The 139,702-nt window shown below is 35.5% G+C and overlaps 5 protein-coding genes across 19 annotated transcripts in view; 1 reads left to right on the top strand and 4 right to left on the bottom strand.

Annotated features, from left to right (window-relative positions):
- The window catches only part of LOC144968878 (uncharacterized), a 139,823-nt gene extending 135,173 nt beyond the window's left edge, over positions 1-4,650 (bottom strand). For both annotated transcript variants that reach the window (XR_013644679.1, XM_078907693.1), the window contains exon 1: positions 4,166-4,650. Coding sequence is in view for 1 of the 2 variants with exons in the window: in XM_078907693.1 (XP_078763819.1) it covers positions 4,166-4,207 (42 nt within the window). In the remaining variant the exon portion in view is untranslated. The remainder of the gene's footprint in view (positions 1-4,165) is intronic.
- A 13,572-nt stretch (positions 4,651-18,222) lies between these two features.
- On the bottom strand, positions 18,223-40,933 carry LOC144968877 (NFATC2-interacting protein-like). 2 transcript variants are annotated; one of them, XM_078907690.1, is made up of 8 exons: positions 40,797-40,933; positions 38,536-38,784; positions 34,537-34,612; positions 30,779-30,925; positions 29,988-30,192; positions 29,313-29,457; positions 24,462-24,571; positions 18,223-23,748 (listed from the first exon to the last, which is right to left on the bottom strand). In XM_078907690.1, exons 2-8 carry the CDS (start codon positions 38,771-38,773, stop codon positions 23,530-23,532), a joined length of 1,140 nt encoding a protein of 379 aa, XP_078763816.1. In that variant the 5' UTR covers positions 38,774-38,784; positions 40,797-40,933; the 3' UTR covers positions 18,223-23,529. The 2 variants fall into 2 exon arrangements, with proteins under 2 accessions (XP_078763816.1, XP_078763817.1); XM_078907691.1 differs by having other exon boundaries at positions 23,399-23,748; positions 40,745-40,852.
- Positions 40,934-60,843: 19,910 nt separating this feature from the next.
- LOC144968876 (phosphatidylinositol transfer protein beta isoform-like) lies at positions 60,844-90,470 on the bottom strand. The gene is made up of 10 exons (XM_078907689.1): positions 90,330-90,470; positions 83,039-83,069; positions 82,078-82,268; positions 79,832-79,931; positions 72,242-72,319; positions 70,789-70,869; positions 69,208-69,297; positions 64,263-64,358; positions 63,774-63,896; positions 60,844-63,125 (listed from the first exon to the last, which is right to left on the bottom strand). The coding sequence occupies exons 1-10, from the start codon at positions 90,365-90,367 to the stop codon at positions 63,081-63,083; spliced, it is 873 nt and encodes a 290-aa protein (XP_078763815.1). The 5' UTR covers positions 90,368-90,470; the 3' UTR covers positions 60,844-63,080.
- Positions 90,471-103,518: 13,048 nt separating this feature from the next.
- Positions 103,519-123,040, bottom strand: LOC144968875 (uncharacterized). Of its 2 annotated transcripts, none has more exons than XM_078907687.1 (7): positions 122,783-123,040; positions 119,940-120,035; positions 117,279-117,334; positions 114,149-114,205; positions 113,319-113,439; positions 110,263-110,435; positions 103,519-106,189 (listed from the first exon to the last, which is right to left on the bottom strand). In XM_078907687.1, the coding sequence occupies exons 1-7, from the start codon at positions 122,820-122,822 to the stop codon at positions 106,127-106,129; spliced, it is 606 nt and encodes a 201-aa protein (XP_078763813.1). In that variant the 5' UTR covers positions 122,823-123,040; the 3' UTR covers positions 103,519-106,126. The 2 variants fall into 2 exon arrangements, with proteins under 2 accessions (XP_078763813.1, XP_078763814.1); XM_078907688.1 differs by lacking the exon at positions 122,783-123,040 and adding an exon at positions 122,540-122,627.
- Positions 123,041-127,645: 4,605 nt separating this feature from the next.
- Positions 127,646-139,702, top strand: part of LOC144968873 (uncharacterized) — a 36,409-nt gene continuing 24,352 nt past the window's right edge. For 4 of the 12 annotated variants that reach the window (XM_078907676.1, XM_078907674.1, XM_078907677.1 and 1 more), the window contains exons 1-9: positions 127,779-127,904; positions 130,215-130,408; positions 130,936-131,058; positions 132,631-132,745; positions 134,668-134,790; positions 136,543-136,672; positions 137,074-137,247; positions 139,177-139,260; positions 139,362-139,490. In XM_078907676.1, coding sequence (XP_078763802.1) covers positions 127,880-127,904; positions 130,215-130,408; positions 130,936-131,058; positions 132,631-132,745; positions 134,668-134,790; positions 136,543-136,672; positions 137,074-137,247; positions 139,177-139,260; positions 139,362-139,490 — 1,097 coding nt within the window. In that variant the 5' untranslated portion in view covers positions 127,779-127,879. Of the gene's footprint in view, positions 127,905-130,210; positions 130,409-130,935; positions 131,059-132,630; positions 132,746-134,667; positions 134,791-136,542; positions 136,673-137,073; positions 137,248-139,176; positions 139,261-139,361; positions 139,491-139,702 lie in introns of all 12 variants that reach the window. The other 8 variants (XM_078907680.1, XM_078907685.1, XM_078907682.1 and 5 more) reach the window with 7 other exon arrangements.

The raw sequence follows: 139,702 nt of genomic DNA, 5'->3' as shown, positions 1-139,702 counted from the left end.
TAAGTGAAAGCATATAAACAGTGTGTCGGCTTCCTTTCTCTTGTGAGAGCACGTAGAAATGGTGTCTACGTTCGCTCGGGCAATATGATCGGTAATTTGATTTGACTTTGGGAATCGCTGTCTGGCCGCTCTACCCTATTGCCAAATTCTTTTGCGCGCACCTAACTACAGACTTTCTTTCTTGACCTATTTTGATCGTTGATGGCGAAAAAGATTCGTCTCGATCTAGGTGAATTAATTTTCGTTGTACGATAAGTAAACGAAGTAAAATAGACTGTTCGTAATTTCTCCGCAAACATTGCGGGCTTTCCACTAGTATATAAAATACGTATAGTCAATATTATGGAATCAATGGATAATCTTATATAAATGAATTTGATTACCGCATTATCTACCGAATTTCAAAGTTGGAATTTTAATGCATCTCAATATGCTTTAATGACATGTCTTGTACACAGTCACGTAAACTAATTTGTTTGCCACTCCCGTACCAATGTATTAGTCAAGTCAAGAATTTGTATAGAGTAACGAACATAGAATTACTTGTATGAAGAAAAAAAAGTACAATGTAATGTGGAGAATATAAGATCCCATTTACATAAATTTCAATTTCTAAAGGTTGACCATTTGAAAACTGAATATATGTAGATCATTCAGTAAAATGGGATAGTTTTGTGAAATAGAATATATCTTCCGGGACTCGCATACTAGCGAGTTTTGGCGAATTCAATCCGGATTTGGTCCGTATCTTTAAAATTAGACTGCAGGGCAAGTTATTGCACACTAGCCGAGGAGGTGATAGACTGCAATGGCTTACCCGATGAATTATATCGTTGTTCATAAACATTTTTAATATTATTATTGCATGAAAATAGTGTATTGTAAAAACAATTCTGATTGTATATTAATGAGTTCTATTCTATTGATTTCAGGTGGGAATTTTGTTTAATAATTGTGACCACACAACCAATAATAATGAATGTCGTTATGACACCAGAGTGAATCGTCATAAAGCGTAGGATCTAAATGCTTTGTTATTGATAGAAGAATTTTATCTCTCTACGCTTGAGCTCGTCAATATCACAGACGTCGTCGTCTGTCCATGTATTATACCTGGAATATACTTAATTTGGAAACATTCCCTTACAGGGTGAACGTAAACGTGGTTTTGCGCATGCGTCTTTGTCCTCGCTTCCGGTGAAACCGCGCGGTTAGTTAAATCGTTTCTCAGCGATCTCTAAGTTTTATCGAACCGTGTGTTTAATTCTAAACATTTTTCCTCTCACCCCAATAACATAGGTTGATATTAATTTTCATTCTTTAATTCTTTTTCATAATTAGTGGAATCTCCTTAACCAAAGGAAAGATATCCTCAGTTGAAAAGTTATAAGTTTTTTTAATTTTGTGGTCTATACGGTGCGACAGTTTGGTCAGAGCACCTTCGTTTTTACAACTTCTTCTGTAGTACCCTTCAACATCGCCCTTTCCCGACTCCTTATTGGCATTTTTGACGTAATATGGAAGATAAAAGTCATAAGAATTGTAATATTGGAAGAAGTAGTCGTTATAGAATAAGTACTACTACTACTACTCCTACTACTACTACTACTACTACTACTACTACTACTGCTACTACTACTACTACTAGTAGTAGTAGTAGTAGTAGTAGCAGTAGTAGTAGTAGTAGTAGTAGTAGTAGTAGTAGTAGTAGTAGTAATAATAATAATAATTGTAGTATATAGTAGTATATAGTATAAGTAGTAGTATGTTTGTAGTAGTTAGTAGTAGTATTAGTAGTAGTAGTAGTTGTTGTTGTTGTTGTTGTTGTAGTAGTACCGTTCTGTATTTTTTGTATTTCCTTCTCATGTGAAAAGTACCGGGGATAATACAGTTGTCTTTATTTGTGGATCTGGTGTCACCAAACTGGATGTATTGTGACATGTCAGTTAGATATTCAATAATCCAAGCATTAATACGATTACACAAGGTACCCATTCTTTTGTACACGTAACTCAGGATTAATCGTATTAAAGGCAGAAAAGTAATCTACAAGAGCTCTTGGGGTGATCAAATGCTCGTAGATGTTGTTGAGAAAAAATAGCATCTTCTACGCTTCTTTCGAGCCGGTACGCAAATTGGTTCAGTATGTGACACAAATTGATTTCTTAATCTTGAGAGGATGAATCGCTCGAGTGTTTTCATAACAATTGAAGTCAGTGCAACTGGTCTCTAGTCATTCATTGAGTTTATTTTATAGTTTTTGGGGACAGGTTTAATTTCGAAAATTTTCCAAATGTGAGGGATAGAGGTACAATGGATAGACATGTTGAAAACATAAGTGTAAACCGAACACAATTGTTGTGCACATTCTTTGAGAATTTGTCCTTTCATGCCGTAGAGCCGTCTGCTTTTCTTTCGTTCAATTTTGAGAATGCGACTTGAGTTTCATGCTCACTGACTTCAACAATTTCGGCATTATCTAAAACGCACTCAAGTCTGCGTTTATCCAATTCAATCATGGAAGCGTTATCTACATTATCAAATATACAGTATACAGTAAAATTCATTTAATTTATAATGTTCGAAAGTATCAGGCACAGCTGTTGGTTTTGGTGCATAATTAACAGATGTTTTCAGTCCATGCTAAGTGTCTTTAATGTTGCCAGATGAAAATGTTTTTTTGATTTTAATTTTGTATTTATTTTTGCATTTGATTGTTTCTTTCCTTATTTTTAATTGCTTTATTTTAGGCTTTATTTGCCACCATGAATATATAAAAAGTTATGAGTTCAGCTTTCGACACGATACATAGAACCAAGTTGTTATCAATCCTTGACTCATTCATGGACAACGATCACGTGAAGCTCATAAGATACATGTACCGATTATCAAATACTACATTATAATTTGAATCCGGCAGAGAATTAACAATATCAAACTCATATCAACCGCATTAACTGGATCCCTCTCAAGGAGACAGCTTGAGTCCAATTCTATTCACAATAAATCGGACATGAAAGAACTAAGAACAAAATTACCACTAACAAAGAAGATCACACGTAAATTGATTTATGCTGATGTTTCAGAACTAATCTTTGAATCAAAGCATCAAGCGAAGATATACACTCCAATAATATCGGCTTCTCGTGGAATCTAAAAGTGAATCAAACCAAAACAGAATATTATGCAAAATCAACAGAAATTTAAATGCATGGAAAAGTGTACGTAAACTAGGCAATTTGGTCAACGAAAATGGTGACATCTGAAAACGAAAGCAGCTGGCTACCAATGCATTTAACCAACTCCAAAATGCATGGAATAGAAATAACATAATCAGTGAGAATAATTGAATACAGATTTACGAGACACTGATTATACCGATATAGACATACAACTGTGGAACCTGTGGCCTCACATAAAAAGAACTTAGAAAGTCTTGATTCATAGCTTCGCAAACAATTGCGTCGTGTAATCGGAATCTATTGGCCAGAGACAATTACAATTACTGATCTCTATGAAAAAATCCAGGGAATATATAAGAAAAGCGATGGGGGGCTATTTGGTCACATCTTAAGATAACATCCCAGCCCAAACTGCACGACAGAATATTTCAGGGCAACAAATATGTAGGGAGACCACCAACATCAATAGTAACTACCCTGAACCAGGATCTCTCTACATATCAGAAATTTTTTGATTCAGATGAGGCCGAATTAATCCCTGAAGGACTAAGAAAACCGGCAGTGCCCTCCGTACTAAAGTCACATCAAAATCTTGACAGCCTCAAAACTCTGGCCCAGGACCGTGACCAATGGAAACAATTAACAACATGGATGGAGAGAGCAACTAGACTCATAGAAGTTTTTAAAACTCTGTTGCTGAATCACACAATTCTCAGCAAGCGTCATTCAGACTGCGAGGCTTACTACTACTACTACTACTACTACTACTACTACTACTACTACTACTATTACTACTACTACTACTACTACTACTACTACTACTACTACTACTACTACTACTACTACTACTACTACTACTACTACTACTACTACTACTACTACTACTACTACTACTATTACTACTACTACTACTACTACGACTTTTATTGATAAGTAGAAAATTTACTGTTCGAAGTTCACGTAAATCATAATAATATACTTACGTTTGACAATATCAGCAATAGTAAAACCAGCTGTGGTCTCATTCTGGAGAGTTAATCAAATTATCATAATCCAATCAAGAACTCGATAAAAACTATGTTGTGATGCTTGGTATTTTAGGTTACCTTATTACTTGTCCATATCTGATCAGAAATGGATGCAAGTAATGTAACTATGAAAGGACGTTTAAACCGCAGGTATAATGATATATTTTCAAAAGGTTTTCTTTTAATGTGACGATGGCATTTTAAGCAAATGGTCGAATGATTAACAAAGCTTTTCTCTTGCATAAATAAAGTTTACGTAAATACAGAACAATCCATGTTATTGATGTTGTTAAAATCAAAATTCGGATAACTAAAAATCTTTCCAGTTAGATAAGTTTTCATGATACTTTTCGCATCACAGGGCCATGTCAGCATTATATAACATTTCTACCTAAAAGACAAAGTTTAAAGACTTGCCGAAATATATTAGGAGGAAGGGTGAAAAGGGGGTGGGGGTTGCTCTTATTGAAATATGTTCTACTTACCAAATGTATTCCACAAAGTATCATAAGGCCATGTTATGCCAGCGTTAATCTTGAGCTTGAGATTTTCGTGAAAAATTATTTAAGATTTTACCTTTCCCATCATCATCATCATCACCATTATCAGCTGTTATTTTTTTCTTGCATTTTAATTTTAGTCTTCTACTATCGCCATACAATGTATTTTCTCTCTCTGTGTGTGTGTGTGTGTGTGTGTGTGTGTGTGTGTGTGTGTACTGTGTATGTTTGTATCTGTGTATTTACATGCGTAAGTGTTGTGTGTATGTGTGTGTGTGTGTGTTAGTGGGATTTATTTGTGGTTCTTTTTATTTTGTTTAGTTGGAGTTTTGTTTTATTTTTAAAGGGGTTTTTGATTCGTATTTTGTTTTTAGTTTGTTTTGTTTTTGTGTTTTTATTATTTATTTTTTTTATTTATATTTTTTTAGAGGGGATGTGTTTAACTAGACTATGCTCAATTCATTTCACAATTCCCCAAGAAAGTTATTTGAAACCATTTTGATTTTCTATTGTAATTCCATTCATTTTCACTGCACCAACCCGCGAATAAAATCTCTTATATTTAGGATCGTGCAGTAGAAGGTTGCAGTAGAATTAACACGACTAATTAAGTGTGTGCAATAATGAAGAAATACAATTCATTTTAATATATTCTTGTTCTGTTTCGTTCCATTTCAATCACAACTTTTGCTAAAATGATAATAATATTATTTCTTTAGTTTTAGAATATTTAAAAACGCTTTGGGGAATTAGATCTTATCATATCGACGTGTACTTATTTGCAGGTCTGATAACCCCATTCCTATGGGCTAATTGTTGTAATAGAAATCTTTTTTTTTTAATGACGCAAAATATTGCCCATTACAACGATGTTAAATTTAGCCCATAAGTGGGTTCGTATCATACCATATCATATCATCTCATATTAACTATTAATGATATCGTGTCACATTAAATCCTAATATTGTATAAAGACCTAGATTAATAAGGCATTTTTCATAATTGATTAACTTCTAACACTATTTCGCCGGAGGACGTGAGCGGTTTGCACAGACATACATCAAAACCATCAAGATGTGGCCTTAGATGTCAGTAGAAAGTTCGTCAAAATATGAACAACTGAAAACAAGTTCTACGATCTAGCAATGCTATTCGGATATAATTTGGGTCATAATTGCCAATTGTTTAAATTCATTTTTTCTTATTTAATGATGGGGATCTTATCTCGAAATACTTTTCATTACTTATTAATTTCAATCCATGTCTTTTTTATGATTTGAACATGAGAGAAATTGTTACTTAAATGAATAAAATTGCGTAAGGCGTTATATATATATATATATATATATATATATATATATATATATATATATATATATATATATATATACACACACACACACACACCATATATATATATATATATATATATATATATATATATATATATATATAACGCCTTATGCAATTTTATTCATTTAAGTAACAATTTCTCTCATGTTCAAATCATTAAAAAAAAAAAATATATATATATATATATATAGTTATTTGAACCAGTTATCTGCCGTACCCTGGAAAAACACGTAATTAAACATTTGGAAGACAACTCGTCCTTCAAATATCGGTCAATGTAAATGACTCTCATCTTGACAAAACTCTCAAACCTGGGACTTCGCGAATCCCAGGTTTGAGGGTTGTTGCCAAGATGAAAGTCATTTAAATCGATCAATATTTAAGGACGAGTTTTCTGGCCAAATTTTTAATTGCATGTTTTTTTCCAGAGTACGGCAGTTAACTGGTTAAACAGAATGAAATACGCTTCAACAGTCATGACGTCACTTCCCTCGTAATGACGCACAGTAACTTAGTAACTGGCTCTAAACTATCGGAACAATGGCGGACGCCCTTATGAAATATTTCTCCGACGAACATAAAAGCGTATCCAGAGGGAAAAAAAAAAACCATTATAAATCTGATCATGTTTTGACTTTTACACATTCTGATCACAAGACATATGAAACGTTCCAGCCAGCATGAAGAATAAAAAGTACAGATTTTCTTTGTTTAGAACCAAGATGGCCGCTGTTGCTGGACATCAGATTATTGAATCCAATTACCAATGACATGTATCTATTTAGGCAACAAAAATTGTGAGACGACGTCGATGATGAAGATGACGACGATGATGATGGTGATATTGATGGTGTTATATATGACTTATTTGCTCAACGACATTTGCATAAAAGGGAATACAAACAAAGCCATACGATAAAATATCCCATTTAAGAAGACTCGACATGGCCCGTTGAGTATTATACAATGATTTACATTTACATTTATTATGTCTTTTATACGGAACAGGATCTAAATAACAATGAAGTTATGGTATTATGGAATACAAAACGAACTGGTATCGTTTCACATGATTCCACATGATATAATGTTTTAAACTTCCTGGTTATAGAAAAAAAACGTAGCTTCTCTTTCTTGTCATTTCATTATCACCATCATGATCATTTATCATCAGCATCATCGTCGTCGTCGTCATCGTCGTTGTCATTATCATCTTCATGATCTTATTCATTATCAGTATCATAATTAATTATAATCAGTATGATTATCATCATCACTGTCGTCGTAGTCACCATTCACAAACATTTCATAAGTAAAGAAAATATTATTAATGTTGACAAAGACAATCTTTAAAAACTATCGTCCTGTCTCTAACTTCCCTTTTTATCAAAAATTCTTGAAAAGCTGGTTCTAAAATGTCACTGGTTTTATGACATTAAAATATAAAGATATTTCCAACCACAATCGGACTAATGACAACAAAAGGTCCCACCAAAAGTATAGATTTAAATTATTAAACAAGTCTGCTGATTAAAATAAATTATAGCTTTATTTAGAAAATAAAGAAAATGTCAGAATTAAAATGAAGAGGTTTTGACAATCAAAACGTTCCTATTCATTAACATGTAAAGACAATACAATACACACAAACAAATCTTGTCTTGTAGGCATCTCGAGTGTAGTGTGGATACTTCTTCACTCTGCAATCACGGCCAAACAAAATTATATTGAGAACAACCGTCCTTCTCAACTTTGTTTTACGTACAAGACTTAGTACTATCCCTTTGGATCTGGATAGAGATTTGACCGATTCAATTTTTAACGGGCACCTTTTTTTTATTATCACACTCTTTTTTAATATGTGATATTACGACATACGTCGCCTTTTAATTCGTCACCGAACCGACCAGCCTTTGATATTTTTATAACACAGTTTTTGGTCTCCTCTATTATATTTAGTTTGTTACTGAACCGGCCAGTATAACACAGTTTCGGCCTTCTCTGTGTTATACTTTATTGGGACATATACACAGTAACAGACTTTACGGACTTACACAGTACAGTAACCTGCATTATGCATTGCTATTTTCCGGCCGCGAACGTTTTTCACACAATCAACCCTGCATTGTGCGAAGAATAGCAAGTGACGATTTGCGGCCTGCCATGGGTTTATATAACCATGGTGAGTAATATTCATAGGACGACTGAGAGGCGTTGTCAACACAAGATACCATAGCAACAGGTTTGAAAAATAACAAGTCATGGTCGCCTTAAGCTAGTATCCCATTGAGACTTAAGCTCGTTCTCACTAAATTATATCAATCAGACTTAACGTTCAATGTTACTCGTAATTTTGTGTAACGGCACGTTATTTCCGACTGGCGGATGTTGTGAGCATTTTACCTAAACTCATAGCATCAATACCCGTCCAAGATATTCGCATCACATGTAGCAATAGCTATAATAATGTAACATGTCGAGAGAGAGAGAGAGAGAGAGAGAGAGAGAGAGAGAGAGAGAGAGAAATTACTTGCGCTATATATACCGCTATATTCAATAAAGGTGCTCAAATCACTTTATAAGGGTCCTTGGCCAGCAGCAAAACAGGTTAGACGAGACACGAGTGTTAAGCGATACATATTACAATTATTGTTTCCCGACAGAGACGACGCTGTAACCATGGAGGTACTCATTTCAAGCGTGAACAAGGTGAGAGAATGCGAGTAAAGAGCCTTTTCCAATGACTCATTTATGCGCCACTCAGTGCGGGACTCGAACCCAGTACCGTCCGATCCAAAGGCGAGTGTCATATCACATGACCACATGCATAGCCCCACAAAAAAGTGATGAGAGAATAGATACATATGTATTGAAGGAGGAGAGAGCGGATGGAGTGAGTAAAGTTCTCGGATATTTATAGAAGGAACCAAATTGACGTCACTCATCTCATTGTTATTGTTTTTAGACACCCATTTTTATGATTAGTTCCCATTAAAATATATTAGTATTAGACTATAAACGTTCAAGATTCCATGTAGATATTTGGGCTGCAGCGTTATTTATGGCTTTGTAAGTATTTTAATTGAACACAGAGCATCAATAGTGTCATGGCCTCAAGTGAGTAAAGAGCTACTCGACTATGCATAAAGATATATGTAGAATGAGGCCCCAGAATTTACTAGTTACTATAAATGAAAAACAATTAACGATTTGTTTACAACGAAATAAAAATAATGATGAAATTTAATTAAAAGAGATAAACAGTGATCGTGGCAGTTACATATAGAGATATGAATATTTTACGTAACTTATGATAATATGTCAGGTTCGTAAGTTTACGTTTCCAGGCAGTTGATGGGCTTGGATGATCTATTCCTCTGATAACAGGATTGGACTCGTAAAATTCCACTTCCAGGCAATTGGTAAGAAGTTATTGTGTAGTCCTTTGACAGCGGGCTTGGGTTTGATCCTTGAAGATTATGCAATCAAAGTTAAAAGCTCCGGCGTCTTAATGGTGTAGATATAATATCTACAAAGTCCCAAAAGATAAAAATCTTCCAGTATATATATAGGAATAGAGCGACTGGCCGTCCGGCATAGATTGTGGAGAGAAAGTGAGTGTCAAATGTTAGACCTATCAGCTTTTATAATAAGTGGCTACGTGACAGAATGTAGAACGAAAAGTATTCACTAATTAGAAATTAATTCGAGGGAAGGCTATAAAAGGAAAGACGATCTAATATTAGAAGGTAAAGTTTATCTAAGCCTACCGAAATATAACTGGAGTGAGATGAATTCAGTTCTTAATAAAATAAAATTTAATAAGATAATTGTGAACAACCTTTACTGTGACACCCCCCACCCACGTTTAAAATATACTCTTTAACCATTATGGGAAAGATAGATTTTACAAACGGAAGTAAATTTACTATCATGATACTCTAGCATTAATCCATTGTTATGATTTGTGCTACAATTAAATTATTTATTAATTAGACATGGAAATGTTTATATTAACGTAGGTATATGAATGGGTGACAATAACAATGAAAGATTGTGATTACAAATCATTGTGATGAACAACATGATGGCAATGTGATTACAAATCATTGTGATAAACAATAGTGATGGCAATGAAGCATGATTTAAGTCGATGATATGAAGGTAATTTACTGAATGAAATGAATGAAAATGTAAATGGAATATTAACATTTCAATTATTAATCATAAATGAGTGAAAATTCATAACAATAATAGTAAAGAGAAGATTTCCCAAATCATGAATGGGTATGGTATATATATCCAAACAATACTCAATGTTACATTAAGTTGGGTCATCATGTTTACAAATAAAATTATCGAAATTGTGCGTTCTGATTTGGCATAATTTTCGAGGTAACTAACAGTATGCATGAGAGGTTAAGTTATACCCTTCTCACGTCATTACACTAATCGAGAAAGTAGGTCGGCGTGAATATTTTCACAGCCTGGTATGTGAGAGATACTGAAAGTGTAATTTTGCAAAAATAGACTCCACCTTAGTACTCTACTATTATTCATTTTGTTATTTCTTATGTACGTGAGTGGTTTATGGTCCGTTTCGACCACAAACTCTTTTAGCAGTAGATATCTGCTGAATGTCTTTAAAGCAAAGACGATGGCCAGTCCTTCACGCTCTATTACAGAGTATCGTGATTCTCTGTCCAATAATTTTCTGCTTGCATATAAGCAAGGCATTAGAGTTCCCTCATGCTCCTGTAATAGTACACCTGCGATGCCCTTATCAGACGCGTCAGTTCTTACAACAAATTCTTTTGACATGTCGGGTAATTTAAGAATTGGTTCTGAACAGAGTAATGCCTTTAATTGGTTAAAGCTATTCTGACACGCTTCTGTCCAAACAATTTTGTTCGGTGACCCATTCTTTGTCAGATTTGTTAGCCGTGTCGCGATGTGCGCGAAGTTGTAAATGTATTTCCTGTAAAAATTTAGGAGCCCAAGTACTTTGCGTACTTCTTTTTTTGTCTTAGGTGGTTGCAATTGTGCGATTTTTGTTTGTTTTTCTGTCTCGGGTGTCTGTGTCCCATGACCAACGGTATGACCGAGAAAATCAATTTTGTAAAATGCAATGCTTGTTTTTGACGGTTTTGTTGTTAAAGAATTACGTTTTAATGCTTCAAGCACTAATTCTAAGGTTGTCATGTGATCAGTCCATGAGTTTGAGAAAATACATGCGTCGTCAAAGTATGAGAGTGTAGACGGGATGTCTTTTAATAACATACGCATCATTCTTTGGAATGTCGATGCGGCTGTCGATAATCCAAATGGCATATAGTTAAATTCTAACAATCCTAATGGTGATTGAAATGCTGTGTATTTCTTACATGATTCTTTCAGTGGAATCTGCCAGTAACCTCTAGAAAGATCACATTTTGTCATGTATTTTGCTTGAGATAAGGCAGCAAATAAATTCTCTTGATTTGGTATTGGTTCTGCATCAAACACTGTTGCTTCATTTAATTTGCGAAAGTCGATACATAGCCTTATCGATCCGTCTTTCTTTTTCACTACTACTATTGGTGATGAGTATGGGCTTGAAGAATATCTAACTATTCCTGTATCTAGCATATCCTTAACTTCCTTTTCAACTTGTTCTCGTGCGTGAAATGGAATAGGATAGTTTTTCACGTTGATAGGGGTAGATGTGGTTAACTTTATGTCGTGTTCCACTAATGTTGTATGTCCGGGTGCGTCTGTAAAGACTGACTGGTACTTTTCTAATAATGACCTGATTTCTCGTTTCTGACATTCGTTTAGTTGAGGATTGATTGTGACGTCATTAATTGTACTATTTTTAGAGTTACCGTGTTGTGGGGTGTGTTGTAGTTCGACATCATCGCTGTGAGTTTCGATGATTAATCCTACATTTGCAGCTTCCACATGGTTAAATATTGGTTGTGATAATCCGTCTCTATCGAAATATTTTTTTAGCATGTTTGCATGGAATGTCTTTGTTGTGTTGTTAATTTGAATCTCGTAATTAACACCAGATCGTACTGCTAATACCTTGAATGGTCCTTTCCATGTAGCTAAAAGTTTACTCGAGTCATCGGGTAAGAGTATTAGTACTTTGTCACCAATCTCAAATTTTCTTGACTTGCTTTTTCGATCGGAGTATTCCTTGTATTTCTCTGCTTTTTTTAGTGACGGATTCCTGTGCTAGCTTACACGTGTCCTCTATTCTGTCTTTCAGGTTTCTTACATATTCGTAAGCAAACATAATTTCGTTATTGTCCTCCTCATTCCCTTTACAAATGTCGGCTACTATATTGATCGGGCCGCGAGGTGATCGTCCATACATCAACTCAAATGGGGAGTAGCCTGTAGATTCTTGGGGTATTTCTCTATATGCAAATAGGATTGCTGGTAAGTATCTGTCCCAATCATCTGGTTTTTCTGCTGACACTTTTCTTAACATATTCTTTAGAGTGCCATTAAATCTTTTACAAAGACCATTTGCTTGGGGGTGGTAGGGAGTTGTGAATGAGTGTTGGATTCCCATGAGTTTCATGGTTTCATGCATCATATGTGATGTAAATTGGGGTCCATTGTCCGACAGTATCTCATTTGGTATGCCTATTCTAGTAAAAATTGTCATCAATGCTTCAGCTATGTGATCCGATGTAGTTGATTTCAATGCTATCGCTTCTGGCCACCTGGTTGCGTAATCGACTAGTGTTAGTATGTGTGTATGGTTTCTATCTGACTTTGTTAAAGGGCCTATAATGTCAATTGCAACTTTTTGAAAAACTTTTTCAATAACTGGGGTTGTCTCTAATGGCAATCTCGGTATTCTGCCTTTTGCGACTCTTCTTTGGCATGTGTCACACGATTTCACATATTCTCGGACGTCTTTAGTAATTCCAGGCCATGTGAAATTCTCGGATATTCTCTTCAATGTGGAAGAGCTCCCAAGATGTCCAGAAGTTATTGAATCGTGCGCTATTCCAAGGATTTTGTTTCTGTAAATACTCGGCGTGACCAGTTGTTTAGCTATTTTGTTTCTTTTCCTATGTAACCTGAACAGAATATCTTTTTCAATGATGTATTCAACTTTTGATTTCGTCCCTTTGTTTGCGATATTGAAATATGAAGTTAAAGTCGGGTCCTTTTTCTGTTCTTCAATGAACCTGTTCCTGTCAAATTGTTGTGGTTCTAGAGAAATAGTCATTGGCTTCTCTGTTGTCTTAGTCATCTTTCTTGTTTCTGCTAGACAAGCTGTTTCTTGGGTTAATGACCATTCTTTTACATCTGTTGGGTTGTCTTTAAGACCTTTTATATTGCCAACAATAACATCAGCGACGGGGTTGGGAAGTATACAGCATTCCACTATTCCTGTATAGTATGGGGTTTCTATGTACACATTAGCTGTTTCAAAGGTTTCGACTGTGCCACTGAATGTGATGCATTGTACCGTTTTTCCAGTTTTGTCTTCGTCATTGATCAAAGATGCTTTTATTCCTACTGTACTGCATCCTGTGTCTCTCAATATTTTGCAATCAGTTCCATTAGCTTTGCCTTCACAAAAAAATAGCGATCCTGACTTGTGAGTTTGTGTTAAAAGTGACATACCTTTCACGCAATACACATTTATATTTTCTCCTGACATTACTCGTGTCTGATTGTTTACACTTGTTTGGAGTGATGCATTTGCAGTTTCTTTTGGATATCCCACGATTTTGTAACATTTGTCTGCTGTGTGGCCTTTCATTCCACAATATTGACATTTAATTATAGGTTTGTTGGTTTTCTTATACTCAGTATTATTGTCAGTGCTATTTCTTGTTTTGTTTTGATAGGGTCGGCTATGGTCTCTATTGAACTGTTTGTTCCATGGTTTGTTACTATGGTCATCTTGTTTCACTTGCGTGTTCCGAGTGATTGATCTGCTCGTTCTATTTGAGTATTGAACTTTAGGTGTACCTGGACTCTGAGCAGCGGCAGCGTAGTATGGTTTCTTCAATGTTCTGCTAAGGGGTGTCAATGGATGTGCGCTGTTAAAGTTTTCTGCGTAGATTTTTAATTAGTCCAAGTTTTCTGGCTTTCTCTCTTTAAAGAATGCGACTAAATCTGGGTTGCAAGCTTGATAGATTCGATTCTTCAGCGTGAGATAGTAAAGGCCTGCAAAGTCGTCTTGTTTTACGTTTGCCAACTCAAGCCACCGATTTAGAAATTGAGTAATTCGGTTCACGAATGTATTAAAGTCTTCTCCACTTTCCAGTTTTGCAGTGTGAAACCTTTCCTGGTAACCATCTTCCGTTAATCTAAATCTTTTTAGTAGAGCGTCTTTAATTTTACCATAGTCATCTGCATCTTCAGTTGTTAAGGTATAGAAAACTTTTAGCGGTTCTCCAGATAAGCAGTTAATCAAGGCTGTGGCCCATTTGCTTTCTGGCCAACGATAACCTTTAGCCTGAACTTCGAATCAGTGTAAGAAGGATTCTAGGCAGTCTGAGCGTTCATCGTATGTTGGCATGCGTGGAAGTTTCACGAAAAATTCATCACTATTATTATGTTTTCTTTCATGACCGGTTTTTGTTTTTTTCAATTTCCAGCATCATTTGGGTCCTTTTGGTTTCTTCTTCTGCTAAAGCTATTTGTCTTTTTAGTTCCCTTTCTTGGACTCTTTCTTCTCGTTCTTCTCTACGTATTCTTTCTTCATGTTCTTTTTCTTCTCTTCGAATTCTTTCTTCATGTTCTTTTCTTCTCTACGAATTCTTTCTTCATTTTCTTCTCTACGAATTCTTTCTTCATGTTCTTTTTCTTCTTTTACTTTCTCTTCGCACCATGAAAATATTCTTTCCTGGGGTATTTCTAAGTCCTTTGCGAGACTTAAGTATCTTTTATATGCTTCCATGTTGCAATAAATTAGTTACGATATTTTATATATATTATATGACAGGATACTGTTACTGACTGTTTTATTTATTTACACTTACTGGAATGAACTGTTCTATTTTTAGAAATCTCTCTCTCTCTTATTTCAACTTATTATGTATGTTGAATTTGATGCCTTTTATTGTTATATCTTATAAAGCAATGTGTCAATACAATGCGTAGTTATTATGACTTGAGTCAATAACAATGTGTCAATCGCGTGTACTCTAAACTATGTTACTACGAAAAATGTATCACCAATGTGTGTGACTCGTCGTTAGTTTCTGTACAATTATTCGCAATGACGCTAATATACTAGAGTGTGATAACAATAATAGGATGCCAAAATAATCCCAAGTTATCTATCACTAAATATAACACGACGGCAAGTAGACTCCTTTTATTATTATTTATTTTTTAAAGACTCACTTTTCAGAACATAATATAGAAGTGTTTTCGGTAACAGTAATAAGTCAAAAATGCATTTAAAACAAATCACTATGCAAAACAAATCACGATGTCTATAGTTACTATGTGATGCCCAACTCATGTAAAAGAGAATAATGAAGGATATATCTACCAACTCAGTTCGTGGCTGGGACCTCTCTCTTGTTCAATGGTTGTTCAACAATTGTAATTAGGCATTGAAGAGTGTTTAACAGTGATGTCTGAAATACAAAACAATAAAATATCGTAAGATTTACAATAGTTACAAAATGTGTTCACAACACTGAGTGATTGGATGACAGGTGAATGAATCGTTATGGAATGTAAACATATTGAAAACAATTCATGAATGAGGCAAACAACAAAATGAAATGAGTGATATAATAACAAAGTGGACAAGGAATGAATGAATGAATTAAAAAACTGAGTGAATAGATGAATGAATGAATGGATAATGTATGAATGAAAGAATGAAGGGAGGAATAAATGTATGAATGATTGGATAAATGAGTGAATAAACGAATGAATGGATGAATGAATGAATGAATAAATAAATGAATGAACAATGAATGAATGAATAATTTATAAATGAATAAATGAATGAAGGAATGAATCAATAAAATGCTATTCAATTTGAATGAAAGAATGAATGGATAAATTGCTATTCCATTTAAATGAAGAAATGAAAAAGAAAAAAAAATTAATCCTGTAAATAGGGAGTTCAATTAAAATATGATCAAGTGGGGCAATTAAGAGTTTTACAATTTAAACTTTAAAGTTAGATGAAATAGATATAAGTAACTAAATAAATTCAATTCTTTATATGTGTCCCCTCCAAAATGTCATGGTCTCAAGTGAGTAAAGAGCTACTCGACTATGCATAAAGATATATGTAGAATGAGGCCCCAGAATTTACTAGTTACTATAAATGAAAAACAATTAACGATTTGTTTACAACGAAATAAAAATAATGATGAAATTTAATTAAAAGAGATAAACAGTGATCGTGGCAGTTACATATAGAGATATGAATATTTTACGTAACTTATGATAATATGTCAGGTTCGTAAGTTTACGTTTCCAGGCAGTTGATGGGCTTGGATGATCTATTCCTCTGATAACAGGATTGGACTCGTAAAATTCCACTTCCAGGCAATTGGTAAGAAGTTATTGTGTAGTCCTTTGACAGCGGGCTTGGGTTTGATCCTTGAAGATTATGCAATCAAAGTTAAAAGCTCCGGCGTCTTAATGGTGTAGATATAATATCTACAAAGTCCCAAAAGATAAAAATCTTCCAGTATATATATAGGAATAGAGCGACTGGCCGTCCGGCATAGATTGTGGAGAGAAAGTGAGTGTCAAATGTTAGACCTATCAGCTTTTATAATAAGTGGCTACGTGACAGAATGTAGAACGAAAAGTATTCACTAATTAGAAATTAATTCGAGGGAAGGCTATAAAAGGAAAGACGATCTAATATTAGAAGGTAAAGTTTATCTAAGCCTACCGAAATATAACTGGAGTGAGATGAATTCAGTTCTTAATAAAATAAAATTTAATAAGATAATTGTGAACAACCTTTACTGTGACAAATAGAAGGAATGAATTTGACGTTAGTCAACTCGTTGTTATTGCTTTTAGACAGCCATTTTTATAATTAACGTATCACTAAATTATATCAGACTATAGACGTTCGAGTTTGCAGTTTTGTGTGTTAGTTATACCCCGATGGAAATGTATTTTTCCAATACGCATAACATCAATACATTTGCAATCAGATTTAATTTTAAAAGCAACGTAGACCACGGAAATGTTTCCATTTTGTGGACAATAAAGATTTGTTATTTATCGTCATAATCATTATTATTATCATTATTATTATTATTTTTATTCATAAAGCAAATCGACACTGCTCCCGTGGCAGGTTAAGCGGGCACTCCTCGGAACTACTCGCACCACCCCCCTAGTTCTACCAAGTACGATATCTCATTCCAAGACAAAGACAGAAAGCAACTCGGACAACAGATTTATAGTATAGGGGGATAGAAGACACAGCAAGTGACCTCCATGAAAGGTCAGGATCCCACCAAGACTGTGCATTAGATGTATTAAGTAAATAGATAGGCACATTTATACGGATTGCCGATGATTATACATGTCAGACGATGATGCTTTATTCTTATAAATTGAAAACACTTGTTTAAGCCTTGGGATGGGAAAATGAAAATTTATTTACATTACATGTAGGTATTTGTTTATTTATACATGATTTACAAGAAAATTATATATATATCGTTCTTTCTACATAATTAGCATTGATGCTACCCAGTCGTATTTGGGTGGTTGCATTTATTTGATCTGACGATAAGTGCTATGCAACATACTAGTGCAAAGCAGCACATTCCAAAGGATGGCAAGCGATTGTTAGTGTACCCTGGATTAATTTTTGTTTTTCATTAACAGGAGACCTCAGTGGTATAAGGCTCTAAAAATACACAGATTCTTGTTCTGAACTGACAAAGTCTATTTCACATAAGCCAATCAATTTTCCTATTTCTATTGAAACGTCATGTTTCATAGCTCTGTAAAACAGCTGGTTCATACTGTGGAATTACACAACATAACTATTATGATTATTATCACTTGTATAGTAGCACGCTTTCCTCTAAGAAGATGAATTATATATGGTATATAAAGTAAAGGGGTAGGGGCATTACATTCGGCAACCTAATAAAGATGGAAGCAGCTTTTGTCATAACTCTGCCAACCAAGTTATTTTTATTTTAGAATTTTATATAAAATACCAATTCAGAAAACATGTAAAAATTGTAACTCAGAAAAGATAAGAAATTGTGAATGATAAGAGGGTTAATATCATCATTTGATCTTTATAATCGGCAGCATAAATTGGAAACAGAAATAAATGTAGTTCGCTCCTCAAACTTGAGGTTCCTACATAACAAAGAAGAAAAATATCTGCAGCAACTTTCAAATTTATCATCTGTCCATCAAACGCACCCTCTCTCCCCAATTCTCTCATATGAGGGATGGGCCTTATTCGATACCTTAATTGATACTACTCATTAAGGTTGTAATTAGTGAGTACTCAATACTTTTTGGCGCTTAATCGGTACTCCATGTGTGGCTTGTTTTGGTTTTGTTATGAATAAAAGCCAGTCCTTTATTCTTCAAAAAGATAAAATAAAGTGTTCTTTGTATGAAAGAATATTTAATGAACAAACGTCATTTTATTATTTTCTTACTCTTACATCCTTGCATTATCATTTTCTTTGGACTTTTACTGAGCAACCTTTTCGACTACAAACTTACAAATTTTCCTTCATCATAAATGAAGATGCCTTAACTTTGAGGGAAAAAAGGAGTGCTGTCTGAACACATTTTGAGGAAAGGGGTGATGGCAACAATGCTGAATGCTTGTTATGCTGCAACACCATCACATTTTCTAGGAATACTAGCAACTTGCGGAAATACCTAACCTCCGTGCATCCCAAAGGACGAACGAGAGGTTGAGGAAAAACACCCGGAGTTGAATTTGTCATTAAGCAAATATCCTACTGCAGAAGACAGAAACAGATAACAACAAAGTTGATGAAGATGATTGCAGTTGATATGCAACCATTATCATTTGTTGAAGACAATGGATTCCAGGAAATCATGCGGACAATAGATGTAAGGTGAAAATAACAATATTAGTAGTAGAAGTAGTAGTAGCAGTAGTAATAGTAGTAGTAGTAGTAGTAGTAGTAGTAGTAGTAGTAGTAGTAGTAGTAGTAGTAGTAGTAGTAGTAGTGTATTAGTAGTAGTAGTAGTAGTAGTAGTAGTAGTAGTAGTAGTAGTAGTAGTAGTAGTAGTAGTAGAGTAGTAATAGTAGTAGTAGCAGTAGTAGTAGTAGTAGTAGTAGTAGTAGTAGTAGTAGTAGTAGTAGTAGTAGTAGTAGTAGTAGTTGTAGTAGTAGTTGTAGTAGTAGTAGTAGTAGTAGTAGTAGTAGTGGTAGTAGTAGTAGTAGTAGTAGGAGTAGTAGTAGTAGTAGTAGGAGTAGTAGTAGTAGTAGCCGTAAAAGTAATGATGATGAATTATGAGGCTATCAATATTTTCATTTCTTTTCATAGATACACCATACCATCCAGGCAAAATATGGCCAGGAACATTCTTCCAAAGTCACGCAGAGTTAAGTACAGCCTCAGACGTTATGATCACCACTGATTATGGTCATCAAGAGCAGGCCAGGGAGACATTGGCGTTACATGCCATATACTGGACGACTGGAATATGAATAATATTGTGCTTGCAACAAAGCACTTCAAGGAGGACCTTCAGTTAACTATTAGAAAGGAATATATCATGATACAATTAAAAGAAAAAATGTAGTTATTCTTACTTTGGTGCCGGTAATGCAGCCTTCTATCTGAATCATTTGTTCAATGTTTTTCATAGAAGTTACTACATATCATTATCCTGTAGTAACTTTCGATTTGTTTGGGAAACTAAAAAGTTCAAGATTTACAATTAAAGCACCCAAGAAAAGTTAAGACAAAAGGGAATTGGTTCAAATAGGAAACAGATGTAGATTCCAAGAGCACACTATCAAAGTACTTAGTTTGAGATGACCGAAAAGTCTCCCCCAGACACCAGCACAAGATCCCACTCAAATGTTACAAATCATATGTTAAAAATAAAAAAATAACAATACATAACTGAGAGATGATTTACAAGGAAAAAAATACCATCTCCCAAAACTATAAATACCCATTTAACTGTTTCCCTCTCAGCCAAGGTCAGGACAAAACTAAGTAATCTCATTCCAAGACAAAGACAGAAAGCAATTTGGAAAACCGATATAGGGGGATAGAAGACACAGTAGGTGCCCCTCTGCCCACTATGGGAGGTCAGGAACCCCACCAAGACAAAACAAAAATGCAAAGCCCAAAAGTAAATACTACATAAGATGAACACAGTAATGCTGCATTGAAACTTCAGAAATATTGAAACTTCAGAAATATACAGTGCACACAGCCGTTTAAATAGGGCCCAAACTTTCACTTTAGTTACTTCTTCCCTCACTGGCTACCGTCGAGTAATGTAAACAACCCACCGTCAGCCACAGTGATAACAGCTGTCAAGACAGCGTGCATTGGCAATAAATTATGTCTGCAGGTAAATCTCATCAAATTATGTCTGCAGGTAAATCTCATCGTTTTGAATTTCTCTCAGGCAGAGAGTAGTAGAAATTTCATCAAAATACTCAATTTTCTCAGCCCGTTGTGGACGCAGCATCTTTTTCATAATTTTCAAACATATATGGATACAAAGGCCAATTTTTCCTCTACAATACGCAATTATTTTTATTTACATCATTAAATGATAAGTTTGTGTTTTGCTCTTTTGAATAATCAGAGTTTTTTATGAAATAAATATTTAAATTATAAGTTTAAGAAATATTTAAAAATTCAAAATATCAAGCCAACACTTTTTACCATCAAGTGTGAGGGATCAGAGAAAAGTAGATAAAATTATCTTTCATATGATATAAACTTTATTATGTAGATTCAGGGATTTAAGAATAGAGGGTGTGGAAAGGAATCTCAATAATTATTTTTGTTACCAACAAAGAGGAGAATATTTCATGATATTTTAGAAACCCAATAATAAAACTAGATAGTGATGATAAGAGACATTTATTTAATTTGATTTCATTGAATTTAAGCGGAAATTTTAGATATTTCTTAAATTTACTTATTTCAGTTCTGTTCAGGTTATGGAGAGACACACTGAAGACGGTCATCACACCAGTACAAATGAAATATGTCGAATTTGTTGTGAAAGAGTACAGAGCCGTGCTGAGAGGATTAAAAGACTCTAGACGTTATCAACAGTTGACTATAAATATAAATGTGAAATTCTGACATATTTAAATATTTCAATTTGCAAGAAATGTGTTTCACTGATACATAATTTAAAGAAATGCGATGCAGGTATTGATACCTTTGGTTCAATGAGAAAACTCTGAACAAGAAACAATACTTTATGAGGTGAATATGATCCTAATCTTTCACCAGTGATGTGCTATATGCAGTCTATATGGCACACAAATTAAAAGAGGTGCAAATCAAGTACATGAAAAAAAGTAATGGGCATGGATATCTCAAAAATAAGGTTATGAAACTTATAAGAACTCTTTAAGATTTTCTTAGTGGTTTTGATTGTCTTTAAATGAATGTCCTTATATAACAATTTTTACTGGAATTCTTATAATTCGTTGATTCTGGGATAGATATAAGTGAATCACATTTGACTATGTTTCTGGTTTATTAAAAAATTTCTATTAAGACAATGCTGTGATTGGATTTCAATTTTACCTTACTCAAAATTCTTACCTTTACGTACAGGTGAACTGATATCTCAAAAACGCCTCAATCTACTGGTATAAAATTTATATGTCTACATTCTACAGATATTCAACATCATTTCCATTACTTTTGTTTTAAAATCTTAAGTGTTGAACATGTTAAAATATTCTCTTAAAAATTTTAATTCACTTAAATTTATGTATCAATTTCATGGGTTATCCCTCTTGCTTTTTAACACCATCATAATAATGATTAAATAATCAATGAAAACTCTGTTAATAAACTGTTTGGTAGTATATTTTTTTTGTGCTACACTTAATAACGGCAATACTACATTAGTTTGAAATTCAGAAAAAATCGATCAAAATGGAGAAAAAAATTGTCTCCCTCTCTTAGTGTAAAGCTATGACTCATCATCACTAGACTGGCTAGATTTACCTGGCGAACTAAACTGAAAGCAATAAACGCCTGTGTGCACAACAGATATATCAACAAAGATTATATCAGAATGACATCAAAGCACTCTTTTTTGCTATAAAACATTAGTAAATAAAGATCTAAAATATTGAAATTTTTTTTTTTTTGTTTGTTGCTTTAGGTCTCTTCCAACACAATTGAGGTTATATGAGAGACCGCTGAAACAAAAAAACAAGCAATCTAACAAAAATAGTACAAATGTCAATCAAAATCATAACCTAAAGATATCATAAGCTAAATTATAAATAACCAAGAACAAACAGGCAGAGGATTTACAGGAAAAAAAATATCCCCTGTCAAAAATACAATCACAAACCAAAGAAGCAGGATAGGCTAGTAAAGAGAAGAAGAAACGACATCACTATCGGATCGTACACCCATGCGAACATCATAGGTATATGATTCAAGGGTGATGCTCCCATCCAACCATATATTGAAATTCAGAAGACATTTATATAGAGATAACTATCTACCAATTTCAGCGATAATCGGTTTTAAAAAGAATACAATATATAATTGGCTAAAAATTTCTTGATATGAGGTAAAATACAACAGCCAATGAAAATGAAAGATTATTATCCAATATCTCATGAATGGAACCAATACAGTCAATATAATTGTCCGATTATCGGCCAATAAATAAATCCTCACCAATGTAAGGAGAATGCCTGATGCAAAGTCAGATGAGGATACTGTACCATCAGAACCAGTTTCCATGTCCCTATAGTAGCTGTCAAGACTATCTGCTGCTAAGCAAAACACCATCCTAGAGGTGCTTCCTTAATTCATCATTGCAGGCACTGAGGACAGGACCTACAATATTATTCCAAGCCTTCAATAACTGATCACAATTATTTTTTCAAGCTAAATTAAGTGAAATATCCTAAATTTTAAAACCAGCCCTTTAAAGACTCATCTAGATTGTCTTCCCTGTTGTAGCTCACATTTTCCTATTTTTTCCCTTTCATTAACCGAAAGGACGGTTATGTTGACATGACACTTATATTGACATTTTACCACTGTTCCGACGATATCCATCCTCAAATGTAACAATGGTCTCATTCCAAGACAATCAAAGAAGGTAAAGTGGAAATAAAAAACAAAGAATGGTGGATGACAAAACACAGCAAGAGACCTCATCAGTCCATGAAGGAAGATAAGGGCCCACATCCACAAGCTTGGAAAAAGAGACTTTGAAGAAAACTTTTGTAGAAACAATGAATCAGTTTATACAGCCCTATATAATTGTAATGATAGAATTTTGCCATGCCCTTCTATTTCTGGCTCCAGCTTTTGAAGCGGGCACCAAATCCAAAATATCGCCATCTTCCATTTCAAGGGAAAGGGGAGTATCGTTTTGTCCAACATCCTCTCCATCAAAACAGAGGCTGTAAGATGAAGCATTTATTCCAACTTGCTCTGCATATTTTCCCAAAATATCTTTAAACGGTTGCCTCTGAAAATGATAAAAATGAAAATAAATAAATCTATGATAGAGAAGGTTACTAGCTAAGATTGTAAAGATATGTGCTCATAATCAAAAGACTAATATTGGATCAGAAATGTCACATTGATGACCGTTGGCCGTTGATACACAAAATGGATCCGTTTCAATATAAAGAATTATTCAAATTATTTTTTTTCATTCTTGATAAAAAACTGAATTCATAAACTCTTTCACACGAGTATGGGGGGCTTATCAGTTGAGAATGAAAAATAACTTAAATAATCCTAAAAAGCTAATAGTAGATTTTAGAATAAAATGCACCAAATGTTTATATTAAGAGTTAAAGTTCAAATTTATATGACAACACCAAGGCCTAGTGGATTTTTAGCCAAAATCGGGCCACTCTAGCAGACTAGATATGTAGATCATACCTGAACCATTATAGAAACCATGAATCAAAATAAAAATACAATAAAAATAATATTTATACAACATATACTATCAGGAAGTTACAGGAACGATTTTGTACAATATTTATTGAAGGGCTTATGAATAAGTAAAGGATTGTAAGTGGACAGAGACATGAGTCTATACACTTAAAATCCTTTTCATTTAACAAAACAAGAAAATCTTTCTCAACTACATTAATGAAATAAAATACAGACACATATCCAATAGCGGTTGTGCATTTTTTCTTTCCAGTTTTTGCTTCAAGTACATACCATTGTAACATTCATTTCAGTCTTTCTTTTGCTGTTTGAACACTGAATAAGCAGAGAGATGGACTCTTTCCCAAACTCATTTACTTTCGCATCTTTCATACAGAAGCATTCTGAAATGAAACAGGAGACAAGCATTTCATAGGGAGAATATTTGCAAAACATAAAAATCTACGATTCTACAGGTAATAAATAAAATGTAGGTAAGCATAATAACATAAAAATTCACTCCATTAATAACTTCCAATCAAATTATATAAAATAAATAAATACAAAAAGAGATAGGATTATTTCCAAACTTTATTCCCATGAAAGAGAATTGACGATTTTCTTTTTTAAGTGATTCAAAAACATATTTCCCAACAAGCTACAAAGTTAGGTCTTTGAAATACTAATCTAAATCGAGAGAAAAAAATTTTTATGTAGAAAAAATTAAAAGGCTCCCAACCATGATGTAACTATAGTAAAGGCCATGGCACCTGCCTCTTGAGCGGTCATGGTTAGGGCCATTGTAGTAGATACACAGAGCGGGGAAATTGATACGTAATTGGGTCATGTGTAGTCAACAATCAAATTTGTCATTCTTTGTTTCAACCAGCTTTGGTCACAGCCTCTTTTTTTCTCTCGCTTTATTCAATTTGGTGGAATTTTAAATGTTATAATTGAGTGAGAGTGTGCTTATTTTTTGTTGACATTCTGAAATTTAGTTTACCTGTGTTTTTTGGATTATTTCTTTGTCAGATTTTCTTTTTTTCTTTTTTAAATCACTGCTTATACTTGGAATTCCATCATCGTGGGAAAGAAATACAGTATGCAGTATGCAAATCGGTCTATGCTAGAATAACGTGAAAATCAACATCCGCATCTGGGATACCTGATGCAGATCAAAAATTAAAAGACTTTCATACGAAGGACATAATAAAATCCTCTACATTTCCTGATGATTTCCAGAAAAAATTTGAAAATCACTCAGGTACTTTAATTTGGGGAAAAGACAGTAACGTTTCTTTCATCAGTGAATCAAGAGATTGGCCTATTTATGGTTTTCCCATTTATTTTACTTCCTTGGGTTTATATAAACACGGAAACATAACGGGAATTATTTATGAAGCATATGTAGGAGTCAAGAAAGTAAAGCATCCTGCTATTTGTAAAGAAATTAAATGCAGGTCAAAATTCCAGGAGCTAGTTGATTTTTTCTGCTCATCTATAGATGACAAATTCAAATTTATTGAGAGACAAATTTATCTGATGAACCTTCAAAAAAACAAATGGATATATGCCATGGATGATTTATGGCCAAGCATTTTCATGGTATGCGGTTTCAAGACAACGGTATTCTCAATTGAGAGAGGTACTTCAACTGCCATCAATAACAACACTTCTTCAAAGAGTAACGCGATCAGCAAAGAATAGTGATGATGTCAAACTTTTCTCATTTTATTCAATTATAAAGAAGAAAGGAGCAGGGCTTGCATAATCAATGCAGATGAAGTTAATGTCAAGGCGTCATTAACGTACATTGTTTATGAGCAATGCCAGCTCCATAAGTGATGCTCATTTTGGGGATTGGGGGAGGGTTAAAAATGATCAATTAAAAAGTATTTAGGGAATAGTACAAGAGCTTTTTTGTTTTGTTTGTTTGTTGCTTTAGGTCTCTTCCAACACAATTGAGGTTATATGAGAGACCGCTGAAACAAAAAAACAAGCAATCTAACAAAAATAGTACAAATGTAAATCAAAATCATAACCTAAAGATATCATAAGCTAAATTATAAATAACCAAGAACAAACAGGCAGAAGATTTACAGAAAAAAAATATCCCCTGTCAAAAATACAATCACAAACCAAAGAAGCAGGATAGGCTAGTAAAGAGAAGAAGAAACAACATCACTATCGGATCGTACACCCATGCGAACATCATAGGTATATGATTCAAGGGTGATGCTCCCATCCAACCACCCGCGTACAAGAGCTTTCTTTTCCAAATTGAAATGATAAACAAATATAAATGTAGATAAATAAATAAAACATACCCATAAAGTGGACTATTTATAATACATTTTCATGGATTTACCATGGCCACTGTGTGCATCACAGGGTTTCATTTACCTATAAAAATAAAATCATAGAGTTTTGAAATCAGGATGGCATAATGTACTATGGCTGTTTAAGACAAAAAGGAAGCATCAAATAAAAATAAAAAGAGATTTGAATATGAAAGTGACAAATATTTCAGCATCATTGCAATCAGAGTAGCCAAGCTATAATCAACTATCATCAATCTAACCAACCAAAGCACTGCCACGATACTTGTTAGTAGGTATACTTTAGCACAGCAGTTAATGTAAGATTTTCATTAACATGCAATCTTCATTATTATCATCGTCATCACATATCATTATTAACACCATTCATTATCATCATATTCATCTCCATCATTTGTCCCTTCCCCAATCTTTTATTATCTCCCAATCATAATATCCTCTTCTATGACCTACCTACCACCCCCCCCCCCCCCCCCCCGTACAATCAACGCTTCTATCATTCTCTCTCTCTCTCTCTCTCTCTCTCTCTCTCTCTCTTTTAGAGTGGTTGCAGTAGTAGTGGTAGGGATGATGATGTGATGGTTGTTGTAGTAGTAGTGGTGGGAGGGATGATGATGATGTAGTGGTTGTAGTAGTAGTAGTAGTAGTGGTGGCTTGAGTAGTTTATGTAGGGATGATGATGTAGTGGTGGTGGTAGGGATGATGATGTGGTTGTAGTAGAAGTGGTGGTAGGGATGATGATGTGGTAGTGGTTGTAGTAGTAGTGGTGTGGTTGTAGTAGTTGTGGTAGGGATGATGGTGTGGTGGTTGTAGTAGTTGTGATAGGGATGACGCTGTGATAATGGTTGTAGTAGTAGTGGTAGGGATGATGATGTGATGGTTGTTGTAGTAGTAGTGGTGGTAGGGATGATGATGATGTAGTGGTTGTAGTAGCAGTAGTAGTAGTGGTGGTTTTAGTAGTTTATGTAGGGATTATGATGTAGTGGTGGTGGTAGGGATGACGATGTGGTTGTAGTAGAAGTGGTGGTAGGGATGATGATGTGGTAGAGGTTGTCGTAGTAGTGGTAGTGGTTGTAGTAGTTGAGGTAGAGATGGTGTGGTGGTTGTTGTAGTTGTGATAGGGATGACGATGTGATAGTGGTTGTAGTAGTGAAGGTAGGGATGATGATGTGGTGGTGGTGGTTGTAGTTGTAGTGGTAGGGATGATGATAATGATGTGGTGGTAGTGGTAGTTATGGTGGTAGAGGTGATGATGTGATGGCAGTGGTAGTAGTAGAAGAAGTAGTAGTAGTAGTAGTAGTAGTAGTAGTAGTAGTAGTAGTAGTAGCAGCAGCAGTAGTAGCAGTAGTAGTAGTAGTAGTAGTAGTAGTAGTAGTAGTAGTAGTAGTAGTAGTAGTAGTAGTAGTAGTAGTAGTAGTAGTAGAAATGTAGTTGTAGAAGTAAATAGTAGAAGTATTAATAATTAGCAGTAGTAGCAAATATTATATTCTTTGGGAGTAGTAGTAGTAGTTGTAATAGTAGTAGTAGTTGTAATATTAGTAGTAGTAAGTAGTAGAACTAGTAGTAGTAGTAGTAGTAGTAGTAGTAGTAGTAGTAGTAGTAGTAGTAGTAGTAGTAGTAGTAGTAGTAGTAGTAGTCAGTAGTAGTAGGTAGTAGTAGTATAGTAGTAGTAGTAGTAGTAGTAGTAGTAGTAGTAGTAGTAGTAGTAGTAGTAGTAGTAGTAGTAGTAGTCGTAGTAGTAGTAGTATTAGTAGGGATGATGATATGGTGGTGGTTGTAGTTGTAGTGTTGATAAGGACGATGGTGTGGTGGTAGTTGAGTAGTGGTGGTGGTGGTGGTAGAGACGATGCTGTAGTAGTGGTGGTAGACATGATGATGTAGTGGTAGTTGTATTTGTAGTAGGGATGATGATGTGCTGGTGGTTGTCGTTTGAGTGATGATGATGTGGTGGTGGTTGTAGTAGCAGTGTTAGGGATGATGAGGTGGTGGTGGTGGTTGTTGTAGTAGTAGCATTGGTTGGGATGATAATGCAGTGTTGGTTGTATTAGTAAGTAGTAGTAATAGTATTAGTGGTGGTAGAGATGATGATGAGGTGGTTGTTGTGGTGAGGATGATGATGATGAGGTGATAATTGTAGCAGTATCGGTTGGGTTGATGATGTGGTGTTGGTTGTAGTAGTAGAGGCTATGCGGATGTTGATGTAGTTGTAGGGATGTTGATGTGATGGTGGTTGTATTAGTTGTGGTGGTAGGGATGATGATGTTGTGGTTTTTGTCGTGGTGGTGGTAGGGATGATGATGTGGTGGTGGTTGTAGAAGTAGTGGTGGTGGTGGTAGAGTTGGTGATGTACTCTTGGAAGTTGTAGCAGTAATGGTGAGAGGAATGATGGTGGTTGTTGTAGTGGAGGTGGTAGGGAGAATGATGTGGTGATGGTTGTAGTTGTGGTGGTAGTAGAATTAATGATGTGGTGGTGGTTATAATAGTGGTGGTGGTTATAATAATACTGGTGGTAGGGATGTTGATTAGAGGTTGTGGTGAGTGTTTTTCATTCATTAAAAAAAAAAAAAAAATGAAAAAGGAGTAATTGTGATGGGGATGGGCGGACATAAACCACCATTTAGGCGGAAATCCGCTTTTGACAGAAGATTCTCAGCCTTGTTCACTATGGGTTACCAATCACCCAGACATGGAGAATCAGGGGTGAGGGTTAACCATCCCCACTCAAAATGTGTATGTCATGGCCTTTACGTCATGCTCCCAACCTAACTGCATTTATCAATAACATCCTTAAATAAATCAAACAAACCTATAATGTCAGCAACAGTGAGACCAACTTCCCTGGGGGTTTTGGAGAGAGGCAAGACCTGGTCATTTAGGTAAAGACTAAGATATTGTTCCTCTTGTCCTGTCTCTCTGCTCAGGTGGGCTAACAAGTTATGAAATGGGTCAGTCTGTAACAAAGAATTAATTTTGATTTAAACGTAAAGAATAATGTGATGAACGGTAATGATACTTAAAGCAATATCTTAAGGTTTCAATTTAGAACTTTAAGATAGGTAAATTATAGAAAAGAAATATGTTTCTTTGTCAAAATCAATGCTGTTAAAGATTTGGTTCTAATAACCTCAAACACTTACATAAAGTTCTTCCCTAATTGCAGTACATATTCATTCCAAGTACTTTCAACAGATGCAAGATGCCTCTGTGCCCCTTAGTTATTTTCTTTCCACTTAATCATACTGCTAAAGTTAAATATCGTTTTGCTTCTATTGTTGTATAGCTGAAAAAGACTTTGAGCTTGACAGATTCTTTATGTGATGAATTGGTTCTACTTAATACAAATCTTTAAAATTTTGTAAACAACAAATAACAGTACTGATGGGAGAAGAAATTGCATCCATTATTTTTTTAAAAAATCATTCAAAGCAATTAAAAAATATTCATGCAACTGTATTCCAAAAATGACTTTTCAGAAACCTACGATTCGTAATTGCAAACGATGCATATTTGACAAGTATCGAACTTTCACAAGCATTTCAGTCTTTTTTAAAGGTGAAGGGTCTTCGAGTAGAATAGCAGAAGTATCTATATCTGTGTAGCACGTCCTCCTCCCTCTTTTTCTTTTGGCCTTTGTGAAAGGAGTAGATGGGGTTGATTCTAAATTGCCTTTTGCCATGTTAAGTGTTCTGAAATAAGAAGTAATAAGAAAATGTTATTAAAAAAGGGAAAGATGAGCTTTTTAAAATATGATTTTGCATAATACAGGGGTCACAAAAAAAGGATTACATTTTCTTCTAACCCCAGTGATATAGAAGAATATACCAATCTCAGCGCAAAAATCACGATCCATTATGTCATAATAGCCTGTAAAATGCATTTCATTATAATGTATTGATAATAAATCAATTGTTTTTCATCACTTCCCTTAGATAAGGTGAGCGACTCAATTTGTTTGGGTTTGTTTTGTTTTTTTTCTAGAAAAAACTCTGAAAATGAATACTAGACACATTTTTCTAATGAACACATTCAAATTATAAAGTATGCTAATCTATACAAATCAAAACATGATATCAGATTAGGAACAGGGTTTCAAGAAATGAAGTGAGCTGGAAAGTGCCAGAAGACAACAGAGAATAAAAACTTTGCGGCAGCTCGAATCCGCGACCTTGCTGGTATGACAACTCCGCCTGGTCGGTGAGATCATTTTCAACTATAATGTACATACTTCTAAAAACTAAATCTGAATATGGCTTGGTCTTCTATCACACTTACCTTAGAGCCGATGACAATTTCTTATTCATTCGCCGTCTTTTTGGTTGTATGATTGTTGATGTTGATGGTGGTGGAGTTGGTGATCTCAATGAATCGGGACCCGAGCTTGATGGTAAATTGTTGTACTCTTCCTCTTCCATGTATTCACTGCAATTCATCAGAGGGGAAAAAACGTTGACGGTGCAAACACTCAGTAATTATTATGATCTCTCTCAATATACTATTCTTTTTTTTATCTATTTAACTGGACAGGCTTCAGTCTGACATTCTTATAAATTGAGAGACAAGATGGGAAAAGCCTGCAATCATCCGGTAAAAATTTTGAGCTAAGTAGTCTCAAAAGTAAAACAATGATCTCTGTTTTTAAGCACTCCAGCTTTGAGCTAAATCAGGGAGTGAAAATAAAGTGGGTGCACATTCACTGAAACTGACATTGTTTATAAGTATCAACACACACAATTTTCCATCAAGTTTTAAAAACTGATGATAGAGAAATTAAACCAGTAAACATAGTACACAGAAAGAATCAAAATGCTCCATTTCTATCAATTCTCTTGTGTACAAAATACACATTCTATTCACATCTCTATGAGGAAACAAGACAAAGCTGATTTGTCATGAATATACATTGCAATAATTTCAGACACAATACCAGAGAATTACAGAGTCTAAAAAGGAATATGAAGGGTAGATCTATTCGTCCATAAGGACGAATATCATCAGCCGTCATTGCCGTACATAAGAACAAATAAAGCGATGTTCACTATTCGTACTTCACACTAAAGCTGGGCAATATTTGGTATTGTTTTCACTGTTCAAGACTCAATTCTACATCAATGCATGTATTTGTATCGTCTTTCATAATTTTCCCCATCCCACCCTCTGTGAGTCAAATAATTGGGAGTCTGTGAATGTTTGTGTGATGTTTTGATTTCATTTATTTCTTTTTTATATGTGTGAGGTTTATCCCTTCCTCCAATGAATCATCTCTCTTGGTGATTGTTTCAAATTAAAAACTATCTATCTCCCATTATATAAGCATCTGATATGCAAGAGGTGGCTTGCTGATGGTCACATAAGACAGTGGATATTCAAACTTTCAAATACGAAGCAAAGGCCCCATCGCTGAGCCACACTAACCCCCCCCCCCCCCCCCCCCCCCCCCCCCCCCCCAATCAAACATCATGGCAATGCACAGTTTCCTCGAACGTTTTGAACGTCCTGAGGAGTTCGAGGAAACCGTGCTGGAGTGTAAATTGTCAAATGAATTAAAGATTAATAATGGACACAAATATCAAAACCTCAATATTGTAATTGTTTAGCAATGAAGATCGCATGGAAACCCTTGGGCCTCGTTTCAGTTGCCATATATATATATGAATGTTGGTGGATACTTGTAGGTACAATATTGTTTGATAATGTTGGTTAGAGCATATAGAAATAAATAAAGTCACTCCTGTACTTTTTGCCGCAATTGTCTAAGCAAAAAATATGCGAGTGACTTTATTCATATATATATATATATATATATATATATATTGAATCGTGTTGGATACAAATATGGTACGAATAGTGCTCGACATGTAGCACAATGGAGCGAATTATTATATTAATATTTACCACAATGTTGGAGTCTACATCGATGTTTCAGGCCTTTTCAGCCATCGTCAGGACTGTGTGTTACGTGAGTTTGGTTTGTTGTGTGTTGTGTGTTGCCTGTTGAAGTGGTTCCGTAGGTTTGAAGTTGATTAATAAGTACTTCCAGCGATGTGGAAAGTATTGTACATCTCATTTTTCGTGTTGAGTGTGGCTTCATGAGGGTGTTTGATTATAGTATATTTCTCTTCCAGGCATAAGCTACATTGTTTTGATGTTGGTGTGTATCCTGTTGCTTTAGATAAAATTTTCTATGAAATGTCTAGTTTGTTGTCTTTTAATTTCCAAATAGGTTCGCTGAGTTTTGTGGATGTTTTTTTGTTAGTGTTTCTAAATGTTGAGGTGTGGAGGTTTTATCTTGTTTTGAAATTATTTTCCGTTAGTCCTACATATTTTTCTTGCTCGTTTTAGTTTCGGTGACTGTGGCTTGGTAAATTAAACTTGATTCTAAACAATGTTTGTTTAGCGAGCAATGTTCCTTATTGCTGCAGTTGCATTTCCTGGTGGGTGGGTTTTGCTCTTATCAGTGGTGTATTAATATTTTTTTGTTGTGGCTTGAAATTATTTGTTCTATGGTGCGCATATATATAAACAGACATGCCAAATTGAAAACTTCAAATTTAGTAATTTTTATGTCAATTTTTAGTAGTTTGACAAGGAAATTTGTAATTTTTGAAATTGTGTATGAACAACCACAATATCTTTATTATTATCATTATTATAGTAGTAGTAATAACAGTAGTAGTAGTAGTAGTAGTAGTAGTAGTAGTAGTAGTAATAGTAGTAGTAGTAGTAGTAGTAGTAGTAGTAGTAGTAGTAGTAGTAGTAGTAGTAGTACTTGTTATTTTCTTATCATTATTATTATTATTATTATTATTATTATTATTATTATTATTATTATTATTATTATTATTATTATTATTATTATTAGTATTATTATTATTATTATAACAGTAGTAGTAGTAGTAGTAGTAGTAGTAGTAGTAGTAGTAGTAGTAGTAGTAGTAGTAGTAGTAGTAATAGTAGTAGTAGTAGTAGTATAGTAATAGTAGTAGTAGTAGTTGTTCTTCTTCTTCTTATCATTATTATTATTATTATTATTATTATTATTATTATTATTATTATTAAGTATTACTAAGAATTTAACATTCGTAATTTTCCATAAAATTTAGTATTTGGCCATGAAATGTGTCTAAAATTCGTAAAATTACGAAAAATTCGGCATATATATGCTGATGCCCCATTAAGGGAACCAGCCAAAAATGCACCATTGGAGGAAACAAACTATATTTCTTGTATGAACCAATATAGAACAATCAACATTATTTTTTACCATGACGTGATCTTTATACATCACAAGAGCAATTTAGTTACAAAACAAAAGCTATTGTAAGACAAGATATAGAAAATTTGCCGGTTGCCTTATTGTTTACCTAACATTCTATATAGACAATTAAAAGGACTTGAGGAAAAAGTAAGACAGAGGGGAATGGTTCAAAAAGAGAACAAATGTAGATTCCAAGAACACACTATCAGCCTACCTAGTTTGAGATCAGCTAAAAGTCTCACCGGACACCAGCACAAGATCCCACTAAGAATAATACGCTCAAATGTTTACAAATCATATGTTAAAGATAAAAAAAATAACAGTACATAACAGAGAAATGATATACAAGGAAAAAATATTATCTCCCAAAACTTTAGCTATACATCAAATTGTTTCCCTCCCAGCCAAGGACTCCGGCCAGGGTCAGGATAAAACTAAGTAATCTCATTCCAAGACAAAGACATAAAGCAATTGAAAAACAGATAAAGGGGTATAGAAGACACAGCAAGTACCTCCCTGCCCACTATGAGAGATCGGGAACCCCATCCCATTGTAATCCTCCACTACTAGCAAAGTCCATGATATGTTTAACAGATTTAATACCAAGATCTTAGTCTTAAATTTTCATTCCTTTGAACCAATGGAAAAAAAAAACAACAAAAAAACAAAAACAATATGTAATCCAAAGGTAAACGTGATTTGAAGCTTTTTGAAATTGACTACCAAGACTCAAAATCGTTTCATATTGAAACCCAGAGTTAAGAGAGCTACGAACCATATTTCTTTATTTTGATGTTTATCCCCAGTGGATTCAGCTGCCTCATCTGAGTGATCAGGGGCATAAGTTGTGTCTGTAAAGAAATGAAATAAAGGTAAATAATGGAGCAGAAAATTTAAAAAATAAAAACATAAAAAGTATTTTCTTGAACTATACTCACTTCAAGAGAAGTTAAGTACTCCTTCAAATGATATGTTGAGAAAAAAAAAACAACTTGATTCCCATTGCTGCAACTGTACTTTGAAATAATATTTTTGGCACTTTATCATTCTGATTTATTTCAGATTTGTTTTGATTTTTTTGTTTTGTTTTGTTTTTGCAAGCATGAGTTCCTCTTTGATTTGATACAAATCTCAATTGTCTGCCTTTTCAACGAAAAAAAAATTGACTTAAGATGCACTTAAAGTTTACAGACTCAAATTTTTACCTTGGTTTACGTGCTATGATTTAAATATATAGTATAAGGCGGCCACCATGGGATCTCACAAGTGTCCATCTTAGCTAAGAGTTACATTTTATGTCCATTTTAAATGAAGCTGATCCTGGTCCCAACTAAAATTATTTGCATGGTTTTGATCCCACCACTCTCTCTCTCCCTCTGTGTGTGTGTGTGCCCCCCTCCCTCTTTCTCTCTTTCTTCCTCTGTTCCTCACTACTTTTCTCTCCCTCCCATATCTTTCTCATTCTCTATAGAGTTTCAACTCTTTGAATCACACCTATGTAGATAGTCCTTTAGAGCTACAAGGCCCATGGAGACAGAGTATATTCCAGTTTCTATTGTGTTAAACAAACAATAGCAACTGATTGCTACCCTTTGGACATGACATTAGTCTATCACAAACGTACTTTCCTCCAGATCTAACAGGCCCAGATAACCAAATACTCTTGGTGGACAAGGGGGTCAGGGAAAACAATCCAGGATCGATCCCATTTCCTTTAGGTGTGAAACCAGTTCTCTACCAACTTTCTAGCAGGATTCCCAATCACACCAATGGCATGTCTAATTCCAATTGAGTATTAGTATGATCATCTGAACTCAGTCAATGTTGTTTGACTCTAATAAACGCCTGTATTTGATATAACATTTTGTACAGGTGTATTATTTACCAACTCAATGTACAGGCTTGTCATTTAGCCTACAGATATGATTGTCTGGATAAGCATACAGTAAACTTTCAATTGGAAATAAAGATACGATACTCGAATCGGATTCTCATTGTGGAGATAAGAGGACTTAAAAAAGAGGGACATTCTATTGAGCTGGCCATAAAATGTTTGCTTTCTAGTTTATTCAGTAGATAGCCATCTTGTTCAATTGGTCTTTTATTATATGACACAAAAGATACTCCTTGGTTACCATTTGACAAGACCTTGAAGACAATAGGTTCAATTCTTTTCACGCAAAACTAAGCCAAAGTTTGCTGTTGAGGATTTTTTGTTGTTGCTTTAGTCTCTTCCAACACAATTGAGGTAATGAGAGACGCTGAAACAAAAACAGCATCTAACAAAATAGAAAATGAAATCAATCATACCTAAGATATATAAGCTAATTAAATACCAAACAACAGGCAGAGATTTCAAAAAAAATATCCTGTCAAAATAATCAAAAACCAAGAAGCAGGATAGGCAGAAAGGAGAAAACATCATATCGATGTACCATGCGAATCATGTATAGACAAGGGTGATGTCCATATATCACCTGTGAAGGTATGTATTGTCCTACCACAATATTTTCATTTTAAAATAGATTGATAGCATCAGTGTTGGATTATTTATATTCCTTCTTGGGATGCCTCGGCGATGGGATCTTATCGTGCCATTGCGAATATAAAAACTATTTTAGTGATGTTCCATGGTTCACTATGCTTAAAGAGCTTTACACTGCTTCATTAATTTCACACAGTTCAATGTAATCTTTTTGTGTGTGTGTGTGTGTGTGTGTGTACTGTCATTGTTACAATGTCCATCACTGCCTTAAATCACATATACAATTAGTCGAGTGCATAGTGTCTTGCCCAAGGGCACAATACTGGGAACAGACTATTTGTCATCATGGTAAACCATTCAGTCACTGAGCATCTTTAACATTCATTGATTTTTATGCCTATGCCAGAGTAATAACTCAAGTATACAACTGAATTGACCAAGTCAGCACCATAACTAGCATTGTAAATAAGCTATGTATTCAAGTTAATAATATGTGACAATGGTTGTTGATTGTTGACTTTGACCTTGGCAGTGATACTTTGGGCAGGGAACTTTATAAACAATCCAGGGCTGTCAACGATCCAGACAAAAAAAAAAGAGAAAGATTGAGAAGGAAAAAAAAAGAGAGAGTACAATGACAAACCAATCCTAGCTCACAATAACGTACATCCAAAAAAGACAATGAAAAAAAAGGAGAAAAGGCAATAAACTAATTGAGGCCATATGATACATTCGCTTAGGAAAATATCCATCTAAAAAAATAATTGATAGATCAATTACCATGACAATTGGAGTTTTTTAAAAAGGTATCGATCCAAAATCACAACTACAACATAACATAACATAAACATCACATAATAAGTGGAGAACAACTTTCCCATACTGCAACCAACACACAAGCCAGATCTCTATATTTTTACTTAGGTTAATCTTACCCTACTTCAGCCATTGCAGAAACATGTACGATCTCATTGAAGCATATTTTTCCTTGTGGTTTAGAAGTTGCTGGGTTTTTTGTTTTAATTTTGTTTCTTTCATTTTGGCCTCATCATTTAATTAATTATTAACATTGTTTTAAGAGTGGCCATTTAAGCGAAATTTGCATTGAAAATCTGGTACTTAATGTAATACTTTGAAGAAAAAAGTTTCTATAGTATTGAATCAAGGCAGAGGGCTATCCTCATTGTATAATGAGGATGCCTAATAGTTTTAGATGCCATACCTGAATTGCAATTTCTCAAAGAGTGGGAAAAAATGGCTGGGAAGTAATGTACATCAATTCCAACAAGAAACAGGGCGTTTCTGTCACTTGAAGTAAAATTCAACTAATAATGTTAAAACATCGTCCTAATTTTCCTAATAATCATAAATAAAATTAAATTAACATCATCAAGCACATTTCCATTTTTTCACTATGCTCAATACAAATATTTCCTAGTGCTTAACTTATTCCTCCAGCTGGACATAAGGAAACAAAATTCCATTTCATGATAAAGGGCAACTTGTTTGCAGAGTATTCTTTTAAAACTTGTAATTTTACAAAATCTGCCTAACCCTAGAGCGAGGAATCTTTTCAAGCTAACTAGTTTTATGTGTAAAGAGCTAAGGTTTATGCAATCATTGTCACCAACCATGCTCAACATCCTTTGACTTTGTTACAAAACAAAGAAACTATGAATCAATTAGCCAGCAACTCTTTGCATTCACAGAAAAACAGGGGAAAAAAAAGGAAAACAAAATAAAGAATCATTATTTACCGAGTGTGTTGAAAGACAAACGGAATGTTAGAGTAACACAATAACTTTAATTTAAAAATTCCTTAATCAATGGGCATTTTATTTATTATTCCAGGAAGAGATGTTATATATCAATGCTGATGGTGCCAAAAACTGAAAAGGGAGGAAAATTTTGAATATTGCCTTTACTTTAAGCCCCATTATTTTTACAGCATTCACCCCCCCCCCCCTCCCCCCACGCACACACACACATTTTTAGAGCAATTGAGATGATAAACTATCATTGATACTCTAGCTAACTTCTAGAGAGTGGGAAACTGCAACTATTTGTTCCACCACACATCAAATCTCTCACTGCCAGTACATTTGATTGAGGGAAATATTACTTTTGAAAAAAGAGGAAATTCCTCCTCTGACTCAAAAATCGCGGATTTCCGCAGATCAGAGGAAAACCATCAGCATTGATATATATAATATAATTATCAACATGGCATTAAAAAATATAAATACACATAAGAGAAAGTGTAAAATTTAGAGATAATAACAGACTTACCAGTGGTTCCAATGATACCACTCATTGAATCACCACTCATATTGTTATGATCTTGAATAGAGCTCATGTCTCCCAGCAAGCTGTGGTATCCACGGGAGACACAAGAAGTATAGACTGATGTATCATGTACAGTTGCTGTTGTTGTAATAGTCAAAGAAATATCTTGAGTTGGAGATGCCTTTTTTCTTGCAAGACCTCTTCTACCTTTACGAACAGTGGTATCCGATGTAACTTCCATGACTGATGTTTCTGAGGAAGAAAAAGAAAGAAATGAAGGAGCGAGAGAAATTAGCGGCCCTTTATAATATAGTCATTAAAAGATGTCACATTGCTAGGGCAAGGAAACTTCGTAGTAGATTTTTAATTAATTGTTCAAAGTTAGGATGAAAGGTTTCAGCAATTGGCTGCTGGTATAAAAACAGGCAGTGTAGCAATCAGATGTTACTGCAACATGAGATTGAGACAAGAAAAGGAAATGGAGAAAGAAAATGAAAGGAAAACTTCTTACTAACATGAGTGGATACTATACTGAGCGTCATTAATTACTGGCCAAACTTTAATCAGCTGTAACTTGCAAAAGTATTTATCACAAACAGCAATTCCAATAAAGATACTGATACCCTTTTTTGGATGTAGGATAAAGGTTCCAAAGTTATGATGATTTAACTACAGTGGTTTTCTGAAATTAAGTAGCTGCACAATCCTCTGTTATCAAGCAGAGCCTGCTTATAGCCGGATTGTGCTTATAAGCAGATTCAGATATTTTTGCTAAGTCTGTGTTAAATGTTACAGTAAAATCAACTTTTTCCTCTGAGTTTGACGGGGAGTCCCGATAGCTCAGTTGGTAGAGCAATCGCTTCTCATGCAAAGGTACCGAGACTGATCCCAGGTGCAGTCGAGATTTTTTCTGACCCCCCTGTACCCCCAGCAGTGATAGGTAGTTGGGTTTCTAAGTTCTGGTAGAAAGTGCTTTGTGATAGACTAGCATCCTATCCAGAGGTTAGCAAGCAATTGCTGTTGTCCGTTTCATGTTACAGAAACTGGAATAAACTCTGTCTGCATGGGCCTAAGTTTTCAGATGTATACATAATGGTATGCATTCAGTTACAGGCTTGAAATTACCATTGGGAGTGACAAGAAATTTCATGCAACTGAGCACAAGTTTTCAAATATGACATAACTATCATTTAGCAGCCTGAGCTTCAATCACAAAAAATCTTGGTCACGGCAAAATCAGAAGAAAAGTCCTACAAAAATCCCAAAATTCTGCAGAGGATTATTATCACTGAAGGACTCATTGTTGCAATGGTAATACTCTCAAACTTATGCAAAATAATTTCCACTACACTTAGGTTACTGGGTCCCAATAGAGCACTCGCTTCACACACAAAATGACCAAAATGGTGGTTGTAGCAGTGGTGGTAAGGTAGGTGATATGGTGCTGGTTGTTGTAGTAGCAGTGGTGGTAAAGATGGTGATGTGATGGTTGTAGTAGCAGGGGTGGTAGGGATGGTGATGTGGTGGTTGTTGTATTAGTTGTAGTAGGTATAGTGATGCTGAGGTGGTGGTTGTTCTAGAAGTGGTGGTAGGGATGGTGATGTGGTGGTTGTAGTAGTGGTGGTATGGATGGTGATGTGGTGGTGGTTGTTGTAATAGTAGTGGTGCTAGGGATAGTGATGTTGTGGAGGTTGTTGTAGTAGTGGTAGTAGGGATAGTGATGTGGTTGTGGTTGTAGTAGTGGTGGTCGGGTAGGGATGGTGATGTGGTGGTTGTAGTCTGTAGTAGTAGTGATGATAGGGGATGGTGATGTGGTGGTTATAGTTATAGTAGTAGTGGTGGTGGTAGGGATGGTAATGTTGTTGTGACGGTTGTCGTAGTGTTGGTAGGGATGGTGATGTGGTGGTGGCTGATGTAGTGGTAGTAGGGATGGTGATGTGGTGGTTGTTAACGAATTTCCATTATCCCGCAGACAGGTGTCTGGGGATAATCACAGCGTTAAGATATTTTGATTTTTTGAGTCTGAAAATGTTATCAAAGTGCCTATTACTAACTAAAAAAAAAATCGAGAACAGAACTGAAACCGTATTCAGTTCAGTTCTGACCTCAAATTCAAATAATAGAATTTTTTTTTCAATAGTCAATAGAACGTCGTAGTCGTAGAGTAGCCTGAGTCTCTGACTCTAGATAACAACTCTTATCTAGAATTTACCTTTCAATCCAAATTCTTAAAAGAAAGAAATATATTCCTACACCACACTTACTGTAAATTGGAAAGAATTTATACTATTTTTTGTCGCCCCTTTTAAATCACAAACTCATTTTATAACCAATTGAGGGTAATGATCAATGAGTCGTGTTTTGAAATTTCACTTTTCTTTCACTTTCGCTTCGTATTTCGTGTCAGGGTTGCCAGATTATTTTTCAACAAAATGCCAGGGGAAGACTCAAAAAATGCCAAAACATTAAAAAAAATGCCAAAGTCTGTTGACTCCCACCCCCACTAAGAAAACTACTCACTTTTGATAGACAATTTACTATCATATCCTGGTGGCTTGCGTGTTTTATCTTCTTTTTTTTTTTCTTTTTTTTTTTTTTTTGAATTATACTAAATTTCCTGTTGGGGTAATTTTTTACTTACTGACTACTAAGTGGAGTGCTAAACCACTACACCACGGTTGGATTTTAAGAATGAAAAGAAATACATTAACATGAAAGGTAAATACGTAAAGGAGTGAAATCATTGGATGCTGTAAAATCAGACCACCCTAACGAACAGAGTTTAAAGTTAACAGGCGACCATGACGCAAATATACACGAGTTTTGCAGGAGATTCCCAGAAAACTTACGAGGATACTTGTCGAGGGCTGAATTTGAGTGAATATCTGAGGGAGGCAGGGCTAGTTCAGGGTGTGAGTTTTAATAGCAAAGTTTTCCGATGTGAAGAGATTTGTTTTTACGCGTTTAGAAAGGTGTCATTTGAAGTATAATATACAAGAAAAGAAAATGCCAAATGAAAATGCCAAATGCCAAATGATTTTTCTAATGCCAAACGGTTTTCAAAAATGCCAGATTTGTGGAATCTGGCATTTAAAATGCCAAACTGGCAACCCTGTTTCGTGTTTTGGGAAAGATATAGAACAGTAAAGTTTGCTGCCCCAAACGTAAACAATAACAAGTTGCTAGTGATTTCCGTTAGGGACCGGAATAATTTACGCACAATATAGGTCTCCCAATTTTGTAGTTTGAGTTGTAGGCAATACACTTTCAGTATTGAAAATATGTTTACATAAAATCTAACAGTTGCAGAAATAATAATATAAGGCTAAATTATTATGAAAATCAGGCTCCGAATAATTCTCGTTTTGTTCACACCAGCGCAATAATTTGCTCTGGTCTAAAAATAGATAGACTGTAACTTTTGATAAATTTTAGAAAATTTTACCTTTTGTTCCATAAAATATCCATATCTAGACATTATTTGATGCATGATCGAGTATTTATGAATATGTGTTTCTTTTGCCACCTAACAGCCAAATTTTAAAGGTTATTTTTTTCTATTATTTACATTGGAACGTGAGCTGTCAAGACAGGAACATGTGGTTTGCCACGTGCTTCTCGACCTTTGTTTACGTTTGGGGCACCTAACTTTACTGCTCTATTATATTATATCGATACCACTGACATCGATTTCAAAATGGAACTGTGTTTTCCGTCCACCAGTAGAATAGAGCAGTAAAGTTAGGTGCCCCAAACGTAAACAATAACAAGTTGCTAGTGATTTCCGTTAGGGACCGGAATAATTTACGCACAATATAGGTCTCCCAATTTTGTAGTTTGAGTTGTAGGCAATACACTTTCAGTATTGAAAATATGTTTACATAAAATCTAACAGTTGCAGAAATAATAATATAAGGCTAAATTATTATGAAAATCAGGCTCCGAATAATTCTCGTTTTGTTCACACCAGCGCAATAATTTGCTCTGGTCTAAAAATAGATAGACTGTAACTTTTGATAAATTTTAGAAAATTTTACCTTTTGTTCCATAAAATATCCATATCTAGACATTATTTGATGCATGATCGAGTATTTATGAATATGTGTTTCTTTTGCCACCTAACAGCCAAATTTTAAAGGTTATTTTTTTCTATTATTTACATTGGAACGTGAGCTGTCAAGACAGGAACATGTGGTTTGCCACGTGCTTCTCGACCTTTGTTTACGTTTGGGGCACCTAACTTTACTGCTCTATACACAGCTGTGTATTCAGTACACCGGAGGATTGGTTGTTTGTTTTTAAGGCTTTTACGGCGCTTGCAACACATTAAGTTCATATCAGCGCCAGTAAAAAGGAAGAAAATGGGATAGTAAAAAGTTCTAGAATTACAAAAAAGCACCCAAGAAAAGAGAAGACAAAGGGGAATTGGTTCAAATAAGAAACAGGTGTGGATTCCAAAAGCACACTATCAAAGTACTTAGTTTGAGATCACTAAAAGTCTCATCCAGACACAAGCACAGGTCCCTGCTTATAGGAAAACACACAAATGTTTTACAAACCATACAAAATATAAAGAAACATAATGCAGTGCATAACAGAGAGATGATTTACAAGGGAAAAAAATAATCTCCCAAAACTCTAACTAAACATTTGACTGTTTCCCTCCTAGCCAGAGTTTCCGGCCAGGGCCTGGACAAAACCAAGTAATCTCATTCCAAGACACAGATAGAAAGCATGTTGGAAAACAGATATAGGTGGGTAGAAGACACAGTTAGTACCATAGTAGTCTGTGGTAAGTACCTCCCTGCCCACTATGGGAGGTAAGGAGCACCACCCAGACACCGGAAGAGATTATACGGGCTAAACTGTTTGATCGAGAGCGAGAAGGCGAGGTGGCCGGCTGTTTTAGCACAGCATAACTGTAATCGGGGTGGGGTGAGTAAGGGGTTCGAGCTCCTTTCTAGGCACAATATTTTATTTGTTTATTTGTTTCTATTCTTTTCCTCTTAGGGAGTCTTACTTGACATCTAATAACACCGCCCCAAAAAAACTATCAATTCATCTCACATTTAATTTACCCCACTCTCACTCTCTCCAGCGGTCTCATCTAATGTCCCTCAAATGTAGCGTCCAATCAGCTTTCTGACAACTATTCTATTCAAATTGGCTGCTAATAACGGACAAGTCTAGCAATCGATCATCAACTGAGTATGTCAAGTAGGCTCCTTACAAACCATATATATGTTGGGCTACATAGCTAGTCCAGGTTTTGATGTTACACAACCACCAGCCGTTCTTTGATTTCAGAAGAATCTCGCATTGCTGTACGAATCGTAAAGACGAAGTTCTCACGGAATGGCGTATCGGTGGTAAAGTTATAGGTTCAAAGTTCAATTCCTATAGAGAAAACACGAGAGCTGGCAGGCATGTTAAAATGTTTTGTAAATGAGTTGAATGCACGCACACACACACAACACACACACACACATACACACACACACACAAAACACAAGCGCGCACGCACATGTTTATGTAAAGTATTGTAGGCCTTCAGAGCTATAGAGCCTATGGAGTTTTCCCGGTTTCTAAATTCTATGCAAACAATTGCAATAACTTGCTGCCTTTTGTAGAAGACGCTAATATATCGCAAAGTACTTTTCAGATCTAACGGACCCTGTAACCCAATCACTGCATGGTGGACAGGGGGTTCAGAGGAAGAAAAAAAATCAAAAACATCACGCGGGATCGATTCTACCCCGTTTGCTTGTGAAGCGAATGTTCTACCAACTAAGCGTTCGGGATATTATTATTATCATCATCATCATCATCATCATCATCATCATCATCATCATCATCATCATCATCATCATTATTATTATTATTATTATTATTATTATTATTATTATTATTATTATTATTATTATTATTATTATTATTATTACTATTTTTATCATTGTTGTTGTTGTTATTACTATTACTACTACTACTACCACTACTACTACTACTACTACTACTACTACTGCTGCTGCTGCTGCTGCTACTGCTACTCCTACTACTACTACTACTACTACTACTACTACTACTACTACTACTACTACTACTACTACTACTACTACTACAGTCCACTCCGGATAATCGCAACTCGGTTAATCGCAACATTTCCCAAGATACGGAATTAATTATAATATATAAAAGTCACTGGTTAATCGCAACAAACTTCGGTTAATCGCAACAAACTTTGCCCTCAAAAAGTGATTAATTCAAGAGATCAATGTAACAAAATATCATGATTAAATTTCATCATGAAAGAATAGTGACAGGTTGAAAAATCGAGAGTGAGCGGGATTTAATGCTACAGTAGTGTGTCACTACTTTATTAGAGACAAAAGAGGGCGGGGCTTTGCAGTATGGGTTTGTGATATCATTATCATCTATGGTCATCAAATAGGAGGTGAGGGAGTTGGGCATATCCATTAAAACAGGTAGACAATGACAGTTGTAATGAGAGACTGAGCGATATCCTTTGTTTTGGGATTGACAACTGTGCATTGGTGAGAGCTTATTGTCTCTCATCACGGCTAATCTCTTTGACTTTTACAAATGTTGAGAACAAAAGAGTGAAAGTGAATCAAATCTGAATAAGATGTCGACCTGCATCAAAGCTGCTTTTGTTTGCTTGTTGTTTTTAAGGGCTTTACGACGCTTGCAACCCATTAAGGTCATATGTAAAAAGGAAGAAGGAGATGGGGTAATACAAACAAATTCTAGATTTACACTCAAAAGTACGTCAGAAAAGACAACAGGGACTGGATCAAATATGATTTTTTTTTTGTTTTCAAGGTTTTTACGGCACTTGTGACCACATTCAGTTCATATCAGCGCCAGTAAAAAGGGAAAATATGGGATGGCCAAATAAATTGTAGAATAACAGCTAAAAGCACGGGGGAAAAAGATTGATAAAGGGGACTGTTTGTTTTGAAGGGTTTTACGGCGCTTGCAACACATTAAGGTTATATCAGCGCCAGTAAAAAGGAAGAAAATGGGATAGTAATAAGTTCTATAATTACAATTAAAGAACCCAAGAAAAAGTAAGACAAAGGAGAATTGGATCATATAGGGAACAGATGTAGATTCCAAGAGCACACTATCGAAGTACTTAGTTTGAGACCACCTAAACGTCTCACCCAGACAGAAGCACAGTCCCCACTAATGTTTTGTTGTTTTTAAGGGTTTTACGGCGCTTGCAACACATTAAGGTCATATCAGCGCCAGTAAAAAGGAAGAAAATGGAAAAGTAAAAAGTTCTAGAATTACAATTAAAGCACCCAAGAAAAGGTAAGACAAAGGGAAATTGGTTCAAATAGGAAACAGATGTAGATTCCAAGAGCGAACTATCAAAGTACTTCGTTTGAGATCACCTAAAAGTCTCATCCAGACACAAGCACAGGCCCCCACTAAGAGGAACACACTTAAATGTTTACAAATTATATATAACACGTAAACAAACATAATACAGTTCATAACAGAGAGATGATTTACAAGGAAAAAAATATCATCTCCCAAAACTAACTCCACATTTGACTGTTTCCCTCTCAGTCAGGACATCCGACCAGGGCCAGGAAAAGACCAAGCAATCTCATACCAAGACAAAGACAGAAAGCATGTTGGAAAACAGCCTAAAGGGGATAGAAGACACGGTAAGTACCTCCCTGCCCACTGTGGAGGTAGGGAACCCCACCCAGAGTCCCCACTAAGTAGAATACACTCAAATGTTTACAAATCGTATATACTATGTAAATAAAATACAATGCAATGCAAAACAGAGAGATGATTTACAAGTTAACTATACATTTGACTGTGTTCCTCCCAGCTAGAGTATCTGGCCAGGGCTGGGGCAAAACTAAGTTATCTCATCCCAAGACAAAGACAGAAAGCATGTTGCAAAACAGATACAAGGGGATAGACAAGTGCCTCCCTGTAAAGGAGACTGGTTCAAAAGCGAACAGAAGATTCCAAGAGCATAGAACAGAAGATTCTAAGATCATACTATCAGTGTACATTGAGTTCATCTAAACACAAGCTCAGGATCCCACTATGACGAATACACAAATGTTTATAACATAAGTTCAAAACAAAAACTATGATAGTATACAACAGAAATGATTTAAAGGGGAAAAGAAAATTATCTCCCAAACTAATTCTAATCATTTGACAGTTTCCCTTTCAGTCAAGGACTCCGGTCAATTGTTTGCTTGTTTTTAAGGGTTTTACGGCACTTGCAACACATTTAGGTCATATCAGCGCCAGTAAAAAGGAAGAAAATGTGATAGTAAAAAGTTCTAGAATTACAATTAAAGCACAAAAGAAAAGGTGAGACAAATAGTAATTGGTTCAAATAGGGAACAGATGTAGATTCCAAGAGCACACCGTCAAAGTACTTAGTTTGAGATCACCTAAAAGTCTCATCAAGACACAAGCACAGGTCCCAACTAAGAGGAATACACTCAAATGTTTACAGGTCATATAATATAATATGTAAACTAAGCATAATACAATGCATAACAGAGAGATGATTTTTACAAGGAAAAAAATATCTTACAAAACAATAACTATACATTCGACTGTTTCCCTCCCAGCCAAGGAACTCCGGCCAGGGCCAAGACAAAACCAAGTCATCTCATTCCAAGACAACAACAGGAAACAATTGGAAAACGGGTTGGGGGGATAGATACAGCATGTACCTCCCTGCCCACTATGGGAGGTCAGGAACCCCACCCAGCGAGGCAGAAGTAAGACAAAGGGTAAATGGTGCAAAAAGGGAACAGATGTAGATTCCAAGAGCACACTATCAGTGTACTTAGTTTGAGATAACCTAAATGTCTCATCCAGACACCAACACAAGTCCCACTAAGAGGAATACACTCAAATGTTTATGTTTGTTTGTTTTTGTTTTTAAGGGTTTTACGGCACTTGCAACACATTTAGGTTATATCAGCGCCAGTAAAAAGGAAGAAAATGGGATAGTAAAAAGTTCTAGAATTACAAATAAAGCACCCAAGAAAAAGTAAGACATAGGGGAACTGGGAACAAATAGGGATCAGATGTAGATTCCAAGAGCACACTATCAAAGTACTTAGTTTGAGACCACCTATAAGTCTCATCCGGACACAAGCACAAAATCCAACAAAGAGGAATACACTCAAATGCTTACATTATAAATTCAAAATAACAAATACAATAATACATAACAGAGAGATGATTTACAAGGAAAAAAATATCTCCCAAAACAATAATTAGGCATTTGACTGTTTCCCTCCCAACTAGGACTCCGGCCAGGGCCAGGACAAAACCAAGTAATCTCATTCCAAGACAAAGATGGAAAGCATGTTGGAAAACCGATATAAGGGGATATAAGACACAGTATGTACCTCCCTGCCCACTATGGGAGGTCAGGAACTCCACCCAGCTCAAATGTTTACAAATCATACAAATCATACGAACCCCACCCAGGACTCCGACCAAGGCCGGACAAAACCAAGTATATCATTCCAAGACAAAGACAGAGATTTATGAATGCATTTATTTAGGTGTTGCAGAATGACACTTAACAGAATTGTTATTGTAATTCACTTAAAAATCAATATGGCATTTCAACAACGAAAAAGAAAAAAAAAATTTGTTTGTTTGTTTGTTGCTTTAGGTCTCTTCCAACACAATTGAGGTTATATGAGAGACCGCTGAAACAAAAAAACAAGCAATCAAGCAAAAATAGTACAAATGTAAATCAAAATCATAACCTAAAGATATCATAAGCTAAATTATAAATAACCAAGAACAAACAGGCAGAAGATTTAATATATTCCTGAACGATAAGTGACCAATTGACACATGGTATAATGCGAAATAGTACAGGTGTAAATCATACATTATATCAAACTGTGTGAAAATTTATACTTGTGTCTTCAAACTGTGTGAAAATTTATACTTGTGTTTTGACAAATTTAAAAGAAAAGTAAGTGATGCAAGTGATTCTCTTACTAAATTACAATTGGTCGTTAGAAATAATTTTCGTCAAAGGCCAAAAAAAAAAAAAAAAAAATCATAAGAAAGTATTAAAGAATGTGAAAGCATGAATTTAAAAATTAAGTGCATACTGCAAACGATTTTATCACATTGGAATTTTTACTGAAAATACTCATTACAAAGACAAATTATTATTGAGACTAATTTCAAACGTAAACTGACTGAGCTGGATCTTTACCGTTAAAAATGAAGAGAAGATTCATCATCATCTAATTACAATTTCAGAATGATTGACTTCATCTACAATGTTTGTCAAATAACAACTAGAGAGGTTTGCCACACAAAAAAGTGACCTAAGGGAAAAGTAGAAAACACATTCTTCTCATCCCACTTCTGCTTCAGATTAAGTTCACGACAATACTTGAAAATAATTTTTTTTCACCAACAAATCCATTCAGAATATTTTTAAAAATTAAAAAATTGACAGTACACTGACCCAACATCACTTTACTTCAAATATGGCTCACTGACGATAAACCTCCAACTTTTCTTTGACAAGTGGAGGTTCACTCCGCCCAAGCAATATTTGAAGTAAAAGTTTTCAGATCAAATTGAAAAAAAAATCAATTTGTTGTCAGTTTACAGTGCAGTATTTTTTAAACAGAGAAAATTATTCACTGATAATTCATCATGAGATTGAGATTTAGTCGTGTTTGTGAATGGCATTCAAACCTAGACACATAAAACTGAAATGGTGGTAAATTTTTGGTAATTAAAAGAAAAGAGAAAAAATAACACATTTACTACAGTTTACTACACATAAAGACCTGGCAACCATTTTGTTAATAATATTGAGCGATTTAAAACAATTTTAAAAAAAAATCTTATGCTGATGAGTGATATGAGAATAAAGGTTTGAAGCATTTAATCCCCCGTTCTCACCAAAGAAGAAAGCCAGAGAAAAAGGAAACAATTTGTAAAACTTCTGCGTAATGATTGGCCAGTTTGGATTTCCACATAGTACAGAGCTGAGAATCTGAGGAAAATATAACTTAGTGACCAAGAAATGGGGACAGCTACCATACGTGGATGAAGGGAGGGAGGGTATGCTTATTATTCTTATTTTTAAAAATGTTTTAGAGATTTTAATTGCAACACTTTTACATCCTTTCATCACCAGGAACATGGAAGATGAAGAATAACGTGTGTGTCAAGTTTAAGACCCCATAAGGGATAGAAGACACAGTATGTACCTCCCAACACAGGATCCCGCCAAGAGTGGTAAACTCAAATAGATACAAAGTGTTTATCAAAAAGGAAAATATCCACACACACACACATATATAATTATATATATATATATATATATATATATATATATATATATATATATATATATATATATATATATATATATATATATATATATATATATATATATATATATATATATATATATATATTATATATAATATATAAATTAAAAGCAAAAACCATGAAATAATAGTGCTCAACTTTTTGATAAAAGGGGGAACTATTTATAAACATTTCAAGTATAAAACAGTACTGTAGAAGTTAAACAATAATAATTATACTTGAAATGATTATATATATATTTATATATATATAAAGATGATCTACAAGGGATAAAATATCACCTCTCATATCTCAAGAGGTTGCAAGGATGTGGACAGATGGAGAATCCACAGACCCCTTAGGAGGGGGGGGGGGGGGGAACCTAAGGAAAGGGGAAGAGGAGATAAAGACACAGCTTCATCCACAGGGGATTGGAGATCGTCATGACAAATCCTCTCTTCACTTCATGCTGTAACAGTAAGGTGTTGATGGTTTGCCTAAAACTAACAATGTTTTGTTTGTTTGTTTTTAAGGGTTTTACGCCAATTGCAACACATTAAGGTCATATTAGTGCCAGTAAAAAGGAAGAAAATGCGTTGGTAAAAAAGTTCTAGAATTACAATGAAACCACCCTAGAAAAAGTAAAACAAAGGGGAACGGTACAAATAGGGAATAGATATAGATTCCAAGAGCATACCATCAATGTACTTAGTTTGAGATCACCTAAAAGTCTCATCCAGACACAAGCACAGAATCCCAGTAAGAAGAACACACTCAAATGCTTACATTATAAATTCAAAACAAAAATGTAATAATAAATAACAGAGAGATGATTTACAAGGAAAAAAAATATCTCCCAAAACTATAACTATACATTTGACTGTTTGCCTCCCAGCCAGGGTATGCAGCCAGGACCAAGTAATCTCATTCCAAGACAAAGACAGAAAGTATGTTGGAAAATAGATAATATAGGGGGATGGAAGACACAGTAAGTGCCTCCCTGCCCACAATGGAGGTAAGGACCCCACCCTGAAAACTAACAATGAACACACAATGTTGGCTTCTAGTTCGCAATTCCCATTTGTACAAAAGTTGTATAATTATTATTTAATAAATAGAAAAAAAAATACAATTGGGAGGTCTGTTTTATAGAACGCATTAGAAAAAATACTGGAACAGACTTAATTTTATTAGCATTGAGGAGTAACTTAGTATAGCTGAGAAAAAGGTTTTAAGTATATTTGTGAACATTTAAACAGACACCATTATAAACACAAGGATTTCATTAAAAACAAAAACGACAATAGTAACTATAAAGTTACTGAAGATGCAGAGGACATGTAACAGTTTTAAAAAATATATTTACAAAAACAAACAAAAAAAATCCTAACAAATTTGTCACAAAACAAAAGTACTTAGCCAAAGATCACAAATTGGACGGCAACAAGTCATATCAACTTATCATAGCAAAAATAAAGACATTCCTTAAATTACACAAAAATTAATAATCCAATTTTACCCGTCTTCTAGTACGAAAATATTTTTTTTTTTGTGGGGGTGGGATCAAAAGAAATATTAAATTCTACACTTAATCTTTAAAATTTTACATGCATTCCGAGCGCCACATTACAGAACACACAGTTCTAAATTTAGAACAAACATTTCCAAATTCCATTAAAACACAATGCTCATAAATGTCATTTTATCAATTTCTAAATCCACAAAGAACAAAATTATGCGCATAAACATTTCTATACAAAGTCCACTAAAGCAAAATTCAAATCATAAACTCGAGTATTAAAATAAACTGTATGACATTTAATAAATGCTATCAACACATCTTCAAGAAGTAAAACATAATGCTATTATACAGTTTTAAAAATATAACAATGATAGATATACACAAGGTTTTTTAAATTTGTTTCTCTCACTGGCTGTTGGAGAAATATTCTAATTACAATGGTTAAATGACAAAATGGAAAAATTGGGTAATCTCTACAAGAATGAAGTTGCATCCCATTTCCAGACAATTTTTTTTTTTTTAAAGAAAAAGAAAAATTAAAATGAATAAAAAAAAAAAAGTTTTTAAGGGTTTTACGGCGCTTGCAACACATAAAGGTCATAGATAGTCCAAAAATTCTAGAATCACAATTAAAGCACTCGATAAAAAGTAAGACAGAAGGGAATTAGTTCAAATAGGAACAAATATAGATTCCAAGAGCATACCATCAATGTACTTTTAGTTTGAGATTACCAAAAAGTCTCATCCAGACACCAGCACAGGATCCCATAAAGAGAAATACACTCAAATGTTTACAAAATGTTCTAAACAAAAAATATAACTATCATTACATTATTGAGAGAAGATATACAAGGAAAAATATATCATCTTCCAAAATTAACACTAGACATACATCATATTTGACTGATTCCCTCTCACTCAACCAAGGACTCCAGCAAGAACCAGGACAAAACCAAGTAATCACATTCCAAGACAAAGACAGAAAGCACCTCAGAAAACATATAAAGGGATAGAAGATAGCAAGTGACCTCTTGCCTACCATGGGAGGTCAAAAGATCCCATCCAGTATTTTAATCTTGAACTGAAGCTGTAAAATGATTTGTTTTTTTTTCTTTTTCATTTTTCAGGGACAAATCTGTTTCCGAAAGGCCTGTGGGAAAGAACAGGGGATGGTTCCAGAATGCTGAGCAGCCACTGAGATGCACACTGTACATAGGGTCAAGAAAATTGAATATAAAATAAAAATATATCAAACCACTTCATAGGAAGCCTTCTCCCATTTGGGAAGGCAATATTTTCACTGTAACAAGTGAAAAAAATTTGCGCAGCGCAGCAATTTTTTCACAGTAAAGGTTGTATCGAAAAGAGCTCTATAATCGCCATACTGTTTCCAATTGCTATACTAAAATAGATTGCTCATTTTCTGATCAGAGGATAAAGAAGTGTGACCCTCGTGTTGTTTCAATACAACTACAACAAATCAACAAAGTGACAGTGCGGATTGACTGTGCAGACTGATTGGTGGGCACTGGAGAGTGAACATGGACACTGTTTTTATGTTTTTAAGGGTTTTACGGCGCTTGCAACACATTAAGGTCATATCAGCGCCAGTAAAAAGGAAGAAAATGGAATAGTAAAACATTCTAGAATTACAATTAAAGCACCCAAGAAAAGGTAAGACAAAGGGGAACTGGGAACAAATAGGGATCAGATGTAGATTCCAAGAGCATACTACCCATATACTTAGTTTGAGATCACCTATAAGTCTCATCCGGACACAAGCACAAAATCCAACAGAGAGGAATACACTCAAATGCTTACATTATACACTAAAAATAACAAATATAATAATACATAACAGAGAGATGATTTACAAGGAGAAAAATATCATCTCCCAAAACAATAACTATGCATTTGACTGTTTCCCTCCCAGCCAAGACTCCAACCTGGGCCAGGACAAAACCAAGTAACCTCATTCCAAGACAAAGACAGAAAGCATGTTGGAAAATAGATATAAGGGGATAGAAGACACAGTATGGACCTCCCTGCCCGCTATGGGAGGTCAGGATCCCCACCCAGTACTTAGTTTGAGATCACCTAAAAGTCTCATCAAGACACAAGCACAGGTCCCAACTAAGAGGAATACACTCAAATGTTTACAGATCATACAATATAATATGTAAACTAGACATAATACAATGCATAACAGAGAGATGGTTTTTACAAGGAAAAAAATATCATCTTACAAAACTATATACATTCGACTGTTTCCCTCCCAGCCAAGGAACTCCGGCCAGGGCCAGGACAAAACCAAGTAATCTCATTCCAAGACAACAACAGGAAACAATTGGAAAACGGGTTGGGGGAATAGATACAGCATGTACCTCCCTGCCCACTATGGGAGGTCAGGATCCCCACCCAGGAACAAGGACACCAGTGGGAAGTGAAACCGGGACTTTGAAAGGTGGACACCAGTGGGGAAATCATTTTTAAAAATTTCAGATAGAAAGTTCATTCAATTTCCTTCAACTTGATACTTAACATGTTAGTTTGTCTTTAAAAAATGTCTTCGCAAGCCTTCCTTCCTATAATCACTATGATCCTCAAATCGCTCCAATCTGTCCAAATAGGTATTTATATTCCAACAATTGTAGGGGGTGGGTGGAAAGGAGATATAATCAAGTGAATCACATATAATATCTTAACAAAATTAGTTTTTTAAGGGGTAGTTTTTCTCCACAAGCACATAATTCAACAGCCTAATATGGAATATTTAGCTTATGCTAAGCTCTCTCACTCTCTCAAATACACAATAATGGACAAACACAAATGTATTTCGTGTTGAGCAAACAAGAATTAACATATAATAATTGCAAAAGTACCGTGCAATCAAGATCAATCAGATGACAAAAAAAACTTTTTTTTTTAAAAGAAAGAAAAAATAAAAACAATAACAATATAAACTGTGCAATCTTTCTCAAACTCTTGTCATTGCTTTCCCCAACTCTTTCAGCTAAATTACCAATGAAACAATTGTCTAGTGATAATTGTCTGTTTTATTGTTTGTTTTGTTTTTAAGGGTTTTACGGCGCTTGCAACACATTTAGGTTATATCAGCGCCAGTAAAAAGGAAGAAAATGGAATAGTAAAAAGTTCTAGAATTACAATTAAAGCACCCAAGAGAAAGGAAAACAAAGGGGAACTGGGAAGAAATAGGGATCAGATGCAGATTCCAAGAGCAAACCATCAATGTACTTAGTTTGAGATCACCTATAAGTCTCATTCGGACACAAGCACAAAATCCAACAAAGAGGAGTACACTCAAATGCTTACAGTATACATTTAAAATAACAAACATAATAATACATAACAGAGAGATGATTTACAAGGAAAAAAATATCATCTCCCAAAACAATAACTATGCATTTGACTGTTTCCCTCCCAGCTAGGACTCAGGCCAGGGCTAGGAAAAAACCAAGTAATCTCATTCCGAGACAAAGACAGAAAGCAAATTGGAAAACAGATATAGGGGGATAGAAGACACAGTAAGTGCCAACCTGCCCACTATGGGAGGCCAGGATCCCCACCCAGATTGTCTGTTTTAGTTTATAACCTTTTTCCATAAATGTAATCATGAACTATTTAAAAATATACGTGTCATACAAACATGAAAAAGGAATGTATAGTCTTATTAAGCTGATGATTAGAAAAGAACTACAGCAAACAAATTAAGAAATTTAAAGCAAAATGTAGGGGGGGGGGGGGGGGGGAATATAAATTTTTAAAAAATAATTTAGAAAAATTATCCAAAAACAAATGAAACAAAAAAAAAAAAGGGGGGGGGGGTATATAACAACACAATATGGCAGTCTCTATGTTGAGAAAATCCAATAGAATGCAAAAAAAGTTCTTAAAATAAAAAGGATATCACCTCACAAAAATGCGCAAGCCTATATTACGGATAAATCCAAACTATCCTCCATCCCACACCTTTCCACATTTTTCAAAAAACAACCAAATTTTTTTTAAAGGGGTTGGGATGAGGTAGCGTGTTGTTGCAGGTTCTTAATTTTTTTCACATGAGCGGGCATCTCTGCCATGGATCAATGTGAAAGACATAATTTTAAAATAAATAGGAATGGAAAAATTAAAGTCAATTACAAAACCAAAATTCCAACCTGTGAGCTTTTTTTTTTGTTTGTTTTAGAAGTTGACAGTTTTAAAGAAAAATAAGATTATATTTACGATAGAAGAGTTCAAAACTTAAGGAATCATAATTATAAGTGATATGGAAAATGTTTTGTTTTGTTATTAAAGGTTTTACAATGCTTGTAACACTATGAGATCGTTTCAGTGCCAGCAAGAAGGAAGATGATAAAGGAAAAGTTATAGATGTTAAGCGCATCAAAGAAAAAGCAAGACAGAACTGGTTTAAATAGGGAACGGAAGATTCCAAGAGCTATTCATCAATGTACCTATTTTTTTCACATTACCTTAAAGTCTCATCCAGGTATAAGCAAAGGATCCCACTATGAACGATGCACTCAAATGTTTGTTTAGTTTGTATTTAAGGGTTTTGTTTTAAGGTCAACACATTTAGGTCATATCAGCGCCAGTAAAAAGGAAGAAAATGGGATGGTCATAAAATTCTAGAATTACAATTAAAGCACTCAAGGTAAAGTAAGACAAATGGGGAACAAATGTAGATTCCAAGAGCATACCATCAATACGTACTTAGTTTGAGATCACCTATAAGTCTCAACCAGTCAAGCACAAGATCCCACGTTGTTTCCCCCTCAGATAAGGACTCCAGCAAGGGCCAGGACAAAACCAAGTTATCCCATTGTAAATTAAAGATAGAATGCAACCCAGAAAACAGATATATGGGAAAGAAGAAACAGTAAGCGACATCCCTGCCCACTATGGGAGGTAAAAAAAAAAAAAAAACACCCACCACTCAAATGTTTATATATACAGTAAAACCGATTAAACTGAAATTCAAGGGACTTGGTATTCTAGTTCGGTTTTGGCATACCTCAAATAGATATCATGATTTACCAAGGTTATTATTATTCCACTGCTTTCATTCATCCCACTATCACACTCAATGGACAGCATCTAATTCTTCAACTGAATGACTCTGTGGTTAAAGTAATGTACTGTGTGTTTAATTACCAGAGTAAGAGAGAGAGAGAGAGAGAGAGAGAGAGAGAGAGAGAGAGAGAGAGAGAGAGAGAGAGAGAGAGAGAGAGAGAGAGAGAGAGAGAGAGGGGGGGGGGTTGTATAAATTTGGATCACAGGAATTTCAACGCCGAAAGAGGAATTTCCCCAAACAAATAGAGGGAATTTGGATGGTATTTGGCATTGTTATATCCTATAATTCAAAATTGACAGCTGATTAGAACTATACAATAAGTAAACACAATGTCAAATACCATCCCACACAAAGTCCCTTACTTTATGTCAAATGACGTAAAGCTCTGAATCCAATGATTATAGTTGTAGTAGTGGTGGTTGTGATTATGATACATGGGTAATGGTGGTAGTAGTATTGGTAGTAATGATGATGCGGTGGTGGTGATTATAGTAGTAGTGGAAGTGATAATGATGTGGTGGTGGTGGTGGTTGCAGTAGTAGCAATGGTAGTATAATGTGGTGGTTATAGTAGTAGTGATGATGATGTGGTGGTGGTTGTAACAGTGGTAGTGATGAGGTGATGGTGGTGGTTATAGTGATGATGATGTGGTGGTGGTTGTAACAGTGGTAGTGATGAGGTGATGGTGGTGGTTATAGTGATGATGATGTGGTGGTGGTTTGTGATGAACAATGATTGGTGGTGGTGGTTGTAGTACTCGTGGTAGTGATGATGATGATGTGGTGGTTGTAGTAGTAGGAGTAATTACGATGTGAATTTGGTTGTGGTAGTGATGATGATGTAGTGGTAGTGGTGATGATGTGGTGGTAGCAATGATGTGGTGGTGGTAGTTGTAGTAGCGATGATGCTGTGGTGGTGGTGGTTGTAGTAGTAGTCGTAGTTATGATGCTGTGGTGGTTGTTGTAGTAGTAATGATGATGTGGTCGTGGTTTTTGTTTAGTCGTGGTAGTGATGATGTCATTGTGGTTGTAGTAGTAATGGCAGAGATGATGATGTGTTGGTAGTGATTGTAGTAGTAGTGGTAGTGATGATGGTTGTTGTTGTTGTAGTAGTAGTAGTGATGATGTCTTGGTGATGTTTTTATGTTTTTAAGGGTTTTACGGCACTTGCAACACATGAAGGTCATATCAGCGCCAGTAAAAAGGAAGACAATGGGATATTAAAAAGTTCTAGAATAACAATTAAAGCACCCAAGAAAAGGTAAGACTAAGGGGAATTAGTTCAAATAAGAAACAGGTGTAGATTCCAAGAGCACACTATCAAAGTACTTAGTTTGATATCACTAAAAGTCTCATCCAGATACAAGCAAAGGTCCCCACTAAGAGGAACACACTCAAATGTTTTACAAATCATATATAATATAAAGAAAACATAATACAGTGCATAACAGAGAGATGATTTACAAGGAAAAAAATATCATCTCCCAAAACTCACTATAAATTTTACTGTTTCCCTTTCAGCCAGGGCATCTGGTCAGGACCAAGACAAAGACAGAAAGCAAGTTGGAAAACAGATATAGGGGATTAGAAGATGCAGTAAGTACCTCCCTGCCCACTATGGGAGGTCAGGAACACCACTCAGATGTTTGTGGTAGTAATGATGATGTGGTGGTGGTGGTTATAGTAGTGGTGATGTCGTTGTGGTTGTTGTAGTAGTAGTGTTAGTGATGATGATATGGTGGTGGTGGTTGTTGTATTAGTGATGATGGGGTGGTGGTGGTTGTAGTAGTGGTAGTGATGATGATGTGGTGGTAGAGGTGTTAGGGGGGGTACCCTTGGAGCAATATGACCTCACCAACGAAATTTTTTGCTCCAGACTGGAGTTTTGGCATCGCTGTGTTCCTATATGTGCAAACAAACGAGCGTAGTTGTACTAGGGGCTAAAGAGAGCAAGTGTTATAACTCCAACATCATCTTTATGGAGTTTTGACAACATTATTGCTCTAGTATTCTCACCATCAAGTAAGAATAGACTCATGCAGTCGGAGTGATGTTTGTTTTTTGTGTTTAAGGGTACTACGGCTCTTGCAACACATTAAGGCCATATCAGTGCCAGTAAAAAGGAAGAAAATGGGAAAGTAAAAAGTTCTAGAATTAGAAGCAAAGCACCCAAGAAAAGGTAAGACAAAGAGGAATTTGTTCAAATAGGAAACAGAGTTTGAGATCATCTAAATGTCTCATCCAGACAAGCACAGGTCTCAACTCAGAGGGATACACTCAAATGTTTACAAGTCATATATAATATGTAAACAAAACAATACAGTGCATAACAGAGAAATGATTTACAAGACAAAAATATCATCTCCCAAAACTCTAACTAAACATTTGACTGTTTCCCTCCTAGCCAGAGTTTCCGGCCAGGGCCTGGACAAAACCAAGTAATCTCATTCCAAGACAAAGACAGAAAGCATAATGGAAAACACATATAATAGGGCGATAGAAGAGACAGTAAGTGCCTCCCTGCCCACTACGGGAGGTCAGGAACCCCACCCAGAGGACGGAATGAGATTGATTGTAACAGGGAAGTGAGTGGTGGAATAGAGAGACCACAGACATGAATAAGGCAATAAGGTGTTGTGGATTAGTATGAGAGTTGGTGGCAAAGTGGAGAGGGTTTCAATGGTGCTGTGTGAGGTGGTTGAATGGATACAAGAGAGCACATCTAGTAACAGTTGTAACGGGACTTTTGTTCAGTAATCAATTTGTTTTCCTTAGGTCATTCAGTTATCCAGCAATTTCTTTTCGATTTAAAGATAGTTTGAGCATAGCGGCTTTCGGTTTATTGATACTTGATTGACAATAAAGAGGAAAAATTGACAATATTTTGATTTCTTTTCAGGTTAGTAGTCTTTTCAGTTTAATCAGCTTTTACTATATTCAAAACATAACAGAGAGATGAATTATATGGTGAAAAAAACACCTCTCAAATTAAAAAAAAAAATACATTATACAATTGATTGTCTTCCTCCCAGCAAAGGCTGCCAGGATCAGGAAAATCCAGACCAAAGACAAAGGGCAACATGAAAAAGGAAAACAGATAAGGGGGATAGAAGACAAAGCACATCAACTCTACCCACCATAGGATGTCAGAAGACCCCATCCATGTGGTATAAAGTTTTAGTACAAAGAACAGACTATCAGAAAATTAATAAAATAAAACAAATATGACAGTTAATGATAAATCTTGTGCGTGTGTGTGTCAGAGAGAGAGATTTGTTTGTTTGTTTGTTGCTTTAGGTCTCTTCCAACACAATTGAGGTTATATGAGGTTATATGAGAGACCGCTGAAACAAAAAAACAAGCAATCTAACAAAAATAGTACAAATGTAAATCAAAATCATAACCTAAAGATATCATAAGCTAAATTATAAATAACCAAGAACAAACAGGCAGAAGATTTACAGAAAAAAAAAATATCCCTGTCAAAAATACAATCACAAACCAAAGAAGCAGGATAGGCTAGTAAAGAGAAGAAGAAACGACATCACTATCGGATCGTACACCCATGCGAACATCATAGGTATATGATTCAAGGGTGATGCTCCCATCCAACCACCCGCTGAGAGAGAGAGAGAGAGAGAGAGAGAGAGAGAGAGAGAGAGAGAGAGAGAGAGAGAGAGAGAGAGAGAGAGAGAGAGAGAGAGAGAGAGAGAGAGAGAGAGAGAGAGAGAGAGAGGGTGGGTGAAGTCACATGGAAAGGGACCACAGATATAGAGGGATCAAATATACAATCAGCTGACTTCCCTCGATGAGCCGGAAAGGTTACATGGACATTTATCAACAACACACACATTAGTAAATGTGTGGTGAATGTCCTCAAGATTTTTTTTCCATGTCTCCTAAAATTAAAAAAAAATTGGTTTACTATCCACAACAACATGACTCGTAAAAAAAAGATAATTTAATTTTAAAATATCAATTTATATGAGGAAAACATACCATAATTCATCTAAGAATGAAAATGTTTTTTCTGCCAAAGCAAACAAAAATTTTAAGTAGAAATCTTTTAACAGTTACCACTCTGAAGTGAATAAAGTGATGATAGGAAAATATACATTAAATACTCTGGTAATTAAACACCAGAATTTCATGCAATATCGTTTTGATCAAATATAAAGAGATAATTTAAAATGAAAATTCTTCAAATTCGAAGGCAATTACTCTGTAAACGATACTGATTTCAATATCACCATTTTAAAATTTCTTTTTTAAAAATTATTTTTTAAGGGGATTTATGACCCTTGCAACGCTGTCTGTTTTTTTTTGTTTTTAAAGGTTTTAAGGTTTTACGGCGCAACACATTAAGGTCATATCAGCGCCAGTAAAGATGAAGGAAATGGAATAGAAAAAAAGTTCCAAAATTACAATTAAAGCACCCAAGAAAAGGTAAGACAAACGGGAATCGGTTCATATAGGAAACAGATGTAGATTCCAAGAACACACTATTAAAGTACTTAGTTTGAGATCACCTTAAAGTCTCATCCAGACACAAGCACAGGTCCCCACTAAGAGGAATACACTCAAATGTTTACATAACATATATATATAATATGTAAAATAAAACATAATACAGTGCATAACAGAGAGATGATTTACAAGGAAAAAAACATCATCTCCCAAAACTAACTATACATTTGACTGTTTCCCTCTCAGCCAGGGCATCCAGCCACTGCCAGGACAAAACCAAGTAATCTCATTCCAAGACGAGGAAAGAAAGCAAGTTGGAAAACAGATATAGGGAGCATAGTATATACCTCCCTGCCCACTATGGGAGGTCAGGAACAATGCGGTCTGTCATTTCAGCGATAGTAAAAAAAAGAATATGGTAGGGGAATAGTTGTGGATCTGAAACTAAAAGCACCAAAGAAAAAGTAAGACAAAGGAGACTGGTTGAAATAAAGAAAGAAGATTCCTTGAGCAATCCATCAATGTGCCTAATTTGACATTCAGACATAAGCAAAGGACACACTCAAATGCTTACGTACAAAGTACAATATATTTAACTCTAAAAATAGATCACAACAGATAGATTACATTCAACTGCCTCCTCCTCAGCTAAGGATCCCTGCCAGGACTATGAAAAAACTGAGCCATGTCATTCCAGACCAAAGACAGAGAACAATGTGGAAAAGAAAACAGGTTTGGGGGATAGAAGACAATGCAAGTGACCTCACATTCCACCATGAGAGGTCAAGAGAGAGAGAGATAGAGAAAGAGAGAGAGTGAGAGAAAACGAGAGAGAATGAGAGGGAGAGAGAAAAGGGGGGGGGGGGGGAACAGAGACAGAGAAGGGGGGGGGGGGATAATAATAACAATAATAATAATAATCGTTTTAAAAAAATATTATAATAATGATAATAATAATAATAACAAGAAGATGAAGAAGAAGAAGAAGAAGAAGAAGAAGAAGAAGAAGAAGAAGAAGAAGAAGAAGAAGAAGAAGAAGAAGAAGAAGAAGAAGAAGAAGAAGAAGAAGAGAAGAAGAAGCCTTTTTAATGATACGATAAAAATAAAAGTAAGTTTGCGTGGTAAAAAAATATGAATACATGCTTTTATCATTCTCGTTTTTTTGGGGGGTTTTTTTTGCTTCATTTTGTTGAAACTCCTTTTTAAAAAATGTTCTATCTTTATCATTATTATTATTGGATTTTTTTATGTTCAAAATTATTTAAAATTTGGTTTATTCTTTGATATAACAACAATGGACAAAAATGTGAAATTTACAACTGTCTGATAGCTGACAAAACTTACTATGTCCTTGATGAGAGAGAAAAACAAAACAGAACAAAAGTGGAAGCTGTAGTATTTCTGTCCCCCAATACAAACCAAAGCTTTAATTATCTAAAAGAGGGTTTTTTTTTAATGATTCTGGTTGAACAACATTTGAAAATCAACTATTAAAGAGAGATAAGAGACGTTACAGAAAGATTATAGACGTATAAAGCCTCTTCCAAAATGTATCTAAACAGCTAGTTGCTTTTCTCTCCAAATTATAGGGAGAAAAGGCAATGTAACATTAAATTTTATGTAATACTCACAAGTTGGCATAATCATAGATTACTTTCCCAATTCACACTTATAATGAAAACAAGAACTAAGCACACTGAATATAAAATATTGCATTTGGAAATAGGAGACCAAAATATTTCATCACTGATCAATAAATAGATAATATAACAAAGAGTCCAAATTAAAATACGATTAAAAAAAAATCTAATATAAGGAATGGGTTCATTGTGAATTTCTAAATATAAATAAAACCTCACATATTATCAAAGTAAATGTACATATGCAAATAGTTTTCAAAATTCAATGGGCAGGGGGAAAAGAAATTTTAAATACAAATGTAATGAAAACAAAAATAAATAAATAAAACAAAAACATATAAATTAAAAAATAAGCAAACAAATAAAAAATATTTTTAAAAAGATACTACATAAACATTTTTGTATTAACTTATATTTCTTCTATTTCATTTTAGAGGATCACATCATTACTGATCTTCCTTCATTCCACGGACGTCACCTTCCCGTCTTTGCTGCAAAAATAAAGAGGTATATAAATTATTATTATTATTATTATTATTTCTGGACAATTAAGTCTGAAATTTAAAAAATCATTTTACAGTATAGCTGTTACTAGTAGTAGTAGTAGTAGTAGTAGTAGTAGTAGTAGTAGTAGTAGTAGTAGTAGTAGTAGTAGAAGTAGTAGTAGTAGTAGTAGTAGTAGTCTTCACTCCAAATTTAGTTCATCAACCCAGTTTTGGAAATCTGCCTCTGCCTAAAGAACTATATCATAACCGCCGGCAAGTCTCATTACTGGTATTATTATTATTACCAAAAAAACACCTGGAGAAGAGATGTAGAAGCAGACACCCTAGGTTCTGGACAGATGTGGAGAGGATTGGAAGTGATGGCACAAGACAGAAAAAGTGTCCCTGTCGCAAAGGCCAAAATAGGTATGATAATGATGGTTCTTCTGTAATTGTTAAAATTGGTAAAATAGGGAAATCAGGATTATCTAAAGGTCTGGAAAGTTGGTAGGTTTGACTGGTAAAACAAAATCCACTGAAAAATACTGAGAAACTCAAGAAACCACAAAAATACAGCTGATATGCAAAAAATTATCATGACAGGCATACACAATTATTATTAAGTTCAACTATTTTTCAGATCCCTGCCTTTACCTTGTCTAATTCCTGTTTTGTCTTATCCTCAATGGCACGAATGTCTTCTATAGTCATGTCATAGTAGTTGTCCAACCAACATACCACTTGTCGGTGAAAGTTTAGGAAAATACGGAACTCTGCCTGCAAGTAAAAAGCAGAAACAATAAGAACATAGATGGGAACTAAAAATCATAAAAAACAAATCAGTAAAAATGTGGTTTTAATAAAACAAATTAGAGGCAATTATGACTTTTCGTAAGTCCTTGCAGACTACATCAGTGTGATAACATTGAAAAGCTGTGTTCTAAACTGCCTAAGATAAATTAAAAGAAACTATACAGAAAGCCTCTATCTAACCATGTTTTGTATTTGAAGTCTGATGATTCTTTATAACTAATTTTTAAAAATTTAATGGAAATTCATTTTAAATGAAAAAATTTTAGGAAGGAATTCATTTTTAATTGTTCTAAAGGAAAATCAAATCAAATTCATCTTAAGCCAACTTACATTCATTATAGTTTTTTCCACCTTGTTCTGAAGTCCCCACCACTTGAAGAAGACCTTGACGAGCTTGTAGCAACACATGACAGGCTTTACTTCATTCTGATTTTTTTAATTAAAAAAAATAATAAACGGTGCACAGTTTAGGCTGAGTGGCATAAATAGCGAGTTTGGGTTTCAGCTTTTGTGAAAACAAGCAAAAATCATAGCTTTAGCAGTTATAGATAAAATGACATCTGAAGAATAATCTTGAGACAATTTTGCAAATTTGATGCAAAATAATACAGATTATGCAAATTGTTAACTATGAACATTCTGAAAATCTGATGAAAAAGAATGTATGCTGGGCATGTCATGAACTTTTGAGCATACTCATAAATGTTTGATCTGATTTACATACATACAATCCACATGTAACAACATCATTGGGACTGGCAATTTAATGTTGTTACAACCCAATGTCACCATGTCCTATAAATACTTAAAATAAAGAAACAAAAGTGAAATGCAAAGCAATGTGTGACAACGAGAGGCAGTCAATCATGAGTATTTCGATGGCCCTAAAAGGGCCTTTTTAGAGGTTGGTAGTATTTGGTGGCTCTTAAAATGGCTGTTTCAGAGGCTGGGAGTTTTTGAAGGTCCTAAAAAGGACCGTTTTAGAGGCTGAGAATTGTAATGTTGGTGTTATTAGATTTAAAAGTGGGATTCTTCATTTCATGGACCATTGAATGTTACTTTTTTATACTCTGATAAAGAATATGAAAATACAAGAAAATTAAAATACGCAAAACGGAAAAACCATTTTTGAAAGAAAATCAAAAAGAAAAAAATGTTTTAAAATTTTAAATATTAAAATCTGAATTAAATTTAATTTACTATATTTTAATCTCTGCGTACCTGGTCAGATGGCTTGCTAGTATTATATTTTAAAGCCTGATCGTAACTTCATTTTTTACACTCTTTTAGGACAGGAATGGCGGCCTTTGCTCCCTTACAAATGTAAAAATTCATTTTCAACATGGAGAGGGGGGAGGGGGAACAATTTGCTCCTCTGGGATTGGCTCCTCCAGGCCTTCAAGGATAGGAATCCAGACTGTCTGATTTTCGGAGGCAAACATTTTCTTACATTACCTATTACAATACAAACACATTCTCTGCAACGACATTGTCGGGACCAGGAAAATACTTGACTAAACTATATTTCCCAGTCGTCTACTGTGGCGGCTTTAACCAAAGTAGGCTACCATGAAAATAATACCATGTTATTTTTTAAACAACAGGGCAAGCCACTGCCTTGTCGCTTCTAGTTTGTCTATAATTATATTTGTCTGGTTTATGATAGCCACAACGTTGTTTGGCCTTGATTGCTTGAAGTACACCAACACAGCTGCATCAACATTAGCATTTCTCTCCTGTCTGTGGTTCAATCCCATGCTATTTGATCTTCTCCCAGTTCTTGATGATCGTGATCAAGCTTTAATGGTGAATCCTGAGGCCTGTTGTGTTGGTAATGCAAGGCAAGACAAAAAGCTAGCGTAGGTGTTATTGTGAGTGGCACAAGCATTCACTGACCGGTCAACTGTTGGGCACTAACTCCAATGCCAAATGTATTATAGTTTTTTTTCTCTTCAACTTGGTTTAATTTTCGTATGTGTGTGTATAAATAAGACATGTTCCATTGGTGAGGAGTATTTACAAGCTGGTTGACTGCTGTGGTGTGAGCAAGTCCTTGTGCAATGTGAAACACCAGCTAAGTTAGCTTTTTGTCTCGCTTTACCTCACCTGTGGAACATGCCTCTGTCAACAGGCCTGGAAGTGACTGGATATCACTTGGGATTTCAATTGGCTACAAGTACAGGATTCCATTGGTCAGTACAGTAGTGTTTCCATGAACAAGATATTTTGCCATGACTGTCGAGTTGGAAGTTGGTGATTACTGCCATACTGACATCACTACACAGCTTTTACTAAAATGTATGTCATTAGGTTGAGTTTTTTATTACCACTGATATATATATAGGAAAAAATTCAGGACTTGGACACCATGTTGCTATAAGTGGGCTGCATTGTAAACAAATGATTATTAAAAACTATAGTTGACATTCAAAATAGGAAATAGAGAGTCTGTGTTATGCAGTTTAGAAAGTAAAATAAAATGTAGACTCTAGTTAGAAAATTAATAAAATGGAATTGGAATAAAGTTTTACTAAATATTGGGGATAGTAGTATTAGCGTTCTAGCAATAGCATCATTAGTAGTAGTAGTAGTCGTAGTAGTAGTAGTAGTAGTAGTAGTATAGTAGTAGTAGTAGTAGTAGTATAGTAGTATAGTAGTAATAGTAATAGTAGTAGTAGTAGTAGTAGTAGTAGTAGTAGTAGTAGTAGTAGTAGCAGTAGCAGCAGCAGCAGCAGCAGCAGCAGCAGCAGCAGCAGCAGCAGCAGCAGTAGTAGTAGTAGTAGTAGTAGTAGTAGTAGTAGTAGTAGTAGTAGTAGTAGTAGTAGTAGTAGTAGTAGTCGTCGTCGTAGTAGTCGTAGTAGTCGTAGTAGTAGTAGTAGTAGTAGTAGTAGTAGTAGTACAGTCCACTCGGGATGATTGCAACTTTCGCTTAATCGACACTATCAATCAAAATTTACTTTTGACTAAACTAAGTGATCAATTTTATATCAGTGGCACAGCTTTGGACTGGTTAAAGGCATATTTGTTTGAAAGAACTCGGTCAGTAATTATAGAAAACCATGTATCAACTCCATCCATATTAACGTGTGGAGTGCCTCAGGGATCTATTCTCGGACCCCTCCTTTTTACAATGTACACTGCTCCCCTTTCTGATATGTTATCCACCTTTCCCATTGATTTTCATTTTTATGCTGATGACACTCAGCTGTATACAAAACTCAATAATTATGTAAAGCACCGCAGAGCACGATTAACGTGGATGTTTAGGCGCTATTTAATTTCATTATTTACTATTTACTATTTTACTAATCACAACATTTCCCAAGAAACGGAATTAATGTTATATAAAAGTCACTGGTTAATTGAAAAAAAAAGAAAAGTCGGTTAATTGCAACATAACCTCATGATTAAATATCACCATGGACAAAATCAGGACAGGTTGAAGAGCCGAGAGTTGGCAGGGTTTTTCATGCTATAGTATGTGTCACTACTCTATTAGATACGAAAGAGGTGGGGCTTTGCAGTATGGGTTTGTGTGGTCATCTGTCCATTAGACAGGAGGCAAGGGGTTTTGGGCATAGTCCAGATAACATGTAGACAAATGACAGTTGTAAGGAGAGACTGAGCGATATCCTTTGTTTTGGGACTGACAACTGAGCATTGTGACCAATGGGTTTGATGAGAGCTTTTTGTCCTTATTGTCCGTTATCACAGCTTATCTCTTTTGACTCTTACAAATGTTGAGAACAAAAGAGTGAAAGTTAATTTAATCTGAATAAGATGTTGGCTTGCATCAAAGCTGCTTTTGCTTGTCAAAATGTTTTTTGTTTCAATCAAATTACTCAGTCTGAGGCAGACTAAGAACAGTGTTTACAAAAACTGATTTGAGTTTACAATATATGGTATGAAACTGATTAGTCAAATCAAAATTGCTTTAAAAAAAAAAACTTACAAGTGAATATAGTGGCCCATCATTTTATCTGAAATCGATCAAAGATACTGCAGATTGGAAAAAAAAACCCAGGAAGACTGAGAAATCATGGCTTCCCCAACGAGAGGAATTATATCACGTTACAGTGAAAAACTTAAATCATCAATGATTTCAATTCATCTCCTACACCACCAAAACTTGCCAAATAACAACACAGCATCTCCAAAAATGTTGCAACAGTGAACAGGAAACTCTACTTCATTTAATCGCAACAAGGTGTTGCGATTATCTGGAGTGGACTGTAGTAGTAGTAGTAGTAGTAGGTAGTAGTAAGTAGTAGTAGTAGGTAGTAGCACTACTAGCACTAGTACTACTAGTACTCTGCCGTTGTTTTTAAAAACACAGTATATATGCAATGTTAACCAAATAGCACATCCTGTGTTCTTTAATAAAACGGCAGTACGAGTCCTACTAGAAGTACTAATACTAGTAGTAGTAGTAGTAGTAGTAGTTCTAGTAGTAGTAGTAGTAGTAGTAGTAGTAGTAGTAGAAGTAGTATCTGTAAACTTGAACATTTCAGCATTTATATAGCGAAATATCCACATAAAGTGCTCAAAGTGCTTTACAGGGGGTCCCTAGTCAACAGTAACACTTAACATGTAAAAGGAAACATGACATCTGTAAGAAGATAATACAATTTTTTCTTCAATGGAGAAAACACTGTTAATGACCAGGTGCTCAATTTACATCCGAGAATGGTGAGAGATGTGAATAGACAGCCTTTTCCAAGGACTCCATTATGAGCCACTCAGAGCGGGACTCAAACCTTGGACCTTACAGTCCGAAGGCGAGTGACATACCACTACACAAGATGGCCACACAATCGTAGTAGTTATAGTGTTAGTAGTAGTAGTAGTAGTAGTAGTAGTAGTAGTAGTGGCAGCAACAGCATCTGTAGCAGTAGTAGTAGCGGAGGTATTGATAGTCGTTTGAAAATAAATTTGCACTTAAAAGAGTTCAAAGAAATGCTGGCTTGCAGATGATTCAAGACACCAATGTTAAATAGTATACAAAACAATAGCTATTTCTATTCCCATATATAAAAAGGAAAGACATTTCTTAAAAATAACAAAGAGAAGACAAAGGAATCAACTTTATTTTCTTTAACTCAATCAACCTTAATGTTAATCATCTTTCTTTTGACTAAAATGTGGCAACTGTAAGTCTAGCTGCTAGATTTTACAATGACTGAAGCCTTTTCAGCATTCACTGGGCATGCCAAAGAGATTAATGTGATAATAAGATCAGTGTGTACTTTGCTAATCTATTTCTGATACTTCTTACCTTCCAATTTCCATTATTGTCTTTTGGTAAAGGTCCCCTTCCTGCTTTTTCTGAGCCAACTAAGCAAGGATCCCATTCTGGTTTGTAGTCCTGTGGTAAGAAATAAATAACATTTGCCTTAGACTTGCATGTACTGTGTCTTTTAAGATATGGGTTTGGAGAGCCTGAAAACCAGTATCATTTATCAAAACGAGTTTCGAAACTTGAAGCATTCTTCCATTGATAGTAGATGTTTTTAAAAGTCTGAGATTAACGTACTATAGGAAAGAGCCTTTTAATCTTTGATAGCCTTTGCACCTCAAGTGTTAGTACACATGATTTCACCACAAAAGCACATGATTCATCTTTACTCTACTTCTCTGCCATCCCTGACCACCCAGCGGTGATTAACCTAAAGGAAAGTACTCTGTATTAGAACGGCATTCAATTTACATTTTACACAACAGAATCCTTGACAAACTCTGGCTCCAATGCTCACATGGCTGGTTTTTTTAAATTACCCATATATTTATTTTTTTTAAAAACATTTCTTTGCACCTATCCTAATTCATTTTTTTTCTTCATGTTTATGATAGTATTGATATTTTAAAATTAAGTCATTAATTGCCTCCCTTATTAAGGTTATGTGTTAAATTCAAGATCAATGTTTGATTGACAAAGCTTTGGATTCTAATAAATAATCTCTATCAGTAATGATAATGGCAATTTGTCAAAAAGGAGGAAAATGTATCGGTCCATTGGTCAAACTCAAACAAAATCAGAACATAAAATATCATGGATTCGTAAATCATATTACAACTTCTCGTGTACATCTATTCTTAATCATATAGATACAACTTACTTTAGGTAAAATTTTCAAGAATTGTCCTTTCCGTAAAACGATTTTTAAAAAAATAAATCTATTCAAGAGATTTAAAATTCACTTTTGGTCAAAAGGCCTCAAAGTATTTGTTTTCACTTTTTTTTTCATCTTTGTTACTGTAGCCCAGTGGTTACGGATCTTACAAATTAGACTCCAAGTATCTTTAATAAATTAAAATTGTAAAACATTGTAAAAACAAAGGTAAAAAGATTTAACTAAGTTGAGCACCCCTAATAATTGTAACGGATTAATATCATCTCTCTAACCAGATGACCTTTATAAAGTAAACATGAAGATTGTTAGAAGAATGGTTGAAAGAGATATATGGAAAAGGAAAAAATAGAGAGATACAGAAAGAGTGAAAGAGAGAGAGAGAGAGAGAGAGAGAGAGAGAGAGAGAGAGAGAGAGAGAGAGAGAGAGAGAGAGAGAGAGAGAGAGAGAGAGAGAGAGAGAGAGAGAGAGAATAATTTATGGGGCTTTTTTTGTCTAATCAGGGGGAAGTTGTAATAATTATTCTTTAAAATAGACCTATAACTTTACTTCCACTTTAGACCTACTTACAAGTAAAATCTGGACTCATTTACCCCCTCCCCCACCCCTTTCTTTTCGATCATCAATTGCCTTCTCTCACTTTTAAAAACTCTGCAGATGCAAATTTATTTTTTTTAAATTATATTGCTAATCTTCGTAAGCACGAGCAGGAGTATGGGAAACTTACTTTTTGAGAGACCCTGCTATTGGCAACATCAATATCAACAATTTCTCGTTTCTCTAGATCTCTGCCTGTCAAACCATGAATCTGTGAAATGTAAATATTGAAGAAAAATTAAATTGAGCATGAGTATTATAAATTGAATCAGCTACAAAGAAATTGATTTTTATCACTGTAAGCCAAACATATCCACAATAAATAGAATGGAATGCGAAAACATAATGAGAGGCATGCATGCATGATATTAAAAAGTATGACAGAATTCAGTAAAAGGTATTTAATTAACAAATTACAATGTACAAAGAAAATGTTTTTGCTTTGATCATTTCTAATTCAAGGAGCACAAGCCAGGATCAGCGCATGTTTCAATAAGATTCTTCATAAAACTTTTAGGAAATCCCCATTAGATCAACCCCCCCTCCCTTCCCCCTCTCTCTCTCACACACAAAAATGCATAGCGAAAAAAACTTCTAAAAGGTGGAGGAGGGATTCACATCTAAGAGTCCAAAGTCTATATAAATTTTGGTTCTCTGGTCTCGGGTAATGCTGCACTACAACAATAGATACTATATTCACATATTATTTTGCAAATGTAAATGAATTTCAAAAAGAATCATCACTTTGGCACTATTTGGATGAACCTGAGAACCATTCTTGGGGTAGATCCTTTTCCAGCGGGTCAAAAGATATGCAATGTGTGGAACAAAAGTAGATAGAAATAAAAAAATGAAAGCAATCCCTTGCCTTAATTATATGGTAGCCAGTAGGGTAAAATAAGAGAAATCTTAATCTAGATTTATTTTTTTTTAAATAACATGCAGAAACATAAAACTTGAGAGAAAAAATGTCTACTCTCAGATTGTGGCAACAAGAAAAAATAGTTCAGGACAAAGAATAATTGAGGTCACTGATTGGTAACCCAGTAACAGGATAGAGTAAATCAGTAAAAATTTGTTATTTGTATAGTTATAAATAATATTATACAAAACTAAAAGGAAGCAACTTTTAAATATAATAACGTCAAGGGACAATATAAATGTAAAACCTTATTTAGTTTTAGAAATTGAATGGCATTTGTGACATTTAGTAAAAGGAAACTGGTACAGTCAGAATTTGCCCCTTTCTCCAATACTATTGGGTCTGAGGTTACTGAATGCTAGTATGATGCAGGTAAATACTGAAATTTACAAAAATATACAACTGAGATGATTAACAGAGGGACGGTTTCCCTCTTGGCCAGGACTAGGATAATGACAATTTATCTCATTCCAGAAGAATAGAGAGAAACGCAGCAGGGGGAACACAGACATATATAAGAGAACAAAGGACACAGTAAGAATAGACCTGTGCAAAATTAAGTCACCTGATTCTAAGTCAAGGAGAGAAAATAATGTTGACAACAAATAAAGGAGGGATTGGGATAAAAGAGATTATTCTACCCCCCATCTGTGCAACTTACATTTTCTGTCTTGCCTCTGTCTGGTGCATGGAATGACTCAATGACAATGTAAAACTTCTCTTTCATATAATCTGGGTTCTGCAAAAAGACGAGAAAAACATTAAGAAAAAGAATGAATGTAGAACAATAATTCTTTTCATTAATCAAAATATTCAGGCACAAAGTAGAAAAAGATCCATGAAAAATGGTGGTTTGAACAATAATTTAAACAAACCATTTTTTGTTTGCATTTTAGGGGTTAAAGGCACTTGCAACACATCAACACTAAAAAGTAAGAAAATAGTCCAAAAAATTATAAAAAGGGGGCTGGATCAAATAGGGAACAGTAGATTCCAAGATACACAATCTGACCCATCTACCCAATCACTGCTGAGTGGAAAGTGTGGAGGGTCTGAAAATGATTTCGACATCACCCAGAATATATCTTGGTCCCTATACCTGTGAAGCAAATGGTCTAGCAATAGGGCTATTGGGACTCCATTAGAGATCACCTAGACACAAGCACAAATCCCTTTCCGTGTGAAGCAAGTGGTCTAGCAATAGGGCTATTGGGACTCCATTAGAGATCACCAAGACACAAGCACAAGACCCTTTTCGTGTGAAGCAAAAGGTCTAGCAATAGGGCTATTGGGACTCCATTAGAGATCACCTAGACACAAGCACAAGTCCCTTTCCGTGTGAAGCAAGTGGTCTAGCAATAGGGCTATTGGGACTCCATTAGAGATCACCTAGACACAAGCACAAGTCTCTTTACGTGTGAAGCAAGTGGTCTAGCAATAGGGCTATTGGGACTCCATTAGAGATCACCTAGACACAAGCACAAGACCCTTTACGTGTGAAGCAAGTGGTCTAGCAATAGGGCTATTGGGACTCCATTAGAGATCACCTAGAGACAAGCACAAGACCCTTTACGTGTGAAGCAAGTGGTCCTGCAATAGGGCTATTGGGACTCCATTAGAGATCACCTAGACACAAGCACAAGACTCAGCTAAGAAGAGCACAATCAAATGTTTACAAAATACATTCAAAAACCAAGTACACAAGAGATGATTTACAAGGAAAATATATCATTTCCCAAAACTTCTTCTTTCAGCTTATTCCGCATTCTGCAGGGTTGTGATAATGAATGCCTCATCTCCATGAATCTCAGTTCATTGCATCATCTTCCTCCAGGCCCAGTTCTTTCATATCGTCCTTTACCCTATCCAACCATCTAGTCTTTGGATGCCCTTTATTTCTCGTTCCTGCAAATTGCATATATCTAATACTTTCTTACCCACATATTCCCTCTCTCATCTCTAAACATGTCCACCTTCTCTTATCTTTATCAATACATGCTTCACTTCAGTCACCCTTTGAATCCTTTCATTTCTCATTTGATCTTTCCTCGTCCAGCCAAGTAACCATCTTAACATCCCTCAACTTCTTTATCTTGTTTCTTTGTAACAGCTGATGTCTCTAATCAATACAACATTACTGGTCTTACAACAGATGCATACACTTTTCCCTACAATTTAGCAGAAATCCGTTTGTCAGACATAACTCCAGTTACCTTCCTCAAATTACTCCAGCCTGCCTGGATCCCCTTCTTAATAACCTCCATCTCATTGTCCCCATCTCCTTGTACAGTTGATCCTAAGTATTTAAATTGGTTTGTCTCCAGCACATCCTCTTCTCCTATCTTTATTGGTGGTCCTGCTGACTGTTGTCCAATGCACAAATACTTAATCTTAGATTTGCTTACCACTAGTCCCCTCATTTCCAACAACATTTCCCAAAACTGATACTATACATCTGACTGTTTCCATCTCCGCCAAGTACTCCAGCCAGGGCCAGTACAAAACCAAGTAATGTCATTCCAAGACAAAGACACAAAGCAACATGGAGAATGGAATTTAGGGGGATAGAAGACAGAGCAACAGTGATATCTCCCCGGCCACCATGGGAGTCAAACAATGAGTTGAGGGATAATTTTCCACTTCTTTATATAACATGATATCAAGAAATTTGTGTTTTAAACTCAATCGGATTTGTTTTTACTGGGTTTTTTTTTTCTTCTGAAAAGTTGAATTACCTATAACGACAGAGAAAAATAATTAAAAGTGGGGAATCTAATCAGGTGTCTCTTCCAAGTGTCACCATCAAAAAGTTTATACATAAAATAAAATTGACACCGATAACACATGGTTAGTTGCTTCTTTCCTCATTCTTGTGAAAAGATAAGTGGTAGTATTGGAAAAATGTGATTATGGTTTGCTTGCAGTTTTATTGTGATACAAATGGTGGTGATGGTGTAGTGGTGGTCAGTGATGATCTGTGGTGACAGCAATTATGGGGAGGATAGTACAATGGTAATGATTAACCTAGTGTAGGCCTGAAAATTCCAAATCACTTTCATTGTCAAGAGGAATAGAGAGGAAATTTAAAAAAAAAACAAATTTCCATATCAATATATCAGGGGTGAGAATGACTGGTCCCAAAAAAAGGAGGAAATTTTTCAGTGCTTAGATCAAGACCCATCCATGCGACCATGACTGATAAATTTGAATTTCATCCAAATTGATTGTGATGCAATCCACATTGCCCTTTTTCACCCTGGGTCAGGGTATAGCCACACAAACAGTTTCAATCACATCTAGTCTGAGCCAATTTGTTATCTCATTCAGGTCTTAAACATTCTTGTATATCAGATTTTTTAATTATGTCTCCAGGTTTCTAGTGTGGCTTCCCTTGATTGTTTGCCTGAGGGTTCAGTCATATCTTTCTTGTGTTGTATAGTGATGGTCGTCTTTCTGCGTGTGTCTAATTCCACACCCATCGTCTTCTACAAAAACTCTCCACGGTTTTCAGTGTATCTTTCATACTTCTTCAATTTTTAATTATCCTCATTATATCTATAAAGCTTACGATGCACCGTTAGTTACGATAAATTGTAACTCCTTTCATATGCCTGGATGCGTTCCAAGTTTCCACTCCATACAGTATGGACAGACTTCACGTTGAGTTGAAAAAGTATAAGACTAAATGAAAGGGAGATATCTTATAAATTCTCAAATCATGTCAAAGATGTGAATGCAGCCTGTGCTTTCATTCGGATTCAACCTTGCTCGTGCTCATCTGTCAATAACTCGAGATAGCAGAAAAGTGTACTAATCTTCGAGTTCCTGATATTTTACTTTGATATGCTCCCTTGACGCGTACCTTTCTAAGACATTGAACTTTGAAAGGTTGAATTTAAGGACAATGATTCGAGAGCTGTTATAAATGGGATTTGGTTGAAGGTCTGGAGGTGGGGACAGAAGAGCAGATCATCGTGCAAAATCAGAATCAAAACTGTGTCGGGGGGTCAACTGTATCATTTTTGTCTTTTGGAGGTTTCCTTCATTTAGATACAAACATGCAACGCTTAGAAAGGAATGGTGAGCAAGCATCCTGCTTGGCACGTCTTATTTCAAGCTGTCCATTAAGTTGATCTTCATGTACAAACCCTGCAAACTGATCCTTCAACAGTACCTTTAATGAGGTTACTATCTTTCAGGCAGCCATAATGTGTGCAATTTTCCACAATGTTGCTTGTCATACTGTCGAAAAGCTTAATCAAAAGTTGACATAAGTAGAAGTTCCATTCTATAGTCCCGTTCTACTATGTATCGCAGAGTGGCATTGGTCGGGTGACGCTATTTTCGAAAACTGTGTTGGTCCCGCAGTTTAACATCTGTGCATCTAAAATCTCAAACTAATACGTGAACCCTTTCCTGGTAGAAGAAGATTGATGCTTTAATTTTTACATTACTGATGTCCCTTTTTTGAAGTTGATAAGATGTTTCTTCCAAAACTTGAATATCGGTCTTCAGATTCTCACAATAGTGTTGCAGTCTCGCTTTTCTTTGCATACTTTGAGCCTCGTGGATTCTGTGTACTGTTCAGCAGCTCTCCCATTTTCAATCTGTTTAATGCACCACAATTTGCTTCGATGGGGGACTCACAGCTAAATGGTAATCATCCCTGAGGCAAAATTTCATGCTGTTGACTGGTGTGGTTGTTCAGAAGCAGTTGAATAGTTCTCCCTCGTTCAGATGATCCTTTTGTGCAAAAATAAGTTTTCCCTTGTCTTTGACTGGTACCTATGGTTTTCCATATTTCCAGCAAAGTGTCTTTAGGTTGATAAGGATCATCATGGCTCATCGCTAGTGCTTAGCTTTCTTGCATAAAGTCATGTTCATGAAAAAGCTTCCTTGTTTTTCACAGATCTTTTGACTTCTTAGCTATGCTCGATCTGCTCTGATGCATCCAGTTGAAGCCTTGTTCGCTTGCATCACTAGTCCTCCTTGTTAACCTCTTTTCAATAAGGTCCCAAGTGGTTGGACGTATCCAGTTTTTATGCTCGAGTTCCTTGAACCCAATTACTCGTGGCAATGTTGTTATGTAGATTCCTATCTTTGCCACATGTGACTCTACAGTTTGTCCCCTCGAATCTAGTAAAGTTTGGAATCCATTACTCAATTGGTAGTTTACGAATATCTATCCTTTTACCATCAAGTGCATAACACTCGAAATCTTCGCATGTATGATCTGGCCGTGTTTTCTGATCGAGCTCAAGATTTGGCCATGCATGGTGTCTAATCAACATCTCCCTAAACGTACTGTACTTTCCATGCAGACTAAATCACGAGTAATACAAAAATAAATGATCAATCCTGAATTTCACTGATAAAAAACTACTCATATCTGGAGAACCAAGTCTTTGTGACACTTATGGGGAAACATGATCCTTCCTTCAACCAAACTGTTGACCTAGAAATTGCAAAATCTCTCTCATTATCAATGGTTATTTCTCCATTGCCTTGGATCGTCCATTACTTAAAAGCCTACGTTTCCAGTCCACTTTAGATTAGCATCTCCTAATATTCAGATGTCTTTTGCGCATGTGTTGAATTTATTTGTATGATGGAGAGGGTATAATTAAAATGATTCTTTGTCCTCTTCATGTTCCCTGAATCATTGTTGCGGATAGTCTGTACAATGTATGTGATCTTCTTACTCCGTGTTGTAAAGGACGCCATGATGATCCTTTCTCCGCATTGTTCCCATCCTCTCAGTGACTTCTGGGCAAACTTGCTTAGAATTATTCCTACTCCCTGTGTATGAATCCCGTCCCCTCTCCCTGAATATAAAATCTTCTCCCCAGACTTGAGGTGTTTCTGTCCGGATTGTATCCAGTGGGTTTCGCTTACTCCAAGTATATGCAGCCTGTATCTTCTCATCTCAGTCACAACTTGAGAGCTTTTTCCTGCTTCATACATGGTGCGAACGTTCCACGACGCAATTCGAAGCTGCTTGTTTGGCGAAGACGTCATCGGGTCAGCAGAGTCCTTTCGGCTTTGTCTGTTGTCCTTCATAAATTCTGTAATTCCAGAAACTCTTCGGTCGCCCAAGCTAAAAAAAGGATTTAGTTTGTCTGTCTGTGTTTCTGTAACGGTTTGAGTTTAACGGAAAGGGGTGTTAACCCTTTGCCAACCCCCAACCTGGAGGACCAGGTGACTCAAAGATGGGGGAATCACACACCATTAGTCGCCTTTTACGACACGCTGGCTTGGCGTTGGGCTATTCTTGACCCTCTCAGTTGAGGGACCCCGGACACCACACGGGGTAAATTGATTGTGATGCAATCCAAAATGTGTCTCGCAGCAATTTCTGACACCACTCGGGGGGAATTCCAAAAGTTGAAAGTGTAATTACAACATAGGTGGTTGTAGTAGTTGTGGTTGGGATGATGATGTGGTTGTTGAAGCAGTAGTGGTGGTAGGGATGATGATGATGTGGTGGTTGTAGGGATGATGATGTGGTAGCGGTTATAGTAGTAGTGGTAGGGATGATGATGTGGTGGTGGTTGTTGTAGTAGTGGTGGTAAAGATGATGATGTGGTGGTGATTGTAGTAGTTGTGATAAGGATGATGTGGTGGCGGTTGTGGTGGTAGTGGTCTTAGGGATTCCCACACCCATTCTTTAAGAAAAAATTCAAGGTTTTTCAAGGTTATTTTCATAGCTTTCAAGGTTGTGCATGACATACCTTAAATCTATAAAGCTTACTGATAAAGTCCAAGGTATAGTCTGGGAGTTAAATTTGAGTCCTCATAATGCCTAATGCCTATCAAAGTCATTGTCCCTTGCCAACCACTCCACACACTTCAGGATTCAAAAAAAAAAAAAAAAAAAAAAAAAAAAGAAAGAAAGAAAGAAAAAGAGAGAGAGAGAGAGAGAGAGAGAGAGAGAGAGAGAGAGAGAGAGGGGGGGGGGGGAATCAATAGCATGTAATAAATTTTAGTTGGGACTCGGATCAGTTTCATTTAAAGATGACAGAACATGCAACTCTTAGAAATATCGGACATGTACAAAGCGGTCAACTGTCTATAATGGGCACTTTTGTGGGGTCACATGGGTGGCCACCTTATACAAGTTCGACTGTACTCTATAAAAAGATCATAGATCAGAACCAAACACAAGAGGAACTAACTAGTGAAGGTATATGTTAAGGCATGACTAGTTGCTGTTGTCAATTCTTTCCCTCATAATTGTTTTTAATCGCGTTGTCTCTGTCGGAAAAAAAAAAATGTAATATCGCCTAGCAGCCATCATGTCCAGTTCTACATGTTACGCGTTGCTGTTGGTCAGGGACCCTATTTAAAACGTTTTGAGCACCTCTAGTGAAAATTGCGCTAAAATAACAAACCTCTACATTACGCAGTCTGTCATGACACTTGTAGCGCATAGTTTTGAGGGCTTTTTAGCATTGTCATTATCAATGTCCACATTGAAGATGAGATAAATATCTGGTTTTAAAGATTAATATCTGGTTTTAAATCCTGAAACAATTATGTTTTGAGATTCGTTTTCTTTTCTTCTGTGTTTCTTGACTTTTCTACAAAGCCTACACAGTTCATTCAAATGTTTATCATGAATTCTTGAGTGTGCTCCATGACTAAATGAAATTTAAAAAATCATAATAAATTCAATTCTGTCGACGCACAGATGGAATTTTAGCAGCTTATAGTTCAATTATAATAGATTCTATTTGTGGAAGAATAAAAGTTATTCTATGTTTCTGTATTGGAACAATTAATGCATTTTAGATTACAGAAAAATGGTCTATTTAGGATTGAAATATCATGATCATTATATACAGCACTGGCATAAAATACAAATGAATGGAAAAAGGAAATCTTGATAAATATTACAGAGTAAAGAAATTTGTGTTTAAGCTCATCGTGAAGCGATAACAAAGAGATGAAAGTGAACATAAATCGACTGGTATCACCCAATATCACCGTAACTGAACTCACTAGGGGATTCCCCGTAATTTGGCAGGCGTGACCCCAGGTCAACCTCGGGTCATCACTTGAACTAAGTTACCGCTCAGGCTATATTTTCGTTACTGTGGGAGATAAACTATCATTTAGGCAGAAATCCACATTTAGGCGAAAGATTTTCGGCCCTGATATATATGAAAAAAAGTTTCAATATGATAATAAATACTAAAAGGGGTTTAACAAAAAATCTGATCCATTTGATAACATCCTAATTATAACCCACCGAAACAATGGTCCGACAGTAAGGATACGCATTCCATGCTTTTTCTACCACCTCCAAAGATCCGGTTGGTGCTAATAATCTTATAAAAGCTGGTACTTTCCTGCAGATAAAAAATATATATAAAAATAATAAATAAAAGATCACAATCACTGCAAACTTTCATATAAAATCTAACATACAATCATAATCTGAAGAGAAACAATCTGGGTTGTGAAAGCAGGGTGCCAAGCAAAATTTCAGAGTCAAATTTATGACCTTGAAACAAAATTTACGACCTAGGAAATTAAAACATTCTACTGAAATCAATGGGTTATGCTCATTTTACATTTACCTTAGGATCAACTTTCTATAAAAACCCATTTCCAATCACTTAAATATAATTTTTTTTCACGAGTTATTATGTGCGCATGTGTGTGTAATTGATTATGAGAGAGTGGAGAGGGGGTAAATATAATATTTAGAAATGCATTTTCTTTCCAAAACGTCTCTTCAAATGATATGCCAGATGCGACATGTAATATAAAAAGTAGTCAACGAAGTCGTAGTAGTAGTAATAGTAGTAGTAGTTGTTGAAGTAGTAGTACTGGTGGTAGTTGCAGTAGTAGTAGTAGTAATTGTAGTAGTGGTGGTAGTTGTAGTAGTGGTGGTGGTTGTAGTAGTAGTAGTAGTAGTAGTAGTAGTAGTAGTAGTAGTAGTAGTAGTAGTAGTAGTAGTAGTAGTAGTAGTTTATGTAAGTGTTTTATTGCACTTGCAACACAAGGGTCATATCAGCGCCAGTAAAAAGGAAGACAATTGGATAGTAAAAAGTTCTAGAATTACAATTAAAACACCTAAGAAAAGGTAAGACAAAGGGGGAATTGGTTCAAATTGGAAACAGTTGTAGATTCCAAGAGCACACTATCAACATACTTAGTTTGAGATCACCTAAAAGTCTCATCCAGACACAAGCACAGGACCCCACCAAGAGGAATACACTCAAATGTTTACAAATCATTATTTATATAACACAAAAAAAATAATACAATGCATAACAGGGAGATGATTTACAAGACAAAAAATATAATCGCCCAAAACTCTAACTATACATTTGACTGTTCCCCCCCCCCCCCCCCCCCCCCAGTCAGGGTATCCGCCAGGACAACACCAAGTAAGCTCATTCCAAGACAAAGACAGAAAGCATGTTGGAAAACATGTAGGGAGATAAAGTCACAGTAAGTGCCTCCCTGCAGGAACTACCCAGTAGTAGTAATAGTAGTAGTAGTAATAGTAATAGTAGTTGTAGTAGTAGCAATAATAATAATAATAATAATACACATTTATACAGCGCTCATTCTCGTGTAAAATACAAGCTCTGGACACTTTACAATATAAATTATCAATTTTGAAAAAAAAATAAAATGGAAGAGAAACAAATGAGAAAATGTCAGAAAATAACAAGGGCTTAAATCATGATGGTTTGGTGGCCTTTCAAAGGGCTTATTTTGAAATTTATGATGGCTCACTTTATTAGTAGTAGTAGTAGTAGTAGTAGTAGTAGTAGTAGTAGTAGTAGTAGTAGTAGTAGTAGTAGTAGTAGTAGTAGTAGTAGTAGTAGCAGTAGTAGTAGTAGTAGTAGTAGTAGTAGGACTAGTGGTAGTAGGTAATGTTGTGCTGCCAGATTTTATTCTTGAATAAACTTTAAAATTTCAATTCATTGAATCTTCAATTTACAACTTCTTTACGACCGAGGATGCAAATTTTCGACCATTTATGACCTTTACTATCAAGAGGTCAAATTTAAGACTTTACGACACAGGACACCCTGGAAAGGTCGTTCTAGCACAAATAAATTGGAAAAGGATGGAATAGTCAAAAGCATTAGATCTGGTAAAAAGCATGTTAAAAAAAAAGTAAGACAAAGGGATTGAGTTCACACAGGGATCAGAATTGGATCAAAGAGCAATGAATTTGGGTGTCCTACACCTAGATTGACACAGCCACAGGATCTCTGCTTGAGGGATACAATTATGATCATGATACATATTGAAAACTTATTAAATATGCGATGAAAAGTTATGTATATAAAACGGTATTTCCTAGTATAAAAAGTTACCGTTCCGGCGGTGCAATAATGATAAAGCCGGCAGAAGAGTCAAAATGCCGGCAGATGATTATTGCATTTACAACAAAAAAAAACGGAATTTCAGGCATATGCCGGCGAACTTTCACCCATGATGTAAAATATAAATGTTTGGTAGCAAACTTACTTGCTAATGTGATAAATTTTGTGAGTGTATTGGCCAGATGTGTATCTTTTACCCCCAGCTACCATGGGCATATCTGGTTGTACCCCAAAGTCCTCACCAAATGGAGAATTATCTACCACTTCAATGCCATCTCCTCCACCAGTCTCATTTTTGCTGGCTTGTGCTACGGACCACAATTGACCAATTTTATACTGTAAATAAGGATCAAATATAAATTAGTGGATGAAGGTATTAAAAGGGGAAAAAAAGGGAAATTTTTTTTTTTTTTAAACAAAAATAAAAAAAACACAAAAAACTCAACAAAGATAATAGTTATAATGATGATGCTTATTATATTATCATTATATAACAACAACATCAACGACAACAACAACAATAATAATGTTTGTTTTTGTTTTTAAGGGCTTTACGGCGCTTGCAACACATTAAGGTTATATCAGCGCCAGTAAAAAGGAAGAAAATGGGATAGTAAAAGATCTAGAATTACAATTAAAGCGCAAAAGAAAAGGTAAGACAAAGGGGAATTGGTTGAAATAGGAAACAGATGTAGATTCCAAGAGCACACAGCCAAAGTACTCAGTTTGAGATCACCTTAAAGTCTCTTGTGACAAAACCAAAGAAACCATTAATTTTTTTGGTGACATTTTCAGATAAAAACTTTCTGACAAGGAACATTCTACTGATTTCAAAACTCAAAGATTTACAGACATTATTTATATATGGAATGATATGGATAGATTTTCATCGAAGATGACCCCCAGATTACTAACCTGCTTTTACTTTCAGGCTAGGGAATCAACAATCCGTGGTAAATAATAACAATATGGGGCTTAATGCTCTTAAAACTTTTTTTTAAATCACACTATCTCTTGCATACACTCTATTTGGTTTAACGATAAAATATTCTGAAGACCAGTTGGAACTGAGAATTAATTTTTAACAAAAAACAAAACAAACTCACCTGCTCTACTTCAAGAGGAAGTACAATGCGACTGAAAATAAAAAAAAAGAAAATATTCAACAAGCCAGTATCAGTTGTTAAAGAAACAGACAAATCGTTTTTTATCCACTTTCAATTGCTTCTAATTTTGTCCAAATAAAATAACTTAGATGACAGACATCATTTGATTGGATAATCATATGAAATTGTGTACATGGTGAATGTAAAGAAAGAGGGAAAGCAGTGTGCGACTTTGTTTAAATTATAGATATGGAAAAGACAAAATGTTGGTACTTTTGTAAAAAAGTGTTCTCGGCAGAGCCGAGTAATTTTACCTATGTTTTGTTAGCGAAATGTTTTATGTTGATTAAGAGAAATAGGAGCCATTTTTTCATTCGCAGTTGTAGTATTAGAGGTAGTGATGATGTGGTGGTGATTGGGTTTGTTATCTTTTTTGAAATCGAAAGTACGAATCTGACTTCAATACCTTTTAATAACTATGGCTAATTTATCGAACCAGAATCTTTGAAAAGCGGTAAGTACAAATAATAATTGCGTAATAATTATTTAAGACATGTTTAGAATTAGCATCTGGCTGTAGTTCCTGCAGACGATAGTTGGACCCATGGTCGTGCTTGCTCTAATGGTGATCAGACTCTGACATCCTGATTCGGATTACTGTTTCTTATTTTATTACTAATTATGGCCTGTGGCTTTATATTTATATATTTTTTTCTATACTGTTAACTGATAAATATTGACTTTATTGTATAAGTCTAGAGGGCCCCTTTGCTCGTCACGTCAACTTCACAACTTGAACTTGAACAGTCCTTTCTATTTCTACAGTTGCTATCTAGTTAGTGGGTCTGATATCACCATGTCATATTCATATATGATGGAACTTGGACTCTGAATATATAGTTATGCCCATTACATAGATCTGGTGTTGCTGATATGACTGTCTATCGTATGGGACTAGTAACTATGACTCTGAATTTTGCCTCATTGATCTGAGATGTTACTGAGTTACTGTTACAGTTACACTCACTCACTCTATTACTATTATCTCTGTGACTATGGAAAGGAATTATGGATTTTGTCTCATTGATCTAAGATGTAACTCTATTAATCAATTCTATGACTATGGAAGGGAACTATGGATCGACTGATGCTACTCATTGACCGTAAGGAATGAACAATAGTAGTCAGATTTTTTATGAATGGCGCATGTTTTTACAGTTTTTCTCAGATGTCCCTCTATCAAAAGTTGTAAAACATATTGTCAATCTCCAAATCAATTTCTCTTAACCGAATAAAGAATTTGGCCCGTATTTAATTGTGGTGCCATATCACCAAAAAAAAAAAAAAGATTTCTTCTCCATGACCAATAAAAAGCCACTTTAAAACTGCTGTCATAAAATTAGAGATTTTACACTGCTAAATATGTAAACAGTTTCGGACCACAAAGTAAGAGATGAATTCGTTTTTCAAAAAAATCTTGTGACACGGTAGTTCCGGCTAGTGGTTATGAGTTCACATCATACTATTTTCCGAATAAAAGCAAGACACATTAACTGTTATAAAGTAACAAGTTATGTAGTTTGCATCCAATTTTGACCCTATAATTTATTGCTTTTTATTTATATTACATCGCAATTACCGAAGACTGATATGAATCTCTATCTTTAACTCATTTGAACAAGTGATTAAATACTCAAAATTGTCAAATTAACATCGAATGTTTACATTTAACTTTGAAAAATTGTATCTATGCATGAACGTTTCACATAGCATTTAAAGTTTTCTTTTAAACCTATAAGCTCTTAAACAATACGGTTCCTTTCTCGTAAAGCTGCGATAAGAAGTCTATTTGTATCTATCGATAAGCCATTAAAGAGGACAGCTATGGAATTGGAATTTCACAATCAACCATGAGTTTCGCATGTTGTTGTTTTACGTTGTTGTTGAACACATGCACATTTTGTGGAAACACTGTATCATAAAGTGATGAATTTCTACTTTTGACTGGTCTCCATTAATTTTATGTAATCCTCTTTGGCATAAATACCAAGCTATTTCTAAAAAATTTGAACTCAAAATAATGTTGGAAGCGCGTAATGTTCACTTTTATTTGTGTTCATCTATAACGTATATTTATTGTTATAAAATGTAAACTTGTCTGTCGTTCCTTCATATTCGGATTCTGTACGAACATCATATAAGTTTCAATTAACTAAACATTCCATTTTAACAAATTCTTTCAAAATCGATAAGCGGAAAATCATAATTTCGACACTATAAATCATTTTTTAGTTCCAATCCTTACCAGTTATCGATTTTAATATAGCTGTAATAAGCGAAATACTTTCCTATTGTTTTAAAAATTCGTGAAAAAAATATTTTTATTAAGAAAAAATGATCCAGAGGTTCATACACATTTTGCAGCTGTACATCGTGAACAGCTAGCTGAGAAAAAGAAGAAAAAGACGCGCCCCTTATTAAAAATCTGACGATTGTATTCTGAATATATAGTTCTGTCTCATTGATCTGATATGTTACTTTATTAATTAACTCTATGAATATGGAATGGAATGGAACTATGAATTTGATGCTAATCCATTGACTATATTGAATGAACCAGTACTCTGAATGTTTTTCCTCACATGAACTTTTGCCTCTTGTGGGTCTGATGTTAGCAAATTCAAGATGGGGAAAATTGTGGATGTGGTGTTGCGAATTGCAATGGTAACTACAATGAAGCCAACAAATGTTGTGTGTTCAGATTGCCTAAAGAGGAACCAGAACGGTAAACATGGTTAAACAAACTCCCTCCTCGTGATGATATTGAGCCACATCCAACAAAATTTGTTATTTGTGAAAGACATTGGTCTGCAGATGTTCCAATGACAATTCTACCTGGCAGACCGAGTGTCCCTTATAGGGATGAAAGTGTTCAAAAAAGTTTTTTAATTAATAAATTCGACAGATCCTAATTACAACTACTATGTAATGCATCCCTGAGTAGATATTTTGGTATTCATATTTTTCTTGGGATCATCCCCCATAGATTACCTCCCTTTGTTGATATTGTACATCTCCTTTCCCCTTCATCGAATTGTTCATCCTCATCCTCATCATTACTCTAAATGTACATTCATTAATCAAGCTTCTAAAGAAATGATCCTGAATCAATCACTATAAGGTCAGTTTTTAGAATATCTAACTACTCATCCTTTCCGTTTCTTGGCTACTCTTATTCACTGCTGATAATAATAATCATTAAATATTTTTTTGGACCCAGAATTCACAATCACTCTCTAAAACGGTAGATCTTGCCATATAAAATCCCTTGCTGTTATTTTGGTTTGAATTTTCTATATTTTTTGTTGGCCCCCACTAGCGTTGCCTGAAGATTCCATATGAATGTCCTTTCAGTATAGCTGTCCTTGCCCTAAACATAAAACTTAAAATAGAAAAGGAGTTGAACTTATTTAGGCGACTGTACAAGACGACAAAAGTGGAGCAAAAAGAGAGCTGGAAGATAAAATTACTGAACTAGAAATAAATACAAAGAGTCATAATAAAGACCTGCTATATTATTAATGATGTGACTTTTGATGTAGTTCGAGAAGCACTTTTTATTTTATTTTTTTCGTAGAGTGCTCTTTTGTGTTGTGAATATAGTCCCAATGGTAATGATAATAGTGTGGTAGTGGTAGACTTTTCACCGTCCCGTAATATTTTGGTGGACGATTTTCAGCGTACGGTGATAATAGTGTGGGAGACTTTTATCACCGTATGGTAATATTTTGGTGGACGATTTTTACCGTACGGTGATAATAGTGCAGGAGACTGTTTTCACCTTACGGTGATAATGGTGTGGAAGGCTATATTCAGTGCACGGTGATAACAGTGCGAGAGACTACATATGTGACCCTTCGCCTCAAAACGGTATTAGGTCGTGTTGGTTAAGATGTTGAAAATTAAATTTATAGCCAGAAATATCAGACTTGTGTTGAGTTTATAAGATTTATTGAGGAGAATGGATACTATATTTTGGGGTTTTAATGCCAACAGTTTATATTTTTGACCAGTTTAACATTTAATTTGGCTTTTAATCATCTGGTTCGTTCCGACATAATACCATTTTGAGACGATGGGTCACATATATTCATTATAATGGTGTGGAAAGCTATATTCATCGTATGGTGATAATAGTGTGGGAGACGATTTGCATCTTACGGTGAAAATAGCCTGACATACTATTTTCACCGTACGGTGATAATGGTGTGGAAGGCTATATTCAGTGTACGGTGATATAGTGTGGGAGACGATTTTCATCTTACGGTGAACATAGCCTGACACACTATTCACCATATGGTGATAATGGTGTGGAAGTGGAAGGCTATATTCAGTGTACGGTGATAATAGTGTGGGACACTATATTCACTATAACGGTGTGGCAGGCTATATTCACTGTACGGTGTTAATAGTGTAGGAGACTATTTTCACCGTATGGTAATATCTTGGTGGACGATTTTCACCGTACGGTGATAATGGTGTGGAAGGCTATATTCAGTGTACGGTGATAATAGTGCGGAAGACTACCTACATATATTCACTATAATGGTGTGGAAAGCTATATTCATCGTATGGTGATAATAGTGTGGGAGACGATTTTCATCTTGCAGTGAAAATCGCCTGACACACTATTTTCACCGTGCGGTAATAATGGTGTTGAAGTTGAAGGCTATATTATTCACTGTACGGTGATAATAGTGGGGCCGACTATTTTCACCGTACGGTAATATCTTGGTGATAATAGTGTGGGAGACTATTTTCACCGTACGGTCATATCTTGGTGATAATAGTGTGGAGACTATTTTCACCGTACGGTAATATCTTGGTGGACGATTTTCACCGGACAGTGATATATGTGGGAGACTTTTTTCACCACCCCGTAATATTTTGGTGGACGATTTTCACAGGGATAAATTATAAAGAAGAATATCGCAGATATTTTGGTATCATTATTTTCGTTACTAACCGGGCACCTACGTACACGGTAACATTTATTATACACGGTAACCTTGAATCTCGCCTTTAATTAGGGAGTTTAATAGAAATTGTAAATGTACCTCACACACTTGAAACCAATGTCATATGAAAGAGCTGGCAACACAGATTACAAAACAGTTTGAATTTTGTTTCTATCTTGATTAGAAATGTAGTTACGGCAGTTCAAAGTCTGAAATTTCAGACCGTTTTTACCCCAAAATTACCATTGCAAAGTTGTGACCGAAATCGCGTGATGTTAATAAAAAATGGTTAAAACAGTCAATATGGAGTTCTTATCATATATTGTATACCAAAATGTTCGTCTTATCGAGGACAATGCATTTACATTAATAAAGAGGAAGATAAACAGTTCAAATTAACACATTATTACATAATATGACGCAAATGTTACATAATCAAAAACTCGGCTAGACGTAAGAAACAATTTGCTCTATCACTTTTGGATTTATCCCCAATATCTCACTGAAACAATTGCAAATAATTACCCTCTTTTAAGTAATACATAGATAATAAAAAAGGGTTTGAGAGTACTTAAATGAAAAGATATAAACATGTTGTGTAATGACATAATGAATGTATTTTTACCTCTATGGCGATTTAATTGCATATATATAAAAGGGTAGATTGAAAAAGTTCAAATAAATTGAAACAGATTCCCTATTATAATTAGAAGGAAAGTTCTGGATTTTAATACTTTAAAAAATTATGCTGAACCACTTTGGGTTTATTGCTATTACATCATTTGAACTGACAATTAATATAATTTTATCCCCCCCCCCCCCCTCTTTCTCTCTCAATGTATGGGGGTGTCAAAACTAATAGAACTTCTTACCATAATAATTATTAAGGCTAAGGCCTTTAGAATATGGATACAAATGATAACAAACATATCTAAACATATGGGAAAGAAACTTGATGACTTGATGGCAAAGTAAAATTAAATTAAATTAAAGCAATTGGAATTTTTAAAATATCGATATTATTAATATCGGATTTCACAAAGAGAAGAAATATACGAACTTTTAAAACAAAAACTATAAAATGCCTATAAATAAAGTTGGAAAGTATGTATTTCAAAATAAAAACATAGTAAATAATAGTACTGAAAATATTATGGACTAAATTTAACATAATACATAACTAAATTTAAAATATCGATATGAATATCGATATCGCCCGGCAGCCATGATGAGAAGATAATGTAAACAAGGCATTTCGGCGCAGAGTTAAAAGGTGTCTGCGCATCGATATAGAGCCCTGAAATTTGGCATGAATAAAGTTTAGATGTTATTCTAAAAACAAGCGTTTAAATTTTAAAAACACACGCGGTAAATAAAAAATAAATGCATTTGAAAATTGCCAAATTTTAACTTCATATAACTTCTGGAATTATTAATGGATTTTTCCTTAATTGGCACCATTTAAAAGGAAATTGAAAGACGAAAATAATGATACCAAAATATCTGCGATATTCCTCTTTATAACGAAGTTATGCATCTTTAATTGAACCCCCCAAAACGCGAACAGCAATTTCCAGTCACAACTTTCCTATGGGCGAGTTGGGTCAAAATTTGACTGCCACTGCTGCTGCTCACTAAACTGCCTACTTTAATGGGTTAAATTGTATTGTTTGATTTTTTTTAAATAACACACACACAGCTAGGTCAATCCATTGCTTGCATTGTAGCGGCAAACCAGTTACCGGAGCTACCGTGTACGGAGATCCTGAGCTAAGTGCCTGGTTACCGGTACCGTGTAGCCTACGTGTACACTGCCAAACCAATAAGCAAGCTTTCAACAACAAGCTGCTTCAGTTTAATACAAGTCATTGTTATAATTAGGTAATAAATTTTATATTATCATTATCAATTCTTATACTTATTTTAATTTGGATATAGAATCAGAGCCAATGTGGCAACCCAGATCGGACCCAGTTCTGAGTCTGAGGTAGTAAATAAATAAAAAAGATGGCCGTCCCCTCGTCAGGGACATCAACCCCCGAACAGTGCTAAAAAATGTACAGTACTAAGTGCAGCCAAGACTTCTAAAACCTCCCAAATAGATGTAATAGATAACTACCATTAAACGATGCTTGGAGTGCCGTGAACGAAGTAAAATTGCAATTCTAATTCTCCAGTAAAAGTAAAGTCTAAATTCTAAAACTGGAATAAATCACATAATCAGCCTAGCCATAAGAAGGACTAAGCAGTAAGATAAAAATAATTCTACTTACAACTCCTTAATGGAGTGTGGTTCTCCAGCAAAAGCCATGGTTTTCAATCTTTAAATAAGTATTCACGTTGGGTGTTTGCTCAGAAGGGTGTGTTTAGTCAATGAACCAACTCAGTACGCAGGCACTAGACAGGAAGGAAGGAAAGAAAAACAGAACAAGAGGTGTAGCTCTTCTTCGTTGAAAAAAAAGGAAGGCAATTTTTTCACTGTAACAAGTGAAACAATTGCGAAGCAATTTTTTCACAGTAATTTATTTATCAAAAAGAGCTCTATAACCGCCAAAATGTTTCTACTGCAAAGTTTGGTCATAAACATAGATAACACGTGACTAGATAGAACAACAGGGGGGAAACGTCATCAAAAGTGGCTAGTAAGAGGTCGTTTTATTTTGTATGCAACTAGGGACGCTGTGCGATTTAATCTCTATTTTAATTACTTTGATTGAGCTCGTTTAACCTTGATTTGTGGACGGAAAATAGAAAAAAGGTCAGGTTTATGATGATAAAATAAATTAGACATATTAAACTACACTTTTACTTGTTGTATATTTTAGGCTTGGCTCCATTGGTCGGGTATATATTAATTTATTTTTTTTATTTAAAAAAAAATGCCCTACATGTTGAATGTTGATGTTTACCAGGGACCCCTTGTAAAGCGCTTTGAGCACATTAGTATCTATTGCGCTATATAAATCTCAATTTTTATTATGTGAGTTTACATATTGATTACAACAAGAGAAGAAGAAGAGAAGAGAAATAATGAGAAGAAGAAGAAGAAGAAGAAGAAGAAGAAGAAGAAGAAGAAGAAGAAGAAGAACAATGGTAGCAATAGAAATCACACATACATGGACAAATAGACAAAAGAGAGAGGGACTTGTTTACTTGGATCTATCTATCTATCTATCTATCTATCTATCTATCTATCTATCTATCTATCTATCTATCTATCTATCTATCTATCTATTCTATCTATCTATCTATCTATCTATCTATCTATCTACTGTCTGTCTGTCTCTGTCTGTCTATCTAAACCCCTCCCACGCCGATTATTTATGACATGTTAAATTTACCATCCATGGACCGACAGCGGTTCATACAATTCTTTGATTTTACACCGCCATTAATCGACTCGACGCATATTAATGAGTGGGACTCGTCTCTTTGAACCTGCTGTTCGGACTTGCTTGTTCATTTCACACGTAACTGTTTTATGACACAATGGTGTTATTAGGAGGAATGGATTAAAAGTGAGGAGAACGTGGGAATTGCTTTATTTTTATAACGCATTTTAATAAATTAACCCCAACCTCGATGTATATTTTCATTGTTTTAAGAAATATTCTATAATTCTACAATTAAAGAACGCAAGAAAGAGTAAGACAAAGGGCATTGGTTCAAATAGGGAACAAATTAATGTAGATTCCATGAGCACACTATCAATGTGATTCGGGCACAATATACAATAAACAATGAAAAGTAAAAATAAATCTGAATGGCTAGTACTTTTTCTACCCCCCCCCCCCGCCCCCACTTATCTTCTTTCAAGCATTTTAATCCCCCCCCCCCCCCCCCCTCACAACCAATTGAAAATAACCCCTCCCAATTAGCTGATAAAATGACAAATCGTATTGTCCAGCAATCGGGAATCGGCGTAATAACGGCAGGTAAAATAAGCTCCTCCTACTCTGATTCTTGATGAATTTTGTGGAGACGATCAACATTTCTTTTTGATGTTAAATAACTATCAACCGACATTCCACATAGTAATGAGAAGACACAAAGAGTGAAACTCACCTCTTTGAACTTGCCGATCAGTTTCTCTAACTGATGATGACACATACCTAGTATTAGTAGATACTAGGTGTGAAATGTGAAGACCGTGCGAAATTTCGGCATCCATCCCTTTGATCTAACAATGTAGACAAGTCTATGTCATGTATGGTGAGAGGGTAGAGAAGAACACCCCCCCCCCCCACACACACACACACACTTCTCTCTCTCTCTCTCTCTCTCTCTCTCTCTCTCTTTTCTTCTCTCTCTCTCTCTCTCCTCCTCTCTCTCTCTCTCTCTTCTCCTCTCTCTTTTCATCTATCTCGTATAGTTTTATATAGAATATTATAGAATATAATAGTATATATATATATATATATAGTATATAGTAGTAGTAGTAGTAGTAGTAGTAGTAGAAGAAGAAGAAGAAGAAGAAGAAGAAGAAGAAGAAGAAGAAGAAGAAGAAGAAGAAGAAGAAGAAGAAAAAGAAGAAGTATAATAGATTGATAGTTGGATGGATTGATGACCAAGTTGATCGACCATGAAGTTCACACCCTCACAGCATTTTGTTTATTTATTTTTATGTAATTTTTGCTAACAACGCGTCTGTTCTCTCCCCGAAATGCCAATGTTTACTGTTTTCTCATATAATTTTACGCTGCCAGTTTTCTGGAAACCCCGTATATCGTCAGTCTCTCTCTATTCTCGATTCATCCGATAACTGCTTATAATATCTTAAATACGATGACGGCGATTAGCCAATAAAAAGTGGTTGTTGTCTGGTCTGCGGTAGTCTGTGGTCATAAACCATCGGAAGGCAATTTTTTCACAGTAATGTTTTTCATCAAAAAAGAGCAGTACAAGAATGGTGTTTTTCATAACTTTAATGTTAAAGATCTACGCACATCCTGCCACCAGCCTTTCGTTCGTAGATAAGTTTGCTGCACAGAAGAACTCTTTAGTTTGTTGTGACAAGTGGTTCTGTTGTTTCGCATCATTCGACGTCGAGGAACTTAGAGGTCAAATCTTGTCGACAACTCCCATTGAATAGAAGTTATCAGTCGGAGATAAAATTATTAGATAGCGGATATAAATGATACTATTGATTAATAATAATAAGAAGAAGAATCCCATAGTCCCGGTTTCTCTCCTCACTAGTGTCCATCTCTCATAGCCTTGAACTCACTCCCTAATAGTGTCCACCTCCCATAGCCCTGAGTTCAATTCCCAATGGTGCCCACCTCCCAGAGTCCCGGGTTCAATCCCCACTGGTGTCCACCTCCCATAGCCCTGGGTTCAATTCCCATTGGTGTCCTCCATGGGTGCCAGTTTTCCGGTTCATGCCGGAATTCCGGTTTCGGGATATCTCGAAGTCAAATACCTCCGGTTTCAGTGTTTTGAGTAAAATAAATAAAAATTTTCAAAAAATGTTGAGGGAGTACTTCTGGTACTCTCTGTCTCTCTCTGTTCTTTGGCTGCCCTAGAGAGAGACAACTGCGCTGTGAGTATTTCACTATGTATTATAAGTTGGTTTTAAAATCAAATTAATTTCCTCTTTGTGTCAATATGTTTGCTGTGTAATCATTTAATATGGTATAAAACAGTGATGAAATAAGAGTAACGTTTAGGCCGCATTTTCAGTAGGAACATTTTCAGTTTGGCAAAGAACCGATATTTTAGTTTCAGGTTTCAGCACTTCTTCCTTCTGGCACCCATGGTGTCCTCCTCTCATAGTCCCGGGTTCACTCCCCAGGGATTTCTCATTGGATTGGGTTCACTCCCCACTCCCACTGGTGTTCACCTTCCATAGTCCCGGATTCACTCCTCATCGGGGTCCATATCCCTTTGTACCGTAGTCACTCCCCACTGGTGTTCACTCCCCACTTCCAACTCCATTAGTCCCAGGTTCAATCCCCACTGGTGTTCACCTCCTATAGTCCTGGGCTCACTCCTCACTGGTGTCCACCATCCATGGACCCGGGTTCAATCTCCAGTGGTGCCCATCTCTCATTATTCCGGGTATAATCCGCACTGGTGTCCATCTCCAATAGTCCTGTGTTCACTCCCCAGTGATTTCTCATTGGCTCGGGTTCACTCCCCACTGGCGTTCACCTCCCATAGTCACAGGTTCACTCCTCACCAGTGCTCATATCCCTTTATACCGTGTTTACTCCCTACTGGTGTCCAATAGTCCCAGGATCACTCCCTAGTGGTTTCTTATAGGCCCGGGTTCAATCCCCGCTGGTATTCACCTCCTATAGCTCGGGGTTCAATTCCCACTGGTGTTCACCTCCCATTGTCCCGGGTTCACTCTTCACTGGTGTCCACCATTCCCAGGGGCACCCATGCTTGATATCCCCAGTGGTGTCCACTCCAAAGTGCTCAGTTCTATGCTGAAAAGTAAGGTGACTTTTAGAAAATAATGGACGATGAAACATAATCTAGAAATATAATGGAGATATAAAGAATAATAGAAATAGTAGTAGTAGTAGTAGTAGTAGAGAGAGTTAGTAGTAGTAGTAGTAGTAGTAGTAAGTAGTAGTATGTAGTAGTAGTAGTAGTAGTAGTAGTAGTAGTATAGTAGTAGTAGTTAGTAGTAGTAGTAGTAGTAGTGTGTAGTAGTAGTATAGTAGTAGTAGTAGTAGTAGTAGTAGTAGTTAGTAGTAGTAATAGTGGTAGTAGTAGTAAGTAGTAGTAGTAGTAGTAGTAGTAGTAGTAGTAGTAGTAGAAAGTAGTAGTGTGTAGTAGTAAGTAGTAGTATAAGTAGTAGTAGTAGTAGTAGTAGTAGTAGTAGTGGTAGTAGTAGTAGTAGTAGTAGTAGTAGTAGTAGTAGTAGTAGTAGTAGCAGGAGTAAGTTACTATGAAACAGTATGGCGGGGGGTGGGGGGGGGGGGGAGGGTGTCCATGGAGAGTGTTTGGAATGGGCAAGATGAGGAGTTTATGCGCGATTTCGAATCTTCGAGAAAAGATAAGAAAAAAAAAATAAACAAAGCCAACAAAAAAAATAATAATAATAATTAAAAAAATTAATTAATAAGAATAAATCATAAATCAAAATCTGTCGGGTAGCCTTGTTCTAATCGCTGTACAATTACTTCCCCCAGCGTATAGCACATATTATGATTTTGAAATTTAGTTCCAGACTATGATATTTACGCCTGTTAAATCGCGGGGTGTAAATTTCACCCGTTTAGTCCCTCGTTTAGTCTTAGACCGCATAGTCTGACTTCATGAATAGCTTACAACGCCTTTTAGTCACTCCTCATTGGTCTCCACCTCCAATAGTCCCAGTTAACTCCCCAGTGGAGTCCATTTCTGGTGGTCTCGTGTTCACTCCCCAATTGTGTCCCCCTCTCACAGCCTTGGATATTGTGACAATTTGGGCCACTCCCGGAGAGTCAGTATAGCCAACTAGCCCGAAACGTCAACAAAAGAAAAGAAAATGAAAATACTGGAGGAAACTCGACAAGTTCCGTCGGAGAGGAAGACCAGGCCACTGCACTGACCTAGCCTGATCAGAGGGAAGAGAAAGATGGAGAAAGTCCGTGAAACTCGTTCGGGTTATGTCCTAGCAACCATCGCCAGGGCATAACACCATAATCTGCACTGGTGTCCACCTCCCAAAGTCCTGGGTTCACTCCACACCGGTGTCATATCCGGTGGTCCCCTGTTCACTTCCCAGTGGAATCCATATCCAGGGTTCCCTGTTTACTCATAAGTGGTATCCACGTCTCATAACCCCAGGTTCACTCCACACTGGTGTCTACCTCCTAGAGTCCCAGATTCACACCCCACTGGAGTTCATATCCATTAGTCCCGTATTAACTCACTAGTGGTGTCCACCTCCCATAGCCCCGGATTCACTTCCCACGGTGTTCAACCCCCCCCCCCCCCCCCCCCCCCCCCCCAGACCCGAGTTCACTCACTACTGGTGTCCAGATCCAACATTGCCGTTGTTAAGATGCATAAACAAAAACATTGATGGGCAGGAAATTGTATACCACTTTGTGAGGAAGCGCGAATTAAAACAGAGCAATAGAAATTTATAAAAGGTGCGTAATTAATTAAGTCAGAAGAGGGGAGGCGGGGAGGAACTGTGTAATGCAGTATAGAAAGTGAAATAAAATAAAATGTTTGAAAATAAATACAATGGAATTGGAAATAATTACAAAATATAAGGGATGTAGGTATTAATATATTAGTGGCATTAGCAGCAGCAGAAGCAACAGTAGTAGTAGTAGTAGTAGTAGTAGTATAGTAGTAGTAGTAGTAGTAGTAGTAGTAGTAGGTAGTAGTAGTAGTAGTAGTAGTAGTAGTAGTAGGGATGCAGAAAATAAAGACAGGCATTTCAATTTTGACACGGCGCCGCCAAGTCTGGGACTTTTTTTTTTGTCCTAGTGCGGAAGGCTACTATACTTTTCTACTATTACAAACGATATGAACACGGGACTGGGACAGTCCTGTGTCCCGTTGATTTTGTAGCACTTCACAACGGCTTGGGACACAACGGACAGTTTTGTCCGTCCAATAGGTGCGTAGGTTTCTCTAAATTATATATGTTACAGATGTGGGACAGGACTGTCCCAGGACAGTCCTGTCCTAGTGCGGTGCCCCTGTTAGTGTTACCACTCCCCAATTCCCCCCCCCCCCCACACACACACACTCCCTCGCAAACCAACTATTGTCTTTCACTGTCATTATGACATCCAAAATGCTATCGTCGTCTATATCTAAAGATGTTTTCTAATGTTTTCCACCGCAAACGACCTTCTTGGCAGTAAGAACTCCACATCCCTTACAGCGTCTAGAAATAACGCCGAACTAGCTCAAAATTTCGCCAACTATTTCCACGACAAGATAAAATCCATTAGGGAGAACTTAGACAATACATCATCATCATCGTCACCGAGCTTTGGGCCATTTCACAGAACGACACTAGATGCTTTCGATCCAGCCACTGAAAATGGAGTGAGGTCAGCCATTTTAGATAGCCCATCAAAATATTGTGACTTAGTAGACTCCATCCCAACTAGTATTCTTATGACTTGTATTGAAGAACTGTTACCAACAATAACTGAACTTATAAATAATTTGTTGGTTTCCGGTAGTGTCCCCGACTCGTTTAAACGTGCCATTGTTAAACCACTATTAAAGAAGTCCGATCTAAATGTAAAAGAACTGAAAAATTATAGACCTGTCTCCAACCTTCCATATCTATCCAAAGTGCTTGAATGCATTGAGTTCAAGGACGTTTGTAACATATCCATCTAAATAATTAAGTGAAAATTTCTAATCTGCTTATAAATCACACCATAGCACTGAAACTGCCCTTTTAAAAGTATGCACTGATATTCTTAATAGTATTGACAAAAATCATGTCTGTTTATTGACTATGTTGGACCTTTTGGCTGCATTTGACACCATTGATCATGAGATACTTCTTAAACGATTGGAAATTACTTTTGGAATAAGAGACACTGCGCTTAGTTTGTTTAAATCCTAACTAACATCATCAAGATCTCAGTCGGTTCTGATCGATGGCGCAGTATCAGAAACATTTCCTCTAAATTACAGCGTTCCGCAGAGGTCTGTTCTTGGCCGTTATTATTACTCTTTATACTCAACCTCTTTCGGATATTTTTTGTTAAAAATAAATTAAGGTATCATTTCTATGCTGATGACACTAGATCTATGTCAGGGATATCCCTAGTAATATCCCATCATTGATTATCCGTGTTGAGGACTGTATTAGAGATGTTAAATGCTGGATGGAAATTAAAAAGTTAAAGCTGAATAATTAAAAGATAGGTTATGGTAATATGATTTTCTGAAGCTTACTCTAATAATGGGTGCACAATTAACCTCTCAACGTGTGTGAAAAACCCCGAGGCAATGCTTGATCAACATATGACTATGCAGGCATAGTTTGATTCTCTATGTAGAAGTTTGACAACAGGCTTTAAAAAAATTGCGTCCGTTAGACCTTTCCTAACAATAACAAGAGATGTAGGTAACATGAAAACTAATAAATTCTTTCTTACTATCTAAAATAGATTACTGTAACTCGTTAATCTCGAATGTAAGCAACGATAAAATATCACGCCTGCAAATTATCCAGAATGCGGCTCCTAAATTGATTTTAAGAAAAAAGAGAACATCCTACTTGTTGCCACTTTTGTATGAGCTGCACTGGTTACCAGTTAAAGTGAGAATCGAATTCAAATTAGCGGTATTGTGCTATAAGTGCCTTAATGATCAAGCACCCGTGTATATATTACTGAATTTTTAGAAACTTATAAGCCAACGAGGAGTCTACGCTCTGCACTAGATTCTAAAAAACTAATTGTTTCAAATGAATATAAATTTAATGGCGGCAGATCGATCAGCCACGTCGGTCCTTCCACCTGGAACTCTTCCTAAAAGAATAAGAGAAGCGGAGTCCTTATCGTAAATCAGTTAAAACACCATCTCTTTGTTAAAACACATCTTGATTAGTGCACCTTTGTAATTTGACCCCAAATATGAATGCTAATTTAGTGTATGTTATTATATCATTATGTTATATCATTTCCGTATTTGACAAAGTAACCCCAGTGATGAAAATGCGCGTTATAAATGTCATGTATTATTATTACTATCTACGCCAGCATAGAAAGAGAGGATGGAGCCTGCCATGATATAACACTTTACGGAGCCCTAATTTCATCATAAAAGTTCTGTCCACAGACAGGTGGGTGGGTATCGCTTTCCAGAACTAATGCCCTTATATGAGATCCTGAGATTTTTGACCAATCAACGATTGCTCTTTTGATATTCTCCTTGTCAAATTGTCAGCTCATCCCTTGATTTATGTACATGCATCACAGGCGGTACGTTGTGTAACTTCAAAGACCACGGTTGACCAAAAGCGATGGATGGTTATGTAATACCAAAAGCCCTGTGGCGTGGAGAACGAAGTCTTGTATGTATAGTTACGTCACTATCTCAACGCTCATGAATTCCTTAGTAAGGCTGGACTCACAATCAAAAACGAAATCTGTGTTTTAAACTCTTGAATCATCAAACGAGATACATCAGCGCGTTCGTCTCAATGAGAAATGAAAATGATATAATAAATCAAGAACATCGACCAGAAAGTAAGGAAATTATCATAAAATTATAAAATTTGAGAAAGCTATTTTCAAAATCAAATCTATTACAAAAAAGGTTATTTCTAGACCGATTTTTACGATAGAAAGACAATTTTTTCTCCATTTTTCAAGCTGATTCCAACAATGCGGTTTTTCAAATTTATTGCAATTAGATTATTAGTCATTATTTTTTAAAATGCCCAATTCACCGCTCAGGAAATGAATACGTAATCCTTGACATTGACGGCTAGCGATTAGGTGTTAAATTTTGCGTATCCTTTTCCCACTTCTTCTAAAGTTGAGTGTCATACCGTTAATATTCTGAGATATTGTTTTATCGCGGTTGTCATTGTTTATGAAACCTCCCTGTTTTTATCTTTGGAAAGATTTCTTGAATCATTTAATTTAAAAAAAAATCTTTCTGTAATTTGTAATCAATCATGAATCATGTTGATTTTTTAATTGAAAATCAATTCAGACACGTATCCCGTCAAGAGAAAATAGTGGTGAAAGCTTTAGATCCACACAAACCAGTGAATTGTAACTTAGTTTCTAACACATCGAGGAGACAGCGCCGATTTAATAATGATTACTTTAAAACTGTTAAATGGCTTACTGCCAGTGAAAGCTGTATTGTTTGATTTTTGGTTATTGTATGATCTAAGTGGACAACAGGAGGATTCAGTGATATTGCGCACATCTCTCAGGCACTGAAGAAACATTCTGAATCAAAAAGCCATGTCACAAATGCTCTTAAATATAAACTTTTCCAAGTTGTAGACATAAGAAATCAGTTTGAAACAGGAGAGTCTGCGTCTGTGGGTAGTTATAATGAACAGGTGAAAGTTAACAGGCAAGTTTTGTCAAAGATAATTGATGCCCTTTTGTTTTGAGGTGTACATGACATTACCCTTAGAGGTCATGATGAAAGCTCTGGATCATACAATCGTGGAGTTTTTTTTAGATCTCATATCGCGAGATGCTAAAAATGATCCATTGCTTGCAAATCATTTGGAGACAGTAACTGTAGCGCGCTATACTTTTAAGGAGACACAGAACGAGCTCCTAAACGGTAGGTACAATTGACTTGGAAGAATTAAAGCGAGATATAACACATACAAAATTTGTTTCGGTTCAAGCGGACGAGGCCACGGATGCAGGAAAATCTACATAGTTCGTTATTATTTTAAGATTGAAAGGTTTTTAGAATTTGTTGAAGTCAATGATAGGACAGCTGACGGACTAGCAACAGCTCTGAAGGAAGCTCTTGAGAAATTAGATGTGAAGGAGAAATTAATTGCTCAGACATATAATGGGGCAGCTGTGATGTCTGGCAGACTTTCTGGGGTCCAGGCAAAGCTCAAAGAAACATTTCCAAACGCTGTTTTTACTCATTGATACACACACCAGTTAAACTAAGTATTAAAAACAAGCATGTTCACGTATGAGAGGCTGTAAAATTTTCTTTGAAAACATAACATTTCCCTTTTTTCTCTCATTCTTCAAAACGAGTCGACGCCTTCCGTCAATTTTGCCAACGCGCCCTACCCACGCCCTCAGAGACTCGATGGAGATTGGGGTTACAACTCAAAAAGCATCTGGCCTTTTAAACTTTTAACAAATGATTTTTTTTTCCTCAATGTTTTCAACGAAATCTTTATGAATCTTGACCTATTATTTGGAGTAAATAAATAAATTAATAAAAAAAAAATTCCTTTTATTCATCCACAAGGGGAAATTTGTCTTTAGGGTCTATTCCAAGGGAAGACTGGAATAACCCAGGCGTCAGCCGCAGAGCAGCGCCGCTAAGTGAGCTAGGGCGAGGTGACTTGCTTAAGGCCACACATCGCAGCGGCGGGTGATTGAACTCGGTACCTTTCGGGAAGGAAGCAAAGACCGTACCACTGAGCCACGCTGTCCCAGAGACGCTCACTTGATTCGCACATGTGTGAAAGGGCAATACACACATTTCAGGATGCAGTTTCTTCCATAAGGATAAAAATCAATTCATATTTACCAGAATAGCAACATAAAGCTAAAAGAAGAAGAGATTACAGAAATGAAAATAAGTTGGCAGCCATTGAAGCATGCAACATAATGGCAAATCAAATTACCTATAGGTTTAGTCAGCATAACGCAGTCATTTCATTTAACCTCCTCAATGTAGAACATTTCCCGACCTTCGTTAATTCCTTTCCCACAAGTTTAATATCAGAAGCAGTAACGTATTACCCAATTCTTCATTAACCTAAACTGACAACAAAATTAGAAGTTCTTTATTCAAATAATACCTTTACTCAAAGCGAATCAATGATCGAGAATTAGGAACAACATTCGTTGAAGTAACGAAATTGTTAGAGATAGCGCTTACCACACCAATGACAACAGCGGAGGCAGAAAGATCATTTAGTACACTGAAAAGGTTTAAAACAGCTTCGCGTGCAACAATAGGCCAGGATCGTCTTAATGCGCTGGCCTGCATCACAATGCATAAGGATAAGATAGGATCCATTATCAACTTCATTAATCGAGTCAAGTCATAGACCATTTGCCTTACAAAAAGATCGACGAATGGACCTCTTGTACAAATAGTACACGCCATTGACGTGAGTACGTCTTGTTACTTGATACTGTATTTCGGATTTGTGCCGCCTTAAATACAATGTGACCAACCGCCCTGCTCGTGGTCCAGGCCTTTGAGGTGTACAGCCTTGATGAAGGCTCTCAAACGATATGCAGCATCGGTACTACCGAGATCCCGTTCACGACGAGATGTGACCAGAGGCTATATCCGGGCGTTTTTTCCTCGTATCTTGTCTGTACAAACGATTTCGTTAAGACTCCATTGTCTTAAATTAAATATAGACCATGGACACCATTGTAGTCCAAAGTCAATTTCACGTGATTTGATTCATCATGACAAAAGAAAATTAAAATAAGAAAAATAACGAAATATTATCTATATCGGATGTGTTGCTAATTTCCTCTTTGGAAATCTTTTGCCGTTGACAGTATGAAGACGGGTATCTTACATGCCATCATGTACTAGTACTAGACAGCGGGATTTTACCGGCACAAAACAGCCGAATAAGTTATCGTCCTTTTGTTACTTCCCATTTCCTAATAACTTTTAAACAACGGTCCTTGCTCTAGCTAAATCTGTCTAATGACTATCAAATCACCCATTAAATTAAAGATAACTATTATAAAAATCAGCTCCAACAGGCAACAGGTTTTGTTTGCATCTGTTGAATTACTGACAGTTTAAATCAAAACAAAGCCGGTGTATACAAATTTCTGACCCCAGTATAAATTGCAACTTCGACTGTAACTGTAAGATACTTTGAATTTGTGAAAAGCTATGGGAGAATCTCGTTCTCAATCTTCCGAGCAAGACAAGGATTTTAAAAAGCAATTTATTGAATTAGATCAAATAGAAATGGACTGAAATTGGCTTAACTTTATCAATCATTTGTTTCTGGTCGTGTTAAGTCAGAACCCAGCTCAAGTCATAATACATTAAATTCAGGCGTTAGAATAGACATTGAGTACGGTACAGTGTCCGAATTGAATCACTGTCCGAATAGGAACACCATGCCCTAATGAACATTTGTCGTGAGAAATACTAACTTTCCAAGGACACGCAAACCAAAAATATAATTTGATATTAAAAATTAATGAGATTTATAGTAGACAAAAATAATGGTGGGCAGTTTCTTTTGTTTGTTTGTTTTTAAGGGTTTTACGGCGCTTGCAACACATTTAGGCCATATCAGTGCCAGTAAAAAGGAAGAAAATTGGAAAAACATCGAAATGTACAATTCCAAAGACTTGAGGAAAAAGTAAGACAAAGGGGAATAGTTCAAATGGGAACAGATACAGATTCCAAGAGCACACCATCAGTGTACTTAAATTGAGATCACCTAAAAGTCTCACCCAGACACCAGCACAAGAACCCACTGAGAGGAAGACACTCAAATGTTTACAAATCATATGTTAAAAAAAAAAAAAATAACAGTATATAACAGAGAGATGATTTACAAGGAAAAAATATCACCTCCTAAAACTATAACTATACATTGGACTGTTCTCCTCCAGCCAAGGTTTCGGTCAGAGTCAGGACAAAACTAAGTAATCTCATTCCAAGACAAAGACAGAAAGCAATTGGAAAACAGGTATAGGGATATAGAAGACACAGCAAGTACCTCCCTGCCCACTATAGGAGGTAGGGAACCCCATCCAGTCAGGCAGTTTCTTTTACTCGCGAGTATACAATTCAAAGAAGCAAATATTTCTTTTCATAAAAAGGTAGTTTATTAAAGTTAAAGTATGTTGCGTACAGTTAACAAAAGTTATGAAAAAAACATTGATATTTGGGCAAGACATAAACTTGAACAAAGAATCTGTGCTCAATAATAAATATATGTACATGTTTCTTTTTTCAAGAGATCAACAGAATACATTTTAGCGAATATGTATCACCTCCATGTAATCAAATTAACAAAGTGTACAGTTGTATTGCTACTATGAATATCATGAAATACACTAAATGAAAATGTCAATATAAAGTCAAGGGCCTTCTTTTCTTTGTCCATCAGTAACAAAACACCTGAAGTGGCTATTGTTAGTACTGACGACCCACAGGTGCTGGCGCACAATGGACAGTACCCCCGCCGTTGCAGAGTGACTATTGGTCAGAACTGAGCACTGGTTCCGTTGTTTTGTTTTTTTTTCTTACTAAATATTTTGACTTCAACTATCCTTTTTTTATACTGGCGTTAAATCACCTGTTGATATTGTTGATACTGCCAAGCAAGGGGCAAAACGACGCTTTCCATCTCCCGTTTCAGAAGATCGCAAAAGAGGTAAAGGGGAGTCACTTACACCAACCAGAAATAAAAATCAGTCCATTGAAGTTAACCTGATCACGCCATTTTTATTGTCTTATAGAACCTGATATTTGCGACTGCTGACCTGCGTCAATTTCACTGACCAAATTTTTATTTATCCAACTTACAGACCCGTTATCCGACCAACCAACAACCATCTGACCAAAATCTGACTTGCCTGGACACCCTGTCCTAATCCTACACGAAACATTGAGTCTTCTACCTCGAATAAACTGACTGACTCAGTAAGACTAAGGTTTACTGTTGATATTGCATATCCAAAAGAAAAAGAAAAAATGGTACAGCTAGTTTGTACTTCAGAAGCTTGATAAAAACCGGTAGCTTGTTCCATAAGAGGAAAGCATTTGGCGGAAAAAAATGAGTAAAGCTGGCTGATGATGATGATGGAGGGAAATCTGAAATTTGATAATCTGTCTAGTTTGTACTTTTGTTGAGTTCATTTGGAATTGATCTACTATAAGGCCAATTCATCTTTTAACCCTAGTCTGTATTTCATGATATCCAAATTGAATCAGGTGCGGACTGGTTTTACCATTTATAAATGAGTAATCCTCTATCTCTTTGCATCAAAATGTATTAATCCATCAATTTTGAAAAAAAAAATTATATGGACACAAAATAGAATTTTGATTGTTAAAAACAGTTTTTAAGAGAGTAACATATGCATAGCTTGTTGACTCTTAGAAGTCGTAATGATTAGGTTTAAGTCTAGTAAGTAAGACTTGTGTCTTAATGTATGAAAAATCCACATAGTAGATTATTTTGATCTTAAATAGAAACATCGAATTTACATTAAAACAACCCTTTAAAAGCACCAAGTACAGGAGGCAGTATCAAGTAAAATCACATAATCAACTGATTAACTGATAACACGAGGGAAATTCCTGCTGAATTGTTCACAACATTTCATAAATTCTCATCTAACCAGACGCACTTTTTAAATGTTGTCTATACATCTTGAAAACAAGACAAAAAGAAGAGAATGGCTCATCACAATGATTGAAGCTAATCAACAGTCATTAAGAATAAACCAATAGCCTCTAAACAACCAAGCAAACAAAAAGGCAAACAAACAAGACGACATTTAGATCATAACTTTTTGGCAGTTTCTATGCCTGAACAGCAGGCTTTAAATACGGGAATGTTAAAACCACAACAATAATGTAAGACCATCACTGCATTTTGATAAAAATAAATATGAGATATTATTTAAAATATGAAATTGTATAAATCGTTGAGCTGAGTATATTTGATTTTAAGCATGGATGGATTTTAAACCAAGACATTGATTGCATTAAATAGATAATTCGAAATTGTCAGACATTTTGTATCACAGGATATTAAAATAACATAAATAAAAAGCAAGTAAGGAAATTTGTATAAAAATAAAATTACATGAAAAACAATAGTTTTAATATTTATGGCAATATGATTATGATATTGTTAACCTCCCTCTATTATCATCATAATCACATCTTTTAATATCATCTTTAAAATCAACTTTGTGAACTGTTTATAATGGTATGAATCTCCCGAAATAAAAACAAAATAAGTAAGTATACAGAATATTAATCGCTTTAAGATCTTTGTTTTTTTCTTACAAATTTCATTCATCTATTTCATATTTGAAAAATGCTCTGTGCACATTAACACGTTATTTTGAAAATGTTGGAAATCATGAATCATTTGTGATGAGAATTTTGTGTGACAATTCAATTTTCCACAAAACCCTTATGAAATTAATTAACAAGTGAAAATAAAAAGTGGCATCTCTCCAAAGACAGGATGTGTCAGCCTGAATGTTGCCAATACCTGCATCAGAAGTGTGACACAAACAAATGAGAATATGGAGAAAGGGTGACAGATAGTCCTCTCTTTCATTGCCATATTATATATAAACTAACAATATATAGGCACTATCAGCTCTTGACTTATCATTAATCAGAGATTTAATATAAAACTTGATACTTGTGTGTTGGTGTAACATGATTACTTGGTTGCAACTGGTTCTGAGTCCAAGAGATGAAGTACATATTCTTTGATATAAAACATCTGAAAGACAATATAAAAATTGGTTAAGCCTGGGTGTCAAAATCCAGACCTTAAACTTAAAAAAAAAAAACCAAGCAAACAAACAACCCCCCCCCCCCCTCCAAAAAACAAACAAACAAAACAGCCCAACAAAACAAACAAAATAAAACAAACAACACAAAATCTAAAAACAAAAATGTTTATGATATCAGCAAGTGATCAGATTGGGCAGAAGAGAAGATAGACCAAGACCCATGAAAATAAGTCTGATGTCAACAGATCAGCGTAACACTGCTCTTAGGAACAGCAAACAATTGAAGGACATTAAACGGGAATGCTTACAGAAGGTGTATATTGGAGCTGACCAAACAATTATGCAAAGAGAGCAGGCCAAGGAATTAAGAGAGGAGCTGAAGAGAAGACGAGAAGCAGGGGAAGATGTGGTCATATATAGGAAAAGGGTCATCTTCAGGGAAAAGTTTAGAGAACAAAAAAGAAAGAGAGACAGCGATGTTGGAGGAAATGACTGGGACTGGGACGAGGAATGACTATATGGGAAACGTGTCAGTCCAATTGCCCAAAATGTTTCTGAGCAAGGATTCGAAGACAACAAGAAAATTCAATAAAGAGAAGTAATGGTAAATGATAAGGAGGGGCAGCAAGTGAATATGAAAAAAACTCTGAAGTTCATGTACACGAACGCAGACAATGTAATGAATAAGAGAGAAGAGCTAAAGGCTATGGCAGAAGAAGAAGATCCAGATGTGATAGCAATAACAGAAGCTAAGCCAAAGAATGCAACAACACACCCAACCATAGCAGAGTTAGGTATTGAGGGATACACTATAATAGCTAGCAGAGATTTTGAAACTTCCTGCAGAGGAGTATACTTATTGGTGAGGGAGAACCTCAAGGTTAACCCCATAGAGGAACTCACAGATCACGACTTTAGGGAGAGCGCTTGGTGCTCGATTGGAGTAACTGGACAAAGTCAGATACTAGTAGGAGTAATTTATAGGAGCCCAAATAGCACAGGAGAAAATAATGAGAGAATGTTGGAGATGATAAGGAGAGCATCACAAAAAAAGCATTCAGAGATAATTATTATGGGAGACTTCAACGTGCCGGAACTGGAGTGGAAAGGGATGGACGACCCAAAAAAGGGAAGCCTGGAGGAAAGTTTCATAGAAACCATTGAAGATTGCTACCTACAGCAGATAATAAAAGAACCCACTAGACAGAGAAAAAACCAGAAGCCCAACGTATTGGACTTGATATTGATGGAGGAAGAAAATGACATTATCGACCTAAGACTGAGTCACCCACTGGGAAAAAGCGACCATGCGACCATATTCCTAAAACTGAGGGCTACATCAGAGACTGTAGATGAAAAACTGACACTCAGATATAGGAAGGCTGATCTAGAGAGTATGAAAGAGGAACTGGGGCATATCAAATGGGAGGAAATACTAATCGAGGACACCGTAGGAAACAACTGGAGTAGATTTACCAGAGTACTTAACCAATGCTTCGAGAAAAACATCCCGAAAAGCAGAGGGAACCGGGTTGGGAGAAGAAATCAACCTTGGATGACGCAGGAAGTGAGAGAGGCATTACGGAAGAAGAAGGCAGTAAATAGAAGATACTCTAGAAGCAAAAAGGAAGAGGATTGGGACAAATACAAAAGAGTGAGAAACGCAACTACTAAAATAGTCCGACTAGCGCATCAAAAGTATGAGAACAAGATAGCAGAGGAAACGAAAGAAAATCCTAAGGTATTCTGGAGTTATGTAAACAGTAAAATGAAGACAAGACAGGGAACCTGTGACATAAAAAAAGAAGATGGCACTTGGGCATCTGAAGATGAAGACAAGGCAGAGGTGCTAAATCTCTTCTTTGCAAGTGTCTTTACAGTGGAGAACCAGAAAAACTTGCCAAATATTGCTAAAAGAAGTAATACAGATACTACACAATGGCCGATTACTGAAGAGAGAGTAATGAAGAGACTACAAAACCTAAAGGAGAGTAAATCACCTGGACCTGACAAACTTCATCCTTACATTCTAAAAAACTTAGCAGAGCAGCTAGTAGAACCCCTAACCAAGATATTTAACCAGTCGATGAAAGAAGGAAGACTACCAAGGGAATGGAAAGAAGCTAACATCACAGCCATATTCACGAAGGGAGACAGAAAAAATCCAGAAAACTACAGACCAGTGAGCCTGACATCTGTCGTCTGCAAGCTCATGGAACAGCTGATTAGAGAAGAAATAGTTGATCATATGACCAAGAACAAACTATTTAGCAAAGATCAACATGGTTTCATGCGGGAAGGTCTACAGTAACAAACCTACTTGAAACAATGGATGACTGGACGAGAGACCTGGAATTAGGCAACAATTTAGATGTCATATACCTCGACTTCAGAAAGGCATTTGACAAAGTTCCACACTGGCGCCTAATCAGGAAATTGGAACAGTATCAAATTAATGATCAGACAGTCAAATGGGTCCGAGATTTCCTCAAAGATAGAAGACAAAAAGTGATAGTGAATGGAACAGCATCAGCGGAGAGACTGGTAACAAGTGGAGTTCCACAAGGAAGTGTACTGGGACCAGTTCTCTTTCTGATTTATATCAATGACTTGCCAGACAATCTATCATCTAAACGTGAAATCTTTGCCGATGATACTAAGTTCTATGGAGTAGCTAATACAGAAGAGGAAAGAAACACCTTACAACAAGATTTGAAAAAGCTTGAAGAATGGTCCGAAATATGGCAGATGGAGTTCGATGTAGATAAATGTGCAGTTCTTCACCTTGGAAAAAACAATAGAGAAGCAAACTATATAATGAAAGAAAAACCCCTGCAGAAATCCAATGGGGAAAAAGACCTAGGAGTATTTATTGATAGGAAGCTAAACTTCAAGAAGCAAATTCAAGATGTTCAATCTAAGGCTAGTAAAACACTTGGAATAGTGAAAAGAAATTTCAAGAATCTGAAAAACAAAACACATGACTACCATCTACAAGACTATGGTTAGATCAAAGCTGGAATATGCTAACTACATATGGTATCCGAAGTTTGAGGGAGACAAAGACTGTTTGGAAAGAGTGCAAAGGAGAGCAACAAAACTTATCACACACCTGAAAGACAAAACCTACTGTGAGAGATTGAAAGAATTAAATCTCCCGACCTTAGATTACAGGAGAAGAAGGGGAGATATGATCCAAACATATAAAATAGTAAAGGGAATAGACAGGGTAGAGGCAGGATTTCTTAAACCAAACAAGAACATTCAGACACGAGGAAACAGCAAGAAACTGGAAAAAGAACGTTTTAAAACAAATGAAAGAAGGAACTTTTTTTCATCTAGAATTGTAAATAACTGGAATAAACTGCAAGAAACCACAGTATCAGCAAAAAAATTGAATAAATTCAAAGAAGAGCTGGAGATAAGCAACATCCTAGGAAACAAGTTCAATTATAAAAATTGGTCCAATCATTAATAGATGAGGAGGAGCGAAGGAGACTACACCAAGTCTAAAAGCTCTATACAGAGGTATCCAGAGGTAGGTAGGTATATCAAAAAAGAGAGATGGCTTAAAAGCAAACATTGGACAAAAAGAGGGAAAAACACCCAACAGACTGACTTACACAATCCGCTTTTTATTCAAAATTCATATCTCTGTAACTGTATACCATAAATATAAATGAAAGATCTGTACAGATAATATATCAACATTCTGGTTATCCAAGTAGATGGCAGCCTTTGAAAAATTGCACTAACATTAATATGATGCTTTTAAGCTTTTCAACTTGATGAGTGAAATGAAGTTGTGTCCTATATAAAAGTCTCCAAGTTGTAATGTGAAGAAAACAACGTCTTTCTCTTGGTCCCTTAAACAAAGAAAGGGACTTTAATTCAAACCATGATTTCCCCTAGAATGTATAGGGTCAAAACTGCACATCCGACCAGTTTCCCTGAGAAGAGAAATGCATTATGCGAATGTGTCTATTTACATATTGTTATGAATGTTTAAAAAATAATTTCCCCCCAATTTTCATGGACAGTAGAATTTATCATGTCTTACCTCCACAGCAGCACCTAAGGTTCGTCCAAAGGTGAGTATGGCAATGCCCATGAATTGACTCCACAGTGGAAAAGCCAAGGAATCAGTAAAGAATCGAGACTCATATCCATATAACCAAAGAGGTAAAACGTGTATGCTGCCCACAGCAATAATACCCAGTGGTGTTTTAAAACCTGAGGATATTCAGATGAGATGAACAATCAAGGGAGAAAAATAAAACACTCATCTAAGAAACAGTTTGTTCTTTGCAAACATGGCTCAATTTCATTTTTTCTAAAAATCAAAATGAAGACTTCATGAATCTTCATATTAGCCTGTAAACACAGCATACAAAAGGATTGGCGATTAAAAATATACATAAATACAGTCTGGTCTCCCTAATCCAGAACTCCACAATCTGGATGCCTGCATTATCCAGGATGGTTGCCACTGAGTTTTTTCTTCTTTATTTGAACACTGTGATTCTGAAAATTTTCTTAGGTGCATAAGACCCGGTTTCAAAATCGGTCTAATATCAATTGTATCCCATAAATAATTAAGTAAATTCTAATTCCCTGATTGATTTGTCAATGAAATATAGCCCTCGACAATGAACTGTCCTAATTCCAAATTAGAGGCGTGATTGTCCCTGCCCACTACTTATGAAGACCCCAGATTAGAAACCGCCATTGTTTACGTTTTGGATTCTTATTTACTTTTATGACACATTTTCCTGTCTTATTAAGTCTCTACATCTATCCCTTTCTATTCTTGTTTGTTTTATTATTTTGTCAACAACCCCTTGGGGTATTTATAGGGACTGTTAGAATTTTCTCCCTCACGTGGATAGAAGTCCCTTACTATGCCATAACAAAAATATCGGGTCCATTATTGATTGGAAGCAAGTGATGAGTAATTTTAAAACTTTTAAAAACCTATAAAGAACCATTATCACATAGCCAATATAAATTATAAATAAAACCAAACAGGATATAGCATAACATATCCGATAGTGTATGAGAAAGTCAAATCAAAATCATGAAAAACACAATAAATTGCACTAATTAAATAGTCAAAACAAAATGCATTCAGCCTTCTAAACAGTCCAACATGAACTGGCAGTCACGTGATTTTTCATTTGTAACCCAATTCAGAATTGGTGTACGAGGTAAGAGTATGTAAACAAAACATAATACAGTACATAACACTGCGATCTCACAAAACTCTAAATATACATTTGACTGTTTCCCTCCAAGCTAGGGTAGAATCCGGCCAGGGCCCGGACAAAACCAAGTAATCTCTTTCCAAGACTATGACAGACAGCATGTTGGAAAACAGATATAAGGAGATAGAAGACATGGTAAGTGCCTCCCTGTCCACTATGGGAGGTCAGTAACCACACCAAGTGAGAAAGTAGAAAAGTGCCAGAAGATAATAGAGATATTGTGGGTGAATATCAATTCAGAAAAGTGAGTGAAGCAGGCACTTATGTTGATAATAACAAGAATTGGAGTAAATAAAAAAGTGCCAAAATAACTTTGCGGTGATGGGGGGCTCGAACACATGACCCTACTGTTACAACAACTCCACTGGCCAGGAGAGGGTAGTTCTGCAATTGACATCATCCACCAGTCCAAACCAAAAAAAGTGGTTCATGTGTAGTGTTTATATTGAGCTGCTCCCCCGACTTCACATACTGTCGTAGCCAACCATTAGCAAATCATGGCGCATGGCATTGAAATTAGAATGATCGGTGAAGTGATACGAATGAGCAGAGAGGTGTCAGTTATGCGAAACGACAATAGAGTGTGTGAGAGGCTGTGTGAGTCTGCGTGTGTATCATATTGTATACACACACCTGCAGTGTAAACAGATTCACACATGACGTAACCGTCAATATCACAGTAAATCATCAGTGGTTGAAAGCACTGGTCGCAGTAATAACCCTCTAATTATTCTTTTCTTCTATACTGGCTGGGTGAAATTAGTACGAGGAAACTGTGATTGAGGTAAAATTAGTTGAAGGAAGGAATGGAATGATAACAAATAATAATAAGGAAAAAATTCGGGACAATCTAATGAGTTAGAGGAAACCCGCTGGAGTGTAATAATATTATTAATCATGATAATAATAATAATAATAATAATAATAATAATAATAATAATAATAATAATAATAATAATAATAATAATAATTTTTTTAAAATACTACTACTACTACTACTACTACTACTACTACTACTACTACTTCTTCTACTACTACTACTACTACTACTAACAATGAGCCCATACAATGTGGGTTATCAGACCTGCAATATGTCACTTTCAACTCAATACCAACACTTACCACCATCACGAAATAAGGATTTGGTTACAGTCCGAATCCAATTGTGAAAAAACAACTACAAACACAAAAACGATATGTCATGTATCTCTATTGATTGGCCTATGAAAATCCCAAAACTATTTCTTATTTCACTAATGTTTTCACAGACATGTTGTATCTTACATCAAACCTATTATAAATTTGATGTTGATCAAGAGTCGGAAGAAAAACGAAACCTTTTATTCACCTACCTCTCCCTGACTCAAAAATTTGACATTAAAAACAGATTAATCAAAATTCATTTCTAATTTTGTCAATATTTTTGAGTAGACACATAGTTCTTGTTATCAAACCTATTTGATGCTGATTAAGAATCTGAAATCAAAACAACAAAATTTGAAAACAAATTGACCACTTTTAAAAACTGCCATACCCCCGATTGCTCAAGAAAATACATAATGAATGGCATTGATGACACACCGGATGTTCACGAACTGAAAAGTGAACGAGATAAAAAATATATTACATTTGGTTTTCTTAAATTTTTATTCTGACTGGGAGATGGGTCGAAAAGGAAAATGAATGCACTCAGTTTGTAGCCTAATAGAACTTATTGCAATGCAAAATAGCGTTTTGATTTACACTGTTACATTTAAGGACCTGTTTATAACTGAGATTGTCAGAAGTGAATTTTTGGAGCCATTTTGGAATTGAATCTGGACATTAGAATACGAAACCTGATGGCACTCACCCTTTTCCATTACTTTTTTCACCAACAGTGGAAAGTTAGACTCAGGTCTCTTCCAATCCTCTCCTTTTGAATGGGTTGACACAAATGTAAGCCATTCCAAAAAGGCCACAATATAGCCAGACTGTTTTTAAAAAAGTTAGTTAAAAATACTGCGTCAAAATGTGACAAAGGAGAAATATTTATATATAGGTAACGAAGTTAACACACATGTTCCTACTGGTATCACCTGAAGTCTATCACATATACTCCAAATTTATTACATATCGACCATCCCTCTAGCTTACTACCCTGTTGATAATGAAATTGGATTTAAAGTGGATCAGACACAAAGTACTTTGTCAATGTCTCCAGTAAACTAACTCAACCCTAGCTCAGTACTTCCCCTCTCCCAAGTCAGTCACTTAGTATAAAATAAAATTGGCTTGTACAGTTATATTCAAATGCAAATATCATGTAAAAATAAAAACAGTAGTATTGATGATATGCATATAATTTGTCTCATAAAGATATACAAAACAACGGGACAAAATTAGCCATAGTCAAATGCCGATACACATACACAAACACACCTCAAAAAATAAGAACAGAAAATAAAATAATTGAAATTCATAAGTATTATCAAAAATATCAAGTTAAAGACAATGACACTCTGCTGTGTAATCTGAATGTACGAAATACAAAAACTGGAATAGCAAACTTTGATGTGACCCATTTATTTTTAAAATTTTTCAACCAATCCCTTGTAATAGGTGTCCGGGGAATTATTTTTAAAATCTTGAATACAATTTTGTTACTCACTACATATAGAATAACGAGTTATGTCAACTTACCCGAAATAGAGCACACCACAAATAACCCCTGCTAAACAAATCAACAACGACATCAAGCTGTTAGAAGTATAACAAACAAACAAAATTTATTATACATGTCAAGATCAAAGCGCATCATTAAAATCATAAAACGACAAGCCCACTAATATTTTTTCTTGATTATTAAGTATCTTGGTACAATTTATAAAAGCTTAACAACATCATATGACATAAATTGCACATTTATTGTTCATGTGATTAGATTCATGTTTGATCTTCTGCATATATTGACATATGTATTGTACTGCATTTCTGTTTCAATTATTTTTAATGTTGGCTGAGGAGGGGTCTGAGACTGAAATATCCTTGCTGGACATTTTGTCCTGTTTTGTTTTAAGCTGTTATATTCATTTTTTACAACACTTCTTTTGTAAATATGTACATCTTCATTGAAAAAAAAATATATATGTTAATAAAAACCCCAAAAACTAAGGTATGATTGATAAATCTATAAACCAATAGCTGTCAGATTCTATAGATTTAACTGAATTGAAAATACCGTCAATAAAAAATGCATATAAATTTGGAAATTCTCGATTGATTCCTGGTCTGAACACATGCCTCCACAACTTAAATTTTAAATCTTGAAACAACCCACCTAAACCTGACAGCATTCCAGTACAGAAAAACTAACAGATCATTAAAGTTATAAAAAGTTGGGTACAGGGCAGAGTCATAGGATTCCCTGTCAATACAAGCACCAATTGTCCATAGGTTGTTCAGAAGATAATGACAGCCTCTTTGGTTTATCTTTTTCTTTCTTTACAGGGGCAGGGCGAGACAGCTTTACTTCAATTTGATGGTTGCAATAGATGAGAAGATAAGATATTTGTTTGTTTTTAAGGGTTTTACGGCGCATGCAACACATTTAGGTTAGATCAGCGCCAGTAAAAAGGAAGAAAATGGGATAGTCAAGTTCTAGAATTACAATTAAAGCACCCAAGCATAAGGAAGACAAAGGGAAACTGGGAACTGAACAAATAGGGACCAGATGTAGATTCCAAGAGCAAACAATCAATGTACTTAGTTTGAGATCATCTATAAGTCTCATCCAGACAGAAGCACAAGATCCAACAAAAAGGAATACACTCAAATGCTTACATTATACATTCAAAATAACATATATATAACAACAAATAACAGAGAGATGATTTACAAGGAAAAAGATGTCATCTCCCAAAAAAAAAAAAAACTATGCATTTGACCAGCCAAGGACTCTGGCCAGGGTCAGGACAAAACCAAGTAATTTCATTCCAAGACAAAGACAGAAGGCAAATTGGAAAACAGCTATAAGGGGATAGAAGACACAGTAAGTGCCACCCTGCCCAATATGGGAGGCCAGGAATCCCATCTGCAAGTCAGTCAGTGCAAATAGATACATTTTTGATTTACATATATACAATAGTGTCTCTCATATCCAGAGCTCCACAATCCGGATGTCTCCATTACAGACCTGCCAACCTTCCCAGGATGAAAAGTGTATTCCATGACCCTAAAAAGTGTATTTTTTAGCAAAAAAGTGTATTTTGTTCGCACATGTGGAAAAAAAGTGCACACTATACAAAAATTTATATAAAAGCTAACATCAATCCCAAATCAAAATAAACTCTGATCTTCATCATTCAAGCAATCTCTAGTGATTACAAAATTATCGATTTATCGAGAAACTAAAACTTAATGGCCATTTAAAATTAGCATAAGGCTCAGAAATAGCAATATCAAAGGAAATTGCTTTCGAAACACTCAAAGAAATTACCAAAAGATCCTTAACATGTTGGTAGTATTGATGCTAGTGTCAATGGAAGAAGTGTTGGTTGGTGTAGCGATGGTGCTCTAGTGGTGGTGGTGGTGATGATGATGAAGCTGTGGTGGCGGTGGTGGTAGAAGTGATGTGGTGGTGGTTGTGGCAGTGACAATGCTGTGATGGCAGTTGTAGAAGTGATGATGTCATGACGTTGATGGTAAGAGATGCTGATGAAGTTGTGATGGTGATATCTGCTAGCCCACTACATCAGTTATGAGAAAGTTTTGAGATAAAATATCTGGAAGAGTGGTCTTCAATTCAATAGATGACAATTTGCAACAGTAGCAAGATATTTTCCATATATGTTATCTAATGATCCATATCTCTCTCTTTTTTTTTTGAGCATTCACTACTACTACTCCTCCTCCTTCTACTACTATTACTTCTATATACTACTAATACTATTACTTTGGTCAAATGATGGGAAATCAGCAAAGTATGTAATATGGAGAGACAAGCTACATACTTCTAAAATGGTTCTAAAAAATCCATTTTGAACCAAATACCGTTCTTAAAGCTGCCCACTTTGTAATTCAATACAAAATAATAAAGAAAAAAAAAAGATCATTATAAATTTTATAAATCAAAATAGAGTAATTTAGTTATTATAAAGGGAAATAACCCATTTATGTTTAAGTTAATTAGCAATACAGTTTTTAATTGAAGGCTTCATAGTCAAAGATGTTGGTTAAATTAAATTTTCACTTAGAATTTTCTATTTAATAAGTGGCAAAAGTTTAAATGTGGTCTGAGACTACCTGGTATTTAAAGTATAAAACAAGCTTATATGCATAATTCTACGCAAATCCTCAAAAATATATGAGAAAAATATTGGTGAAAACCGGCATCATATAAGCAACTGAAATGATAACTATAGTTTTAAATATGTGATGCATCATTCATTCAGAAACACGGTCAACTGTTGGTGTACGACATGTGTGTATCAATGCATCAAATGTATCATCAAGTTCATTCACATCACACATCTTTTAAAAAATCGTATTAAATCCACTAAAATCGTATTCGCGTATTCGGGGTCCAAAATTCGTACTAAAATACGATTAATCGTACTGGTTGGCAGAATGCCATTATGACATGTTGCCTGTGGACAGATTTTTTCCTTCTTTATTTGTACACTTTAGGGCCTGATTCCTCTATCCGCATATGTCTTTGTAATCTGGACAAAATGCCGAGAAATTTTTTATTTTTTTTTTGATTGGTGAGACATGACTGTATATGCGTGTAAAACATTGAATAAAAGCTGTGAAAGAAATGAAAATAACATACCCAAGCTCCAAACACTGATGTTTGACACAGTTTTCTGGCTATGTATCCATCGAATCCTACGAGAGGAAGAAAAAAAATTATGCGAGAACAAACTGGCAAACCTCATATTATAATATAGAGTTTTATTTCTATTCAACCCGAAGTGGTCCAATTCTGACTCCTTCGATTAATGTTACGTATCAAGGTGAAATGATTACATATATTGCTCTCTCTCTCTCTATATATATATACTTCAGTATAGTAATCCTTATATATATATATATATATATATAATATATATATATATATATATATATATATATATATATATATATATATATATATATATATATATATATGTATATATATATATATATATATATTTATGAGTGTTGGTGGGTAATAATTATTAAGGATTACGCCGACTGAGGACGTGTAAAGAGAATGTTTCGGCCACAAAAAATTTGAGTGACAATTTGTATTCTATATATATATACATATATAAATAAATTACATAAGGAAAAACCATGAAATAATAGTGCTCAACTTTTTCATACAAGAAGCTATTTATAAACATTTCAAGTATAATTATTATTGTTTAAATTCTACAGTACTGTTTCATGTCATCAGGACAATCTACGGGAAGTGTGTGTAATCGTTATTGTTGTTTATAAAGTAAAGCGCCAAAACCTAATGGTAGAGATTGTAGTACTGGTGGTAGTGAGGATGATGTAGTGTTGGTGGTTATAGTAATAGTAGTAGTGATGATGAAGATGTGATAGTGGTTGTTGCTGTAGTAGGGTAGTGAGTGAGGTGGAATATGTGTGGTGGTGGTGGTATAGTGGTTGTAGTAGTTGTGGTCGTGATGATAATTATGTGGTGGTGGTAGTGTTGTTGATGTGGTGGTGATGGTGGTTGTAGTACAAATGGTAGTGATGATGATGTGGCAGTGGTGGTTGTAGTAGTAGTGGTAGCGATGATGATGTGGTGGTGGTTGTAGTAGTTGTCATGGTAGTGATGATAATGTGGTGGTGGTGGTAGTAGTAGTAGTAGTGGTAATGATGATGTGGTGGTGGTGGTTGTAGTAGTAGTGGTCGTGATGATGATGATGTTGTAGAGTAGTAGTAGTAGTTGTAGTGATGATGATGTGGTGGTGGTGGTTGTAGTAGTAGTGGTGATGATGTGGTAGTGATGGTGATTGTTGTAGTAGTAGTGGTAGTGATGATGATGTGGTGGTGGTTGTAGTAGCAGTGGTAGTGATGATGATGAAGAAGCGGTGGTGGTGCTTGTAGTAGTAGTGGAAGTGATGATGATGTGGTGGTAGTTGTAGTAGTGGTCGTGGTAGTGATGATAATGTGGTGGTGGTGGTGTAGTAGTAGTAGTAGTGGTAATGATGATGTGGTGGTGGTGGTTGTAGTAGTGGTAGTGATGATGTGGTGGTGTGGTTGTAGTAGTAGTGGTCGTGATGATGATGTGGTGCTGATGGTTGTAGTAGTAGTAGTAGTGGTGGTGATGGTGGTTGTAGTGATGATGATGCGGTGGTGGTGATTGTAGTAGCAGTGGTAGTGATGATGATGAGGTGGTGGTGGTGCTTGTAGTAGTAGTGGTAGTGATGATGTGGTGGTGCTTGTAGTAGTGATGGTAGTGATGATGATGTGGTGGTGATGGTGGTTGTAGTGATGATGATGCGGTGGTGGTGGTTGTAGAAGCAGTGGTAGTGATGATGATGAGGTGGTGGTGGTACTTGTAGTAGTAGTGGTAGTGATGATGTGGTGGTGCTTGTAGTAGTGGTGGTAGTGATGATGATGTGGTGGTAATGGTGGTTGTAGTGATGATGATGTGGTGGTAATGGTGGTTGTAGTACAAATGGTAGTGATGATGATGTGGTAGTGGTTGGTTGTAGTAGTAGTGGTAGTGATGATGTGGTTGTGGTGGTTGTAGTAGTAGTGGTAGCAATGTTGTAGTGGTAGTTGTAGTAGTAGTGGTAGTTGCAGTGATGATGATGTGGTGGTAGTGGTTGCAGTAGTAGTGGTAGTGATGATGTGAAGGTGGTGGGGGTTGTTTTTGTAGTAGTAGCAGTAATGATGTGGTGGTGGTGGTTGTAGTAGTAGTTGTAGTGATGATGTGGTGGTGGTGGTGTTGTATTAGTAGTGGTAATGACGATGTGGTGGTGGTGGTTGTAGTAGTAGCGGTAGTGATGATGTGGTGGTTGGAGGGGGGGGGGGGAGGGTTATCCTTGGAACAAGTTGACCTCACCGGAATTTGACGGAAGTTGTCCGGAACCTGGAATTTTTTGTTCCAGACCGGAGTTTTGGCATCACTATATATACAAAATGCCATACAAAATTTCACTGACTTATTTCTAGGGGTAAGTCCATTTATTTTTTCCGAAATAAGTACGAAAAAAATAATGTTCAGCAATCCTTTAATGAATGAATCCTAATGTTCAGCTTAACATAAAATTCAACTTATGAAATATTATCAATGTAGAAAATGTCTTTCAACGAAATTAAATTTTAGCTGCATTGTTAAAAACGTTTTGGGATTATATTATATGATCACTCTTATGTGCTTATGGACATTATCATGTAGACAAGAATAAAAAGCTCTACAAAAATGTTATCACTATCATTATTATGTCACTTAAGATTTTTAAAAAACAAACGACATAAAAAGTCTTACCATCAAGTGCAATAGAGGCTGTGTAAAGAATCACAAACCATGAAGGATGTGAAAACAACATGAAAGCTAGGACAGCAAGCACGATACGAAGATAACCTGTTTATTAAAAAAACAAAAAACAAAACAGATCAACAAAAAAAAAAATTCATACAAATTGACAGCCTAATGAAAGTCTCATCATTTGAACTGATGTCCTATCAAAGCATTTTTCCAAATAAAACAGGTACATTTACTAACTGGAAAATATTTATCATAATTAATTCCGTTTCACATCAGAAGTATTAATACAGTGAACTCTAAAATAGGGGTCCATATTGATGAATTATGTTGCTTTGGTCTAGTAGTACATTTTGGACTCACAATATGACTTTCATTAGGGTTTGTTGATTTGAGTTGGCAATTTGAACTTTGATGATATACCCTAAGGGAAGAAATTTCGCACATTTTCCGCTGCCTACACACTGAGTAGCCAGGTTTGTTAGATCTGGAAAAAGTACTTTGCAATTGACAAGCATCCAATCAAAAAGGTATCAAATAACGAGCAATTGTACTGTCCATTTTACATTACTGAAACTGGGATAAACTCTGGCTTCATGGAGAGACCTTCCGAAATCTCCTAGCGCTAGCATTACTTTCAATTTGTATTTTCGCCATGGATCTTTTGTCATGTGCTTATTTATTCAATTTGTCATCATATAGAAGCATTTAAAAAACTCTAGATCAAACCTTGACAGATTTATGAAAGTTTAAAATTTCCTAATTTGACCATTGTTTTAATTCTTGGCCGCCATTTTGATTTGTGAAGTATTGAAAGGTCCTAGGTTTTTTTTTTCTATCAGGGTTAGCTTGAGGTCGGAGGATTTTTTTTCTATTAGGGTTAGTTACAAGTCTTAGTAAATGTGATAGGGTTCTGTTTTTCCTATTAGGGTTTGTTAAAGGTACTGTTGAGGAAATATTTGATTTGTTTCCCTTAGCACTAAGAGCTTTCAAGAGGCCTCCCACCTCATGGGCCTTATGGCTCTGCAGAACTGCTTTCTTAAAATAGCTCATTGCTGCTAACTTTTCAATAATAAAATAAGGAACACCCATTTGACCCGGGATGAGGGGACGAAAAGTAGGCGATTGCATATATTGTCTTTCATGCAACAGATTAATAATGGTCTATGTAATAGTAGTTGTGTAGTAAATTGGACATCTAAATCTAAATATTGGAGAATTCCTACCTCTTCACTTTGACAAGATAAAAAGACCTAAAAATGGAGTATACTTATTTCAATTGTAGCGTTATAAAAGCTTGCTTGAAAAAAAAAAAAATAGAATCAGGTCAACATTTCTTTTTTTAAAGGATTGAATTTATATTCCACAAATTAATAAAGGGAAATAATTATTGTAGGGTGTTTAATCTATTTAAGTTTAAGCAATTGATTTTCTGATTGAATACCTTCCAATCAAAGATGTTGATTTAATTTGATTATTAATTAACACAATATATACATTAGTATAGTATAGTATAGTATAGTTTTCCAGCGCATTAGGCGTTTTGTGCCTTTGCTGATCTTGGCATTCAGTTCATCGAGATAAAAGTCAATAAAAAGCCCTAACAGATCTTTTGACCTGTATCTATAATATATAAACTTTTTGATAAATTGAAGGCCCTAACCCTAACAGATCTTTTGACCTGTATATACGTCTAACCCTTTGATGGGATCTTAATGGGCGGTTCAACTATGCTAAACATGTAATCTGCTAAGTGGCTATCTAAGCTATTTTTGAAGGCGTTGACACTTGGAGCATTGGTCACCGTTTCAGGGAGACTGTTCCAGCGGTCGATCACACGTTGATTAAAGTAGTGTTGCCTAAGCGATGTGTTACACCTTGGTTTATGCAGCTTGTAATTATGACCTCTGGTTCCATTGTTTGCAAACACGAAAAGTTTACTCTCGACTTGATACAAACTGTGTGTAAACTTGTATGTTTCAATCATATCACCTCGTACTCGTCTGTATGTCATGCTTGGAATTTCAATACGTTTCAGTCTATCCTCATATTGCTTATCTTTCAACCCAGGAATTACTTTTGTTGCTCTGCGAAGCACGCCTTCAATAAGTTTCTTATCTTTCTCAAATTGTGGTGACCATACTGAGTTGCTGAACTCGAGATGGGGTCTGACTAATGCAGTAAATAGTATTTTCATAGTTGCTGCATCTAAATAGGTAAAAGATCTTCTGATGAGTCCAAGGATTCTGTTTGCCTTATTAACTTGTGTTTCTATATGCTTTGAGAATTTTAATTTAGTATCAACATGTACTCCCAAATCTTCTCAAGTTTTGACTTATTCAGAGCTGTTCTGTCGCTACAGTGATGCTGTCTCATATCGTAGTGAAAGATTTTGTTTTTCGTTCCAAGATGTAGCACTGTGCATTTTCCAGCGTTGAACTTCAGTTGCCAATCGTCTGCCCAGTTGACTAGATTGTCAATATCTAACTGAAGACTGTCTCTATTTTCTAGAGAGTTTAGTCCTTGGCCACTCACTCTCCACTGACCAAGACCAAGATTAAGATCAGCGATCTCTAATTTATCAAAATCACTCTATTTCTTACCTATGAGATTGGGAACATAGATCAAAATCTCAAAGCCCATGGCATTGCTTCCACTGTTGTTGTTGTTTTTTTGTTTTCTGATTGAATACCTTCCAATCAAAGATGTTGATTTAATTTGATTATTAATTAACACAATATCTACTTTAGAGTTTAGTCCTTGGCCACTCACTCTCCACTGACCAAGACCAAGATTAAGATCAGCGATCTCTAATTCTAATTTATCAAAATCACTCTATTTCTTACCAATGAGATTGGGAACATAGATCAAAATCTCAAAGCCCATGGCATTGCTTCCACTGTTGTTGTTATTGTTGTTTTTTTTGGTTGGTTAATTGATCAGTTCGGTCGTGAATCAACTTTGTGTGGGCCTAGGAATATTCAGTCGAATTTTTGATTCTTGTTGTATTGACGCTGTTGTGTTATTGTTTTCGATTAGAAGTGGTTATTCAGTATCAGATACTGAATAGTGCTTTGCCACTATTCAGTATCCATAAGGAACTCTTTTTTATAGAGAGAGTGAAAAGTGCGACAATCTCGGTTGAATGGAAATAAACTGTTGACCTACTTCCAGATTGAACACATGCACTAACTGACAGCCCGATTCAAAGCTGTAAAAATATTTTGATCGTAATTTTTAAAAAATTTCTGCTTTTATGCAATTAACATAGTTCAAAATATCAAAATAAAAGTGGCATTCAAATCCATTTTTAAATATCTAAATAGACATGATTAAATGTCACTAAGAGTTCAGTGACACCATGGCTTGGTGGATATAAGCTGTTTGACTCTGAGTTTTAAGGTTCGAGAGTTCAAATCCCGGTAGGGGTAACTTGTTTTTTTTTTTCCCATTATTTTTTTAATTCCTAATGTCTATTGATATTTTTTAAACTTTTGTTTTTATAATTTTATTTGCTTGTAATATACTTTAATGTTTATATTATACTATTGTACTTTATTATTATTATTATTATTATTATTATTATTATTATTATTATTATTATTATTATTATTATTATTATTATTATTATTATTATTATTATTATTATTATTATTATTATTATTATTATTTCTACTTACTTACTATTATTATTATTGTTGTTTTAATCGTCATCATCACTATTATGATTATGATGATTTTTTTTTTTAATCAAGTAGTTGGAGTAATTTAATCAGTTATCGATTTATTACGAATATCTTTTATGTGTTATCATCTCGTTGTTGTTTTTCATTATTGTGCTCTTCTATTGTTCATTATTTTTAAAAATCTTGTTTTTTTTTTTCTGTTTGTCTCATTTGTTGTTGTTGTTGTTGTTGTTGTTGTTGTTGTTGTTGTTGTTGTTGTTGTTTGTTTGTTTGTTTGTTTGTTTTGTCATCTAAGGCAAACCCGATTCATTATAAATATGTGGGCAGACTTTCTGCATTTTTTGATTGAGCGATGTACTTCCGTGAATTAATTGCCGTACTATATTAAAATTTACGTGATAATAATAATAATAATAATAATAATAATAATAATAATAATAATAATAATAATAATAATAATAATAATAATAATAATAATAATAATAATGATAATAATAATAATTTAAATAGATACTGAATATTAGACTACAATTGACATCTATTTACTGAATACACGTGGTATTGTTAGGGTGTTTCTTTTTTTACGAAACCTGCCAAAACACGCCGATACTCGACAAAGTTATGGGAAGTAGGCAGCAGTGGGGAGTGAACCTGGGACTCAGGGAAGTGTACACCGTTGGGGAGTGAACCTGGGGCTGGGTTTCGTAAAAAAAAAGCAATTACTTTTTTACGAAACCCGACAATATCCGACAAAGTTATGGAAAGAAAGTAGGCAACAGTGGGGGAGTGAACCGGCGATTCAGGGAAGTGTACACTATTGGGGAGTAAACCTAAGTCTATGGTTTTTTGGCGGGTTTTGGCGGATTTCGTAAAAAAGGAATTGCTTCATTCTCGTCTGGTACCCATCTCCCATAGTCCGGCTTCATTTCCCACTGGTATCCATCTTCCCTAGTCCCAGGTTCATTTCCACTGATATCCTCTTCTCACAGTCCCAGGTTCACTCCCACCCGGTGTGCACTTCCCTGAGTCCCGGTTCATTGCCCAATGGTGCCCACTTCCCATAACTTTTGAAAATTTCGGTAGGTTTCGAAATAAAAGTACATTCTAAGCTCACTGTCCACTGGAATCAGCCTCTCGCAGTCCCAGGTTCAATCCTCATCAGTGTCCAAATCCCAGATTCACTCCCCACTGCTGCCTGCTTCCCATAACTTTGTCGGGTTTTGGCGGGTTTCGTAAATAAGTAATTCCCCCTCCCGCTTGGTATTGCTTTTTTTACAAAATCCAGAGTCCCAGGTTCACTCCCCACAAGTGTACACTTCCCTGAATCTCCGGATCAGCCCCCCCCCCCCCCCCCCCCCCCCACTGTTGCCTGCTTCAATAAGTTTGTCGAATATTGCCATGTTTTGTCGGGTTTCGTAAAAAAGTAATTGCTTTTATATGAAACTCGCTGAAACCCGCCGAAAACCAGAGTCTCAGGTTCACTCCCTACTGGTGTACACTTCCTTGAATCTCAAGTTAACTCCCCACTGTTGCCTACTTCCCATAACTGTCGAATATTACCGGGCTTCGTAAAAAAGTAATTGCTTTTATGTGAAACTCGCTGAAACCGCTGAAAACCATAGTCTCAGGTTCACTCCCCACTGGTGTACACTTCCCTGAGTTTCAGGTTCACTCCCCACTGGTGTACACTTCCATGAATCTCAGGTTCACTCCCCACTGTTGTCTACTTCCCATAACTTTCTCGGATATTGCCAGGTTTCGTCGGGTTTCGTAAAAGAGTAATTGCTTTTATATGAAACTCGCTGAAACCCGCTGAAAACCAGAGTCTCAGGTTCACTCCCCACTGTTTGCCTACTTTCAATAACTGTCGGATATTGCCGGGTTTCGTAAAAAAGTAATTGCTTTTATGTGAAACTCGCTGAAACCCGCCAAAAACCATAGTCTCAGGTTCACTCCCCACTGGTGTACACTTCCCTGAGTCTCAGGTTCACTCCCCACTGTTGCCTACTTCCCACAACTTTGTCGGATATTGCCGGGTTTCGTAAAAAAGTAATTGCTTTTATGTGAAACTCGCTGAAACCCGCCGAAAACCAGAGTCTCAGGTTCACTCCCCACTGGTGTACACTTCCATGAATCTCAGGTTCACTCCCCACTGTTGTCTACTTCCCATAACTTTCTCAGATATTGCCAGGTTTCGTCGGGTTTCGTAAAAGAGTAATTGCTTTTATATGAAATTCGCTGAAACCCGCTGAAAACCAGAGTCTCAGTTTCACTCCCCACTGGTGTACACTTCCCTTAGTCTCAGGTTCACTCCCCATTATTTGCCTACTTTCCATATCTTTGCCCCATTTTGTTGGGATTTGGCGCATTTTGTAAACAAAACGTAATTGCTTTTTTTTTTTTACAAAACCCGCCGAAACCCAGTCCCAGGTTCACTCCTCACTGGTGTTTACTTCCACGAATCTCAGGTTCACTCCCCACTGTTGCCTACTACCCATAACTTTCTCGGATATTGCCAGGATTAGTCGGGTTTCGTAAAAAAGTAATTGCTTTTATATGAAACTAGCTGAAGCCCGCCGAAAACCATAGTCTCAGGTTCACTCCCCACTGGTGTACACTTCCCTGAGTCTCAGGTTCACTCCCCACTGTTGCCTACTTCCCACAACTTTGTCGGATATTGCCGGGTTTCGTAAAAAAGTAATTGCTTTTATGTGAAACTCGCTGAAACCCGCCGAAAACCAGAGTCTCAGGTTCACTCCCCACTGGTGTACACTTCCATGAATCTCAGGTTCACTCCCCACTGTTGTCTACTTCCCATAACTTTCTCAGATATTGCCAGGTTTCGTCGGGTTTCGTAAAAGAGTAATTGCTTTTATATGAAATTCGCTGAAACCCGCTGAAAACCAGAGTCTCAGTTTCACTCCGCACTGGTGTACACTTCCCTTAGTCTCAGGTTCACTCCCCATTATTTGCCTACTTTCCATATCTTTGCCCCATTTTGTTGGGATTTGGCGCATTTTGTAACAAAAAGTAATTGCTTTTTTTTTTTTACAAAACCCGCCGAAACCCAGTCCCAGGTTCACTCCTCACTGGTGTTTACTTCCACGAATCTCCGGTTCACTCCCCACTGTTGCCTACTACCCATAACTTTCTCGGATATTGCCAGGATTAGTCGGGTTTCGTAAAAAAGTAATTGCTTTTATATGAAACTAGCTGAAGCCCGCCGAAAACCATAGTCTCAGGTTCACTCCCCACTGGTGTATACTTCACTGAGTCTCAAGTTCACTCCCCACGCTTTGCCGCATATTGTCGGGTATCGTAAAAAAAGTAATCCCCCCCCCCCCACATTTTTTATTGCTTTTTTACAAAACCCAGAGTCCCAGGTTCATTCCCCACTGGTGTACACTTTCCTGAATCTCAGGTTCATCCCCCCCCCCCCCCCCCCCCTACACACACACACACACACACACACACACACACACACGCTGCTGCCTACCTCCTATAACTTTGTCGGATATTGCCGGGTGTCGTCGCGTTTCGTAAAAAGTAATTGCTTTTTATTACAAAACCCGCCGAAACCCAGTCTCCGGTTCACTCCCCACTGGTGTACACTTTTCTGAGTCCCATATTCACTCCCACAGCTGTCCTCTTCCCATAACTTTGTCAGGTTTCGGAAAAAAAAAAAAAAACACCGTACAAAAACCACTATTCAGTGTCAGATACTGAATAGTACAAAAGCACTATTCAGTATCAGATACTGAATAGTGCAAAACCACTATTCAGTATCAGATACTGAATAGTACAAAACCACTATTCAGTATCAGATACTGAATAGTACAAAACCACTATTCAGTATCAGATACTGATTAGTGCTAGCGTTTTCGATTAGTTTGTAGGAACTTTGTACCCACTAGAAGTGTCATCAATCAAATAAATGGTATACGGCTATTACAGTATTAAAAATATTATTTATAGCAAAAGACAAGTTATTCACATAAATTTCAGCATCCTTTTCCCGTTTTCATTGGTCAATTAATTTGAAAACCCCCTCTCTCTCTCTTTTATTTTAACTCATCAAGTTTCTTTTCAAACTGCTTTAACTTTAGGTCGGACTTCAACGGCCTTGTCGCCCGTCGAACGCAAGGGGAGGCAACTGGGAAAATTAGCTACTGATGAACCCCGTCTCTGGCGTTTGTATTTGTGGGATGATTATGATCACAAGAACATAATTTTTCAATTTTGGCTCAAGGATCTATTATGCTTTACACTTCCTGGTATAATGGTTGTAATCGAAATTTAGTACTTTAATTTGTTCGCATTTGTTTGCATTACCATAACAAGTGCCACCGAAGTGGCAATTCGGACTCGAGTCTGAGTCTGAGTCTGAGTGAGTCTGATAGTCTAGTGAAGCCATAGTGAAGTCTTTCCGTGGCTATCCGGACTCTAATCTCTAACGTGCCTTCGAAAACACAGTGCGGGCGGTGGGAAGAGAGTAGAACTAATAGAGGAGGAAGAAGAAGAAGAGTTCAGAGGAAATTCTGATTTTCTTATATCAGAGTGACTGTACTGTAACTTTTTTCCCCCTCCCAAAACCCCAAAATTATTTGGGTCCCCGAGTTTGCGGTAGTACCGAGGATTGTTGCCCGTCTGACACTCTATCAGTATCAGAAAAAATGTATTAGACTAGCATTATCTTGTCCTTATTTTATTTGGACAACGTGAAAAGTTGTTGGAAGGGTTTTCCTTTAGACTTAGACCACAGTTACTTTGACTTGTTTCTTATAAAGGGTTTTAACTCTGTTCTTTTAAATCTCTAACTGGACTTCCAATTGATTATGTGTTGATAATAACCATACTCATAACATTATTGTTATTTTCATTTACATCAATTTTACGTTCTTGTCAAAATAAATCGAAGTAAAAAAAATAACAAAATAAAAGTAGCATTCCAATGGGATCAACTTTTATTTTCAATATCATTTTTTTAATTACTACTTCTGTTTGGTTTATAACTTTTATTTGAATCAGTTTGTCTTTTTTTTTTAAAGTTTATATTTATAAAATCTTCTTCTTCTTCTTCTTCTTCTTCTTCCTCTTCTTCTTCTTCTTCTTCTTCTTCTTCTTCTTCTTCTTCTTCTTCTTCTTCTTCTTCTTACTATTTTTATTATTATTATTGTTATTATTATTATTATTATTATTATTTATTTATATTATTATTATTATTATTATTATTATTATTATTATTATTATTATTATTATTATTATTATTATTATTATTATTATTATTATTATTATTATTGTTATTAGTTTCCGACCTCCCATAGTGGCAGAGTGGTTCATGCTGTGTCTTCTATCCCTCTTTATCTGTTTTCCAACTTGCTTTCTGTCTTTGTCTTGGAATGAGATTACTTAGTTTTGTCCTGACCCTAACCAGAGTTCTTGGCTGGGAGGGCAACAGTTGAATGTATTGTTATAGTTTTTGGAGATATTTTTTTCCTTGTAAATCATCTCTCTGTTATGCACTATATTATGTTTTGTTTACATATTACGTATCATTTGTAAACATTTGAGTGTATTCCTCTCAGTGGGGACCTGTGTCTGGATGAGACTTTTAGGTGATCTGAAACTAAGTACTTCGATAAGGTGCTCTTATTGGAATCTACACCTATTTCCTTTTTGAACCAATTCCCCATTTCTTGGGTGCTTTAAATGTAATTCTAGAACTGATTACTATCCCATTTTCTTCCTTTTTAATGGTGCTGATATGACCTAAATTTGTTGCAATTTGTTGTAAAACCCTTAAAACAAATATAACAAACAAAAATCAAACAGAAAGTGTTCCATGCTGAGGTGCACATATTAGCATAAATGAGTATGCATTGCCTCCTCTTCCCCCCATACTCTCGATAATTTTCATTCTTATTTGCTTTTCCTTACCCAACAATATTCTCCAATCTTCTAGAAATAAACAATTTCTTTTTCTTCTCTTCCTTAAAGTAGTCCTTTAGAGCCATTAAGTATTAAGCCGAAGTTTGTCCAGGTTTCTGCAGTGTGAAATGTACAGCTACCCAATCACTACTGGGTGGGAAGGAGGGTCAGAAAAAAATCTTGACTTCACCTGGGATCGATCTCTGTCCCTTTGCATGTGAAGGTGCTCTAGCAACTGAGCTGTTCGGACCCCCCTTTCTTCCCCATATGAATAGATAATGAAAGGAATGTAGAAAGGACTTTATTAACTGGCTATTGCTTTATAAGAGAGAGAGAGAGAGAGAGAGAGAGAGAGAGAGAGAGAGAGAGAGAGAGAGAGAGAGGGGGGGGGGGGGTTAACCTTTAAAACTAAGTTAGAGAACAATTTATCTTGAAGATGATAAATATATCTTATTTTTTTCATTTCAGTTATATTATATCCTTTCTATTTGAGGATATAATGCCTGCAATTTACCTCAAGGAAGTTCATTGCCGTTATCATACTTTTTAGAATCAAGTTTCAGATGGGAATTCACTTGCATTCTGTATTTTAATAATGATACTCTGGACATTTTGAAAACATATTTATAATATTTGTTTTGTTTTATGAATTCCTGTTAGGCAGAAAAGGCCTTTCTCATCAAAACCATGTCTGAAACGGGGCCTAAGGAATTTGTTTGTGTTTTGATTGGGAATGACCAACAAGAGAATGCCAAGTTCTATTTGACAGAGACTAAAAACAGAGGGTTTTGGATGCCATATGAAGAACGCAAAGGGCAAGCTACATTAAAAGGTGTTGCCCAGAATATTGTTGAGCAGGTATATTCAAGTATTTATTTTTAGAAATTTTGGTGTAGATATCAGATATTTGGATTTTCTGCTTTGTTATTATTATTATTATTATTATTATTATTTTATTTTTAAAATTCATTTTCTTCCCCCCCCCCCCTCCTTTTTCTTTGCTTGCTGTTGGCTATATAAAAGGGTGAATCATAATCAGTAGAACAGTTGATTAAAACACAAATAGCCACAGTTTCACTTATTTTTTGTCGTTGTTGTCGTGATGTCACCCCCCCCCCCCCCCCCCCCCCCCCCCCCATTGTGTCTGATCAATTAGATAGTGATAAAAAATAGTCACCATGTTAAATTATGCTTTATTGCCTCCAAATGATAATTTTTTGAATTAAATAAAATAAACAAATAAATTGGTCCAACACATTACAATAATCCTATCATCATCATCACCATCAGCATCGGTATCAGGAATCAAGAGAATTTCGATGTTAGCGCCTTTTAACTTGCCAGAAAAGTTTGGCCAATCATTCCTTTTGGTTTCTATCATTCAGTTGACAGGGGACAAACAAAATTTGAAAGGAATCATCCTACGGCATCAGTTCATCCGATTCTCTGGAGCTCAGCCTCATTTATTTATATTTTTCTATGCTATTGCAAAGGAGGACAGTATTGAGGTTTGTCTGTTTCTTATTGTTTTTTTGTTTTGTTTGTATTATATTAGATGAGCTACAAACTTGAGCTCAATGATATAAAAATGAAAGTAATCTTTAGCAGCACATATCAGAGACTTCAAAATATTCACATCTCTCGCATCCTAATAGGCAGTGATATAGTTTTGATCTCAACAAAGGTAAAAAAACCTTGATGTTTTGATGGAAAGCTCTCTTTCAATAAATGTGGTCATTAGGGCTATCAGTTTAGACCTCAAAATGCCTTCACGCGTTAGACAAAATTTAATCAGGATATGATACAGACCATTGTGTATAATTTTGTACTGTCTGCCTATCTATCTTGAATATATAGCGGCATTCATTTTGTAACTATTATATGTTATTGGTTGTGACCTTGTTTGTGTGTGCATGCGTGTGTCTGTGGGGGAAGTGGTTTAGTCATGATTTTCCATGTGTTCTTGAGTGGATGTATGCATTTGATGTTAGTGAATTGTGCATTAACTTATCTCTGTAAAGCGCTTTGAAACTTCTTTGTAAAGCACTTTACAAGTATGATTATTATTATTATCATTTGTAAGGGCTTATGAGTAATGCATTCTCCATTTCAATACATTTGTTAGGTATTTCATTTTGGTCTGAATTGTTCGTTCAAAATTGTTCAAAATCACCTTTCATTATGAAAATGTCTTATGTACATAACTGATGCTTTTACAAAACCGGACAGTTATTGATATAGTATGTGAGGTGAAATCAATCATTTTTTTGAGTATGTTATGTATGGTGATTGAAATCTGTTGTTTAGGATTGTATGAGATATATGTGTGTGTATGTGTGTGTATTGTGTGTGTGTGTGTGTGTGTGTGTGTGATTTTGTGTGTGTTTTCGTTTGTTTGAAATTCTTAGACCGTTTCATTGTAGAGCGCCTCAGTGGAGTTATGCGTTATACAAATGACTTATTATTATTATTATTATTATTATTATTATTATTATTATTATTATTATTATTATTATTATTATATTATTATTATTATTATTATTATTATTATTATTATTATTATTATTATTATTATTATTATTATTATTTATTATTATTATTATTATTATTATTATTATTATTATTATTATTATTATTATTATTATTATTATTATTATTATTATTATTATTATTATTTATTATTATTTTATTATTATTATATATTATTATTATTTATTATTATTTTAGTATTGTTTATCATTATTATTATTATTATTATTATTATTATTATTATTATTATTATTATTATTATTATATATTATTATTATTATTATTATTATTTATTATTATTATTATTATTATTATTATTATTATTTATTAATATATTGATTCAAGATGGGTACAGATGACAAAATAATACTGTCACCCCTCCCTACCATGACCAAGCCTCTATTTTTCTTAAGGCCATCCATATATTATTTATAATTTATCAAATGTAATATCAAAGAAAAATAGTTATTTCCTGAACATATGTGTCTTGAGCATCTTTGATCAAGCTGGTATTTTGCCATCTATCTTTTTTTTCTTTTTTTCAAATCCAGCAAGGAACATGGATGGGTGTGGAAGACATGAAGAAATCTCTAGATATCAACAGTTCCCCTTCTCTTTTGGGAATGGAGCCTATCAGACTGGCTCAGCTCATCGTGGATAGTAAAGGTATTTAATTTAAAAAATCATATATATATATATATAATTTGTGAAAACAGTTTGCCCTCTCTTCCATACATCTTTGATAAACTCTATTCTCTCTCCTGGAATTACAATGACACTATTCTAAAGTCCTATAGAACTCAGTTAAGATGGTCATGGTGATTGTATACCCTTAACCATTTTAGGGCAAAATTATTTCTCCTTATCAGCATTTCACCATGTCTTTACTCAAATTTCAACCGCTGCTTTTCATATTTTCTTTATTTTTTAATATTACAAATAATGATTTCTTGCTTTCTGTATATTTTAAAATTCTCCTTGTTTTTATATATATGAATTTTATATATGAATAAGATCACCTTATTCTACGATATTTTAGTGAAGGCAAATTTAAATACTTTAATCTTTCAAAACAGGATAGATGTCGAATGTCAGGTACAAGTCTAATAGCGCGTCTTTGTTCGTTTTCAATGTTAACAGAATGTCGCTTAAATAAGGGTCTCCAAATACTATTTCCATACTCTAGACAGGGTCTTATATATATATATATATATATATATATATATATATATATATATATATATATATATATATATATATATATATATATATTATATATATATATATATATATTTATATTTGATATATGTGACAGTGCACAACAGTTTGGTCTGGAAGGTACATTTTTAAGATTGAGACTTTTTATTATATATCTAAATTCTTTTCTCTTTATTTTGAATTTGTTTTATTATTGTACCATATTTATTGGCTTAGCTATACAAGATTGAAATCTAGAGGTTGCTGCGAATCTCAGATCCATAATTCAGATAAATTTTCCCTTTACAAGTTGACAAACATCACGACAGAAATGGCCATGTCATATTTGAACTCTCATAATGATATTTGATATGTTTTTATATAGCGTATAATAAACATCTGTGCCAATTTTTAAAAATTTTGTTCCATTTATATAATGGCAATATTTTCAAGAGTTGACTCTCTGATGAAAAAAACCAAAACATACAGCATAAGCGCTTTTATCCATGTCAATTGTAAAGTGCTTTGAGCACATTTAGTGGATATTGCGCTATATAAAGCTCAATTTTTTAATTTCAAACACGTTATCTGAAATTCAGGAACTATTTCAAAAGATCTTCTATTCTGGAAAGATCACAGTTAAAACTGTTGAGAGCAGCTAAAACATTAAGGTTGATAGACTGAAAAGCAATCTCACTGTCATAACCACGGCCACAAACCATCATCTCCTTGCTTTTGAGGAACTAAATGCATTTATCAGCTTCATCCGATTGATGATTTTATTCATTTATCGAATATCTATTGAACTTAAATAAGGTCTTAATTTTTTTTGCTGCAATATTATGTCAAAATACAAACTTGCAGCATAGACGACCATTTACATAACTTATGACCATGTATTCCTGGGGACCAATGAAAGAGAAGGATTCAAGGTGTTTCCTGTTCATTACTATGTATGACCTACTTCTATTCATATAACTAGAATTTGACTTAGCTTGTTTTAAAAATGTTTTTACTTGAGCACATAATGGGGTTAAACGGTTGAAAATAGCCTTCTGAATGTGGAAATGGATTTCCCCCTTTGGAAAAAAGTACCAATTTGCCAAATTGTTGTTCTTTTGCTGTCAACAAATGCCAAAATGATCGCTCTGTCAAAGGGTGAAAACAGGATACTTGCTCTTTAAAGATTAATTTAAGACAATTCAAAGACTTAAAAAAAAAAAGTATGATTTTATGATAGAAAGAAAAATTTAATAGTCGAAAATATAAAAAAAACATTTTTATTTTTCAAAGTCACTTTTCAGATATAGTGGCTGTTTTTTCTGTTCAGCCTGTTGTACCTTCTAAACCAAACCATCACATGTTATCACAAAAATATGCTTTTCTTTCAGGATCTACGTACCCCATGACCACTTTAGGGGAGATGAGTGCAGAGCATTACGACATCACTCAGGACAACCCACAGATGTCTGCTCATGAGGCCCTTGTCAAATCAGCTAAACTTGCAAAGAAAGGTCATCAGTTTGATTCCATTATTTTCACATAGAACATTCTTTATGCGGGCCTTCATAATAAAAAATGTCTTTAAATCAAACTTTCATATTTTTTAATTGTTTTGTCTTTAAAGTGGACCTTCATATTTGTAAATTGCCTTGTCTTTAAAGTGGACCACAAGAGTTTAGCTTAATATTATATGAAGAAATTAATGATCTGGTTGTATTTCAGCGGCATCCTCATTGGGCACGGGTCCATGTCAGTCGGGCCTTGAAATCGTTTAGGTGTGGTGCCATGATGACCAGTTCATCCAGCCCATTCCACTCCAAGATAGTTCTAATGAAGAAAGAATTTCTGTAGTTTTATGTTCTTGTCTGTGGGATTTTGAAGCAGTTTGAATTGTTTGTGGCGTATCTCTCAATGGGGTTTTCAGTTATGTGGTTGGCAAAAGTGAGTGCTCGGATTTTTCTTTTGTCGTGGCGTGAAAAAGGAGTCTGCCTTTATTGATGGTATTTGATCTGTTATAATCTTGAACATGAATGACAGACGGGTTTCTTTTCTTCTTTGTTGGAGGCTGATGAGGTTTCTTTCTTCTAACATTTTTGTCATGCATCCTGGGGTTCTGCTCTTATAGTTCCCCGTTATGAACCGGGCGCCTTGTCTCTGGACTCTCTCAAGTTTTTGAATATCCTCTTTCAGGTAGGGGTCCCAAGCAACTGCTCTGTATTCCAATTTATTGTGATCTCACAAGTGCGAGGTAGGTGTTTTGCTTGCATGACGTTGGGGCATGGTTAAGATTTTGGCGGAGAAAGGCGAGGGTGGAGTCCCCCATTTCAAGTCCTTTGAGAAGGTGATGCCAAGGTATGGGTGATCGTCGACTTGTTTCAGGACTGTGTTGTTTAACTTGTAGGTCTCATTGTACTTTTTAGCTGTGCTGAGGATGTAGCATTTGTTTGCGTTAAATTTCATTCCTCAATCATTAGCCCACTGTTCGAGACTTTTCAAGTCCTCTTGTAGCAATTTTTGATCATTTGCAGATTTTATTGGTCGGTATATTAGACAGTCATTGGCGAATAACTAAATCTGAGATTTTACTCGTAGAGGTAGGTCATTGATGAAACAAAGAAATAGTATGGGTCCTAGCACCGTTCCCTGTGGTACTCCTGATATGACTGGACATTCATCCGATGACATGCCGTCTAGGACTACTTTCATGGTACGTTTTGTGAGGAAATTACAAAGCCATGTGTGTAAAGAGCCACGAATTCCGTAATTTTCTAGTTTCTGCAGGAGTTTTTGGTGGGGCACAGTATCAAATGCTTTGGAAAAGTCGAGGATGCCAATGTCTGCCTGAGTGTTGGCATTCTGGAGTCTCAACAGGTCGTTTACAGTTATTACATCGGCTTTTAGTACCACTAGTTACAAACATGGTCAATAAAGAACACTAGAATAGCGTCTTGAGTCCTTTCACATTTCAGTTGTATATACTTTTTTTTTAGGTTGACCTATTTTTTTTCAGTAAAGGTTGGAGGTATGGGTAATAGAATCATCTGATCGCTTCAGTATTTTATTTCAATTGATTAGGGTATCTCTGTATATCAATCATTTGACTTTCTATAAGTTGTCCATAGATACATTCATTTATTTGTGAGTTTATCTGCCAACTTTTTACTCTCTCTTCTTTTCTCTTATAACCAGCCATCCATTTATTTATATATTGGTAATTATAAAGCTTTGTTTTTTTCTTTTCTTTTTACTATATTTGCTTACAGATCAAGACCTATTGTTTCAAGAGTACATCGATTTCTGTCACCCCAGCCAGAACATGAACTATGTGACTTTCATTTCCTACATGACAACCTTGAAAGGAGCAAGGTTTGAATTTGCACCTGCTTTCTTCAGGTGAGCATCATTTAGTTAGTGTTGGATTTCTTTGATTTCTCAATCTTTTCTTCTAATGTCTTTTTCTGTTCCTTGTAAATACAATCTTATCCAGTGTTTAGCTGGATTCTGTTGAACTATACAACAACAATTTCATATAACAACTAGTTTAAAATCAACATGTGAAAATGAAAATTTTCATCTACCACCATTGAATTGAATAAACTACGCTTATTAGTATTAGTTTAAATTGTTCATTCTTAGGTTTAAATCTTTTTTCAGTAGTGAATGCCATTTTTGTATTTTTGTTGTTGAGGGCAAACAATTTAATTAATTGACAGTTTACATTTAATCAGTCAGTTTTGTGATACCTTTTTGTACATTATGGATCTTAAAAACTAATTCACTATATACCTCCTCAGAGCTTTTGACTCACACAAACGAAAGATGTTGACTTATAAAGATGTCTTACATGGTTTAGCAGCATTAGAGCCTTGTACACAACATGGTGGGTTACCAGCTGAGATGAGATGTCGTTACATGTTCCGATTTTATGATACCAACATGGATGGTTTTCTTCAATTTGATGAGTTCAAGTAGGTTTGATGTAATCTAGACATATGATATTGATAACAATGGTAATAATGGGGACATCAGTGATGATGATGATGATGATGATGATGATGATGATGATGATGATGATGATGATGATGATGATGGAATATTGTAAAGGACATTGAGCGTGGTGAATCCATAGAAATGGGCTGTGTAAATGTTAAATGTTCATATTTATTTATTGAAGATAATAATGATGATGATGGCAATGATGATCATGCTGAAATTCAACTAAAGTGGTTATTTGAATGAGAGACAGTATTGTCTGCCAGACAGAGATTTGGAAAATATAAGATTGCCAGACAAATAATCAGTATGATTAGACTCCCAACAGTATTGCGATTAAACCAAAAAAAAATTGATTTCCATTCTATTGCTCTGTCATCCACGTTATACTTGTCATATGAAATATTTAAAGAAAATGTAATTAACTTAACAGCTTGATAAAGGCTTGTAATGATAATTATTTTTCTTTCATTTTTCACAATAAAATAATTGATGGACTACCTGGTGCACGAAAATGTAAAATGAAACAATTTTCTAATTTCAGCGAATCAGTAATAAAAAATTCCAGTGTGGTTCGAAACTTTGGTCTCTCTTTTTACATCACCTAGACATGCACACACTCCTAACAAAGTGCTCTCAGGCAGTTTATAGCGCTCTCCAAGTGATACAAGTGATATCCAGAAGACTAAATCTAATTGATGACGAAACATATAAAACATGCCCTTGTTACTAGTGGCTTGGAGTATTGTAATTCTCTGCTGTACGGCCTACCAAAAACATCGGTGGATAAACTACAGTTGATGCAAAACAAAGCTGCGAGCATAGTTACAAGGACGAAGCCTTGGGATCATATTACACCTGTCCTTAAGTCATTACACTGGCTTCCAATAGAGAAAAGAATATTTTACAAAATCACATGTTTTCCTTACAATTGCCTTCATCATACATCACCCAAATACCTTGAATGCCTTATTAGGGAATATAAAACATCTCGATCTCTGCGACCTGCCACCTCTTTGCTAATGGAGAAAAGCATCCCAAGAACAAAGTTTTCTGAGCATGGTTTTGCATTTTCGGCTCCAATTGTATGGAATTCTTTACCACCAAAAACCCAACAGTGTGAAAGTTTGCCAATTTTCAAACGGCATCTGAAAACCAATCTTTTTCATTCTGCTTTCCGTGATTCTATGTGAAATTTGAACTAGATAATATATGTGTGACTGTAATGGTGATTTTGTTGTTGAATGAATGAACTTGTATGATACCAAAAAACTATTGTAAAGCACCTCTAAGCACAATTTGTGGATACCTGCGCGATATCAGATAATAATAATAATTCCTCTCCTACTAACTCCTCCTTTTTCTCCTCTTCCTCCTCCTTCTCCTCCTCCTCCTCCTCCTTCCTGGTATAGGCATTGGTGTATTTCTTGATTAACCCAGGGTTCGACTCTTTTTAATTTGATTGGTTGTGAAATATTGAATCTATGAAAAGTTACATTGATTTCCTAATGATATTTTGTGTTTTTAAGCCCATAACTCTTTTTTTTTCAGCAAAAAAAAAAAAGAATTGATTTACTGCCTTCAGACATCCTAACCTTTGTTGATTTTGTTCTCTCAGATTTTTTAATTTTTTTTTTGTGATACAACTATTTCCATGATGTCAACTGTGTATTGTCATTTGATTTATAAGTCATTGATATGCCTTGTAAGTAGTGTTGTTATTGATCTTCTGGTATGTTAAATTGTATTGGATAATTGTTAACTGAAACAAAATAGAATACCGGGAACTGTTATATTGTATTTGTTGTCAGTTGATGAAAGCCCAAACATTTTTGTGAAGCACCCATATTAATATTTTTTCAGTACTTCTGCTTCATCATTGTGTTTTTCTCCACTTCTTTCAGGGCTTTGGTGAAAGACATTCGAGACCACAAAGGACTGCCCAATGATGAACCTTCCCTGATGGAGAATACTATAGCTAGTGCCAAGTAAGACTGCTTTCTCATTTAATTCAAATATAGACAGTCTTATAGTTTAACTGATCTTACAGAAATGCTTGTAATAATTCATTGTCATTATTATTTTTCAGACTGTTTGGAGAACAGACCCAAGATAGATTGCCGAGCTCAGATTTTTTAACAGCTGTTGGTTCATTAAAATTCCGTGGCACATCCATCCTGTTTCGTTTACCTCAGTCTTGCATGACAAATCTTCGACTGTGAGTTATGCAATTAAATGTGCTTATTATAAAATGTTGGTTTGGTTGGTGCTCGATTGATAAAAATATCCCAAAAAACAATGGGAAGCTTGCAATAAGCATGACAATGCCTTTGGAATTCAATTCTTGCTATCCATTCCACTTTCCTAAAATATGGTAAAACTTTGGCTCTAATGTCCTTCCAAGTCTTTATTGTGAGGTACGTTATAATG

The sequence above is a fragment of the Berghia stephanieae genome, chromosome 3 (genome assembly GCF_034508935.2).
Source record: "Berghia stephanieae isolate SIO BIC M18660-M18661 chromosome 3, UCSD_Bste_1.3, whole genome shotgun sequence".
Classification (NCBI taxonomy): domain Eukaryota; kingdom Metazoa; phylum Mollusca; class Gastropoda; order Nudibranchia; family Aeolidiidae; genus Berghia; species Berghia stephanieae.
Note: the sequence above shows the minus strand (reverse complement) of the source record. Positions and strands in the feature narration are given on the sequence as shown.

Bases quoted from the DNA above. Each gene is read 5' to 3' on its own strand.
- LOC144968877 (XM_078907690.1), bottom strand. From the start codon at position 38,773: ATGGAAGTTACATCGGATACCACTGTTCGTAAAGGTAGAAGAGGTCTT. The intron at 29,458-29,987 runs GTAGGTTTCTGA...TCTTTGTTACAG, and splicing joins ATCGTTTGCAATTACGAATC to ACTGACCCATTTCATAACTT. The intron at 23,749-24,461 runs GTATGTACTTGA...TATCATTTTCAG, and splicing joins CTGAAATGAATGTTACAATG to AGGCAACCGTTTAAAGATAT.
- LOC144968876 (XM_078907689.1), bottom strand. From the start codon at position 90,367: ATGGCTTTTGCTGGAGAACCACACTCCATTAAGGAGTT. The intron at 70,870-72,241 runs GTAAGTTGCACA...TACATTTCACAG, and splicing joins ACAGAGGCAAGACAGAAAAT to ATTCATGGTTTGACAGGCAG. The intron at 63,897-64,262 runs GTAAGTTGGCTT...TTTTACTTGCAG, and splicing joins TGGAAAAAACTATAATGAAT to GCAGAGTTCCGTATTTTCCT.
- LOC144968875 (XM_078907687.1), bottom strand. From the start codon at position 122,822: ATGGGCTTTGAGATTTTGATCTATGTTCCCAATCTCATTG. The intron at 117,335-119,939 runs GTAAGACTTTTT...TTCCTCTCGTAG, and splicing joins AGCCTCTATTGCACTTGATG to GATTCGATGGATACATAGCC. The intron at 113,440-114,148 runs GTAAGTTGACAT...TTTTAAAAACAG, and splicing joins TGTGGTGTGCTCTATTTCGG to TCTGGCTATATTGTGGCCTT.